At 39.7% G+C, this 123,381-nt stretch overlaps 5 protein-coding genes across 5 annotated transcripts; 1 reads left to right on the forward strand and 4 right to left on the reverse strand.

Annotated features, from left to right (window-relative positions):
* Positions 1–48,403: 48,403 nt before the first annotated feature.
* Positions 48,404–53,835, reverse strand: ube2v2 (ubiquitin-conjugating enzyme E2 variant 2). The gene is made up of 4 exons (XM_034137935.1): positions 53,717–53,835; positions 50,361–50,509; positions 49,418–49,543; positions 48,404–49,254 (listed from the first exon to the last, which is right to left on the reverse strand). The coding sequence occupies exons 1-4, from the start codon at positions 53,730–53,732 to the stop codon at positions 49,108–49,110; spliced, it is 438 nt and encodes a 145-aa protein (XP_033993826.1). The 5' UTR covers positions 53,733–53,835; the 3' UTR covers positions 48,404–49,107.
* A 1,337-nt stretch (positions 53,836–55,172) lies between these two features.
* On the reverse strand, positions 55,173–64,814 carry mcm4 (minichromosome maintenance complex component 4). The gene is made up of 17 exons (XM_034138118.1): positions 64,719–64,814; positions 63,681–63,758; positions 63,377–63,535; positions 61,903–62,066; positions 61,640–61,741; positions 61,449–61,544; positions 61,225–61,320; positions 60,405–60,543; positions 59,994–60,214; positions 59,724–59,844; positions 59,084–59,343; positions 58,003–58,368; positions 57,772–57,899; positions 56,929–57,136; positions 56,615–56,843; positions 56,067–56,200; positions 55,173–55,710 (listed from the first exon to the last, which is right to left on the reverse strand). Exons 2-17 carry the CDS (start codon positions 63,742–63,744, stop codon positions 55,615–55,617), a joined length of 2,583 nt encoding a protein of 860 aa, XP_033994009.1. The 5' UTR covers positions 63,745–63,758; positions 64,719–64,814; the 3' UTR covers positions 55,173–55,614.
* Positions 64,815–67,402: 2,588 nt separating this feature from the next.
* Positions 67,403–68,827, forward strand: cebpd (CCAAT enhancer binding protein delta). The gene has a single exon (XM_034137777.1). It carries the CDS (start codon positions 67,623–67,625, stop codon positions 68,496–68,498), a length of 876 nt encoding a protein of 291 aa, XP_033993668.1. The 5' UTR covers positions 67,403–67,622; the 3' UTR covers positions 68,499–68,827.
* spidr (scaffold protein involved in DNA repair) lies at positions 68,706–110,334 on the reverse strand. Its single transcript, XM_034137776.1, has 20 exons — positions 110,176–110,334; positions 109,699–109,860; positions 109,513–109,576; positions 108,723–108,905; positions 106,836–106,978; positions 100,571–100,800; positions 99,349–99,446; positions 97,834–98,053; positions 91,170–91,374; positions 89,394–89,638; positions 80,511–80,669; positions 76,505–76,592; positions 74,295–74,435; positions 74,144–74,206; positions 73,444–73,642; positions 72,254–72,436; positions 71,095–71,188; positions 70,903–71,014; positions 69,992–70,048; positions 68,706–69,423 (listed from the first exon to the last, which is right to left on the reverse strand). The coding sequence occupies exons 1-20, from the start codon at positions 110,188–110,190 to the stop codon at positions 69,304–69,306; spliced, it is 2,781 nt and encodes a 926-aa protein (XP_033993667.1). The 5' UTR covers positions 110,191–110,334; the 3' UTR covers positions 68,706–69,303.
* Positions 110,335–111,167: 833 nt separating this feature from the next.
* Positions 111,168–119,179, reverse strand: mapre2 (microtubule-associated protein, RP/EB family, member 2). Its single transcript, XM_034137934.1, is given in 9 exon segments — positions 111,168–112,583; positions 114,235–114,393; positions 115,322–115,470; positions 115,685–115,760; positions 115,762–115,902; positions 116,001–116,146; positions 116,956–117,083; positions 118,866–118,995; positions 119,076–119,179. Coding segments are annotated over 8 exon segments (1,020 nt in total). The 5' UTR covers positions 118,988–118,995; positions 119,076–119,179; the 3' UTR covers positions 111,168–112,484.
* Positions 119,180–123,381: the final 4,202 nt, after the last annotated feature.

Below are 123,381 nucleotides of genomic sequence, written 5' to 3' on the forward strand. Positions count from 1 at the left end.
CCTCACTCAGCCATGACGTGGTATGAAATCAGCCCACAATATCCACCCAGACACATTCTGCAAAGAGCCAGTGGCAGCCAGGTCATCTTAAGAGATGGTTTGCACCTTTTTTCCCCACTCTGTCTAGTGGTTATCTGATCATCAGTCAAGGGAAATGGTGAGTATGGTGCACAAACAAAAGGTGCTTGAATAAACTAGCTCCCGGCCACATTATTCAGACTCTGGGTATTGTACTCTGCTGACAAGCCTCAACAGGACGTAAACCTCCAAGGAAGCGTCTCCCACGATGGGTAGGGCTCCTTTGCCCGACTCAGCGGAATAAAATAAAAAGTGATGTAGATAATGTGTATCTCTACTGCTGCATGATGCATAGCCAAGTGACAAATCACAGCTCTTGTAATACATACAATGTTACTATAACAACAACTAGAAAACACCATACAATGTTTTGCAGCAGCCCTGCGGGAAATATCACCTCACATTTTCAGACCATGTTAGTTGTTCCTTTGATGATTTAGTGGTACATTTAGAGGCCATATTTCATGTCATATTGCACTGCATTTAAAAGTATTTATAACTTGTTTCTACCTAATTGCAAGTGGCCTGGAAAAAAACACAAACATAATGCAATCTACCAACAATGCATATTAAAACTCACGAGTGAATGGCTGAGATGAATCCACACTATTGACACGGCATGAAGAGAAATCAAAACAATTCAAGCGTCACAAGAGAAGGAATCAATATAAGACTGTTGTATTGGATTATATAAACATATAGAGGCATTTGTATATTTATCAATAAACATTGTATTGTGTATTTTCTTGAGGTTGTAATTCAACTTTTTAAGCCATCAGGTCAACTTTATTTTTGCTCTGACAAGCTGCTTAACAACTAAAGATTACGTTTCCATTAAATTATCTTTGGATATTCATGGTCTCCAAATTATGAGTTTTTGTGTTTTCAGTGACCCCTGACCTTTCCTGTAGCACGTAAATCAGGCCATATTATTGGTTTGTACACCAACATATTAAAATGTAATGAGCGAATGCCAACTGACAATCTTTGGAGCATATTTGAATCTCCCAAACGTAAAGCCATACATCTTGGACCCAATGTGAGCACCTTGTGTCAAAATTGTAATCGAGATCACTGTTAGCTAGATACCCATAATACTTGCTGCAATATTTATAGTGATAAAGGATTAAAGAAGTGACCCCCTGACCTGTCATCGAGCTCATATTTGCATATGTACATATCCCGCACAACTTAATAGAAAGTAAACATAAAATGTGCTGAACACTTTCAGTTTTGGTTTCCAGATAGCTACTCAATCAGTACTTTATGACTCCTGGAATCAGTTTGATGAGCCAAGAAGACACAGCAGTCTGAACCAGGGCCAAAGTCACAAAAAGTTTATCACATGATAAATTATTCTGACATCGTTTATAGTTGTTTTTATGGAGTATTTTATTGAATTGCTTGATTGAGATTTTATTAACTACTTTTACTGAAACCGATTTATAAATGATACTTTTGTGCAACGTTGGAAAAAGTAACTTTAGTCATAGTGTGATGCTTTCGGTGCCCTTTCTCACAAAATAATGAATCCAATGTGGTGAAACATTTAGGATGTGCACCAAAAAATCCCATCTGCGTTACAAAAATGGCTGAAGTCAGAAGTCATTGGATAGAAGAAAAAAACATTTTAGTATTTTAATCCCCTAATTGGATTTTTCTGTAATCACTGGAACAGAATATATACAGAAATGTTTGCAACAGAATCCAACAAATCTTTCCACAGTGAGGTGAAAACTCCTCTGCAACTGCCAGATCTTATTTATGTTGAACAGAACTTGAATTGCTTTTTCCTGTTTTTCAAGAGGAAGAGGAAATATTTCAGCACTCTAGGATTTCAAACATAACCCACCAGGCAGCTGAGAACTTGTACTGAGTGCAATTCTGCAATTATGAGTCTTATAAACACTGCATAAATATTACAATCCCCCTCCGAGAAACAGATTGTTTGTCTTTCCAAGCTAGTAGTTACAGTCTTCCCTGCCATAAATATCCTTTGTCAATGGTGCATTCCTCTGCCTTCACCACAGCCTTTGAGTATTTTCTGAGATTGTCTGGTCTGCACCAATGCTTTCTTTCCAGTGGACTGATCACAGGAGACCTGATCCAGCTGTGTCATGAGCCGCAGAGAAAACCACTGCTGATAAGAGAGCGAGAAGGCAACGAGTGATGTGGGATAAGGCGTGACTTTAAAGGCAACCAGCAGCATTTGGATTGTATTATGCTAATGCCGCTCAAATTAACACTAATGTGGGCCTTTGGTGACTGAAGTAACACTAAAAAAAACCTCTGGCTTGAGATGATAGCATCAATATGAGACATGCCACTGAGCACAGGAATGGATATGAATCGAGGGCCTGTGGGGGCAGACACGTCATCGTCCCACAACAGCAGCGTTAGTTGCCACAGACAGCTGGAATGTTCCACTGGGATGACAGAGGGTGTGTCCGATCACACAACAACATCCCCCCACCTCTCTCAACGCCGGCCTTCCCCATCAACATGCCTCCTGGTTGAACCCCCCTCCAGCTCTAAGCCCCTTGCTCTGCGCTAACCAGTCAGTCAAATGGCGAGGCGCTGCCTGGCAGTGAAGACGCAGCAGGTGCTGTGCTGTCAAAAGACACTTCACACCTCTCTTTCTCCCTCATTCCACTACCACATTTATCAGACCCCCAGCGAGCCCCGGCCACCGTCTCTATGGAGGGAATGAGGGGGCTCTCCAGGGTGTGCTTTGTTATCAGCACGCTCAAGCTTTGAAGTGAGCAGGGCCAGAATCTGGACTGTGTTTACTTCAAGGCATCTCCCTTGTTGTGTGTGTCAGTCCGGGGTAATTACGGCTCAGCGAGTGGCCCTGACCGCGATGACACGGTGGGGAAGGTGTGGAGAAGCAGGCATTCCCCCGAGTACATCGGCGTCTCGGGCGGCTCTTACTCACTCGGATGTGGGTGAAACAAGGGAGCTCCTAAGGGGGCTCTGCTTGCATGGGCATGATTTGTTAGAGAGGGCGACGACCATGGCCAATAATGTCCTATAATTGTATTGTTATCAAGAAGTGCAGGCCTGTTGTGCTTTTTTCTCAGCGGGGTATCACATCAAAGGCTTGTTAAGCAAGGCAATACATTTGGAAGTAGAATTTTAGTTGCCTTATCCAAAGGGGCGGTATGTCTAAGTTGTTTCCCACATTAATGTATGACTATGCATTTTTTTGTTATTCTGGTTCAAGAGTTTAGGTAAAGTTTGCAAATGCTGTTTCTTTAAGATGTGAGTTCAATATTTTGAGGACATGACCTTATTTCTGTAAAAGTTCTGACTCTTTTTGTAGTGTATGAAGTTACAGCTGGTTAGCTTAGCTTTGCATTAAGATTCGAAACAGAAGGAAATATCTAGCTTCACTCTGTCCAAAGGCAATATCATTTAGGTTTAGTTAGCAAGAATAGTCAAACTATTATTGCTAAGGGGAGGCAAGCAATATTCAATAATACATGCTCTTGTTATTGTCAAAACAGCAGTGTACAGCAGCATAACAATATATTTGGGATTGAAAATAACCTTCAGTGCCTACATTTATGGTAAATGGACATTTTAGTTAATAGGTTTTTTTTTTTTTAAATCAACAGAGGTCTATGGTACAAATGAATAATAACAAATGAAAAAAAAAGAGCTTTGGCCATGCAGGTAGTACTTAGTGCTTAGTTTTACAGACAGTCAAATGATATAGAATATGAATGACATATCCTTGAATCCTTAATATAGTTTCATAACATGTCTATCATATTCAGACATAGCCCTGTATCACTGAGTGCCAGCTGTCTATCAGAAATGTTCCTCAATCTGAAAATTAATAGAAAATGTGTTGCTGGTTCTGCTTTGCCAATTACATTCCAGCAGCTGAACTTTTAATAGAGGACAAAAAAACAGGCCAAATCTATCAGCGTCATAGCAAAAACACTGCGCAGACTTTGCACTGGCTCACTGGTGAGAGTTTGATAATGAGATTTCCCTCCGCTACAGCCTGCTTAGTAGCCAAAACATGATTTCAGCAGCTCTTAGAATACCAATTAGCTGCAGAGGCCTTCAGACTAAATATAAAAAAATGAAATCACTACATGTATATTCATCAGGTCTAAATGTCAAAAAAGATGACGGAGGTTTTTGCCATAGATCATGCGCTACAATCTTGTTTCTCCGGGCTCCAAACATGTTGATGATGACAGCATTAGCATAAGGTCAAAGGTCAGATTCCACATAATGTTGCTGAGTCCTTGTATAGAGCTGGTCTCGCAGATATCGGTGCATGGATAAATAAAATGACGCTGAAGAACAGTGCGTTGCAAAAGGCCAGATATTCTCCCTGCAGGCCTGTTGCATTTGTCAGAGAGGATGTGTAAGCTCTCTGTCTGAGTAACACCACGGAAAATAAGTCTTGCATCATCTGTAATATCCTGTAAGGTGTATATTTTATAAGTGTGCATCATTTTTATGTATTACAGCCTGGCATCTTGTGAAATCATGGGCTTTTTGTGCTGACTGAAGAGGCACATCCAAAACAAAAAAGATTTGTATCTTGTCACTCTCTCTTTTAACTTGCTGCAATTTATTGGATGCTGATTTAATAGAGGTTCTCACTTGTGAAACAATAATAGCTTGTTTGCCTTGAGCAGAAATGGAGCTTGTTTAAAAATGTAATCAATTCTCTTTAATGAATAAAAGCTTTCTTTTTTCTTATAAACAAGAGCATGAATTCCCACACAGACCAAGGTGACGAGCCACATATGGCAGAGTGACAGGGAAAGCTTTTTCAAAGTAAGTATACACACAGATTAGGGAGGATCTACAAAGTCTATTGCAATCTGATAAGACTGCTGGTGTTTTCATTGGTGGGTGTCTCTGCTTTTATCTTCTACAACTGCTGAGCTCCTCTTATCATGTGCAGCACAGTTTGGAATTCCAGCCTCTGATAATAGTTTGTAATCTTTGGTTACCAGAGCTAAGAGTTTAACTAATGTGGATTGTCAGGTATTTCAAAAACTGGCTCAAAACCGTACCTGTAAATCACTCACATTACCACCAAGATGCTGGATTTTGCTTTAGATCTTTGTTTTTTAGCTAACTTCTCAGCTAAAAGAGCAATTTTTTTTATATTTATGATCAACAGTGGAATGTGGATATGACAGAGGAGCAATGAGGCTACAGAGAGTGCATGTTGTGCTTTATCAACTGCATTTATTTTGAGGTAAAAAAAAACAGGGTTTAAGAAAATATACTTTCTTGCCAAGAGTTACATATGAAGATTTATTGCAAGTGTGAAGCACAGCCAGCAGCCGGTTAGCTTAGCATAGCTTAGCTTGGCTCTGTTTGGTGGTAACGAAATCTGCCTACAGGCATCTCTAAAGCACACTACTTAAAGTGGCAATCCCTAACATTTCACTCCTGGTTGAATTGGCAACACCCTGTTGGTTTAACGTGAGACATGTTAATTAGCCTCGGGTGCTTGTATTTGCTTGTTGGTGGATTTTGTTACCTGTGGTCAGGCTATCTTTATATTCTCCCCGTTTCCAGTCTTTATGCTAAACTAAGCTAACTGGCTGCTGGTGACATACCAAAATATTCCTGTTTTTCCAAAATATACACTATTCCAACCAAGTGGTTTATATGACTAATGAATATGAATCTTCAAAGTGATTAATAAGGCAGGAGGGAAGTCACAATGACTTGTGATCTAAATACCTGAAAAAACGCTAATATTCCAGTTTATATGGCAAATAATCTCAAAAGCAGTTGTAGCATATTTCCTTCTGCTAACCTGTTGACATCCAAGTATTTCATTGCTTTCATTAGGTTTGAAAGTAGGTGTTTCTCTTTCTGACAGGTAGTTTGTATGACCGTCTGTGTTTTGTTGTTTTTGTTTGATGAGACAACCAATTGACACAGTTTTAAAAAAGTCTCCTATGCTGTTTGGACTGATTTTGATGAAGCACTACTGTCAAAACACATTCTGAAAAGTTGTTGGATTCATCTCAATCCCCGACATGAAGCCTGGAGGAATACAACTTGAGGGTGAGGTAAAGCTCCTCTGCCTTGATGCCAAGAGAAAGCAGAAGCAATGGCTGACCTTGTCCTTCTTTGCTGTTGGTCTGTGGGTTTGGGCCAGGGACAGGAACTCCCTGTACAGACACTGTGTCTGCGATTGCTGAAACTACTCCACAGTAGAACGCTTTGTTCACTGCCACCAAGGAAAACCTAGACAACAAAAACACACACATTCTGGAAAAACGAACACTTGAGAAGGGTCGTTTTCTCCACAAAACGTCTTGCTTGGGTTTCAGCTGTAAGTAATATTCCCTTCAGAGGGGGGGAAATCATGCAGCTTTGCACAAACGCCTCAAGATAATACATTCAAGACCTGTTGTTATCTAACCATTAATCTAGATTTAAAAGCAGTGAAGGCTTATGATGTCTTCTGTTGGGGAAAAGGGAGCCCATAACCACATTGTGACCCAAGACTTAAGTTGTTTAACTGTGGGTGGGGGGGCTGTGAAGAGGAGAACCTCATAACTCTCTGAAAATTAAACAGTTTAGAGGTCATGTGGCCATTTGTATCACTTAGAAAAATCTTAACATCAGCCAGCCAAAGAAAAAAACAATTTAGGAATGTTAATTTAGTTCTCAGCTAGATAATTAGATATAGCAGCTTATATTTACACACATACATTTACATCTATATATATTCCAATGCATCTAAGCCTCAACCACACTTGTAAAAATATTTAAATATTTATTGCATCCACAAGCAAATAAAAGATTAATTCAACAGTTGGTCCATGCAGCCGAAGAGCTACTTGGCATTTGGCATTTTTCATTCACTTCCAATCCAGCTGACCAAATATCACAGGCAAATAGTGTCACTTCAATCACTGTGCCCCCAAAACTGATAGGTTATCCAATTATGTGCGTTGATGCATTTCCTGTGATGCTGGAACATTGCTCATGACCTTTTCCCTGATAGAAATGAATTTTGTTCTCCCTCAGGCTAAACAAAATCTCATAGCACTCCACCCTTTTGAGTGAGTCATACCGGGATAGTCAAACAAGCCGACTCCGGGATGAATCTACAGACATTACTCCCGGAGAGGATCTGTTTAGAAGTCAGCTACCATGCTCACCGATGTGTCACATGGCCTGTCTGTCTCTGTGTTGGCTCGTCTCTGGGGTTTTAGGGATGTGTGGACAAGGGGTTGAAAGTCTTTCGGCGCTCTTTGCTCTTCGCCTCAGAGCAGGTTATTCCTCCCTGCAGCAAGCTGCCACGCGCCTATTGCACCTGATTGTCTCATCGGCACATTCCAGGTGAGAGGGCCCGACAAGCCGGGACAGAGCAGCCAGACAGTGATACACTTGTTCAGCAGCCGCAGGTGTAGCTGCCCTCTTTCTCTGCGCTCTCCCAGAGGTATTGGACTTCGTGGAGGAGCAAGAGTAATCTGAAGGCGAGGCAGAAAAAAATCAATGACAAATGACTTGGTCTTTTTTCATGAAGTTCAGAAAGAAAAGAACAGATTTTTTTTTCACGTGTGCCTATCTTATTGACCTATATTCCCTTCAATCACTCAAAGTAGACTCGGGAGTGAAAAATACGATAAAGTAATAGACTGAGTGGTGACAACACCTGACGCAAGTCATTATGAAAATATTTTTTTTCCAATATCTGCATTGATTCAGCTTCAGTCCCTCAACTAGGGCAATCATTGTGAATGTAAATTGGCTGCAGTGTTCAAAAGTAGACTATAAAAGGACAGGTCCTTTTTGCAGGTCTCCCTTGAAAAAGAGATCAATGATCTCAATGGGATACAACCTGGATAAATAAAGGTTTGAAATGAATGAAATGAAATGAACAGACATAGGGGGTGGACAAAATAACAGGAACAGCTTGTAATTTCATGAAATCTATTTCAATTCCACAAAACGTCTTCTCTGATCTATATTCCTCTTATATATTTTTGTCGATCAAAGCTGAGGTAAGCAACTCTGGTGAAACCACCAAAGCTAGGCTATAGGTATACAATCGAAAAAATCATAGGCTCTCCTTCAGGCTTACCTCCAAAGCCAAAAGTGCCCCAAAACACATGAAAGCGTACACTGCTTTACTGCTGGAGTGGTTGGAGAGATGAGCCTGGCCTTGTCATAACTAACTGTATGCAGCTCATGTCTGATTAACATTTAACTAGCAATGTCAAAATACCAGAGATTTAGCAGTCGATACAAATACCAGTGAAGTTCCACAAATCTTTAAACCAAATCGATAACACTGAAAATAACAAATGCAAAACAATTAATCCTGCGTACTTTAACATACACTCCTTTATAACAGTTTGAATACTGTTCTTTGTTAGGAACAGGTCATGAATCACTCAAATATCCATTTTATATTGCTGTGAAAATAAAAAAATTAAACTGTAAACGGGAAAAAGTTGTCCAAGACTACAAATGAAGACATCATGGTAACATCTTTTAACTTTTGCGCAATATACATTTTTAAGGATGAATAGAGTTTGACGTTTTTTTAATACAAGACATAGCACTCCCAATACCATCTGCTAAAAACAACATGTTACCTAGCTGTGCCACTCCTGATTTCAACGCGGATTTGTTGTTCACATACAACTATAAAAAATAACAAAATGGTATGTCTCCTCGACACTTCGATGAGTTTAATTTAAAAGTTATTTTAAAAAGTCAAGTGTGTGTGTGTAAGTGTACGGTGTGCATCAAGTGTTTTATACTAAATCTTAAAAATAAATTGCCTTCCATAGCTGTAATCTGCATATTGTATCCTATTACTTCATAAACAATGAACTCATGGTCTGGTCTATAAAATGTCAGGAATGAATCGCTGTTATTTTGTGCACCACCTGTACATATTAAGTGCCTTAGAGAAACTATAAGCGGCTGCTCATTATGGATTTAATTCCAACCGCCGCAGCAGAATAATGCTCATTTGCTCGAATATGAACTGTATCTCCCAGACATTAATAAATCCCCTTCATCCACTCAGAGAGACACACTAATACATTCACCTTCTAAATGTATTCCTCCGTGGGTCTGTCGGACTGCCACTGAGGGGTGATCAGCCATTCAGGAGAGGGAGGAAACAGGAACCGCATTTTGATGATGTAATTGGCAGCAGATGCGGAGGAAGATGGAGATAAAGGAGAAGGAATTCTAAATAATATGTTTGGGCATGCATCGGAGGGTTATCATGAGCACAGAGGGATCATGTTATGACTTTTGTCTCACCGATTCACTGTTGCTCAAGTGCTTTCGTTTTACAGTGGACTGAGTTATGGAAATCTGACATTTCAATGCAACAGCGATGGTGATATTGTGGAAGAATACTGTGGTATCTGTGAAAGAAGCCTTTAATAAAACATAGCTACCCCCCATCTAATCAGAGCTCACACAGGGCCAGTACAGAAGACAAATTGGATATGCTAATATACGAGGCACATTGTGAGCTGCCTGCTTGTAAACAGTATTATCAGCCCAGCTCTTTTTGTGTGCCATAATATCAGCTAGGAGAGGATTTCAAATTCTCCATCAAAGCCTACAAATGCTGGAAACAATCCAACATTTTTTCCATGATAAAGTTATTCACTCATGTAAAAGTCATGTCAAAAAAGCAAGCAAATAAGGTCAAGTAGACCCTTTTTTCCCTGCCTTCCTTGTGGCTTGACAACAAGGCGGTGAGAACAACAAGGCAAGGCTGGTTAAGAGGATGCGGGGGGGGAGACGCAGGCTGGGACCTGCTTCAGCATTAAGTTATGCCTTTGTAAGGCAGAAGCACTTGCCTGTGGCAGGTGCAGGTAGCAGACGTGACGCTGTTTCTATTGAGGAGTACCCAACCTGCCGAGTTGTCAGGACAAGTTGGAGGACTCAGTCACCACCCTGCTCTGAAAGGCTCACCAGATCCGCATACTATGACTTGCACTTCTAAAGATGTGATGGAGGAACTGGAAAATCCCAGGGCTCCAACATAAAATTATAGGATTGTTGTGATGCTTGTCATGGAGGCTAATGTGGAAGATAATACATCATAACAGCAATTACAATCCCAGGGATTGTCTCTTTTATGTTCCACCCTATAAACGACACTAAAAGCATTTACAGACTTTAAAACAAGTCATATATCATTTCCAGAGTGCTCAGCAGTTATATTTAAAATTCAAAAGGTTAGTTTTTATGGGCGTGAACTAATCCTAAAGCTCAGATTTAAAAAGGGTATCAAATAACTTTTAGCATTTATGAAGCTTTACATCAGAGGATTCTCATTTCCCAATGAAGACTTCCTCGGAAATGTGGCTTTATTTGTTAATAAAAGCAATCCTTTTTGTTTATTAAGCCCTCACTGAAGTCTGCCTTTGGCCCCAGTGTGTAAGGATGAACCCCCCTGTGTTTACACCACAGAGGCACCTGTAGCTGCCTATGCCGCCCAGCAAATCACCAACAAATGTAAGCCTGCAAGTCTGGCCATGTCATGGGATTCCTGTCATCACAGTGCAACAGTATGGGTCTGAGAAAGGAGAAAAGAGAATGAAAAGGTTCAGTGTGAAAATTGAACAATATTCTTTTGAAGGAGACACTGCCATACTGGCTCATAAAAAGGCAATCATTTTTCAGGTTCAAAGATGTTCCATGCTAATTTCAGACACACTGCGAAGAGAGACATGGAAAGAGAGCTATGGTGGTTTTTAACTAATTCATCAAACCAGAGCTTGTTTCAGCCTGCGTTGGAAAAAAAACCTTGAGTGAAATGATATGAAAGATTTGAAGCCCTCATGCTGGTTTGGAAAATCAAAGATCACGTCAGTGCCCACCAACATGGAGTGACAGGAATTTAAATATACGTATTTAAGCCCTCTTTAAGCCTCCTAGCCTGGAGCCTTTTATCAGCAGGTAGTTTTGAGTGTGGATTTACACTACATGCTGCTTTTACAATTTATTACCAGCTACAGGAGCAAATGTGAAAATATGGATGAGAAAACACACAAAGTTTGGCCGCAATTAAGGTTGCAGACACCATAAGGAGTGGAGGTTTTTTTAACAATGAGGGCAGAGGAAGCGAAATGTTCTGCCTTCCCTCCTCTGTTTGCTTTGCCTGAATGAATAGTAGATCCACCAGCATGGCAGTGTCAGAATAGATTAGCACCACGGTCCATCTCCCTGGCTTCACAAAATAAAATCCTCTTAAAAGCAGGGTATGTCACTCAATCTCCTGAGACATGTACTTGCACGGTGGATTCAGGAGCTCTCACTACTGGGAAATAAACCTGCACAAATGGAGAAAGTCTAAACTGAAAATGAGCTGCCAAAAATAGGATTTGCCAAGGTATATAAAATGTCCCACCCTAATTTTCCCACAGACAGAAATGCACATGCTATTAAAGTTTTAATGCAGACTAAGAATAATACATTATAGAACTTTAGACAGGCACTATCTTAAACATATAAATGTCCACTTAGTCTTGAATGAAGACGGACTGAAATGTTAGCCTTGAAGAGGACAGGTTCAAGTAGCTCTCATCTTATAAAGTGTCCTCAGATTGCCTTTAGCTATCTGTTATTTTATAATCATAGCCCACGGCTGAGAGTAAAAGATGGCTTTGTAAACCCTATTCAGAGTTTTCACTCCGTGTTACAAAGAAAACAACAGGAAGTTCCTCCGTGAAGAGCCCAAAGGCAAGAGGTCAAGAGTTCATCGCTCACAAAATCTCTCCACTACTCTCCTTACAAAACACAAGTATTTATTTATGCAAACGGAGAAACATATTGGGTAATGACTTTACAAAAAAGATAGAGAGGGGACACAGCTGGTTAAGACAATTTAACCTACTAATGTAATATTTGGAAAGATATCTGTAAGTATATCTGAATATGTGAACAAATAATTGAACAAATATTAGTATAATTAAGTTATATCATTGAGATTCATGGTAAACTTACTGTATTGTTTCTTGTATGTTGTCCTTGTTTTAATAAATGTTTTCTAGATATGTGAATTTGTAAAAAGTCCATATGTGATGCAACATACAGGCTTTAAGCTGTTGTATGTGGCACTGGTCCATGCATACTTGTTTCTCTAAAAAATAATCAACATAGATAGTAAGAAATGTGAGAGGAATGCAGGTATTTATTTATCTGTCTGATTCTCTAGTGTACACACTGCACTCATATATATGGTAAATACATGGAGATAAACAGAATATATTATTCATGCAAAAACACAGAAACAATTTCACTGGCGCACATATTTAAAATGTCTTATAGAGTAACATGATGCCACTGTTATTCTGCAGCTCAAGTGTCTGCAATAACATTGGGTATTGACTGAGAGGCCTACTGGCTACATGCTAATAGCTAAGGTATGCTACTAACGTTAGCTAACAGTGCAGTGTTTTTTGTTGATGCTGTAACTTTATATTCCAAATGTGTACTGCACTTACCGTGAGTAGACCAACTGACTTGACATTTAAAGGCCCTTAATTTAAACATAATGCAAAATTACCTGCTGCAGCTGACTTTCTGTTGTTGTCTACTTTTCCACAGAGAACAGTCCGGCCTGCTCTTCTTCTGCTGTTTCCTGTCGCATTACAAAACCGAGGGGTTTTGACCCAGTAGGCCTATTTAAAGGTGTATAAAAGCAACTATATCCTCTCATCCAAAAATAATCAAACAAGTCCACCATTCAAAATATACTACCCCACTCCCACTAAAACATATTTCTAAATCCTTTTGCCTAGAATGAAGGAACTGCAGTCATTCAAGACATTTCAAGAAACAAATATCACAAAATGATTCTTCACAATAAAAGACAAAAAGGTATAATAGATTAATGAAAGATTTAGCAAAAGATTTAGACAGACATATATAAACTGAAAACACAGGACGTGTAAAGAAAAAATACTTTAAAAACTAGAACGTTAAAAATGTACTCAAACTAAATTCAAAGTAAGGAAGACAGTGGGCCTTAAGCTGTTTTTAAGGTGTTAACTATAGGAACGTTTATTTATTTATTATTTACAGCGCTATTCAGGCATACATAAGGCTTCTAAACGTGCTTAACGGGGGCATAGAAGTAAATTAATGATAAGGTGTTAAGAAAACATTAAAATTGCATTTACAAAACAAAGAACGAGAACAAGGAAAATAAATAATGAAAAATCAGGTCAAACAAGTACATTGAAAAGACAAAAGAAAATCCAAGCAAATAACTAGTTACAGTTTAAAAAAAGATTATGTAGGTTAACTTATTCATAAGAAAGCCGCAGTTAAGGATAATGATTTAAGCCCTGATTTAAATCAGCTCAGTTTTAGCAGACCTCGAGTTTTAAGGAAGTAACTATGACTATGAAAGTTGTCCAGGATGTACAAAATACTATAGTTCACATTTTTATTTTATAGTTGTAATGTGCATTTTATATAGTGTATTTGTATTATACATGTGTCTTTCTTTACTACCGCAGTACTTTAAATGTGCAATTTGTTTTAAATTACTTTTAATATAATTATATGTACCAAGAAACCAAGACAATTTGACAAAGTTAAACCTCCAAAAAACAGATTTTTCTGATTCAAATGTATTAAAGTGTGCAAAAAAGTCTGCACTTTATTTTTGGTTCCTATAAATGGTTACTTATATTGCTCGAAAAGGAAGATCTCAACATCACAGTCTCCTTGTGTCTGAAGACAGTTATCACCTTGTACATGTTTTAACCTTCTTCAAGACTGTGAATATTTGTGACGTCATCCAATCTGCTGCTATTTTCTCTCGCCTGATGATGATAACACATAGAGAACAGAGACAATACAGATTCCCCCCTGAGATATCCGGAGGACGGTGACCTGTAAAGGTGGATTACCTGTCCGGGAAGGAGACACCATGTTGGCCAGTCAGCTTAATGCCTTCAGCAACTTCAAAGTCTGTCAGAACAATCACGTCAGTGCAAACGCATGCTCACACATTTCCCACAGAAGTGCTTTTAAATTCTCCCAATGTACATTTCTATTTCCACCCTTTTTTTGTCTAAAGGATAGAGGGGTTTTGTTTTGATCAGGGGTGTGAAGATTTGACCGGAGCTGGAGATGGGTCGATGATATTTCTTCCCTTCACTTCTAAGAAATATCAGCTGTCATTTGAGTTGAGGATGTTAAAGTCTACATTTTCAGCAGAGTAGCTTGTCTCTCACCCAAAATTGATTGGGATCAGTACCGCAACAAGAATCCTCTCCCCTTTCCTTTCATCTCGTAGTCTCATTGATCATTGGGGCTCCTCGGATACAGAGAACAGGTGTGATCATCATCCTAATGCATCATATGTGTGGGTGTGTGTGTGTGTGTGCATGTATGTACATGAGTGTTATTGTGTGTGCTAACACTCTGGTGTGGTCTGAAAGTGCATTTGACAAATGTTGACACATCATCAGTACTCATCCATAATGCAATACCTTGCAGTGTTTGTGTACACATATTTACGCATGTGTGCATGTGCGTGCATGTGCGTGCATGTATGTATATGTATGTGTGTGTTTGTATCAACTCTGGCATAATGATAGACTGACAGTGGGAGCGACAGCACCACCCCAAGCGAGTAGAAAAGCCCTGCATTCCTGGGCTGCGAGCTGTGAATCTGAGCGCAGATTACAAGTTAAAACACGCAGCCAGGAGCCACCACTGTTTTAGTAAATACTTTCAGAGCTAGTGTTTAGAGATCATAGCTTTAGGACAAGGGTGGGATTGATTTCACCAACAAGGATTGTGTGTTGTGGTTGTCCTCTTTCATTGAGAGGTGAAATTGGAAAATCGGCTTCACCTGCTGAGGAAAGCATCGGTATGTCTTCAAGGTTAATTGACGCTTTATATTTATGGAGATGCTTATTCATGTTCTTGCTGAGAGTTATATGAGAGGATCCATACCATTCTCGTATCGTCACTTAACATAAGGCTGTAGCCAATTGGCTTAGCCACAAAATTGGCTTAGCCACAAATGATTATCTCAATTTTTACAATAGGCTCTTTCATTTTATCCTTTTATGGAGAAGGGGGACAACTCACATATGAACATGTTAATCTGTATCTTGTTTGTTACATTTGGCTACATTCAGACATGAGAGTGATAAGAATATTCTAATGTAACTAGAAATTAAATGTAACATCATGTTTGCTGATGTTTAATGTGTTTCACTCATATTTATGACATAAACGGGTATTCACAAATGCAAAAAAATTAAAACTCCAATACAGAAGTGTCTCTCATTGGATTCTTGAGTGCTTTAATAAGAAATTATGGATTTATCCGGTGGTTCACTCTGGCTGCATAGATCTGCATAGATCACCACCTGCCACTCAAAACTGAAACACCTGCTTCCTCCGCAGCGTCCACTGCCAGCTGGCTCACTGCAGAAAACCTTAAAATAGGCATAAAGAAAATACTAACTCAGCTCAGAACCATATCTCTCCCACATCTGAGCTTAAACATGTAATCCCATTACAGTTGAACATTTCATGAACAGTGAATGGAGAACAGCCTGCTCCTGTATACCCCTCTTTTCTAATATGTATCCTCAACTCTTTTAACCATGCTTTATTTCCACTCTCATTCCAGCTGTCCAGGGGTTGCTTGAGCTATGAGAGGAACTTTCCTGAGCTCCGATCCAACATAATCAAATAGAAAATGTTCCCAATAATAATACCCACTCCCTGCATATACTCGTGAGCCTTTCCTCTCTTGTCTTTCGTTAATTGAAACATTAATCAAACAGACTTGCTAGTTTGACCATGTGGCGCTCAATATTCCCAGGCAATAAAGAGGAGAACTGCTGATTACAGGCGGACATAACAGTGTGATTTAGATGATCAGGCTTGGTGGGAACATACTGGAAGGAGGATCCACTCCACCTACAGGATTCCTCAGAAAATAACAGAGTGTATCTCCACTGGGCTGTATTAGCTCTTCCCAGCATGCTCTGCTGAATCCTTTTCAACCTCACTTGATAACAAGCGTATTTGGCTGCTCTTTTCCTCCTCATTCTATCCCGCTGCTTTTCTCGTTGTAATTCACGGCCGTTTTGCAACACTTTTTGACTCGCTCTACTGCACACAATCCTGTCTGATGGCCTTGCTTCATTTGTCCACTGTTTGTCCACTGAGAGTGTGACTCTCATTTGTTCTTGTTCCAGACAGCAGCTTTAGTTTGATTAATTGCTTCATCTGTGGTGGAAGAATAATTGAGATCTTAAGTAAAAGCAATACCTCAATGTAAATACACTCCGTCTCAAAGTTCAGCATCCATAATTTGGTTTAAGTACACAAACAAAATATATGTATTTATAGCTAAATGCTTACTAATTGTAAAATGTTGCCCATACATTAATGTCTCAGTAATACTGAAATGATAAGAGTAGTATTCAACAATCGGGTTACTCTTGTTACTTCAAGTATATTTAGCTAATAATAGATTACTAAATTAACATTTTCCTGCAGGACATTAGCTTGTTATGGAGTATTTTTATGGTACAGTATCTGTATACTTTTTTGCACTGGTTTGTTGGTGATGCACAAACATAAGCAGCATTTTAATGTTGGAGCAGGTACATTAAACTAATTTCTTTATAAATATATAGTGTTGGGTAATCGAGGAAATTACATCAATAAAGTAGCATTACATTTTAAAACTCAAATAACAAGTTTTTTTATGAACAACTTGAATAAACATATGAAGTGACTTTACGTGTTTCATTTGAAGTATAAATAAAACCAGGGTTCAAAATGATGCTCTGTATGCTTTGTCACAACTAAATATTCTCTGTTAAACTTTTATTTAATGGATGAGTTGTAGGATAAAATCCTTTTCAGCCTGAAGAGTGAAAATCCTTGATGCTGAGCACAAAGCTGCTGCAGCTTGTCCAATTGGACTTAAACTCAGTGGATGACTTTCAGCAATCGTTTACAGAACGTTGTCAATTATTCCTAACCCGATGATGACGCATGACGTCTAAAATTGCGTGATTTAAAATGGACTGTTCTGCTGAAACAATAGGCAACAAGCTTGAAAACCCACATTTTAATATAACAATGCCAGCAATAAACATCTTTGTTCAGAGCATATACAGAATTGCTATAATGAGACTCTCCTAGCTCACTAAATGGTGATTAAATAAATGAATCGAACTGATTACAGTTAGTTTATTCTGAGCCTATTTCCAGAACTAAATGAGAAACAGTTTGCGGCTAATAAAAAGCCTGATGCTTATATGCACAAAGAGACAGTTAACATTTTATAATCTAGACTTTTGGGGCATAGGTGATCATGATATTTCCTGTAGCTAACTAGATAGCTTCCCATTATGAGACAGACCTGCAGGGTGTGTAGTAGCGTAAGGTTGTTGCACCTGATGAAATAAGGGCCTGTTGCCACCAGCTGGAGCAGAGCTGCAGTACATCACCTGCAGCGAGCACCTGGACTACAAACAGACAGGTGCTTCATTCACTCTAATGAGCATGTGTTGTTCATGCACACACACAAAATAAAATATGTGTATTGTTGGTCAGAGCGGCATGTTGATGAGGAAAAATCTGAAATGAATGTGGGGAATGTTTCTGAATTCTGCAGGGGTTCTGCAGACAAAAACATGCTTTTTTAATTAAGAGCAATCACCCCTCAGCCACGGCTGTGATGTGTTTAGTGACTCTGTGTGATACTGATGAGCATGGCAGCTTACTGATGACGTTTAACATGAAACCCGAAAGATCTTTCCCCCACGTTACTGCATGTGGTGTAAGAATGCACGTGTGCCACGCACAATGATTCACATGGTTGTCAGTGATGGTGATTATCTGAAGAGGAGTTGGATTAGTCAGAATCAGTGCTGAGGAAGTATCATATCCTTTATTTTGGTAGCAAAATCACAATGTAATAATGACTTCTCTTTTTTCAAACCCATGCATCAGTGTTTCTATTTGTCGCCCGAGCACCAATAAGCTGTGTAAAGGCGACTCTGATATTCAAGTCTGTCGGAGCCTGAGTCCACAGGCAAACAGGAAACATGCATGAATTCGTACATCTTTTTTAAATCAATATAAATGAATGGGAGACAGACAGATATTTTCAGAACAGAAGTGTAATGTGACTTTACAGTCCACTTTCACAGGTGTTTGCACTTATGTTGCTTAAATAGACCTCCATTTGGAGAAAGGCCCATCTCAAACGATCCAAACAGAATATGCTGTTAACATGAGCTGTATCAAAATCTGAATAATAGTAGAATATGTTTGCAGGTAATCATCACCTTAGACTATGCAGCTCAAATGTTTTTTATTATAACTTAATTTCACTTGTGTTGTAGTACTTCCAAAGACCTTTACACAGATTTATTTAATTTCAGGTCCCCTTCAGGAGGTAACGTACCCTGTTTTTATCCTTTCAACCACATTATTCTCAGAGCGGCTCGACACAACTCACACCTGACTGGAGGTCTAATCAGCCAGATGGATTGAAAACACCTGTGTTGCTGTGCAGAGCATCACATATATAATCAGTAATTAGCAACCATAGCTGTTAAATACAAATAGTGAAGTAGAAAGTTCAATAGTTCCATCTGAAATGAAGTGAAGTAAGTTGCATAACGTGGAAATACTTAGGTAAAGTACCTCATAATTGTACTTAAGGGGATATACTCCTGGTGAATAGCTTGTAAGATTCTAACTAATAGTTACCAACATGAAACTTTTTTTGTACATGAAGGCATTTATATTAATAGTTTTCTGAGTTGTATTGTTTGAATATGTCAATGAGGCACTATCTTATTTAAATAGATTTTAGAAGGGAAATCTGAACATATGTCTGAAGATATAAATAAATGTACTAGGCATTTTCTAATGCTGACTTTTGTTGACTTTAGGATCAAATCTAGAGACGCAAATAGACTAAGTTAGTCAAGTAAACACCTAATTGTTTATTTTGGATGTTTTCTCTCCATTGTGTTAAAAAAAAGACATGTTATGGAAGCAAAACAGCCCGACATTTCAAGATTGATCAATGCAGTTTACTGTCTCTCCACAAGTGAAGTACTTGAGTAATTGTCTCAGTTACATCCACCATTATGCAAGATGACTGTGCTGTCAGCCGAAGCAAATCTCCAAAGATCAATGGTCAGTGAAACAATGGCACTGGGAGTGAATGTAACAAGTGGCTCTGAATCAAATTCCAGTTTGAACAGGAAGCTGTACAACGCCAGGAAGGACACTGCCCTCGCTCTTCCTCTGCTACGTCAAAAATACACCAGCTCCAGGCACCAGACGCTGCCCCATCAGGATCCTGTTTTCACCCTTTTTTTTTTTTTCTGTTCCATATTCATAGTTTTCAAAAAGAGAATGGTCAATGTGACATGACACAAGCTCTTTGCTGCGCATGTGACCAAACGTGGCTACTTCTCTCAAAGAGAGCTTTAATTTCCCAAAGCAGGAGCACCGTGTCTAATTTTAGAGGAAACATATGACCGAGTGGGAATAACTAATAGCTGATCACAGTGCAGACTCTGTAGATATTAAGGAGATTGAAAAGTTTGTTGTAGGAGGAAGTGATTATTGCAGCACTGCGATGACTCACTGAGCTATAACTGACTGCTGAATCTATGTCACAATATACAGTTAGAATGATTCATAAGTCACTTGACATTATTAAAAACTGCTTTTCAAATCTCAAGATTTTCACTCTGAGATATGTTGTGTATTTACGGACTTTAATGCTATAGCTGCTCTGTTTGACCAGTGTTGAATTCTTACCTTTGTTTCACCAACGACTTCTTGTCTCATAACCTTTTTGAGTTACACCAACGTTCGGGCTTAATAGGGACCGCTTCAGCGTCAAAACGTGCAGCTAATGGCAAAGAATAATCATGCTCCATCCTTTTGAGCATGGGAAAAACGAAAGGGAGGAATGTGCGGGGAAATCACTGTCTGACATTTTGGGTTTTGCAAGTATGCAAAATAGTATGATAAAACATATAACAAGCCTATGTTAAAGATTAAACCAGTGTTTCACAATCTTTATTACATTTGACCCCTTAAAAATAATCAGTGCCAACTTTCAGATGTTTATGAGATATAAGCAGTTATATCAAAGAGACATTTACCCTTTTAAACTACTGGTGTAATTCAAAGAAGGCCCAAAAACAGTATAATTATCCCAAATTCCACCCAAAAATGCATATAAATGTGTCCAGTAGAATCTCACGACCACTGCTTTTTATTATGTGTCCCTTTGTAGGGGCCAGATCCCCAGGTTGAGAACCACTGGACAAACCACCTCACTGTACTGTATGTGAAGCACAGGCTCCACATCAACCAGTTAAAACAGTAAAACAGCAGCTTATACATTGATCCATCATGAAAAGTAATAATGAAATAATTACAGGGGGAATTTTACTGCAGCAGAAGCAGGTTGATACTTTAAGTAGATTTGACTTCTGTACTTTTACTAAATGTATTGGTACTTTCACGTCAGTAAAGCCTCTGAATACTTGTCCCACCCTCGGGGAGCACAGGAGCAGCACAGCCAACAACATAAGTAATGAAACAGAAATGGGAAAGTACCATGTAATGTAGTATCTGCATTCAATCTCCATCTCCCTCCTTGTTAAACTATAGCTGCTGAGCTGCACTGCTGCTCACACAGAGGCTGGACTTCCAGCTGGAAATGTTCTATTGGGCTTTGGGCCCATTTCCTATCATCTTTGCTAATTAAAAGCAGCCCCTCCTGCTTTATTCACATGCTCTGTGCAACAGAGAATACCATAAATCCTGGTAAAATACCAAATGTGTGAGAGCGAGAGAGAGAAGCAGGGAGGCTGAGAGGGATAAGATGAGAGAGAGAAAGAGGGAGCAATAATTCGCCATCATTATTATTGTAAGACGAGATTTGTTTTTGTTAGATTTTATTTTGTAATTTTCTCATCTTTATTGGGATAATTACCATAATTGGATTAATGGTAACTATCTGATAGGAACTAATGGTTAAGATTGGCGGAGTGATTTGTTAAACAGAAAGTAGGTTTGATTCAGTATATGACGTTTATGGTTAACGCTAGGATTAACCAGCAGTTCATTATCATCTTGATTCATTATGCTCCGAACAATAAACGAGAGAGAGGAAATCATTTAGACCTAATATCACACATAATGTGATTCTTCATTCATAGGACTTCTGGACAAACACCGTCTACTAGATGTGAATTTTGTACGTTTTTATAACTTGATGTATGGCTTTGATATTTACCAGTGATGAATGTGTGCTGGATATTTATAATAAGATCCCTGCACAATGAAGCTTTTTGAGGCTTTTCTGTTGGTCTGAATACCATGTGAGAAATGATTCAGACCTTTCTAACAGGAACAAATATGTGCTGCTAATTAATCTTTTGGGTTATTTTATTAATACTCAATCTGGATCACTGCACAGCCGTCAATGTAAAACATCAAAATGAGGATTTTCTTTTTTCCTAAATTAATTTGGACTTTTTGTTTGCTTTGATATGCATACATTGCATTGCAAATGAATGCTAATTAATTTAATCAATTTAATCAAATGTTTGTACACTGTTTGTCAATTATGAGTTGCAATATTCCACGTCAGAAAAATCTCTGTGATGATTTAGTGAAGGTCTGGAGGGATTCAAGCCATGCAGACAACCAATCAATAACGCCATGATCTGAAGTAACCTCCATGTCACCCCCTGCTTATTTCCACGGGAAACCCCTTTTCTAAACTATCATCAAACTGAGGTGCCTTTGAATTTAAGGGTCTGAAGTATGTTGGTATTACACAGGCACGGTCAGGGCATGTTTATAATGAATGTAAGATTTATGAGAGGAAGGTAGGCAGCAAACAAATAGTTAATCGTGTTCTTAAAAAACACATCATCCAACAGTTTCTCCTTTTTTTGTTTTTCTTAAAAGCACGTCTAAATTTAGTTTTCATGAGCATGAGTCAACATGTGGACAGAGGTTATGGAAGCCAGTTTCCTTAAATAAAAGAGAGGTGCAAGTCACATCCCATGAACAGTGCAAAAAGATCAATAAATTGTGTTTGTTTGTGTGCGTGGGTGGTTGAGTTGGTCCACTCGTCTGTGAGATAAAAAAAAGAGGCCATAAATACAAAAATAGAGACACTAGATGAAAAGGCTACACAACCATGAAAGTGTAAGTGTTTTGTGTGATAATTGCACGAGGGTTTTTGTGCAGTACTGAGTTCGCATTTTCCCTAACAAGGATCTGGCGTCCCCACAGCCGTCAGTGGGATCCACGCTGGGCCCTTTCGCAGTAATCAGCCAGACTGTCTTGCTCTAATTGTTTCCAGATTTGTGTGGGAGGTCAGAGCCCCGGAGTGCTGATCCTTGCCAAGTTTATAAACAGAGCAGTGTTTCCAGATGGCCACTGGCTCCAGACTGGCTAGCAGGTTGATTGGGACCAGAATAATAACAGGTGGAGAACAGACAATGAATTCCTTGACACTTTTCACCTCGCACACACTCACAGACGCAGCGACACTCTCGCAAAACACACAGTAACACACTTTCAATATGGTGAACAGGAGAGACTCCTGACGCCGTCTCTGTGGTTTGAGCTCAGCAACAACCAGATCTGAGAGTAATACAAGCAGGATGTAGAACACATTCTGAGAGCTGAACAGAGCCTGTTTTAAGATTGTACACATGAGGATATAAGGTTAAAATCTGAAATATCTGGGTTGTGAATTTGGAAATCAAACCAATATTAAAATCTTGTTGTGACATAGTAGACAAGACAATAAAACACTTATTAACAGAATCTTAGAGAAAAGAGTACTTCTCTTTTGAGTATCTTCACATTTTACAGTGACTTTTCCTTGACTTGCTGAGGTCCAGTTTCGTGAAACCTTTCCTTCTTCTGGGGAACAACGTCATCTGTGAATTGCATAAAACGAGATTACAAAATGTAAGGTTCCTACAGGAAGCCAACTGCTTTCTTGTGTTGTTTTTTGGATCACACGTCAGATTGTGAAATAATTTTGCCCGGCAAGGCATCAAATTATTTATTTTCTCACATTCTGTAATTCTGTATTTGATACTCTAAAGCCTTAAAGCCAAAATAATGAATTCCCAGGAAATATAAAGAAAATAAATGTCATATACAATCTATATCAAATTGAAATCTCTTTTGTTCTTTTCAACATTAAAGTTGTCACTTTTGGAAATGTTTCTGTTGCTAACTTTATCAAAGCCAAATGTTCAATATATTCCCAAGAACGACTATCTGTTCACTGCAAGACACAGTGTCACACACACACACACACACACACACACACACACACACACACACACACACACACACACACACACACACACACACACACACACACACACACACACACACACACACACACACACACACACACACACACACACACACACACACACACACAGTCGCACTTTCAAAGTGGAGATTTCAGCAACTCCGGTGTAGACATTCCCACCACAATCACATCATTAGCTCCACCATGTCTCTTAATGCCTCTCTCAAGTTTTTGTTTACAGAATCCAGTCCTTCCAAGGTCTTTGTAATAGCTCGGAGATCTGGGCTCTGGAGAAGGGAGGGGGGGGATTTTGAGGATGTGTGTGTGGAGGGGGGAGCCTGCCTTTCATCGGTTTTGCTCTGCTACACTTGTTTGGGCCAAGGTTGGCCCCTGTTTTTCAGTAAGCGTACTCCACTCCAGATGTGCGGCGGCTCCAGAGTGGCTGCCATGTACAGTAAATCGGCATCTGAGGGCTCGTCAATCTGTGGGGTAGAGCGCTGCGGTGTCGTCAGCCCCAGCCACTGGTATAAACGGAAATTTGTACTGCTGAGCTCCCATGAGGCCTTGGGGGGAGGTGGAGGTGGGTGGTGTTGCGGGGGAGACAAAAAAAGGGGGGCAGGGGAGGATATTTGTAAGTGAGAAGTCAAAGCAAAGACTGATGAGGAGCAAGGGACAGAGACTGTTAACAAGTATAAAAGGTGCAGCAAATGTCTGAATATTCCCATCCAACGGGATAATGAGCCTCAGCGGCGGGACGTTAAATGAGCAGAAGAGAATGACGTCTGCTCTGCATGAGAATAAATGATGACTTTCGCAGGGAAATGTATCTGCTTCTAAAAATGGAGACAAGAGTGTGGAAGCAGGTCACAGCCAGGGTATTTCAACATGCTCTAAATCATATCATCAAGCTCCAAGTAGATAGAGTGATACAAGTTCATAAAACAAGACCTGAAATAAAATATTATAAGAGCTGCTAGCGCCTACATTAAGTTAATGCAGGTGAACAGGAGTGAAGGAAGTGAATTTTAATGTAGATTAAGTATTAATGCAACATCACTTAGTTATGTAAATACATAAGACCTGAGTCATAATAAAGACAAAAGCTTGTTTTGGAGAGGACACAGAGCAGACTCTGGAGTGCCATCAGGGTAGACAGTGTTTCCCCCGCACATTCCTCCCTTTACTTTTTCCCATGCTCAGAGCTCCGGCCCTGACTCAGCGCCATTATCACTGGGAACAAGTCATAGAAAGCTGCCGATGACTTACAGAGTGAAGCCCCCATGGCCAGACCAATGTTTTAGCTTCGTCCTCCATGCGGTTTCCTCCCGCCTGATGTTATTAAAGGTCAGCCATGTTTCTGTCACACTGCGCAGCCTTATGCATGAGAAATGTACAGATAACGCAGAATATGAAGAAGATGACCGATGTAACTGTCACCTGGTTAAAAGATTTATTACATTAATCTCTGTGTTTACGTTCATTTAAATTACTCGGTTATGATCCGTGGAATTTTGGGTTGTTTTTGTGAGATACACTGTGAGAGCTGAAATCTTTGGTCATCAATCAGAAATCATGGTCTCTAATCAAACTAAATTTAGATTGATCATAATATGACTGCTTAAAACTAGTCTGAATACAACATGAAATGGCAGATTTGACTTTTGCAAGAAGTTCAGTTATGCTCAAAAAGCCTTCTCTAAAACCAAATAATAAATCAAATATTAAAGACAAGTACAATCAACTGTGCCCTGTCGACCTCTATCGTACCTCTCGGATGGGAAAAAGGACCATTCAATGTGGTGTAGTCTATTTGGGAAACCACATTATAGGTTAAAAGAAAGTGACCCATTTGGTTTGTCCACCCAGTTAAACAAATGGATTATTGACATGGTTTTATTAGGCAGGTCCTTTTTTGCACAATGCAAGAACTGTTTGTAAAAAAGCCCTTCTCCATTAAGCAGATTTGTTAAACGTCATGTTTATTGGAAACCCGATGGCCATGATTGTGGTCAAGAATCATGTAATTTCCCCAGCTAAATGTATCCTGAAAAAGGACGTTTTCTTTGCCATGTAAACATGTTTCATGAGTCACCATTTCACATATGCATGAATCCATTTGAACACAAACTAAAACCAACAACATACTGGCGTAGTACATTGCAGTGTTTTCTGTGTTGTTATGCTTCTGTAGGCATGCCCATATCATGACCTTTTCCTCTTCGAAAGACCCGCAGCCCGACCCCTGTCCCCTGGTTTCCTTTGGGATCCCCCACACTCAACCTTGCCCCCCTCCCCGCCCAGTAACGAGGCAAGGCGTCAGAGGCCTGATTATTTGCACTGACCCGGGTCTGTCTCCTCGGGGCGGCTGCCTCGGCACAGTCGCACTAGATCCCATTGACACGGTGAGAGGGAGAAGAAGGGGGGAAGAAAACAGACCCTGGCTCCAGTCAGTCGGCCCTCCTCGGCAGGTTGATGAATGTCCAGGACTTCACGATCTTTGCCACCCAAGCCAGTGGAGTCAGGCTACAATGAGTTACAGTCTCCTGGTTAGAAAACCTTCCTGCCCGCCACCACCACCACCGCCCCCCCCTAGCCAGCCCACGAGCCCCACAGTCCCCCCAGAACCCGAGCTGGCCGGCCTCCTTCACTCCACAAACACTGGAGGTCTATCCTTGACTGCTCCGCACCGGGCTCCTGGCACCACCTCCCTCGCCCTTTCAACTCTCGGCCCTGACTGCGTCTATTCTACCCGGCAACACACACTCAAAAGTCCAACCACAAGCAGGCAACGGTCATCTCGGCATTCCATTTGATTTCACCACTACCCTCTTATGTCAGCATGGATGCATTCATGAACCTGACACCTGACTGTTTGAAAACATATGACGAAGTTCACTTAATAGTTCCCCAAGTAATGCAAACTATACATAAGATATTTTGCCTTTCAGAAGGTGACAAAGGCTGGCCCTAGCCAAACAACACTAAATAATAAATGTGTTAAATATTTTATCGTTGTTCTTTACTCCTTGCATCACGTCTCCACCAACTATTTGCCTTGTAAATTCAAAACAGAGGTGAAAACTTGTGCTCAGGATGGCCATAAAACTGAAATGCAATGGCAGGAGGAAAACAACAGCATTGTTAAGATGGGCGCCCCGCTGCTGCAGCTAATTGTGCTCCAGTCATGGTCGCAGCAAGCTGGAGGCATGTATCATCTGACGTTTGTTCAAGTGATTCTCTCATAATTTGTGCTTGAATAATGGATAATAGGCTGATGATAGTGGTTGTGCAGAAAGATGAATGTAATCACAGGCTCATACAGTGCAGCTACTGTAGTGTTTTATGAAACTTACTGTCTCGTGTGAATACAGTCGTTTAATATGATTGTCTCGGTGGACTGAAAGGTTACTGATAAACTGAAATCAACGGAAAGACAGAAAGAAAGAACAGTAGGAGGCATGATGAAACTACTGCCAGCTGAAGCCAAATATGCCGTGCCATTAGAATTGCAATTATTCGTTATTACGGCAAAGCACACTCATTATGTTACCCTACAATTGAGACTGGCAACACTCGTGGTAATTTGATGACGCACAAGTCGCGGTGCGTTTGGCTGGAGAGAGCAAGTCTGAGTGCTTCACGCCATTTTTCCATCTTCAGCCAGAAATCCTGATTGACCCCTTTAATCTTTGAAAATGTTCTTTCTTTTCTGACTGCTGAGGCCTCCTGGACATTTATTAAATAAGAAAAACACTTGAGTAATGATGTGTCAACAGAATGTTTCTATGAGCACGAGATTCATTTAAACATTCTTAGAAAAAGAATCATCTAGTATTTAAGGGAGCACTAAGTCTGACCAGAGGTGGAAAGGAAAACATAAAATAAAAAACTTTTTGAACATTAAATGTAGAGGCACAAAATACAAATATGAACCTGAAAAATGAGCATGATATGCCCTCTTTAAAAATGTCCTTGATTGATGTCTGCCTAATGACATTGAACAAATCAAACATATCATTTCCAGTGATACACTCGCAGCGGTGGAATAACCTTTTAGATTATTTTCTTGAATGAAATCGGTCTTAAAACAAGTACAATTCCTGCATTCAAATGTTGTGAAAGTACAGTATCAGTATATGATATGACGGTATGTATGTATTGGTTTTATGTTTCATGGCTTCTCATAGAATGTTATTTATTATTATAGATGTTTTAATATAGGATTATTGATTTATTAACATGTTAGCAGCATGTAAATGATATAGCTGATTGAGGTTTATGTTATGCACTGAGAGTTGAATACACAAATCAACACATTTGTATGTAAACTCAAATAAAAAGGTACAATAATAAATGTCTATTGTAGCAGAGGTTTTCAAGTTTAACTAAAGTACAATACTGCAGAGTATTATATTGCAGTGTTAGTGGTTGAACTGCTTCAGCACATTACATACCAGAGAAGAGTCAAAGACTTGTTATCAGCTGACACTGTCGCTGTCAAAGGATTCTTTGAACGGCTTTTCAAAGGAAACACTGTCCGCGCACGGGCCATCCGTCTGTTCCCTTTAAACCACATCTAACTTCCGTTCAACCCCCCCACTGCTGCAGGAGACATTCCTCACAAGATGGTTGAATGGCGGGCCTGTTGCAGGTCAGCCTAGGCGGCAGCAGCAGGCGATTTACAGGATCCCTGCTGTGTGGAGCTGTGACCTGGCCTCAGAGCAGTGCTCCCAGGTGACAAATAAAACACTAGCCCTCACAGGAGCACGACTTCAGGCTCCACAATGCTAATGCAATACAATGCGTCTAATTGTAGCCTATTTCAGAGAGGCTAGCAAGATCCTCTGCCAGCCATTCAGAGGATTACTACTAATTGGGAAATAAACGTGTTGTAAAAGAGTCTGGGATGAGGTAGTTAATGTGGAACCCTCTTAATGGACACTTAGAGCTTATTAGCTTCAGTCTCACAAAGCATTGTTTGATCCGAAAGGCTCCTTTATTTTCACTTTATAGTGTTGCATTAGATTTGGTGTTTTTTTTTTTAAATACACTGATTGTATTGTTAGGCGCCATCAAAAGTCAGCATCATGACATTGTGCAATTTTGCTGCTGGATATCAGCTCAATTATCTCTGTAATTTCATGCATTCAAAAGCATATTTTAGTAACGGTCTGTAGATATGGACCACTCAAAACCAAATCCAGAGATCAGACGGCCTCAGTGCTTATCAGCGATCGCTTCATGGGACAATTTGCAAAAACATTAAAGATTAAAAGACCATTTACTTATAGCTTGGATATCAAACATACTTGGATTTATAGTGTTTACAATACTATAAACCTAAATATATATGCAAATATTTCTCGCTAAACCAATCTAAAAATGGCAATTATCTGATTTGGCTGTTTTTTGTTTTCAGTACGTAATTTACCTTTTTGAAGTAAGTTAGTTTAATGAAAAATTGCCCTTATCTACTTGTGCTGTAATCTTAGTATAGTTAATTATTTCAGCTGTTAATTGTATCTGTATCAATCCTGTTTAAGCCTGTTGTGGTAGCATAACAGTTTAAGCAATAAAGGCTTATTTTATAGCAATAGGTTTATTATCTAGTCTAATCTGTATAGTTGAGTTTGGTGTAAAAAAAGCTTGTGGTTTAAGATGCTCTTTACAACAAATGACAGAGAAGTGTTGACTCTCCAGCTGACAATGCCATTGCCGTCCATGTGACGGGTGTCAAACTCAAGGCCCGGGGGCCAAATCCGGCCCGCGACTTCATTTTATGTGGCCCGCAAGAGCTTGCAAAGAATATAATACATTTATTATACGGTTACATGCTACTTTACAGTATATCTATATATGTTCATTTTAATTAATTTCTTATTTTACAGTTATTTCTTATTTTTATTTTTTCTCTTTGATTTATCCTTAATTGTATTAATCTGTGTGAATCTGTGCTGTCCTGTTTTTCAATCTTACCCTGTTGCTGTTAAACTACTGAATTTCCCCACGGGGATTAATAAAGGTCCATCTTATCTTATCTTATTTTACAGAAGCATGTTGCCCATAAACGATATGTCCCACAATGCATCTCATTTTGTGACATGCGCACTGAAGAGACATGCAATTATTTGCCCTAGACTTCTGCTTTCAGACGTAGTTAATTATGAAGTTATTACCCTATCCAATACAAATCCAATGCAGAGGCAATAATGTAATATAACACATTATTTCATATATATTATGTATTTATATATGTATATTTATATAGTTACAACCGGCCCTTTGAGTGCAACCATAATGCTAATGTGGCCCATGATGAAATTGAGTTTGACACCCCTGCACTAAGGGATAACTCAGGAGAAAGTCTCAGTCTGTTACACTGTGAAATATCTCAAGGCATAGATTTGTCCATCCATCCATCCATCTTCTAACCGACCCTGAATAAGTGGCAGAAAATGGATTGATGACTGGATGACAGACTTTCAGTGAAACTATTGTATATAGCAATGAGTGAAACATATTCACCATAATATTATCACTGCTTACAGTCCAGCACCATGCAATAAATCATTTCGAGTTCAAATATTTATAGCTCCAGGTTCATGCATTTTCAAAATAAATAGTTCCTGTCTGACCCCAAAGGAATCTTGACCTAGAAATAGCTGTCCCATATGTTAGAAGAAATGTATTACCACCATTTTAGAGGCAATATGTCTTGTTGAAATAACACCTATCTGTTGTGCCCTCAATTTTAAGTTTGTGACATCAAATCGAGTATATTTTGGGCAATCAATAAGACAGATGGTCTAGGAAGCGAGACTCACTCAGAAGAACCGCTGCATCACACTGTCTGGCACAGCTTTGGTTTCCATCTCAATTAAGCGACCGAAAATGATCCTGAAGGCAAATTGAAATCAAGTGTTGACTATCCAGGGACGAGGCTAAATCTGTGCGGGGTAAGAAGAATGCCAGAACTGGCCCTCAACCAAATATGTTGTTGTTCCAGTAGCTGATAAGATGGATTCCCATTTGCTCCCATAATTCATCAGCAGAAACTTATGCCATGTTGTTGCAATCGCAAATTCATTCTGTGTTTTAAAAAGGATTTTTGGCTGCCAAGATGACAAATGTGCTGTGTTACAAATCAGTTGTTGCATCAGTGGCTCAAATCATACTGGCGTCTGAATATACTGATTAGATTATGGTCATTATCCGTGTCATAGGAAACTCTGAATACAAGAAGCTTCTTTATGGAGCAACATTAGCTTTATTCCCTTATCTTATTTTAAGGTTAGCTTGTATGTTTCGGCATGTTTTATACACTAGACGCTGATCTCTTGTCTCCGGCTCCATTTTGCAATGCAGGAGATAGTTCATGTATAACTTAGTGACCTTTTACATTCTTAATAAGCTGCCTCTCAGATTTATTTAAAAGGTCACACTGGCAGTTTTGCATAATTTTGCAAACTCACTACAAGTGACAATACTTAACATTCTGCTGACCATTTAACAAAGCAAATACATGTTTGAGTGTGTTATGCTACTGTTTATTAATATCTACTTTGTGAGATCTAGAGACATTTGTTCTTGTTAGAATATTGTTCTTGTTGCATGATAATACAAATGAAAGCATTGTCTGATTTGTGTGTGTTTATGGGCTGCTTGGAAGCTCTGAGTCAACTGCTAAACAACAACTTTGTGATGAATGCTTCAAAATGAATATGTTCCTTTTCACAACATCCCTTATCTGCCTTTGAATTGTTTAAAGAATTTTGTATAAATCTTATTTTGATTTGAGAAGTCTGCACTTCACAACAATAACATAAACCTCACAAATAACTGTCATTCTCTGTCATATGTTACCTATGTTCGATTTCATTTTGAGCTGAAATGAGTGGAAACCAATAAAACTGAAGACTGTTTGGGTAGCCTGGTCTACTAAAAATGAAGTCCCCATACAACAAAAAAGCATCGTCAATTACGTTAAAAGAGAAACATATTTTTATCTGGATTACGGTTGTTGTTGACGTATCACAAATAAGCATCTGATTAAAGTTGCATAACTCTGCGTGGAAAGGAAGTGTGAGGTCAAACGAAAACAAGACTATCACCAAACAGACTGCCGACAGTGTCCCGTGTGAAACTACAAGTCAATGGTGACTTTTTTTTCTAATCGCAATATTGAGCACATGCTAAAAACTGCAACCATAACCCAGGGGAATCACGATTCACCAAAAGCACAATTAAGAGTGCAGTTATTTTGTAAGGAAACATTATTTAATCTAATAAAAGATAAGGTTTGCCTGGAAGGTCAGCAGTAGTGTAAAGTATACATAATAGCAAATTGCCTTGAACATGCACAAACATGACTATTTAAAGGTCAAATAATCTTTGAACAAAGTCCTCCGCATGTAGGAACACTGGTTATCATGTGATTGAAGTCCTGTATTTAGGTCATGTGATGACAGCTGAGCCATGGCCAGTACAAAAGGGAAAAACACTATCAGCTGATGAAGACTGAGATGCAGTTGAAAGACAGTAAATGGACCTTGAGATAAGATTTACAAACATTCCCCCTTTAACACTTTCTAGTAAGTAACTTTGTTATGTGTAACTTACCATTTGGAACTGCAGACAGGATGGATCATAAAAAAAACATATATTATGACATTGACTTTGACAGTGTCATGTATTTATTATTAACATGTCCAACTGTAAACCTGATGGCCTTATTAAAATGAGAACCCCACAGAAATGTATTAATTTACTACCAGCATGTTTAACAAATAGAAAAGAAAGTCATCAGTCAGAGGGATATTGCATACAAGTTGTTACTTTTAACGGCTTGTGAGTGACGTATAAAGCATTAAAACTTAATTTATTATCCATCAATAAAGCCACAACTTAGAAAGTCAACATAAAGGTGCCTCATTGGAAAGTGGTGCCAAGTTGTTTTTGTCAAACTATTTTTTAAGGCTAACAGTGAACCTTTACACTTTTATCCTTTAAAGATCTTTTTTATTGTAAAATTGACCTCCATTTGCCTCAAATCCCAGGATTTAAATGTAAGAGGACATTTTGATGCTCTTTTTCCACAACTCATAATCACCCACACACCACGCCCGCAATGGGAGACCCCACCAGTTCATCCCCCACTGAGAAGTCCCACAGAGTGTTTTACGAGTACAGAGTCAGCCCTGCCTTGTGTTAAACACGGAAAGTGACTTGTCATGTTTATAAATGCTCTCTGCTCTGTCCAAGATTATCTCTGTCTGCGTCCCATAATTGCTAGATGACATTTGCAAGGAAACTTAAACCATTATATTGACTCTCGGACCATTAAAACCATATTTTATTCATCCATTCTTGATCCCACTTAATGTTGTTGTGTAGTCATGCTTTGATTTTTAGGCTGGATAACGAAATGGATTCAAGGAAATATGGAAAAAAAAAACTACTTGAGGTTATCTAAAGGATTTTTAAAAAACTTTTCTTTGATAATCTACTGGAGGACTCTAGTTGTAAAACAGTCCAGAGCGGGCTGTCTCTTGGATCAAATGGGCAGGTTCTCAGCAGGCTATCAGCACTGTTAACTCTGGCTGTAAACCAAACCTCCCCGGGGGTCAGAGGTCAACATGTTTGAGCTTCAGAGAGACGCCATAGGCTGAGCATGGCCAGGATTTAATATGAAGTCTGACACAAAGTTACTGCTAGTGAATTAGTGACCTTAACATTCACCCTCATATACTGTAGGAAGACAATACAGAGGAAGTCCAGATGTAGATCATCTAGGATTAAGACACAGGTTATTATGGCAATTTTTTTCCATTTAATTGTATATTTTTGATTGTATTTTGGAGTGTCTTTGAGTACTTAGATATCCATATACAAATAAATGGTTCTATTATTTTCTTGCCTGCATAGGTTCTTCATTACTATTTTATTGTCTATAGGTATGTCTGTTTATAGATTTCTGTCAGTCGCTCCACCAATTTGGTTAAGGACTGAAACATCTAAAAAAATATTGGATGATTTAAAGTAAAAATGTATAAAGACATTCACGATCCCCAGAGGACAAATCCTGCTGCAATAGATTTCAGGGTGATATATGGTTTTTGGAAACATGGAAGAATTTTTTTTAATCTCAAGGGTAATCCTTAATAAAAACATTCTAATTTGACTTCAAACAAATAAAGCATGTTTATTTGTTTGAAGTCAAATTGTTGTTTCTAAATAATAATTACTAAAAGAATAAGCTGATTATATACAACAAACATCAACTTCATTCTCTAGGAAACATAATGAATTAACCTGTTTTTCTAGACTTGTATTTATAATAGGAAATAAATGGTTAACTATGTAGTAAACCTGATGATTAATTCATTCTGATGAGTATAAGTTGTGACCATGCATGAATGTACATTACTTCACTATCACTAATGTGGAAATGTGTCTCATCTGTCCAAAGAGACTGGAGACGATGTCATTTTATCTGTGAAGCTGCACGGCGAGCTTTGCTGCTTTCAGGCACGCTGAAAAACAATTTATTTGGATGAATGAAAGTCAATGATAAATCAAACGGGGAATCCAATTTTGAAAAGATATCAATTGGATTTAGATGATATTATATATAAACTTTTGACAGAATAGTTTCTGGTTACAACAAGAAGGTTTCATTGTAGTTGGCTACACAGTGACACTAAACAGACACAGCCGTGTAAATACTAAAGAAGCAGACATAAACAATATGCCTGAGTTGTTTTATGAATACAGAGAAAGCGATTTGGGCAGTGAAAATAGATAATAAGCACATTTTCATAGATGTAAAGGCTCCATTCATTTAAATAGGAGCTCAACGAGACAGAGATAAGTTTGTTGAAAGCCACAGTCTTAATTTAAAGCACAAAAACGTATTTTCTCCATCTGAGATACTTACTCTATACGGCAGATAGCGAAATTGCCTTAACACTGCGGTCAAAAGACCTCACTTTTCTGTGCATAGCCTAATTGAAGGATACTTCAAAAGATTTTTTTTCTTTAGAGGAAATTTCAAAAAGCAGATAAGAGACTTAGAGCACCCTTGCCTGCTTCCCCTTCTTGCCCTTCATTTGGCATGCATTTTGGCAGCCACCTCAATGCACTGCACTCCAGGGTGGTACAGTTGATAAAGGGAGAGAGGCAGGCAGAGAGCGAGAAGGACGAACTAGTGTTGGGGGTCAGTGCAGAAGTGGTCCGTTATCAGGAGCTGAAAGCAGCAGCCTCTACCTGAGAAGAGCACCTGCTGGCTCAGTGTGTTCTCACGGAGGACAAACCCCCCGCAATGGTACATCTGGATACACTTAGAACATGGAGGCCAATTACCGGAGTATTAAAGTGTTCTTGTCTGCTATCACAGAGATTTGTCCGCACAGCACTCTGCAGTGGCACAAAGCCTAATGTTCACACATTTGGAGGTCAAACAAACTAAGCAGACGACATGGATCTATACATGTGCAATGACACTATGGAGATATAAAATGGATACAAATTATCACTATAGTTCAACAACCAATTATACGTTATTCCCTTTCTTGTCAATAGTTGGATGAAAAGATTAGCTGGAGCCAGGAGCTGGTAGAGATGGGTTGAATTATAAATGGAAACCATGAATGTATAAAGAGATCTGTATACAGGGTTTGAGGGGGGCCTCCTTTCATTTATAAGAAAGTGGCTCGGTGCCACATGAAGCCAAAAAAGTTGGACTTCCTTAGGCGATAAAATAACCTAGATATTACCCATCACTGGTGCTATAGAGCATCACGTGAGGGCCAGGAATCTTCATTTCAAATGTTTGGCCACTATATGAAATTGGCTTTAAAGCATTGGGGCTTTTAACATTTAGTTGGTCCTGTTCAAAGTAAAAAATCCATCTATCAGCACCACTATAGCTCACTAATAAATGCATTATATCATGTTATATAGTGTATATACAAACACCAACGTAAAGAAACAATTGAATCTGTGCCCGACTGTTTCTTGGCCAAAAGCAGTAACTCTGCTAGTTGTGTGCGGAATTGATGTTTCAAACAAAACAGTTCAACATTTTAGGAGATATGTTTATTCACTTTCTTTCTGAGAGCTAGATGACAATACTAAGCTAGGCTAACAGCTACCGCCAGATACCCGCTAGCTAAGTTAAGCAGAACAACTGGAAAAAGGTAAACATCTAGCAATGCTCATGTCCATGAGACAATCTTTAAAAAGTTCAATGATTCACAAGTAATGTCCTGTTCAAATTGTTTTTAAATGTCTGTCTTTGCACAAATTAAAGAAATTAAGTATAAAATACCATAACAAATTCAAAACTTTAGAGGCTGCTTTACTTTTCTTCTAGCGGACAAAGCCCACGCTAGCTACTTGCAAATGTCTTTATGCTAAGCTTAATTTACTGGACACTGGCTACATATTTATTAAAAAATGAGAGTGGTATCAAATTATTATCTAACTCTCTACAAGAAAGGGAATAAGCATATTTACTGACATTTAAAATTATGTATTAGTCTCATTTCATCTCAGTGTCAACTTTCTTCATGTCTTAGTATCAAATAATGTTCCTGCAGTGAAGGATTGCCCTCTTGTCCCTCCTGTACGACTGAGCCCAAGATGAGAGCTATTGTAGGGGAGCGTTAATACAAACCAGATGTTAAACTTGTGTCCTCAAAATGAATGGGCCTATTGGGAAACCAAGGCGAGTCTCTGGGGACATTCCACTGGAGGCTAAGCTGATTGGTTCATATTGAAACAACATGGCCAAGATAAACTGGGATTTCAAGAAAGGGGGTCTCTGGACGCTGGAGTCTAAAATAAATCGTTAGGGCTAAAGGAGGAGCTTAGCTCATCCTCTAAGGAAAACAGAGAGTTTTGCAAGTGACTGACATACATGATGACTGTGGCGCCAGGCAACCTCGGTCTACAGCCCAGTTGTGGGCTGCATGGGAAGTGGAGAGCATCAGGGGCCATGCTTCTTTTGTGCTGATGTCACAAAGCTGCAGGGTATTACTTTTTCCAAATTGTTGTATTTATTTTCCCCTCACGACTTGACTGTTTTTGGCAGGGGGAAACTAGAGCTGAAATGGTCTTGTAAAGGCATATTTAAATACAGTTCATTTGTTTAATCTCCCATACCGGCATCAAAGATATCATGTTTGAATTGAGCTCTGCTAATACAGCTACATCTTGATCTATTTACTTTTGAAATAACCCCAGTATTACTTGGTCCATGGAGCTGAAAATGTATTGCAAAAAATATCAACTCAATTCAATTTTGTTCATTAGCTTTTTTCCCCAACTGATTTCAATGTAATGCAGTTTTATCTCAAAGCCCTTGCTTTCATATGTTTAAGATTTAAGGATTTATTTAGTCACATACACACAATAAAGTGGTGCAGTGACGCGTCCTAAAACCCGGAAGTAAGTTAGCATTTTACCACTTCCGGTTCCCTCGACAAAAAAGCAATGCAGTTTCTCCATAGGATTTTGGAAAATAGCTCGAAATAAGGTCTGTGGTTGACACACATTTAAAGGTCCCATGTCATGCTTTTCTGGTTATTACCCCTTGTGTGTTATGTAGCTTTGTCTGCATGTAAACGGTCTGCAAAGTCACAAACCCTCAAAGTACACCCTGTAGCGAGTAAAACTCTAACACAGAAAAGACCTGTCTATGCTGCCCCAGAACGCCTCGTTGGAGATTTTTCTTTTTCCATTTTTTTCTTCCGGGAACCAAGTGACGTAACGACAACCCAATGGATCAATTGGTCCAAATGGAACAATCCGTGGAGCTCCTCACACACACACACTCTCTCAGCGGCGAAACTGTGACGCGCTGGGGGGGGGGTGCTAGTGGAGCCTCGCAGCGGCGAAACTGTGGCGCGCTTACACTGTAGGTGCGCCGCGTTTGGGGGTGCGGGGCGGGTGCTAGTGGAGCCTCGCAGATGGGGGTGCTGCAGCCCCCTCAGCACCCCCACTTACCGCGTCCATGGTGCTCAGGCTGAGTTCAGGCTGAGTTTCGCGATGTCTCGCTGTCACGCAGACCCCACGCAGCAACCAGGAAAGGACACCAGTAATACAGCTCACACTGTCCGCTCCTCACGGCAGCGAGTCGCGCAACGTCCCGCCAACACGGCACCCCACGCAGCATTCTCATCTGTTTGTCATTACTGGTGTCATTTTCTGGTTGCTAATGCCATTGTAACACATAATCACTGATGTTCTGCTGTAACGGTGGTGAACTCATCAGAACAGAGTGGGCGAGCTGACGAATCAGAGCACAGTGGGCTAATAGGGAGGGGGGGGCAGGAGCTCCAACAAGCCGTTTAGGACAGAGAGTGAATACACATACTATACAGAGATGCTGTATGAGAAACCAATGTCATTTTGGAACATTGAACAATGTAAATCTATTCTAGTAGACCTCAACAATGGAATTATGATCAGTAGAAATGGCCATGACATGGGACCTTTAAGAGACGGATCACGTTTTGTTCTACGACATTAAATACATCAGCAGTGACCCCACTGGTGATTTTTGAAGAGTTTACGTGTCTGAAAAATGATGGTTGTTAACAAGTGGCTGAATAGGACTACATAAGTTGTCGAGGCCGTTGTACGTTATTACACCGAACACGTAAACACTCCCGCTAAGTTTGTTTTTCCCTGTGTTCTGCTTGAAAGCAAGTACCTGCCTCCTGCAAACTGTTAAAACAAACGCTTCAACTTGTACCATTTTGAATCTGTATTTTTGAATATGGATCTTAAGTTGGCGTGACGTTGAAGCAGCGACCCTGCTGTAGCTTGTTTATAGCATAACGTTAGCATTTTGCTTCTGCCGATTGGATTTACGATTAGAAAATGATATAAGTAGGGTAGACATGTGGAGATTATCCGACTGAACAAAACGTGATCCGTCTCTTAAATTTGTGTCAACCACAGACCTTATTTAGAGCTATTTTCCCAAATCCTATGGGGAAATTGCATTGCTTTATTGTCGAGGGAACCCATGCGCAGCTTACTTCCGGGTTTTGGGACGCGTCACTGCACCACTCTATGGTACACAGTGCACTGAAATAGTTAATTACCATCTCAGTAGACCGAGCACAGGAAAAGTCAAATTAAATGCGAGAAAAAAAGGGAAACGAATAAAATAATAAAGTGGGAAAATAAGCAAAATGTATTAACTCATTAAAAAAAGTGGAGATGGGATATCAGATTTGGAGGAATAAAGGATATATTAATATCGAAGAGTAATGCAGTCTTTTACATCTTGAGGCCTCCGTCTCAAGAGGAAAATTGATTGAAAATGGCCTTTTTCACCTTCACATTCACACAGGAAATAACTAGCAGACATTGCATCGCTTATAAGGAAAAGTTAGACATTTTGGGACATACACTTATTCACTTTCTTGCCAAAAGTCACCTTGGAACGGAGCTCCATTAGTGGTTTCCAGTCCTTCTGCTAAAATAAGCAGCTTCTGGCCTTCGCTTCATATTAACAAACAATAGTGCTATCAATCTTCTCATCAGAAAAATGCGAAAAATTGGCCAAAAAGTCTGAGTATTCCTTGAAGCCAAAAGCATTCGTGACCAGCAATGGTAGAGCTAAGGAGGGTACTCCTTATCTTGTATAACAACCAAACAGCAACCAAATTAACCTCCAACAACAGTGAGAGGATATTTGATTCTACTTTATTTAATAATAAAAGTCAATAGGGATGTTGACTCTGATAAAAGCTCAGGAGTGTCATCAGTGAAGAGATAATCTAAACTCAGAGAGCCGCTCTGTGGCCACATGGTTTTGTAAAGTGGATGTTCACTTGTTTGGACCTCATGTGTGTAGCCAGAAAACCTGGGATAATACAAAAGAAACTCCCAAGGTCACAATAGTAGCATTTTAATTACCCTTGGCCAGTCATAGAGGTAATTGCTGGTGCCATGCCGGTGCTGTGAGTTGTCAGGATTTACAAAGAAAGATCTAAAAAGAGAAGCACGCTTCCAAACAATAGCTGGAAAGCAGGAGTGCGGCGGTGCTTTCCTCTGTCAGAGGGCTGGTCGGCCTGTTTTGTAAGCACTTCCATCCTGTGAAAGCCCCTGGTAGACCTCCACCTGCTAGCTCACTACAAGTCTGCAGCAACTTCTCCAGAGAGAAGCGAGCCAGCCTCTCCCCCTCATTTCACTGGCGCCAGTGCTCAATGGGCCCTGCACTTTGATTATTTGTGTTAACAGTTAATTTAGCACCACAGACACATGTGCCAAAGCTGGCTTCACTTCCTCATGCATCACCAACAAATGTGACTTTTATGAGTTCCTTTTCACAGGGCCACCCCCCTCTCAGGCTAAGTTCTCACTCTGCAAACCCTCTGTGGACTTAGTCTCCCCCCAGACACACACACACACACACACACACACACACACACACACACACACACACACACACACACACACACACACACACACACACACACACACACACACACACACACACACACACACACACACACACACACACACACACACACACACACACACACACACACACACACCCCCCCCCCCCCCCCCCCCCCCCCCTGCAGACACCATCTCCTCACCTCTTACCTCTCCTCCCCCAGCTCATTTTCCAACCTCCCACCACTCGCTTATTTCGTTCAGTCTTAATCTCTTCCACATCTTGCCTGGAGAGTTATTTCTGGCTCATCTGTTCCCAATGTTTGCATTATCAGGAATACATTTCATGTCAATGTATTCCATGGTTAAATACCACAAGACAGTCGCTCTTTGGGAGATTTGAACTGCAGTCCAAAAGAATGCTTATCCCCCAAAAAGAGTGTCTTTTTTTTTGCGATGTTTTCTGATGCCTTTTTTCCATTTGGATCAGACCTTACAAAAATAATTATTGAGAGGGAATTAAAGAAATAACTGTTTTATACAGTGAGCTCACTTAAAAATACATTACAGACCACAAAGAATGAATACCTTATTGCAACCGACGATACATGGCATTTATATCCAGACTTCTGGCAGAAGATGACCACCCTAAGTGTTCCAGATATTAAGTCAAACCTGAGAGCATGACCTGCACTATTTCAGTATAAGGTGACACAAATATATAATCTGCCTTCATGAAAACCTCTACCCTCAATACCAAGTGGAGCCACAGTCTAGTGGGTAGTGGGAAAGGGAGCTCAGAGGACTTTGTCAATGCCTAGTTAGCTTCGACATTGATACTTACAGACTGGGAAAGAACAGTGCTGAGGGAGCACAAACCAGCCGCACGCCGATGAGCTCATGCCAGGACTATGCAAAGAGAAGGCCACAGGAGCCATGGAAATATTTGGACATCTATTTTGCTCCCCCGCTTGTCTGTAGCGCAATCCAGTGCATCATCTTTTGTGGTTGAGAGACACGTTTTCATGTGGCCAGAGGCAGAACCTTAAAAGGTCGGTTCTTGCTTTTTCTTTTTTTTTATTGTGTGACTGCATTTCAGCCACTCAGCAGGAGCAAATTGCAACCGCATCCCCACACCGCAGATTCTTCTTCATTAATTCTCCATCCGTGCCATGTGGTCTATCACTGCCTGAGCATCGATTCATGCGCAGTGGTCCATAATAGCAGGGTGACTGTATAACGGCCTGTTTTCAGTCGGAAAGAAATGACCACTGCTGGTATGATAGAGCAGTGTTATATGTTGTGAAACTGCCAGTGGAAACATGAGAACAAATCTTATGTAATTGGCTTTGCTTTAACATGAGCAGACAGGGTCTCTCCAGTGAGGCAGCTTACTGAGCTCACAGAGGTGTCATTAAATCTTTCATCTGGATTATATTTCAACTCTTAAGAGGTTCAAGTCTTGGGTTTAAACCAACAGCAGGTGAATTATAACGCCCCCATTTAGCATTCAGCAGTATATAAAAGGTTAATAAATGGTCAATGTAATGTAATTTTAAACAGAAGGACGTTGTTAGCTTGTGGTTGAATCCATCAGTTGCTCAGCCCACCACTTAGGTCCTGACTAATGGCACCCAAAGGTGATCCCTTGACATTACATCTTGTGTCTCAATGAGGTTGACATTTATGGTTTTAAGAAAAATCTACAACCAGAGGATGGATTCTTCCTACATACATGCGTTACATTTATTTGTTTCATACCTTCCCTAGAACTTCTATTTAATATTTGATAAATTAGCCAATTTATAAAAGGTTTATATACTGCTTAATCATGCTGAATAGGGTGGTTCAAATAAAGTGCTACTTTAATATATACTAAAGTGTTCCAATGGAGATATCACCTCTTAAAATGAAAAGAAAAACTGTGATGAAAGCAATCTTTTTTTCTCATTCCCTTCACACACACACACACACACACACACACACACACACACATAAGGTGAGAGGATGACAGAGTCTATCCTCGGGGGAAGAGGGGGGAGAAGTCAAGGGGGAGTGCTCTCAGAGACACTAGGCTGACCGGGCTTCTGCTCTCAGCTCCGGGATTCCCTCCTCTTCCTTCCCAGTATTGTCCCACATCCTGCAGGGCCCGGCTCTCCTCTCCTCTGCGGCCATCGCTGCCACAATAGCATCAGCGGGCAGCGGGCACTGAGGGGTGACCAGAGGGACACCAGCAGTCAGCCTGACAGGATGTGACACACTTCTCTCTACAATTAATCAGTACAAAAGAAGCGGATGACACGACATGACAGCTTAGTGTGGCACTTCAGGCCTTAATGGCTGGCTGAGTGGCATCTTCACACCCGGGCCATCACACTCAGAAACAAAAATGGCCAACGATGGCAACACAGAAAAGACATGTTGCAATGTTTTATTCAACATGAGCTTGCACTCTTTCAAAAATGATGCAATAAGATGAAAAAATTGTGAAAAACTCATGCTAAGTGGTAAGGGTCTAAAAAGTACATGTTACATGTTATTTAGATAGATAAACTAACTGATGATATCAAAGTGAGACACAGTTACGATTCCATTTACTGGGCTGTGTTCAATATCAGACGATATCAGATAACCATTTAACATAATGAGTTACATTTATATCACCAAAAATCAACAACTAAAATATGATTTGACAATGTTATCTGGGCGTCTCCAAGAGCACATTTTGCCATGATGAAACACACTGTGACTCACAGATGAAAACAATACCAACAATGTTTCAGCAGGTAAAAATAGACCTCCTGTTGTTCACTATGCATCGCAGCATTTCTCATGTTCAAGCACTGTTTAAATGTTTAGCAAGGAGCCTGGATGACACACACGTGCCATGGGAAATTAAAAAACAAGGTGCATCTAGAGGAGTTATAGAAGAGTTATGTATTGATGTTTTCGCTTTGCATAAATAATATTGAATCGTTTATCAAGGAATTGATACAATCTTTACAAGTAGTGTACAATTATTAAAGTATTGTAGGATTCTTCAGTCCGTTGAAGTATTTCTATTTCATCTAACTTCACAACACATCAGCAGCAAATGCTGTTCTTCCTACTCCAAAATATGTATTTAATAGTTACTTTACAGATTAAGATTTCACATGCAAGAGCTGCCTATCAGTATATAATGTAGAAAACATTCACCATTATCAGCTACAAATAATACAGCATATTCCTGTATTGCTGTATAACACTGAAAGAGGCCTTCCTGCTACCAAATAAGTCATTTAAACTTTTTATATAGGTACATTTTACTGCTTACACTTCTGTACATCCTCCCCCAAAGTGTGTATATATAGTAGCTAGCTTCTACTAGCTGTATATAAGGAAAATTACCTCAATGTATTTGATATTAACAGCAAAGTTGCAAAAATATGATGGACCAACAAGGAAAAACAGCACTGCCATAACTAATTTCAAAGCAAAGGTTGTTATGCATCATTGTATTTGTCAGGAGAGAGTCTGAATAACCAAAGAGATAAAACATTCAACAAACTAGTATTGATATCCCCTTTCCCAAGTGACTTCTCTGGCCTCAGTCAACGAGCAGAAAAGCAGAATTTCTGCCTGCTCTGGCGTTTGCTGACTGTGAACAGCAGCTTTCTCGATATTAATAATAATATTACCGATGGCACCACTGAAAGAGAGGGATTAACGCTCATACTGCAGAATGAGAAGTCACCGCTTGGCTGGTATACATGTGGGATTTGACTTGACTTTTCTTTAAACACAGCAAATGGGAAGCCAAAAATCTTTTTCATTTAAGAGCAATTAAGTGGATCCCAGAATCACTGGCTCCAGCACGCCGCCGAGGCTTTTTTTTCTCTTCTGGTTTTATTACCCATTTCCTCTCCCTTGCGCCAGCAGAAGGAATGCTCACTTTTTCTCTCACAAAGCCACATTTCCAACGCCAGAATCACACAGGGACCACCATGATTAAGTGCAAGCCAGTGCTTCCCTAAACATGTGAGACATTATAGACCCCCCTCCTCCTCCTCAAAACACTGGAGAAGTGTTGTGTTCCAACATTTATGTGAAGTAATTAAAAACATCCACCAGTAATTTAATAGTTCTCACCAAGTAGAGACATGAAGTCTACACAGTTTTTTCACTCTGTATAAATAACCTGGAATGCAATGAGTACACAGACGATTTGCTTTTTTTCTTTTTCATCCTGCTTTTGCAACATTTTGTAAGAAGCCCTGTTCTGTGTCACTTTGACCCGAGACGAGGTTGTTCCGTTACAAAGTGACACGCTGACTTTTAAATGCATGTTCCAGATAGTGTGATCCATACATCAAACGCTGACAGCAGATTCAAATCAAAGCTTTCCTATAACTCCAGGCTGTCATGCTGCAGATCTTACAGTCTAACATCAGTGTGCATAGAAATGACCTCAAGCAATCGCCGCTGCAGCGTATCCGAATGCGGATGGCTTGGTGAAGTGCATGTCAATAGCCCCAAGAGGCGGCAGAGCAACAGCCATGTGGTTCCAATCTGTCGCTTTTCTCACAGCGAGAGAGGAGGCCATTCATTCATCTCACTGTAAATACAGCACTTAAACACTCAACAGACGCACTGTTTTCCAAGCCTCCAAAAAACGGTCCATGTGGGTGATTAGCTTAGGCAAACAGTGTTATTGTTACTGTTTCCTTTTAATAATACATTCATAAATTACTAAGAAGTACCTCGTTCTCTGCCTGAATTGTATATATTGTTTAAATGCTCTGTCACAACCCAAGCTTGTTTTAATTGTCCTACACAGTCAGATTTGCTTCAACAATTTCCTCTGTTAGTTTTCGAGAATGTTAAGTAATCTAAACAACGTAATTTAATTGATAGAACATTAAAGACTGTTGGCAAATGTTCTTGTTTGGAGTTGATTTGACTTTTTTAACCTGTTAATGATTCAAAGATTAAAGAAAACACACCTAAAACTGAATATATAACTAGGTTTTATTTGAATGGGGTAATCAATGTGATAAACGCACAGAGAAGAAACTTTAAAAGTTCCTGACGCCGTTTTGGTTTTTATGCCCAATAATTGTACTGTTTTGATTCAGCAAGTCACTCTTTTCAGCAAAACATAAACCCACTTTACACTACCTTCTCAGCGCCAAACTGTATACAGACTAGTTAGCAACTAGCTGGTGAACATAAAGGGGCATTTAACTGCTAAAGATCCATAAGGTTACCCCAGGAGTACACCAAATGATTACTAATGCTTGTACATGTCTATTGGATGCGTGAAAACACAATGTTTCCTGACAAATTTCCATGTTAAACTTTATAAACTCATATGAATGTTGTGTTTACAGCTTGTTGCAAACAATCTATTAAAGCAGGTTAAAAGAAAAACTACAGAGCCCTCAGAACGTATCGAACCAATAGCATGGTTTTCAAACAGCCTAGCTGGCTGCCATTGAAGGATAGAGCCGTAAAATTACAACTACGTGCAGAACATAATATTCATAACAGAGCCCCTGAGTATCTCAAAGACCAATACAGAAGTGGAGCTAGTGTTTTTCACTTGTGCTTGCCAATGTTTAATGCCAAGTGTTCGTTTAGGCCTCTGTGGTGCCAGGAATTAAAAAAACACCTCAATGTAAAAAAAAGGTCAAATTCTGGCTTATGGGAAACCTAATTATGTATTTTCTTAGTTTTTCCTGCCATCATCATATTAAGTACCACAATGGAAACTTGTAATTTAATGTGCAATCCTTCAAAAGAAATTGTGTGTAATTCACTGTCCTTCCTTTGATGTCAAACACACATTTATTAATATTGGATCTTCTTTTTCATCTACAGCCAGACTATAAGGGCTCTCCTCTCTTTAAAACTCCAAATATAAGTTATGACAAGGACCTAAAGAATGGTAACAAATGTGGTTTCTCAGGAAGACAGACACATTCTCCTTTCAGTGGCCGTAAAGAAGACAAAGCTTTTTACAGTATCAACAGACGCAAGACTTGACCTTTTGGCCCTTTGGTGCAAAAGGTGAGCGCTCTGGGAGCAGAGGCCTGGTTCCAGGAGTCTGCCGGCAGACGAGACGTATGTCCTCCTCACCACATTCCTTCCCATCTTAGATCACTGAACAGCTCTCTCCGGCTTTCTGCCCCCAGTCCCTTCCCACCCGAAGCAATGTAACTCTTCATTTTCGCCCGGATGGTACCTTATAAAGAAACCAAAAGAAACCGAATGGCACAAGTGTAATAAACTGAGTGCTTCCAGTGCAGATTCAGCTGGTGCTTTAGTGCAGGTGCATGAGTTTGAAATTCAGATTAGTCTGAGGTTAAATAGTCAAGGAAGGATTTCCTACTTCCATTCAAATGAGACTATCCAAAAAAGAGTTCAGAGAAGTCTGCTCTGGAAATACATGTGTAGAATAAAGGAATAAGCCTCTGTAGCCTGCGGCGGTGTCTTTTATATTTTGGGATGACTGTGCTGCCGAGTGAACCGGCTGCAACACAAGCCACTTCCGATTTCATATTCATAACTTCCGAGAAAAGAATACAAATAAATAAATATAACAAGAAAGCAAGGGAGTATATAGCTGATGGAAGCTAAGCCCATATACTAACCGTCACATCCAGAAAGTCAAATCTCATCTGGCTCAGACTGGGGAAGAGCAAGGTCATCTTCCGCAGCAAACACTGACTCATCTCACACCCACATGCACACAATTTGAAATGAGAAATCTTGCATGCAGATATCTAATTGCTTTATTGTAAGAACACTGCCTTAGTAATCTAGCAGTGTGCACAGCCTCAAAAGAAGGACATATAGGGACACCAGCTTTAGTCTTTGGGACAGTAGCCTACGAACAGCCAGACTGTAGCTCCCTACAGCTATCTGCAGAACATGTCACTTTTCTAAGGAATAATGACAGCAAGCACAAACTGAGCCTGGAAGCATCACAGTGGCTGCGTTTTCATGACAAGTCATGTCCTCTAAACAGAAGCCCTTTCAGAGTCTGCCGATGACATACTTGAGTGTAGAGCGCCCTCTAGGGGACAGAGCGCTGACACGAAAGGACATGAAAAGCAGTCAAGCATACCAGTGCAACACATCAAAGCTCACCCTATGCAAATGTGGCTTTGAAACATATTTTTTAAATGTTGACTTTTGATATGCAAATGCTGCACAAATTCACAATGCAAGCATGTTTTCTGTTTATGTGTTGCTTTTCAAATGCAAATGTATAATTTATATGCATATAAAGTAAAAATACACAGTCAAGATGCCTTTGTGGTTCTATTCATCTTTATGCAAGTCAGCTGTCTTGAGCATGAATACACAGCAAGTGATCCCGGTAATAATCCTGTTTTTTTAGTATGCTTCTTTGACAAGTGTTTCTGTTCGGAGTCGACGTGGCCGACAGACGCTTGCTGAACCCAACCAGGAGACAAGACGAGCTGCCTGGAGTCAGAATCTGCTGCAGAGAGGGAGATTTATGGCCAAGGAGGTCACACGAGGTCGAATGTGCGAGCTACCACACTTCATCATTTTTAGATGTCACACAGACACACTGTCTTAAAGCCTTCAATGCTTTGAGGATAGAGTTGTACTTGCTTACAGAGAAGGCCCAGTGGCTTTCAAAATTTAACATCCATTATAAAAGCTTTTCAAAATATCGGGATTATGTCACAAACTCTGGGTAGAAAAAAAACAATGTCAATGGAATGATTTGACTGATGGTGCATCAATGTTTGGTGGCTGCAACATCACATACTAATCTTTCCAAAATAAGTTGAGTCTGGTGCCAGAGGATAATAGGAATATAAATTGCCAGAAATCCACCAAAGTACGAGATTAACCCCCCCGTCAGACTACACTCTTCCAGTTAAGAGAATGTGGGCCTGCTTCATTTACCTGGTAAATGAACTTAAGTTTAAAGATGCTTTAGCAACTAAATGTTTAGCAATACACAATTATTCTAAACAGAGAAAAACAAACTGTGTACTTAAGATATCTGCTGTCACTTCCCTTTAAAGGCCCATGTAGTTAATTAAACTTTGTTGATCAAACTGCTAGAAAACAACAACAAAGGGTCACATTCTTCTTTGGGAACAGTACCCTTGCTTCTTACTGCCTCACTGGATATCTACCACCAAATACTGAGCAGTGTTCCCAGCCGATAACAGAAAATATATCATAACCAGGTTTGAACGGGCCATCAATCATTAAGGAACAGGCTTGTTAATCTAATAAATTTGCCACTAAATGAGACCTGCAGAGTATAATGAAGGACATTTTGATTATATTATTCTAATGAGCAGCAGCCACATATCAAATGACTGCCGTGTGGTGTCACCCAGCAGTTTCATTAACCTGGTTTCCATTACACAGCCCAACAGGGACAGCGAGCGCTTACTCACACCGTAATGCTTGACTCGTGCTTCAGCTTGTCAGCTGAGGCCCTCTTGTGGGAAAACTGGCAAATGTTGGTGCAGCTGAGAAGTCAAAAAAAAAACACGGGGCTGTTGTTTTTCAACAGTGATTTTAATTTCAGAAAATCATAAGTTCATACACCTGCCATTTTCACAAGAAGTTAAATGCAAGGGTTTCAGAACAGAACAGGCTTCAACGTCTGTTACAAGTCAAAGAGCGGCCGAACAGAAACATATTGGTATTGTGTCAAATACAGATATATATATTTATTAAAAAAAAATGTTTGTGTGACACTACTTTAGACTACAGCCACAGTTCAATATCTATCTGCATGATATTTTAATGAACCTGCTTAACTTGACTAACAAACTGAAAAATGTGGCTTCTCTTCGCCTGGTATTAGTTACAGAACATGCCATCACACACACCCTCCTGTTTACTTCAGTGATCATTTGAACTTCAAACTATTGGGACTCTGGAACAGCCTTTGCGTGGCGTCATGCTTCACTCTTCAAGCCTACTCAAGCTGGATCAGGTCGAACATAAAAGTAATTGTCAAAGTATTTATTTAGTTGATTAAAGGCAGATAACTGTGGACTTGTTGTCTTTTCACTATATATTCAGTGTTTAACTGCAGGGACATTTTCTTTTTCTAATGAGCTATGCAATACGAAAGTCCAATCTTGCTCTTGCAGACGATATTGTTGATGTGTGAAGGGAGCCTCTTGATGATTTTACACGATATTTCTAAGAGAGTAAGGTTTAAGACAGAGGGTCGAAACAATCCATTACGATTAAGAGCTGAAGGTTTGTCCTTCTGGTGGTTGTGGAAGCTTCATATTTTCTTTGGACATCATTAGACGCCTTAACTCTTGAAGAACGATTTTAATGCTATAAGAATTCTGCCATTTCGCTAAAACTGGTATGCTACGTGAATCCACCTGTGAGATGAGACAAAACCAAAGCAGCAGATCAGTCATTGTGACACAGAGGTTGACAGTGAGTTATTACATCTGAGCGTCGCAGAACTGCAACGCCAAACAATTTCTGAGTTCAACAAATAATAAGACAGAGCAACACTCTTTTATATGTGATGACACTTACCAAGCCGTTGGAATTATTTATCCCATTCATGCTTAATTTTGTTACAAATCTAACATTGGGGGACAACTCTGGGTATCTCTGTCCACATTCCATTTTCAGACTGTATATCCTGTTCTCATAATTGGTCTGAAAACAAGAAAGAGAAAAAACAGATGCAAGTCAGTTACAGTATCTATAAAGGTCTGCACAGTATAGGACTAAAGCTTTCTGCATTACATATTGCAATATAAAAGATACAATCATTTCTACCAGAGGACCCAAAAAGCTCTATTTAGAAATAATTCATGAATCTATGTATTAGGGTAATTCTGTTTGCATAGAAACTCATTTAAAACACCTGAAAAATGCAATACAATTAGTTTCAGTGCACCAAACTTAAGAGCAGATGAGCACTGTGACTACTCTTTTGAAATGATTAAGGAGGAGGAAATCAAGAAGTTTAATTAAAAGTTTGACTCACCGTGACCCTTTCATATTCAGGTAATACTCTTCTATCAATCCAGGATAAAGTCAACGATCTAACATGTCGTGATATTAATCATTCATGGTGCTTACCCTAAAATATGGTGACTCATCTGTGAATGAAGACAAGGAGCGTCTAGAAGGGATCCAGGAGATCCAAAATATTACGGATAAAGCGACGGAACAGCTCGTCTTTAAAGTGAGAATAGATGGTTCACTCTAAAGTACAAACCAACTTAAATAAGCCTGGGCTGCTGCGCTTGCAATACACTGTCTGAAACCTGCCGTGCACGCTTCCTGTTTCTGCTGCACAAAACGTTGCAGAATGACGCCTTGGCATTGCATGTTCTGCAATGCGACTATTTTGCATGTGCGTATCGCAATGTCGATGCTAAAACGATACATCGCTCAGCCCTAGTCTTTATTATAGTTGACAGTCTCTGCATTGGAATAACAGTTATGCTGAGTTCGCTCTGCTTACTCTTGATGGTCCAATGATCATGCCTGTCCACCGTGTGAGGGACATATCTTCGTCATCCTCGAGGCCCCAGCTGACTGTGCCATCGCCTTCGCCCTTCTGCCCCTCTTCAAGCTCTTCCAACAAGCGAAAATTGCGTGGAACTTTAACTCCTAGAAGAACAAGAACAGCATTTGTATGACACAGATTTAACAGTATTATATGTTTTTTTCTGTTGACAATCAAAATAAAAAGACAACTAACAATGAGTTGATTTTCTCTGTGTAGCCAAACCCTGTAATACTGTTGCGTATTCCTCGGTGCCATAGAGCTCCAGGGTCAAATTAAAAACACATCAGCGAGCCTCAGTGAACTTTTGCTTGGACCAAAACGAGCCCTTTGCAAATGGCTCGTTGGAAAACTGTGACAGGCACATGTTCTATAGAGCAAAAGGGTATTTAAGAATCAATAAAGTAAATGGAGCTGAAACAATGTTCTCCGTGTCCACTATGTATTTTTTTTTTGTTAAATCTTTTTGCGAGTTAAGACTGTTGGTCAGACAAAAACATTTAAAGACAACGTTTGAAAAATTGGAGAGAGTTTTGACTTTCCTCTAAAAATAGAACTGCAACGTCATTATCCAAGTGTTTTGTCACTGTTGGTGCATTCACTTTGCATCTATCCATGAACATCAGACACATTCATATTTTTAAGAATAGAATACGTTTGAGATGTGAAAGACAAGACTGGTTAGAAGAAATGACTCAACATTTAAAATGTTCTGATGAATATTTAATTAAAAAATGTTTTAAATGCAGTCTTGACAGTTGTTTTGAAACAATGGAGCATATTAGGCCTATACTGCTAATTTGTAATGAATGATTCAAAAACATGTAGTTACTCATTAACACCGTGCAAAACGAATTAGCAAAAGAGACAGGATACATTCTTTAGAAAATGATGTTGGCATGAAATAAACGGCCTGAGAGGCACTCACAGCTTTGTAAATGAGACACTACTTTCAGCTCATGTCTAGTGGAGTAGTCGAGGTTGAGGGGACAGCACTTAAGAAAAACTGCTGCTATTCATAATCATGAGGACAAATTCACAAAAGGGGAAGTGAAAATAGCTTTTTGAAAAAGCCCTCATGACTGAGGCAGAGGACACAGTGAAAAAATATTCAAATGTTCCCTTTCGTCATCAAACTGTCATTTCACCTCCTCCAATCTCAGACAACATTCATCAAAGTGAGCCGTCACAAGCCACGTTTTAAATCAATATTTCACATCTGGTGTGCAGCAGCCACATTGAAGGATTGACTCTTAAGTGGCTCTCACATTTTCTTGAAAGGCATTTTCTCACACCAAGTCCATTCAAGATTTCATGTCTTTATCAATGTACAAACACTGGTGAAGACACCAGTGTTAGCAGCTCATGTTAGCTCACCAGTTGAACTGGTACCAGCGAATACGTCAGCTGTTAACAAGAAACTGCAGTACAAGAAAAGCTGATTATTTTATCATTAAAAAAAGGAGGTTTAAAACAATTACAAATGTCCTAAAGCCCAAAGAGCCAATGCCAAATCGCTTAGTATACAAATCCTAACCTTGTATTGGTTTTGTGTAACATGAAACAAAAGCAGTACATTTGGATAGCTGGCACCTTCAGATGTTCGGCATTTGTTCATATTTGCCATTTCATAATTTCTTGATTGTATTATCATATATTAAGTTTCAACTTAAAAAAAATACAATAATATGTTTTGTAGTTAGGTTTAATATTACACTTACTGTGAGTTTGTTGCAGTATAAACTATTTCAAACCAAATTAGCTGCACATTGAGGAAATAACTACCATATAGAATCGAGTTAAGGATCTAGTTTGTCTTAAAGTGGGCTTTAAGGCAGAGTTGGCCTCTTGGGTATATTTAGAGCTGTATAGTTTTATTTTCCTTCACCATTGTTGTTGTCAAAGCCATCCAAGCACTCTTGGTATTATTTATAGGAATAAAATGGTGTTGGTGCCTGGTACACAAATCTGAAACATGCCAAATGAAGTGTATGGGGACAAAAGAACGCCAGTAATATTACAGAATAGGCACACTTTTGGTCAATACTATGTCAAGAATATTAGCCTGACTGACTATAATCAAAGGATATAGGTAAAATAAATGATTCAATTTATTTAAAATCAAATATCCTCCCTCTGTCATTGTTTCGTTGGCGTCTCTCTGCCACTCCCTTATTTAAACTCATGTCAATGGGCTACTAGTGATTTAGACCTTGCTGGGTTAAAAATGAATCAGCCAACTACGTAGTTTCGATTATGAAGTTACTTCCCGTTTATCCAGTTTGCAATTATATCTTTGCGCCGTGTGACTAATACGATTTCTTTAAAAACTGCGTAGGACCTACAAAAACATCGTAAATAATCGTATCAATATAATTGAGTTTTTCTGTAACTCACAAAATAGTTTATTTTGCAAGTTTTACAACCACGCTTTTTTGCGGAGCACTCCAGCATGGGCCCTGACTACTTGCTGAAACAAAGCGTGCTAACAACAGCGTAGCATCTGGTTTATACACTCCCACACCTAACAAAGGCAAGCGTCTGCCTAACGTTAAATACACTGATATATTTCCTGCATCTATTCCTAGAGGTACAGAGAATAAACTGTTAAAATGTGACGTTAGCAAGCGAAGTGCTGATCAGTGATCAAAGAGAGACTGGTTTCTTTATTAACATGTCAATGACGCTGTTGCAATGTGAGGTGTGTCACTGAGAAGCCATCCAAAAACCCCGCACCATATTTGAGACTTGAATTAATGCAACTCAATTGCTATAACTCCACACAACGGACATGTGTCTGGACAGCCAATACAACAAGTGTATTCGGATCATAAACGTAGTTATCCGGACACAACGAGACCGTCGCTCGTTGCCTCGCGGCCATGGAATATTCTAGTAGTTGCTAAGTTAGCTAAATATAGCTAGCACTGTCTGCAGTTGTTTACAATCCTGATATTTAGGCAGTCTACAGCACAATTAAACTTCAACAACACATAATACAATATATGAGGTCTTCTTTGCGAAACATTGGAGCCAATACGTGCATTAATGACGCTTATTTGCTACACCTTAAGCTATTTTAGCCAATTCACGGGGCAAGCTATTTGCTAACGCCATGGGATATATGGCCCCCGTGATATTCACTGCTTCGCGAAGAGCAGGTATTGACGAAAACGTTACAATTCTGCGCAACTTAAGTAAACATTTCTGTTATGAGCTAGTTGCCACGTTTGGTTCCGAAATGACCCTGCGTCCGCATTTTCTACCACACTTTAAGTCGCTGTATATGGTTAGTTTGAAGGCACACAAACCTGAGGAGGCCGCCATCTTCTTCAGCCGAGTCCAGAAGCAAACAGAACTATGACATCACCACAGCCTTTAAATCTGGCAGACAGCAGGCGGGTGTGTTCACAGCAAACCGGTTCACACACATCTCACTTTCACAAGCAACCTGGACTAACTTTAAGACTTTTTGACCATTGTTTTCAGGTCAAATGTGTCAGGTTTCTAGATACAAATATTTCACACATCCTGAGAACCAGAGATTTTAGGAACAAGGCTTTAAAACAAGTCATATTTTAGCTTTTCTTTTAGGATTTCAGTGATTTTTTTTATGCTGGGAATGCAATATTTAGAACTGGGGATCATAAGACCGTTTTATTTATGTTCCAGTAGGCCTATGTGCCAAATACTAATCCTAACCCTGAGCCAGCACATCTCTAGAACTCGTAAACGATACAATTGGTATAACTTAAGTTACTTATACTAAGACCCTTTGTTATGCCAAATGATGTACCATAAACATATTGGGAACATAGCCCACAGAACATTGCATCCTAGAGCACACATGTAGAGTAGGGAACATGGATCCTTATTCATATTCCCATGCTTGCCATATCTCGTTGCAACCCAGTCTCACGGCATTTCGTGTTATAGTCACGACATTTAATCTATTGATTCGTGTTCACCATCACGATGTTCCCCTTTTTCCATACAGTTGTATGACTGTATCAATCTCAAGAACATAGGCCGTGGATGAGCACCTCATTTATAACTCGGACTGTTACAGCTGTAGATTTGAAAAGATGTATTAAGGCTTTTAAAGTAAACCATATCTTCTCCCACTGTTCAGTGTCTTGCTTGAAAAAAAAACAAACACTGGTTCACTAGTAGCCTACAAACTTATGTTGCTGCAACGGGAAGATATGTGTTCTCAGCCAAGGGTCATAAGTTCCTCAACTCAATATCCTCTCAAAATGACACATTAGGGAGACCTTTCAAAAGGAAGTCGAAGCAATGGTTTTTCCCCAAGGTCAAATGTTCAGTGCGTTTTTCCCTGGGTCAATATGTTGAAACCACCCAGCTACAGATGAATTCTTCCTGATGTTATTCTCCTAAACTTACACCCTCATATTTACGAGCAAGAACGTTACCATTAATAACTTCAAACTAATTTTAACCATAAAAACGTCATTTCAAAACATGTTCCCATGTTCTTTTGCTATTAAACTTCGTTGCAAGCCCTTAACAATCTTTTACAATGTTTATATCAAGAACCTAAGACCCTGGGAACATAAAATGAGCCCGTTGCAACCATCAAACATCGACATTTTTGTGGAGAACCCAGTTCACATATTAAATAAATATATCGATTGAGTTATGAGGTAATGCGTTACAAGAGAAAAGATATCTAACATATCATAAGTGCAGATTCTTTTGATAACGACTTTTAAGATACTCAGGGAAACATAATGGGAACAACTTCAATCTTTTTTTAGTAAGCATTATTTTATTTTCCTTCTATTAACAAGTAGTCAATGCAAGCTACAAAGACAATTCATCTTAGGAAATAAGTGACAGACTTAATACTCGTCATAACAATGTACAAGTTGAAACAAGAGCTTTTTTTACCATGAAACAAAAACAGAAAGAACATAACTTGAAAACAGGTAAAGTAATGAAATACAAGCAATTATAAGTATTAGCTCCATTCATTTATTTTTCTCTTTTTTTTAACAAGACACTAAAGTCTGAATGAGTCATGTGGTTATTCTGGATCATATCTCTAAGTTGCCGGATATTTAAACATCTAATACGCCCAGAAAACATATGGTGGTTCAATTATACAAAATACTTTTTACAGCACATGAAGAAGTTGACACAGGATAGCATTTAAAATGAAGGACTGTACATAATTGCAGGGTGTGCCTTAGGCGAGGAGACGAACAGTCTTTCCAGTCACCGTCAAGTAATCCTCGTCAGCCAGGGCTCGGAGCGCCTCGTCAAACAGCTCCTTAGTGATCGCCTGAAGCAAAGTCACAAAGAGGGAAGTCATTACAGGAAGTGGAGGTGTTGACAATGTATAATGAATGATTACCTTGTTTATCCCAAATAGTGTCATAGCTTTTCAGAACCTTTAATGTAATTTTATTCCCAACAGTGTTAACTTCCTTGCCAATATCTAATGATGCATTACTGTTATCTTACATCAATGTCATGGACTAGAAAATACATTTCTTAAATTGTTCAACTAAATTAGAAATAAGCACACTTTTCTCACAGCACTGAAATCGTAGCATCTCAGGAGTTCAGAAAGGAAATGTAGTTACATTTAATGGAATTATGTTCAAGTAAATGAAAGGCAAAATCAAAAATATTTACAGTTTCAGATTGTCCTCTGAGAGCATCAAGCAGCTGATGGTACTTCATGGAAGGCGTCTTTCCTCTGGCCTGGATCAGTTTCTTCAGGGCTGAGGCAATCTCCTCCCTGCGTTTGCGGGCAGTGGCGCTCATACCTGGAAGCAAAAATTAATACATTAATAAAAAGGAATCCCAAGGAGACATTTTCAAATTGAAAAATTGGTCAACCAACTGTCCTGTACCCTAAGATATTCCGTTTTCTACCATATCAGTTAAGGTAAATCAGCACATTTTTGCGCTTGAAAAGCTGGACCCAGTGATTTTTTGTAATTGTTGCTGTAATTAATAATAAAAAAAACATATCAATCTAATGTACTTCTTCAATATGTTTCTCACCCAGTCAGCTGCTATTGTTGGCATCATAAACACTACCAATACTCGCTTCAGTTTATGATAATGGCATGAAAATGGGTCCCTTTTTTTCAATACCTCTCCACCAGTCATGTCACACATTGACTACACGAACTGTTCCAATAATTCAAATATTTGTAATGCCCTGTGTTGAATACCTGTTGTGAGAATGGAGATGTCAACAAATCCTGTTCTGGGGTCAGTGGCCGACTGTTTGAGGGCCTCTCTGTGCAGCCGCTTGGCCTCCTCCACGTCGATGGTCTCCACCTTCTCACAGAAGCGCACCTTGGCGTGGGCCTCTGACAGGCGGATCAGGGCTTCCAGCTGTCTGGGATAGGCGGACACCATGCCCCGTCCACTGCCTATCTTCCTCATGTCTACATAGGCCTGATGAACAACATTACACAACTGTTAAAGACTGCTAACAATTACCATCATGATCATTCATTATGGAAATTCTGAGAAAACACACCTCAATTAGAGCCTGGCCGGCTTCCTCACTCAGCCTTGGGTGGATGTATGTTCGTGCATATGCAATGTAGTCCCTCAGCACAGCCATGTCGAGGAACTCTTCCTCAATCTGCTCCTCGCTCTGGTAGTACAGCGACACCAGGTGGTGGGCCAGCCTGCGGTCGTAAGCCTCATCCTGGGGATCCAGCATCAGGAAGATGAGGTCGAATCTGATTGAGAACAAAAATAAATAATAGGACAATTAATAAACTAAACCTTAGAAATCAAAAGTATGACAACATCCGTATGGAGTTAGGAAAATGCTTAATTTGAACAGTCATGCTTTCAAGGTTAAGGATATGATTAAATTCATATGAACTATTGATAACTAATGCTGTTGATATATTGTGATTTTAAGGGTGTCTATTATCATCTGGCCGGGGACAACAGCTGGAAATTAGCAATGTTGGCTAAAGCTGCCCCATTTGTGACAGTTGATTAATGGGGACTGTCCACAACACTATAAATAAATATATAAATAAATAAATAAATATACTAAACTAAAAGATTTGCTCATTTTGTAAAATGCATGACTCCATGATCAGCTGTTACACACACTAAGGGGCATTATACATCAATTGCTGTGGGTAATAAGGAATTCTGTATTACTTTAATAAAGAATTGACTGTATAAACTTTATTTCTCACAATTGCTTTTTAACAATTTTGATTCAAGGCTTCCAGAGTCTGGATATGTCTTGGTTTAAGTACCTTGAATGTGGTTATAAAGTGCGTACGTTTTACTTAAAAATCTGTACAAAACCTTCCGGTGTGTCAGTGTGACTGTGCCGAGTAATGGAGCTCACCTGGACAGCAGAGTGTGAGGCAGTTGGATGTTCTCAATCGTGGTTTTTTTGGGGTTCCACTGAGATTCAATGGGGTTAGCAGCAGCCAACACAGAGGTGCGGGCATTCAGCTGGCAAATAATTCCAGCCTGCAGACAGACAAGACAAAAAGGTTAAGAAACGGCCTTTTGTAACATCACAAACAGAGTATTCCGTCTTATCTACGAATCCCTGTAAATGTGTCTCACACACCTTGGCAATGGAGAGGGTCTGCTGCTCCATGACCTCATGCAGCACAGAGCGCGTGCTGTCACTCATCTTGTCGAACTCGTCGATGCAGCAGATGCCGTTGTCGCTCAGCACCAGAGCTCCGGTCTGCAGGACCAGCTGCCGGGTCTCGGGGTCCTTCATCACGTAGGCGGTGAGACCCACAGCGCTGGAGCCCTTTCCCGACGTGTACTGGCCGCGGGGAACCAGGTTAAAGACATACTGCAGCAGCTGGGACTTACTGGTGCCCGGGTCTCCGCAGAGCAGGATGTTCAAATCTGCACGGAAGTTTCCCCGGCCGGTCTCACTGAAATCCTTACGAGTGCCGCCAAACAGCTGCAGCAGAATGCCCTGAAGAACAGAAATATCCATACTGTGATTAGAATAGATATAACCTGGAATTTTGGTTATCATGACATCATTGTTTTTATTGTTTGAGGCTGTCAATCAAAATCTCTTAATCAAATCAATAACAGGAGACGCCTATCAGAGATTTTTGTATTTGCTTGGGAAAGCCCCCAAATGAAGTTATTTAAACTAAAAAACATTACATTATCTAGGCACATAAGTTAAGCATTGAATAGGAGTATATGAAAGGGGGCAATAGAAATGGAAAGGTTGTTTAATTTTTCATTCTTACTTGCCGGTGAGGGGCAGACTTTTAGCGGCAAGTAAGCAGTGAGCTCCGGGAACACGGAGAAAACGAAAAACATCGTTAATTTGCACATAAATTGCAACATTACAATAACGCCTGAAAATCTGTTTTTATTGTGGACGTAACAGTCTTGATTTATTTGTTGTACTATCTACATGCATAACCCATGTCAAACTAATTGTAAGTAACATGTGCCCAGTTAAATAAGTGTCCCAGTGAGCAATTATTAAGAATATCATAGTGTCAGTATCACAAAAGTCCTGAAACTAGCTTACCTACATTACTGCAGTCAACATTATTACCCAGTCTCGGATTTCAGTTTTTTTCCTATAGTGCACGCAACTCTTTTCTACTAGGTGCTTGTGCAGAAAACACTCATGTTTTGGCTTGCTTCCATTCACACTTACACACCTTTTTGATATCCTCATGCTCGTAGATGCTGGGTGCGAGGGCTGAGGAGAGGCGTTCGTAGACGTCTGGTTTGGCTGCCAGCTCCTTCAGCGTCTGCACTCGGTCTTCGGTGAAGAGCTTCTGCTCAGAGTTCTCGTCCACACCGTGCAGGCGCTTCTCGTCTGTCTTGCGGAAGTGGATGGCATCGATGTGAGTCTTGTACACCGACTTGACATTGCTCTGACGTGGGTTCGCACGCATGGGGACCGCTCTGTAGACACCTGCAGGGACATTCAGGGGACTGTTAGGATGGCTATGATTGACAGGAATACATATTAAAAAAAAAAATACACATATTTTTTTTTATATTAGAATGCCACAATTCTAATTTAATTAAGCGTAAAGTCCTTTTTCAAGATCTTTTTGAAAATATTGTCTATTTCCTGCTTTTCATTTGATAGGTTTTGAGTAATTTGGGGTTTTGGGCAGTGGGTTGGACATAAAAAAAGTTACCTGAAAAGACAATACTTCAGCTCTGGAACATTTTAAAGCACAATTTGGACTTCTTTGTGCTATTTTAACGTCACACGATAAAAGAAAACGACAAAGAATCGATAATAAAAACAGTAATTGGCTGACAAAGAGATTCAGGAAATCTCACCAGTGATGTTAATACGGTCTCCGGGCTGCACTTTATCCACCAGGTCATTGTGAGCGTAGACAATGGTTGTGTGTGGCGTCTGGCCAGCCGGCATGTCATCGGGAGACTCTTGAATTTTGACCTGTTGTAAAAAGCGAAAGATCAATACATGAACAGATGTCATGACCTCCACAGCAACACGTCCCTAATTAACACCCAGCAAATTCTGAGATTAGGTGTTTCGCCGGGTGAAAGCAATCTGTCCCTTTATCAACCCCGCCGAACTCTCACCATCTGTTTGTCTGAAAATAGGGAGCGATTGTGAACGAGCGCCAGGCTGTGGGTGGTGTTGCAGTGGCGGCACACAGCCGGCTCAGCGATACGCCCGCGATCCACCTCCACGCGGGTGCTGAAGGCGCACACCTGGCACTGGAAGAACGCTTCCTGCATCTCGGGGATGAGCTGCGAGGTGCGGATCACCATGCCGCTGATGGTTATCAGCTGATCGATATCTGTGGAGGCAACACATAAGGCACACAGACGCTTTAGCCCGGAGCTGATACCTCACGTTTTATCAAAGCAGGGAACAATATTCACAGAAATCTCCCACTCTAAATATGGGATGAAATGTCATGGCATGGAAGCCCTAATAAAAAGTGTGATGTCACTTCACGTGGGCTGAATGAATGAATCCACACACACCTTCTGGGTTCAGGTTCCTCATGTTTCGGGTTTTCAGGGCGTTGTAGGGGCGGACTTGGATCTGAAACTCCAGGATGGAGTCTGGAAAACGCTCAAAGAAAAGCTCGTTCACAGCCATGTCGAAGGTTGGGATGACTTCCTGCACAGGGAACACATGATACATTTAGGAGACAGAGAGCAATAAAGTGAAATATAAACTTTAACAGCAGGAGAAAGAAGCTCAACACGGACACTCACTTTTTCAGAAATGCAATTAATCTGTAGTTGTTGTTGAGTTTTATATATTTTAAGTGGGTGTTTTATTGTTGTTTTTATGAATTTTAGCATGTAAAGCTCTCTACTAATAAAATATATGATTATCCTGTAGAAAGTGTGAAAACATTAATACCAAGTTTCAGTTCTCACTGTTTTCAGCACTTGTACATTGGTTTAAAAGTATTTCTCTTGTTTTTTTGTTTTTTAAAGGACGTCATGGCACTGGCATTTTTGTATCACATGCATGGTGTTTAAACCAATACTGTTCTGTATTTTGAGAAGGGTAGGCATAATATAAAAATGTTATAAAAAAACATTATATGAGTATGATCTCTTTCTAACATATTATTATGTGGCTGTTCACGCACTTGGGTACATTTCTGCGCCGTTTTTTTTTTAATCAATTATTTTAACTTTAAGACCAAAACGGAGATAGATGAATCACTATTTATGAATTTAGCAAAAAGTAAATGCAAACATGGTGCAGGTACGTATTCGTATAGAAATTGCACAAATTGACTGTATAATGCACATGAGGTCATTATAAAAATAAAAAAGACATTACCTGTGGGTAGCAGATGAGCTGCCTGTAGAGTTCTGCATCAAAGGACTGCACATGCAGACAGCTCACATTCAGCACCGGATCGCCAACAACACTGATCTGCGACACAGAAATAAAAACATTAATATTTGAGATAGACCTTAACTGACTCTATAGGAAACATCATCAATTGCAATTCGATTCAAACCAACGTAACGGATCGACATGATATAAAAAAAGTACACTACCTCTTCCAGCTTCTGCATGTATAAAGGCTCGTTCAGGTCCAGACCAGCGTTCTCATCTTCAGTGGAGGTTGGGTCAATGAATCTCTGCAGGAACCTCTGAAAGCAAAATGACGCAGAGCATGCAAACAATTAACTCCTTTGTACATAGAATTAGTCATATTTTCTAGCACCTGAAATGCAAGATTAAGTACCTGAAACTTCTCCTTGCAGGTCCCGACATTCACGTCAGTCCCCCAGATCACCAGCCTCTGGCCTGCGTTAGGCTCACTGGCTACAGCCCCATCAGCAGTTGGCTGTAAAAAAATAAACATGAAAAAAAAGTTAATTAACTAATGTGGTTTTAAGTTCATCACCCGTAACGGTTTCAAGATATCGTTCTTATCATGTCTGATACAATTACAATAAATGAAACACAATGTCATTATAATATTGTTCTGCTGATTTCTACTCTTACCAGCTCAGACTGGAGATCGACTTGTGGGCCCTTCCTCACTGACCCCAGGTCAGGACGCTGTCTGGCCGGTGTACCTCGCACCCCACTGCGCGGGGTCCCTTCAACCCTGGAGCTGGGGGTCCCGTACATCAGAGGGGAGCTCATGTCCACTTCATTGGGCAGGACTGTTAAAGAAGACACTGGAGTTAACTCAAGTGTGTAACAACAAACAATATTACTAAGTCCCTGCATTTCCACTGGATAGGGCTAAAGCAGTCCATAGAACAAATGTTAAATAGGAATACTTTACCCATAAAATGACTTTGTATTACAACTACCGTAATTTTCGGACTATAAGCCGCGACTTTTTTCCCATTTGTCGACCCTGCGGCTTATATAACGGTGCGGCTAATCTATGGATTTTTACAGCTCCGACGACTTGCTCTGAAAACACGGAGGAGCAAAACAACAAACGAGTGAAACAAAGAGTATATTAAAGCCCGGGAAATATACCCGTTTTGACGCTGTTTCAGGAGCGCCTCTAACATTGTTTTGAAGGCCTGTTGCTAGCGGGGGATCCTCGGGCTAGCCCTGTAGACACCGGGCCGAGAGAGCGCAAGGGACCGGGACAGGAGCTCCGCGGGATAACGACCAGGTTTGACTGACCCTGCCAGTCCTATCTTATAACACAAAGAAGACGTAACCTCTCCTAAGTTTGAACGTTGAAAAGTTTGTGTGTCTGAAACGCTATGTGATACAGTACAGTTTACACAGCACAGTACATGTTCTGTAGCTACTATTGCACTAAATGGTAACACTTGAATACGTTATGCAAATATGCAACTTGTTTGTTGAAATGTTAATAAATGGGAGCTTCCTCAAACAGCCATCTCTTTCCCGACAATCCCCTCTGTGCACGAACCCTTAGATATGGTAATTAAACATTAAAACACCTGCGGCTTATAGTCCAGTGCGGCTTATATATGTACACATCATTCAATTTAGCTGCTGCGGCTTATATTCAGGTGCGCTTTATAGTGCGAAAATTACGGTACTCAACCTTGAATTCTCAAAGAAATAATTTCTAGCATGACACCAATGTCAACAAAGAAAAAAAAAACATAAACAACTGTTTACAAACTCTCACACAACACGTGCAGTATAAGTCTCATCAGGTTTTATGCTCATTACTTACCAAACTAAAGCATTTTCACTTAATCCTCACTATTATAAACACTTCCGTACGAACAGTCATATTGCACAAGGTGTGCGAAAGTTTTTCAAACAGATATTTGATATAGTTGTTATATAGATATCTGTTGTTAAAGGTTGACTCCCTTTGAGTTTAAATTCCAAGACTTTTCTCAGTTTTTTTTTTTTAATTCAACTTTCTTTTGGAAGAATTCTAAACATCACAGGGTGAAATATTGATATACAAATGAACTTTTTGTGGGTGAACTATTCGTTTAAATGTGGGCCTTTGTGTGATTGGTACCTGAGGGTCTTGGGCTGGAGAACAGAGACGTGTCCTGAGGGGCTGCTGGACTCAGCAGGTCGGTGGCGGGGGAGGTGGGCATCGGCATCAGGTCTGCGTTGGAGGAGTCCTGGCCCCTGCGCCGCTGAGAGGGGGGAGAGATGGGGCCCTCACTGCTGGCTGCAGGTACACAAAGACACACAAACAAGTTAATAACAGTACACACAGACACCTACAACCATGTGGACAAGTCTGTGGCATCAGTTGAAAACACAAGAAACTGTTGAGAGAAAGGTTTCCTTTGATTAAAGAGACATGGACTTACGTGTGGAGGGGTTGCCGTCCCTTTCTCGTTTGCGGCCACCAGGAGTCGATGTTGGGGAAGACATTGTTGCTGTTTTATCTGAGGATTACATTTAAGGTAAATTAAGTTTATCCTGAATAATGGCTGCCATAGTAATGAAGCTAAAACAAGAACTCTAGTAGGATTGTGATGTATTTCGAACACCTGCCAACTGACTTATGGAAGTCTGGTTGGTGTGTTCGATCAGGCTTGTTTTCTGTTAGAGGCAAGATGGGAGAATAGCTTTACTTATACTTTAAAGTTTATTTTGTTTGGTGCTGCCACTAGAACACTGTATTTCAATAATTTAAAATTGTATCTGCTCTCCATGCAGTTTTGTTGAGATTAGTCTGCTCAGTCTTGCAGAACCTTTAGATAAAAAAAGCGTTATTGTCCCTTTTGTTTTGCACCACCTGGAAACAAACACTTGTTAAATATAGTCATCAAAGTGAGACAAGGTCCAGATGAGTTCATTGTTAATGAGTGTGGAGGAGTCTTTAACAGTCTTTAACATTGTTTGTCACCACTATGATTCAATGTTTATTAATACATTTGAAATATAATTGACAGCTACAGTTTAATCTAAATGAAAGTATAATGAAAACAGTTATCTAGTATCACATCAAAAAAGGTAAAACACTGACTTCTTTAAGATGTTCATGCATCAACTCCAAATTATTCAGAAAAGTAGCTTAAGCTTACTTACATGTTCAATATACTTGAGCAAATATAACAGTTTCTTTTGTATTTGTGTCCTTATTAATACATCATTTAATTTAGCTTTTGCTACTTGAATTTAAGGTTTTGGGTCAGACAATAACTTTTCCACCATTTCACATGTGGCTCAGAGGAAACAATGAGCTGAAAAGTAATGCAGTTTTTAACATGATTTAACACTTCAAAGTGAGCTTGAAAGCTGATGCACATCCTCACAAACGTGTGTGATAACAGAAAATATGATTCGTTAAACACGATCAATAGATTAATAAGAAATAACAAGTAAATGGTGTTAAATCCTACCTCTTCTTGTGTGTACGTCCGATTGCTGCAGAACTGGCGCGAAACTGCGAGTGACGTAATTTTCGCGGGGAACTTTGGACCAATAGCAAGCCAGGATCTTCGCTTCTTTCCGGCCGATTCCTCCACTGCAAAGGGGTGTTCATTTTGAGATTAAAGGATCGCGGCTTTCATTTAAATACAATAAAGTGTCTCAATATATTAAATCAAAGTTTTAAATGTATTTAAGATAGAAGTATTAATCTATATTATATTAAAATGACGATATGCTTTTCCTGCACGTGGCCTTATTCTCATGGATACCCTTTGAGCTAATATGGTTTGGTCCAACAATAAAAAAAAACGTTTTGGCCTTTTATTTTATTGATACGGTTTACAAGAAAAAAACCACGTCACCTGAGAACAGGAAGTTTTTCTTCATTAATCAGATCAGGAAGTTAATACATATCTGTAAATATGAATAAAAAAGCAATAATACACTGTTTGAAGAGTTTAAGACTTGCATCATGAAAAGGAAAAATTAATTAAAACTTATATATTTGGGATTGCCTAACTCATTATACAACGTTTTTATACAAAATATAAGGACTTTGTACTAGGAAAACCTTTTTAAAAAGACTGCTGTTTTCGTTTTATTCACAATTCATTATTTTAGACGAAATGTTGAACAACTCAAAGAAGGGACATATGGTGCTGGAAATAGTCCTTTTCAAAACCATTTTAAATCAGTTGAGGTAAAAAGAGAAATATTTACTAAAAGTAAGAATATTTTAAAGAGTAAGTGGATAAATAATGCATTTGTTTTGAAAAATGAGCCGTCTGAGGAACATTTAAATATATAGAATAATTACAGTCATTCATCATAATAATGCATTGTATTGGCTTTATTTGGTGATACAAATCAAATAAGTATTACTCTTTCAAATCAGACTTAATACTGCAAGTACGCTCGATGACCACCATGTGGCGTAGTTTCATTTAAAAAAGGGCTTTGACAGAGGAAAAGTACAGCCACTTCCTGACGGGGAAATCATAAGGAGTGTTTCCGAGAAGCGTTAGAACATGTGTCCCTTAAAGTGGTATCGAAATGCTCTGTAAACATGACTCAATAAAACCGAAAAAAACACTTGAATACTTGAATTAACTGATGTCAAAGTATCTCAGTTTTATTACACATGATTAATACCTGTAAAATGCATCTGTCTGAAATAAATGATTATTGTAAAATCAAATTCCTTATTATATTCACAAGTTAAGCAGTCTTTGGCAAAGATTGGATTGGTTCCCTTAAAAAATGCACATTATAAATAAAACACAAACTAAAGTGATATGAAGTTGTAGTAGACAGTATTTAGAAAATAATAAGGTTAATGTAAACAGGTGGTAAATGTCCATGCATAATGGGAATTATAAATACCACACAAAGGTGTAAAAAGGTTGTTAAAGAGTCGATAAAGTATATAATAACATGTAATGATGTAAATAACTTTTGATGAAAGGGTAAATAGAGGCTTTCGTAATGTTAAGGCCAATAAATATAGCTTATAAAGACACCTCATTGTCATACATTAGTCCAGTAAACAGACTTTTCTATGGCAACTCTAATCATATAAACACTTACTACATTTGTATTTTAAAAAACGACAATATCTGTTCCTGTTTTCCTGATCTATCTGATTTGAAACCCTGTATAGTTAGTAAGATGGGACCAGATAGTTTGTTGCCTGTATGTAACAACATGTTGATGTTCAAGTGCACTTATTGGTTAAGAATGTGATCCATGTTGACGTGTGTGTCCGGTTTCCCTCCGTACATTTGCTCTCTCTCTGTATGTAAATCGACTGCTGCAAACCACATTAGTCAAATTCCCTGCACGTTTTAACTAGGGCTGCAAGTAATTAAAATGAAGTGGATTACAAAAAACTGAAAATAAATCTCAGAGCCCAAAGGGACATTTTGAAGTTGCTGGGTTTGTTTTGCAAAAAACATACCTGAAATGTATTTGAACATCTGTTAATTATCACTTGTATCTGATGCCCTATTGTGTCTTAGTCATTTAACCTCTTTTTAGTTATTTTGAGTCTTTTTGTAGTGGTTTTATGTGTCTTTTTGGTCATTGCATATCTTCCTGGTTGGTACGCTTCTCTACAAAATAAATGTTGTAGGTCAAGGCCAAAGGGGGCCCCTGAAACTTGGGTCCTGTGCTCAGTAGGCCCATTTATAAATCCACCCACATACAGAGCACTTATATGTTAATGCATAAGTAATAATGATCCAGTAATATAAAAAATAAACCTGAACATATTCTGCACAATGAGTACTTTTACTATTGAAACTAAAAAGTACATTTAGCTAATAATACTTATCACTGTGTCATTTGCATTTTGAATCCAGACACTTTGCAGTGCTACTTTAACGTTAGTACACACTTCTTGTTTGTGAGACATTTATAGAGCTGGTTACAAATTAAACTAAGTCACAAACACCCAGAGTCTTCAGTATGTAAACAACTCTGAACCATTCATACAATCGTAGTAAAAAAAAAGGGGGTGGCACGAGCGGAACGCCCCTCTCTCGTCAAATGGGAGGTTAAAGCACACCACGTGACCCCCGTTTTGACTTGACTGGCTCGTGAGAGGGCGGCACGTGTGACGTCAGAGGGACAACAATACAAAACACTGCGCGAAAGTACAGATGCCCCAGAGAAGTGTCAAGAGTTTTCAATGACAGGAGCCTGACAGCCAACAACAAGGGGCAACACAACCAAAGAACATTTTATATTAATAACAAAGCAAAGAAAAAGGGCGTGTGCACAGAAAGTGAAGCTGCAGTGCTGTCTCGACTTTTTGTGCCTTTTTTTTAAAGTTTATATCGTTCCCAAAACACGTGGGCAATCTACCAGTGTTCATGTGTGACATATACAGCCTGGACTCACACTGCGTGTCTCCACGATGCAACATGAGTTGGGCAATGGAGCCTGCTAACTTCTACGAGAGCAACAAGCTGTGCGCCCCGCAGCAGGGGGTCTGCAAGCCGGGCAGCAGGAGCGAGTGTCCGGCCGAGGACGGCACCATGGTGGAGCTGAGCACCGCCGCGCCCGCCATGTACGATGACGAGAGCGCCATCGACTTCAGCCAGTATATCGAGTCTATGACAACCGCGCCAAACCTGGAGCTGTGCAACGACGAGCTCTTCCTGGACCTGTTCAACACTGTGAAGCAGGAGAAGGCGGATTTCTACAACATGCAGAGCCCCGCGATGCCCGGGGACATGCAGCAGCTGTCAACCCAGTACGCAGAGAGGAAGGCGGACAGCGGGATGGAGAGGGTGGCGTTCAGCGCGCCCATCAAGCAGGAGTCCGACTGGAGTGACAGCGAGATGTCTTCCTCCCCCCTACCGTCCCAGATCGAGAGCTGCGCACAGACCTCCGTCAGCCTCCTCTCCACCGGGCAGCCTACTCCCCCCACTACCCCGGAGCCTGCCTCTAACGTCAGCTCGGCCAAATCCTCCCCGAGGAAGATGGGCAGAGAGAAGGGGAAGAGGGTGGACAGGAACAGCATGGAGTACCGACAGAGGCGAGAGAGGAATAACGTGGCTGTGAGGAAAAGCAGGGATAAAGCGAAGAGGCGCAACGTTGATATGCAGCAGAAGTTGCTTGAACTGGGCTCTGATAACGACAAGCTTCATAAAACTATCGAGGGGCTAACCAGAGAGCTCTCCGGGCTCAGAGATTTCTTCAAGCAGATGCCCAACCCCTCCTTTGCGAGTGCACAGAGACGGTGACATATCAATGATCCTATGAACTGAGCATATAGGAGACATACCTCAACAGACATTTCGTTTTTACCATCTGTACCAGATGTATTTTAAGCTTACCATAATGGCACTGGAAAATATATGATGTTGCTGCCATATTTTTGTGGGATTTTCCTCTGTATTAAATTATTTTACCACTGCATTTACATGATGTTATACCTGATATGGTACATGTTTTATAATTCCAAACTTTGTATAAGAGCCAGAGCATGATCTTTTATATAGTTTGTATGAAACCTTGAACACATTTTTGTTTATGGAATCTATAATAAAATTGCTGAAAAGGTGCAGAAATATCCTGGTCTGTGAATTGTCTTTGCATGTTATATATATTTATTGACGTAGGAGCAGCTGGAGTGTAGAAGAAGTGAGAATGTGCAACAGGAAATAGAAAGTCAACTCAGCAAAAATACATTCTTTTATTGACGCAGTTTCAGAAATCTTAAATACAGAAGTAGAAAAAAAGTTTTGCTTGACAACTTCAAAAAAGTCTTTACAGCCAATATAGTTGATGAAGCACGTGGGCTTCTCTGACAGACTGCATGCCACTGGTCCACCCTTGGGCTGTCAACTCCTGGTCCACAGTCTCACATATCATTAACACAAACAAGACCTTGTCTATGCAGCCGGTTCACTTCAGCTCAGCCCCGAGCTGTCAGGGAGGCCTTCAGAGAGAGAGGGGGGGGGGGCGGGGACCGAGGCCTAGTGAGCAGATCCTTGGAGCCTGCTGAGGCATGAGGATTGATAACATGAGCTACTTGCCCTGACAGCTTCAGAGGCAGATCTCTTCCAGGCCGATCCAGAGGGCAGGCTTCCTGGTGACGACTCGAACGTAAACGGTGAGGGGGCCCACCTCTTTACCCAGAACATTCTCCACATCGTAACCTGGGAACTGAAAAAAACGTTATTTAAAAGTAATTAAGAGCATTTTAAGCTCATAATTTATTTTAAACAACTCCCTTTAAAACATCCTCTACTAGCTGCACATGAAAACAATATATCTTTCTGCTGAAGTTGCAAGATTATTTTGAGTGCACTTAAGGTCCTGACCTGTGCACTTTCCCTTGGTCAGCAGTATTTCTGTTGATTTAAGTATTTATTTTGCACTCACCAGTTGCCCTGTTAAAATGCATTAATGCCAACAATGATAATAAAACAACTGCCTTAATGTCATAAAATAAATACACTATAATAATCCTAGAGTAAAAACGGCATGCTAACTTGAAAATAAATAAATAAATACACGAAATAAAAGAGGTGGGTGGAAGATTAGATCACAATTTTGGCAGCAAATTCCTTTAACTCTATCAGTGACACGTATGACTCAGGGCTTTCTCTTGTTCAGTGCAGGCCTTATCACCCTGACATGAGCAGATGACAGTGCTTTCAGGACACATAAGATCAATGCACTGAGCAGTTAATCCCAGAGTTATGTAACAGTGTGTTATAGGATACAGTACCTCATTACCCTCCAGTGCACCAGTGTTGAGGATGGACATTATCGTCTTCTCCTGCAGCTGTCGGGAGAGATGAAAAGATTTGCACGTCTTTTTAATTATCGCCTTAATGTTGTTAATGAACAACAAATGCAGCGCTCACACAGTGTGCTCGCCGGTGAGTAACAGACTGATAGGCGCTGGATTATCAGTAGGTTGATAAAGAGAGCGCTGATAGTTTTATCAGTTTGGCTCGCTCAGTTTTCTGATTACAAAGTCTCAGCAGGTTTTACATAATAAAATCATGCAGATGCACATACGGAGAAGGATTTTATTTGTTCAGCTTATTAATGTGCAGGTTTGTACTAGAGAGGAATCACTGTCTTTCTCAAGGACACTTCAACAAGACTGGTGTTTGTTTATCTAAACTTTTGAACCAAGCCTGCTCCCATCCTAACTTGTTCTGCTGCATTTGTTTTGCATTTTTAGTGATGCCTCCCTTTTTTCAGTTTAAAGAAATAGTTCAACATTATGGGAATTCTACTAAAACTACATATTTTTCTTGATAAGAGTGAGATGAGAAGATCAATACCCCTTTATGTCGGTAGTAGTTTTGATATTGCCTTAACAATTAAGTATCTTTGGGTTATAGACTGACAAAACAAGACATTAAAGGCATCACCTTGGACTTTGAGACATTGGGATGGATATTTTATAGACCAAACAGACTAGAAAAAGCCAGCAGATTAATGAATAACATAAATAATCGTTAGTTGCAGCCCTATTCTTATCAAACTCGATAAGAAAGCGAATAAATATCGAAAATATTGATATATTCTTTTTAAAACGCAGGCAAATTTATACTTGAGTCCTATGGCACATAGATTTTTTTTTTAAAACTCATTCTTAAAACACAATAACACTGTTTTTCTCACCTTAACTTTCAAAGTGCAATTAATTATCGAAGAACTCAGGAACACTTCCAGTCGAATCTTCGTGTCTGGCTTGTCCACCAATGACTGACAAGAAACACAGCGGAAGTTTTGTCTGTCGAAAGAAAACAAAATAATGTGAATGCCATGATGTTTCTTTGCATTAAGACATTTTTATCAAAGCTGAGAACTCACGGTTTTTCAGCTAACATCTCTAAACTGTCACTCCCACAGTGGTTGCAGGCAGGCCATGAATACGCTGTGTTTTCATCCACACCAACTATCACGCCTGCAAGCAGAAATTAAAGAGTTCAAATCAAATACTAAGACACAACAACCAGCAATGCAGTGTACTTTTAGTTCTTTAGTTTACTTTTATGAGCCTATTTTTTATATTATTTTATTTACATTTGATTCTAAAAGTTTGAAATATTGACGCCACAAACATAAATGATCTACACATAGGTTTCGGAGTGTGTGAATGTTTGTGACCGGGTGTAAGAGATAAACACATCCCTTCCAGTTTTATCTGAGATTGCAGAGATAGACGCAGCAGAGAGCTCCCTGCCATAAGATACCAAATGTAACTCTGATAAATGGCTCCGGTACATTCCGGTCTTCAGCTTTTTCCACCGGTTATTTCCAGAAGATAGTATTCATGCACGAGTGCAAAAGATAATATGCTTGTTTTATTTTCTTCCAGGCACCTGACTAAACATGTACAGCCAGAGGGGCCAGAACTAAGCGGCTTCACAGTGTGAACTATAACCTCCACTGTGACACAAAGTCCACAGATGCAGATAATTGTCTAGTTTAGACAGCTTTTTTTGCAACATTTACATAATTGGCAAATAATCAAAGAAAGCAAAGCAATATTAGACAAAGACTTTCCATTTATACTCGGTTAATAACAAAAAAGTGATTTTATATTGTAATTAATTTGCACATATGCTGTCTGTATGCAACACAGATTTAGAGGAGAATGCAACTCATCCTCATGACGTTGTTGCTCCCCTAATCTGACATTTAGAGCCATATGGGGGAGCAGGCATGTTTATTTCACTGACACAATGACAGATGAGATGAATTCAACCAAATTGCATGTGTTTTCACTTCATAAAATCCCAAACAATGACAGCCTGAGGACACTGAATAACAAAAAGCAGAAAGCGATGCCTTGAAGCCACATCAAGGCCTCTTGCTGAGTTGTAAACTTATGAAAAACAAGTGGTTTTCTTCCCCTGAGAGAACAACACATCAGGCTGGTTCTGCAGGAATCACTTCAGATGAGGCGAGTTAATGCAATGATATGTAAATAAAAACCACAGACTCAGTGGGGGGGGGGGAGGCTGACCTGAAAGAGAGCAGAGGGAGTTGGGTGTGACCTCGGCACCGAGAGGATCCAGTCTCACAGGTTTGGGCAGGGTCTTTTGCTGGGGCTCAGGCAGCGACACCGACTCCGACCTGGATTCAGAATGACCCTCAGGGTCCGCAGAGCAAATCTCCAGAACGGACTGCTCCGCACACAGGAGGACACCTGGATGTGGAAATTAGAAATCAAAATATAACGACAGGGGAAACAAAATACATAAAACCAGATTATTGATTGTATTTATCTCATAATCAGCTGACTAGTTTAGGTGCAGTTGTGATGTAAACTCCATTTGGAGCAAGAAAAAGTTTTATAAACCCTATTTTTCACATATTACATGTTACTTGTTAGACGCTTTTATCCAAAGCGACTTACATACTCAATACTGTGGACAATCCCCACAGGAGCAATTTGGGGTGAAGTCTTGCCCAGGGACACAACGACATACTGACTGCAGTGGGGTTTGAACCTGTGATCCCCTGATCCCAACACCAAGGCTCTATCCACTGCACCACACGCCTCCACATATGACATATATCAAAAGTCTTACAAATCTAATACATAATATAACATGTAAAATAACCAATACTGTGTCACAGATTACATTTTCTTGCACAACCACTACTATACTTTTTATAAATTAAGTATATATAGTACATACATCTAATCATACACCTTAACATAAGTGGAATACATTAAATGTAAAATGTGTTCCTTGTAAGGAGTATTTTTACATTGTTGTACTAGTATCCCTACCTCTACTTCAATTACCTAGTAACTATCGCTGCCAGATACATTAAGTTTACAAGTACAATATCATTCTCTGGAATTATAAGTATATGTTATAGTTTATTGTTGTATGAATTCATTTACATAGCAACTATTGTTTTTATCACTGTTTTTTAAGATACAAATGTATTGCTATTTATTTAAAAGGCCTGTTCTATGTCTATTGCAGTACAGCCCTGGATTTCCCTGTGAGTTATGACAATAAAAGAGCAGATAATGGAAATACGCAAGTTAAGTACAAATATCTCCTTTTTGTTCTTGATGAACTTAACGCAGTCATTTACTTTCCACCACTGTCAGGGTGACGTTTGCACTCAGTCCTATGAGATCAAACACCTCATGACAGAGTGGCTGACTGGCATGTGAGGGCACAGAAGCTGTACCATGTTCTCTGATGGCATCTCTGAATGACATGCGACAAGCAGCGGGGGAGTTCAGTGCGTCGAGGACAGAGGAAGTGAGCGCACAGGAAGTGCTCACACACAGGGCCACCGTTCGCCTGCACGGCCTCTCGGGCTGCTCCTCCTGAAGACTTGGGTCTGAGAGCACCAACCAAACCTCACGCTGGCCTACATCACTGCTCTGAATCAGAAACACAAAGAACAGACTCAGAAGTACTTAGAAACAGCATGACCTAGAAAGAAAACAGCTCAAAAGGAAACACTAAACAAGCACAAATTGGATGCAAAACGTCAATTCTTGCAAAAAAACACCAAGAAACAGCTTTGAATAGATTATGTAGTCAACACACAATGCTGGGTTCTTGTACACCAGCATTATAAAGTGTGTCGGTGTTTTAGTGGTGTGCGCATGAGGCAAGGTCCAACACTTTGTTCTGAGCTGCTATCTCATCTCGGTCAAAGTTTAAAGGTCTCACCAATCAATGGTAGAGGACGCATGGGCTTCACACAGACTTTCATACACACAGCGATATGAACGCTGCTCTCTACGTCAGAGCTCTTATCAGGTTGTTGGTTCAAATGATCTCTAAAAGATGACTGAGGAGCTCCAGAAGACACAGTGTTCACCGTGCTCTTCTGAAGTTAAATCAGTGATCTTACAGAAATAAGAGAGAAAAAGTACCTGCGTTATTCTCTTGTACAGAACCGTGGCATCAAAGCTGCAGCGACAGGTTTTAATCTCACTCTGAAAAAAGAAAAGAACATGTCTGAGGATTACCTGCTGAAGAAAAGTAATCACAATGTGCAGAACATGTGCGAGAGAAAGCGTTCACCTGCAGTATGTCTCGTAAGGTGTGTTTTTTGGGAGGCAGGTAAAGTGGGGACACAGTTTGCTCCTCGGTGCGTTCAACTGAGCTCTCCTGACCCGACAGCAGGTAGCAGAAGCTCGGAGCTGCACCTGCAGGCCTGCTTTCCTATAAAAAACACGAGCAAGAAGCATCTTCAGATTGATGAAAATATATGAATTCCTACATTTGAATCAAATCTTAATGAGCAATGCCTCCTCAGATCTGAAGTTGTTAGTGTGTTTTGTATTTGTTTTCATATGCTGAATTTGTAGTCGGCACTGAGTTGTTGTCAGTTGGCCAATGTTTTATTTCCTTGCAGCTGTGCAATGCAACTTATTAAAATAGATTTTGTGTGTCTCATGTGTTATATCTACACTTTTTACTTGATTGCAGCAATGGTACATTTCTGTTGTATTGCGGATTGGTAATAAATAAGGGCGGAAATATGGGGCGCCCTGTAAAGTTATCTTCACGACAACGTAAATCGACATACAATCATCATCTACTATCATTCAATTATTTAAGTAATTTTTGTGGAATAAAATGCCAAAAGGTCTCTAGTTCCAGTTTCTTAATTGTGTTGATTTGCTGCTTCTCCTTGTCTTGTATAAAAGTTAACTGAATATCAGACAAAACTAGAGAATGCAATTCCTGAAGAAATTGCTAGTGGGAATGCTTTATGCTGAAAAGCTGACGCTAAACTGCTATGCCGAAATGTAATGTGAAAGAAGAAAGTGAATAATTTAGATTGAAATGATACATGAACACTGGGGGCTTGAATGTGTGATGAGAGAAGAAAAGAAAGTAAAAGGCTTGGAAAAGCAGCAGAATATTTGAACTGCAAACTTTTGAACTAACTTGATGGCGAATGATCTGTTGCCATGGCAACGGCATTTGATGACATCCCATAATACGCTTAGATGCGTTGATGGCTGCATCGTTACCAAACCTGTGAAGTTTTGGGCCGTTTGGAGCATTTTCACTGAAGTTATGAGAAAACCGTGTTTCATGGCGAGCCTTGTGTTACCATGGCAACTGCATTTGAAGAAATCTCAAAACTCTCACGTAGATGTCGTCATGGCTGGACTGTTAGCACACGTGAAGTTTGAGCACTTTTTGAACATTTTCATAGGAGTTATAGCGACATCGTCTTTTATGGCGAGGGATGCGTTTCCATGGAAACGACATATGGTGAGATCTCAGATTTGGAGAAGGGCTGTTGAGGCATGGACCGGTGATATACAAGTCAAGATTGGGGGACGATTGGACCGTGTCTTCATGGCTGGACTGTTAGCACACATGTGAAGTTTGAGCACTTTTTGAACATTTTCATAGGAGTTATACATTACATTAGGAGGTTACATTACTCTCTCTCTTCTCTTGATCGCCCTCTTGATCTTCGGCATAAGATGATGACACCCCATAATTGACAGAGCTGTTGAGGGCAGGACCATTAACCTTTATCTGAAGTCTGCTGCTCTGAACATGTCAGTTGGAGTGATGACATCATCGTGTTCCATTACACAGGTGTTTATAGTTGAGCTAACGAGCTCTGCAGAGCTCATAGGTTTCCATTGTTCGGAATGAGAGATAAACCTCTTACATGTGAACGTTTTGTGGAAGAACGATAACAGATATCTGTGAAATTTCAAAACGTGAAGCATGTCAAGGAAGTTGAGTCAAATTTCAAGATTTCCTACACTCTAGCTGTGACATCACGCACTCTGCCTTAACGAGCTGCGCAATGTTAAAGTTAAAATGTTCAAAATGTGATGTATTATGGGATGTATCTCTGGAATTATGAAAGTTATGAATGATAAAAGTAATAGCCTGCGATTCCCGACCGAGCTGAACGTTTTGATGTTTGAACGGAGTTTCTGCGATGTGGGAGGAGAAGAGGGCCAAAATAAGTCAGTGGAATAATAAACTTTTTGTCCGTAGCATAACATGCTGTATCAGCATTCCCACTAAACAATACATTTGACATCATAGCCTTGGGCTTCAGGAGTTGTGACAGATATTTTATAGACCAAACAAGAACTCAATTAGGAGAACGTCAGCAGATGAATTGATTAATAAAAAAGAATCATTATTTGCAGCCCGGACTGCTGTTATTAAATTAAGAATATATTTTCAAACCAAGCCCTTGCTGGGTGAGGATCATATACTGTATGGTGCGGATGGTAGGAACTCACGCTGGACACACTCGGTGTGTTTCCATGATCTTTGAGAGGCATCTCTGGAGGCCACAGGCTGTCTATCAAGCTGAAAAGCCTGCTGCTCCTGAGAGTGAGACACAAAAACAAGTAAGGAGGGGTGACACTGAAAGAAAGGAAAGGGGGGGGGGGGGGGCTATTGAATAGGGGACTTAACTGGAAAGACAGAGCCAGTTTCACTTCCACTGAAACACGAATCTTGTTAAGACAGAGCTGGTTTTAACGAATGTGCAGCAGGGAGCATGCTTGGGCTGGCAGAGCGTATAGACACAGAACGTCTTAAAAAGCAGGTTTTGAGACATGAATGCTGGGAAAGAATGCTCACACCCTATGTAAATCACAATATCACTATGGGCCACAAAGAACTCAAGGTATTAAAAAACAATTAGACATGACTCCATGTAAAAAGCTCAGATTACTGATGTGTGTCTATCTTTCAGCACATTCTTAATTGCAATAATGACAGACTGACATTTCATCATCCTGGATTTGCCTTTATGATGTTTCATTTACGTCAATCTGAATCTGGAAGGATTAAATAATTAGAGGTAAGAAGCCACTAACAGGAAAGATCCGTCTCCTGATTCATTGTATTTTCAGGTTGGCTGGTAAATGGTACTTATTCATCCATGTATGTGTGTGTGTGTGTGTGTGTGTGTGTGTGTGTGTGTGTGTGTGTGTGTGTGTGTGTGTGTGTGTGTGTGTGTGTCTGTCTGTGTGTGTGTGTGTGTGTGTGTGCTGTCATATCAGTCAGCGGTAACAGCCTGTTGTTAGTCAGCCTGTAATCACAGACTCTCTTTGTGTGGAACTGGTTCTGCAGCCCCATCGAGTCCAGTGAGGTCTGTGGAGGAGGATGAGTAACAACAAACTACCAGGACTCTTTCAGCTCACTTTAAAACTGAGCTTGTTTAGCAAATGCAATGGCACTTTGTTCAATGCTTTAAGATACAAGCTGTAGTTTCTACAAAAGTAATACTACAAACTTTCACCGTAAATTGTTATATAGAGATCATTTGTACAGTACTCAGATGTTTTTCAGGGTTTCTATGACTGAAAGCAAGTTGGATTCAAGATTTTTCAAAACTTTTAAATGCCACTTGGATTAAAATGTAGCACCAATATCGTACACACATCAATGACTAGAAGTGAGGGTTGCGTTCGTGCTCGAATTGGATATGGTTTTGAGGAGTGACGAGGCAACCGTTTTTTGTTACTCACTCTGCATGGCATTGTGCCGAGTTTGAAACATCTACTCTAGAAAATAAATCATATCCGTTTCACATTTCCTGGTACTAGTTTTACCAATTATTTGGAGATTCTAAAATGTCAGAAAAAAAGCCAATTCATTAAAAACTACTTTCCAACTTATGAGTTTAAATAGCTTGGAAGACTGATTTAAGACATTTGAAAAGAAAGAAAGGCCCTATTTCTTCATTCATGATTTCATTTGACTTTTTAAAGTGATCTTCAAGAACTATGCTTTTGTTTTTTTAAGCAAGCATACATGCAAAATTAAGCAGCTTTCTGTGAAAATAGCTGTTTACTGTAAGGAAAATATGAACAGTTCACACCTCTCACACAAGTCACATGCCATTGTGGCCTCTGATTGATTGTTTAGAAACTACACACACACACACACACCTCAATGACTAACATTGTTACAGAAAGGGTTAGACATTACACTCTTTCAAAGGTGTTGCCAATTGATACCACACTTGTGGCGAATATGAAACTTGAGCCAGGATCAGAAGCTAAGCTCACAACAAAAGGTGTGTGTGGGGGGGTCTTTAGCTGGTCTAAAATTAACCTTTTATCTGCATCAAATCTGCGGTCAGGCTCACTAATTAAATTCAATTTGTTCAAGCCAGACAGATACAAAAAAACAAAAACCCAGAATTACGTGTATTGGGCGGTTGGGTGCATGACTAACTCTTGGCCTTTTCCCCTTGACACAGAGCTAGTCTAGCTGTTCCAGTCTATGCTAAGATACGCTTACATGTTCCTGGCTGTGCCTTTTTGTCTACCATTCAGTGGTATCCATTATATTATCTAGCTCACATGATATGGTTAGAGGGTCTATATTTACTGGTTCTTAGAAACTGAAAAAAAAAAATGAATGCCTGATTTATCCTGACCAGGTCAAAGCTCTTTTCCACCTGAGCTGGTAATAGCGCCCATGTGTGAGCGGTGGAGATAGCCCATCCATCACAGTCTGACCACAGTAAACCTCCGGAGACATTATGGGTCGCGGCGACATCGAAAATACCAAGGATGTAAACATACCCCCAGCCGGTCTCTAAATGTTCCCAGGTCAGTGTTTCTAATCTGGGACCCTGACTATGGAATCTCACACGGGACGGAGAGCGTGCACCTCGATATCACTTTACATGTAAACACAGTTGCTCGGCCCACAGGAGAGTATTATCAGGTTCATATGAACTGCAAACCTCAAATTATTATCGTTTTTCAGAAGGGCATTCAAGCATGAAAATGGGGATTTGGCTGTGGTTTAAAATACTGGATATTATTCACACATTTCAAACTAAATACATTCACTCATATTCCTTAAAAACGTATAATCTGCAGTACACACAGACGTACTTTAATTGATATTTTCTGAGGATTGATAAGGAGGACCATCTCTTTAAAGCAACCTACTTCCATATTAATGTTTGTGTTACTGCTCAGCTTCGAAACTTTGTTGAATCATCTGTGTTTTATCTTTTTATATATATACACATGTATTTTCAAGTATGACTAAGGAAAGCTAATAGGGGATATCTATAGTCACATGTCATGTTTTCCCCCTAAAAATCACACCATCTTTTTATACACCTGTCAGAGTTCCCGTTAGCCGGTAATTACTGGACTATGACCGGTAAAACATGCTGAAGACCGGCAAATCTAAATCTCTCCGGTCAAAATGTCCGGTCAAAATTATTTTCCCTTAGCGCAATACCGCATCAGTTGAGCCACTTATGTGACAGATAAGAAGAGTATGTGACAGACACAAATAGTCAATTCTAATGTCTAACACTTAATGTGAAGAAAGAGATGTCCTGTATGGGTTGATTGCGCGTTGATCTGTTGGTAATGCCTCGGGGTTCCGGTGGGCATGTAAACAAATGCATAATGCTGCGCTATACTTTGTGGCCTCACCCGGTTGCATAGAGACGCTTATTGTTTAGGTGTCTTTTAATAAGCAGGTAGTCATATCATTAGCTAGAACTAGCTAGATCTGATCGATATGGACATAAACGCGAGTGAAGTCTAATCTGACGGGAGAGAGAGATCGGCTGCTGCTGACGAGTCGACACGCAGCTCTGCATGATCCCCTGCGAGCAGAGCAAAACACACTTCAGGTTAGAACATCACACGTAGCTATTTTAATTACCTCTCAAACTACCTAAACTAGTTATAGATATGTTTAGTTTTACTGTCGGGTCACTCATTACTGGATCCGCGAGCTGCATGATACTGACGGGCTGTCAGGACAAGGAGAGAGCGCTCCGTTTATTATTCCCGTGTTATTGTAAGTTACTGTACACGTTTGAATAATGTAGTTAATCTACTATAATTAGTTTGTTTAATATCGAATCATATCAATTTGTTTTAAAGCTCAATAAATAACAAAGAAGACCTTTGACCGGCACATTTCTACTTTTGTCCGGAAGATTTCAACTTTAACGGACATGTTGAAACAAACAAATATTCTAACGGGAACTCTGACACCTGTATATGTGTAAATAAATAAAAATAAGCCAAATGTCTGATTCTTTAGCTTGAGGCTCAGTGCCTCAAAAGCACACAGCCCTGGGGTTGTTTTTCCAGATGGCTTTAGAGAGAGAAGATAACCTCACATATAGCAGAAATCCATATCTTAGATTGGTATTGGTCACATGTTGAAGTTTACTCGTGGCCCTGGGCTGAAGTGATGGTCCAAAGCTACCTGGGATAGAGGGATGTGCAGGTGTGTTTAAGTCACCTTTCTCTAGTGACGCGCCGCACCACCTTAATGCCCCTCAGCACGCAGCTCCTCCCCTGCCACATGAGGCAGTATCGGCGGAGGTCATCCTCGCAGGACAGGAGGTGGAGCTGGACCACGCTGAACATCCCATAGCCATCCTGGACAAGCACACAGAGCCTGGGAAACAAACAAAAACACACAGACAGACTGGTTTGATGCAATCATGTTTATATTAGTAGTTCTTAATCATGTTAAAAATGTTGTGTGGTGTAAACAAATCACAGTGCAGTGTCTTTCACCAATTGTGTGCATGGTTACTTGATAGCGGGCTTATTCTTTGCTACTTTTCGATGCATGTTACCACAACCACAAGCTAAATTGCAGCAGAATTGAATACAAACAAAACTGGAACCGACTTTTAAAAACATTACTTTACTGGTGGTCTGAAATGCTTATTGTTGAGGATTGTTATTTTATTGAGAAATCCTTGATTTTCCAAAAAGAGCAGTGAGGATTAAATGATTTTCATGAGTCTTATGTTGTCAAAATTCCAAACGGCTGTGATTATATAAATTATAAAAAGAGGAAACAGGTGCACAATGTGTCACAAATTCACAAATAATTGATTTCATCGCTATCTGCCCAGTGTCAAGGTCAGATTGGTAGGATAGGAAAAGATATTTAGTTGATCTTATATTATACATCCATAAAGTTTAACAGGTAAGTGCAATCTGCCCCTTTTAGTGTTTAATTGCATTTCTCCAAGTGGTAAAGTATGAATGTTGACAATGCGCCAAACACAAAGTGGGCAGAACAAAAGCAGAGAAAAAGAAAAGATAACATTTGAGACGGACAGCAGAGGCATTCCTCAAAACCTCAGGCAAGCAATTGAAATGCCTGTCAGTATAAATGCACTTCAGTTACCACAAACTCTCTGAAGAGGCTAATAGTTTCAGTGCAACTGCAAGCAGCTATAAGTAGTGATCTTTGTGAATTGGACTGTTCATTTGCATAGAAAATGCATGGGAATGGGCCAACTCTGTGCCAAATGAATGCATATTACCTCATTTAAATATGTGCAAGTAGCTCAGGAATACAAGACTCTTTGCAGGTTCCTAGTCTTATTTGTTTAGGTTGAAGGGCCCCAAAAGTCACATAATCCTTTCGAGGCTTGGCCCCTTAAACTTGAATGATAATGACCTTCAAATTCTTTGTCAGTCCTTGAAGTGCCTTTAAACTTTTAAGCCAACATGAACAGGAAGTCCTCATGGCTCTGGGATAATTTAAAGTTGAAACATCCAACATATGGTAGCAAGTGAGCAAACTCAGCTGGAAGCAACTAGTTAGTGCACCTTAAGTTGAGAATTTCAGTCATTTCCGTTTGCTTGGTGTGCTGCTTTGTTTCATGCTGAACGTGTGATGAGAATGAGAGAATGAATCAGTCAACCACCTCACAATATCCAAATCGTTTTTGGAATCAGATCCTTTTTAAAACAAATAAAATTAGCCAATTATAGGACTACTGCTCCCAGTGACACACCAACGTTACACAGTTAATGCTCAGCCCCGTCACTGAGACAAGTGTTAATGCTGGAGGCCGGTTTGACAGGCTGCTGCTGACAGAAAAGACCTTTGGCCCGAAAAGTAGAGAGGCAGTGTCCCTCCTGCACTCTGCTGCTCCCACTGAGAGAGGAACTGCTAAAGGCTCCAGTATCTCAGCCAGTCAAGCCCAGACAAAGCCCTGTACCAACCCTCAGAGTAAACAGAGAGTTAAAATCCCCTGGTTAGACAAGGAAGGGCCAGCGGAGAAGTGGAGAAGGAGGACAAATAAAAACAGGGAGGAGGACTGTCATACATGATGAAAGTGGGAAAGTCTAAGCTCCAACAGCCATAATTCATTCTATTAGTCAAGAAAACTCTCCTGGTGAATCTTTTCCTCAATCTGACAACATTTACCCCTCCCTCATCGACCTTGGCTGCCACACGGTGCTGCAACTGAGGCTAAACTTCAAGGCTCATCGCAGACATTGGGAAAGTTTTGAGACTGTTTTCAACCACCTGATTAGGCCTATAAATGTCTCCTGTTGGTAAACATGGGGTCTGTCTGTGTTTGTTTTTGAGGGACCTGGAAATAGATATCTCAATAACATTCCGGACATGACTTCTGGTGGTGTATGGCGCTGTTTTCCCCAAGATTATTCTCAGTTGTTTGCTTTCTTCAAAATCTAAAATCAGTTCTATGCTAGATATTGTTAAAACAACAAACAATGTTACACATACAAATAAAGAGAGAAATATTGTTTTTTGGAGGTGTTATGCCTGTGGAGCTTGTAAACACAAGGTCATAAGTTTAAGGTAGAGTACAGAAAAGACCCCAGCCCATTTGGCACGGTGTTGTTTATCACTTTAGTCACTTATTGACTGTTAGATGCCTTGTCAAGAAAGACAAAAAAATGCCTCAGGAAAAAAAGAATAACCGCTGCTATTCTAGAAAAAAACACTTTGTCGTTCTGTCAAAACACCAAAAATAATATTTACTACTGGTGAAAACTGGGGTGAGCTATAGTCCTACCATGAACCCTGTCATCGTGTTTTTAACTAATAACCAATGTTTTTTTTTGGTTTTTCTTTTGATTTACTGGTAAGTCCACAAAACGGCAGCGCTTTTGAAATACTTTCACCAACCAACAGTTAAAAAGTTTGGAGTGATTTAAAACAGAGAGAAACTGCCAGTCTTCACATTCTAGTAGCTGAACCCCAAAAATGGAGGCATGTTTACTCTAAAAATAATTGTCATTGAACAGTTTGTTGACTTATTGTTTATTTTTGGATACTAGAGTAGGCAGAGTTATAATGCAAATGTAGACACTGCATATGGGAAACAGCTACACTTTTAATGCATGAAATAAGTTACAAAATAAGTGTGCCAATGCTTTGACTTCTTTCTATAACAAATTCCATGATGAAAACTAAAACAATGACACACTTATTGTCTTTCAACACTGTTTTCTACTGTAGACGTTTGTCTTTAAAAGTGCGTCACAAATATTTAGAGTGATTGGGAGTCTTCACAGCAGCGGGGCGGGGTGTGTGGGATCGATACACAGTGAGCATGTTCAGCATAAAGTAGACACATGTGACCCAGATCCAAACTGTGGCTCAATGATGAGTCTGTTATCATTTCGGGATAACAAAGCAGGAATTGTAAGGATGATTAGTGTACAGAGGAATAAGATACGTCAGGCTTTGGATACAGAGGAAATTCAGGTTAGCAGCATAAGGTGATTGTTGGTGTGCTTTTCTTTAAAGGATTTGTAGACAATAACAAAAAACAAGAATCTATCCTCTCACTACAGACATTGTATATAGATAAAAAATAAAAAAAAACGAATAAAATATTGTTAAACCTGTATTCAGTACGTAATCCTTACGTGTGAAACCAGGAGTTTATGACATTTACTCTGCTGTTTTATAAAAATATATTTGACTAAATCAATAAATCAGTCAATACTCTGTTGACAATATAAATACAGCTGCTGGAGTCACATTTGGTGGGAATGTTTTTACACTTTCCCTTTAAGTTCAGCTTGTCTGAACGTGCAAAAGTGTGATATGAAATCTGACACTTGACACATAGAGAAGAAAAGGGTGATGAGACGCTTGGTGGTACCAGCTTGACATAAACAACCACCTCCCTATTCTGTCCCCCCTAATAGCTGTTCACAGCCCGACTTCCTCCAACAGCGATCCTTCACTCCCCCCCTCCAAAAAACCCCCTTCCATTTGCCGGCCGTTTTCAGGAACTTGTTTTTGTGCACAATCTCAGAATTCTGAGCAACTCAGGTTTTCTTCCAGGAACTACGATCCACTGAGCCCGTGCAAACACACACACACACACACAGTCACAAAGTCACACACACACGTAGTGCACGTGCACATTACTTGGCAACGCACACTATGAGTGACCCACACATTATGGATACAGAAGAGGGGCCTCATTGGTGGGGGGCGGACAGGCGGGATTCCTTTCTATGTGTTGTCCACCAATCAGTGCAGGCAGGGTGATAAACATGGTTGTAACAGGATCCTCGCAGCACATTGTGTTCCTTCTCAACAGAAAAAAATAACCTCAACTAGCCTCTCCTCACTTCCTGCAAACAGTTAATCCTCTTGTTTGTTCTATTCTGAATTTACGGGAACTTAACATCTTCTTCAGGCATAAATATCGTACTGGCCTCCCTCCCATGTGTGTTGGTTAACATGGAGGCTAAACAACAAAAGGATCAAATGAGCATGCAGACCAGGGGAGTGAGTCATAGAGGCTGGGGACACAAACTGAGAGGTACAAACTGTCCTTGTCTTTACACAGAATGGGGCAAATTAAACCACACAGCAGAGCAGGCATGCATCCTGGAAAAGTGCTTAAAGCAGCCAATAACAAGAAGTTGTTATTCAACCCAAAACCTATAATAAAAGGGGCATAAACGCAAACAAATCATAATGCAAGTAAAAAGGTATAATCAAAACAAAACCTTTTTTCATAATATTTATATCTGCGACAGACAGGGTCGCCTACGCATTTTGAAGTCAGTCCTCGTGATCACTTCCTAACCGCATGCAGAGCCTGTTGAATCTGGTTTGGTAAGAGAGACGGGAGGGAAGTGTGGGAGTGTTTCCGGTCAGAGGGCGGCGTTTGTTTACCAGCTGCAGAAGCCGCATGGCAGGAGCGAGTGTCACAATGCAACCGACCCTCAGTTAGTCAGTTATCCTGTCAGCTGACTGGGCCTCTCCTTCAACCACACAGAGCCCCTCTGGCCTCTCCAAGAGGAACCAAAGCATTTCTTTACTTACTCAGCAAAGAACTAAGACAACAAGCCTGGGGAGGGTCAGGCCACTAAAGGTCATGCTCGCTGGACCTGTGTCAAGTACAACATTCAATTATTCATTAACTATAACAAGACCACTAGAGTAAAACTCAGTAACTTCAATAAAGGAAGGGTTCAGGAGTTACCATTGTTTAAGAGGGTGATCAGAACTAATGAGACTAGATGGAAGTCTGTATAAAGTCTAAAAAGCTGTATTTATCAGTGTTCTTCAAACAACAATGGAAAAAAAAGAAGAAGATAATTTCAAGAGTGCAGACCTTTGGCAACATTGTCTCCAATAGTGAAATATAATTTGTGCAACCGCCCTGTGATTTAGATCTGCTCCAAAATGTAATTAGTTCTTTCTTGGCTTGTTACCCGACACCAGATGATTTGTTACACAGAGCCATCTGAGACGTCATCACTGAAAACTGTTTGTAAACAGTACGACCGCTTTTATCAAAATGATTTGCAGTTGATTGGATTAACCATCGGTCTATTCAACTCTTGCTGAAGCCAGTCAGAAGAAGTTCTTAAACATACTCAAAGTCTGACAGACAGGATTGATTTAAGTTTGATCTCGCTGCCGCTTAAGGTAACAATGCTACAACCTTGAACCAAGTTTCATTAAATTGAGACTTCAGTTTTTCTGTAATCCTGCTGACAGACAAACAAACCAAAAAACTGAAACCAATAACCTCCTTTATGAGGTAACAACTACATGTGATGTAGAATAAGTCAGACGGAGTGATAAACCCCAATGAGGATCAACACTCAACTAATTCTAGTGTCTTTCATCTCATGGTTTTGGTTTTACAGCCCACAATACCTCAACACTCTCATACGCATTGTTTCAAGTCACAAGCAGCTGCCTTTTTTAAGCAAAAAGGTCTGATATACCCAGCAAGACCACTAGCAACGTTTCCAGTAGGATATTCATGTGTTGAATTAGCCTTTCACTCTCTGGAGGGATGTGTGGGTCAGCATTTGTAGATCAACCAATAGGAACGCTCTCTCTCTGGAATGACCTGTGATTGGCCAAAGACTCCAGTGACAGTTTTCCAAAGGATGAAAACTGACCCAGAGGAGTTGCAGAAGTAATTTTTCATACTACTTAAATTAAAAAACACTAAAAGGCTTTTATTAATATACCTTGCATTAAATAATTATTTGACTGAAAAAATAGGACGTGAATTAATGTTCTGAAAAGGGACTAATGTTTCAAGCTGTAAGATATTTGTTTACAATGAATAAAACAATGTGCTGTATAGACTTCACCTTCAGAAGTAGTAACAAAAACTCAATGTCACCCCAACATAAGTGTTCAATTCCTGAATACTGAGGCCCCGGCTCCACGAGGACAAATACGGCAAAAACGCATCGGAGTAACGCAAATGCAACCGCAAAAAACCTTCCGTCCCCACGCAATATACACCGGATTGTGTCAAGCTCCACGAGACGGCTCCGTTTACATCCAAACGCTGGAAAAGATGCAGTACATATGCCGAACCTGTACGTGGCGCTGTAACTTCCTCCACAAAAGCAGCAACTTCCTCCACAAAAGCAGCGAAGAAGAATGGTTGTCATGGCTGCACTTCTGTGTATTCTCCGCGGTGGGGGCCGACAGAACCGGGCAGAGTTTTTCGCCGGTCAGCGTGTGTTAAAGTTTAAATCTTCCGGACAAAATTATAAAAGTGCCGGTCAAAGGTCTTCATTGTTATTTATTGAGCTTTAAAACAAATGAATAACGACGATATAATGATATATAATCATCAAATACACGGAGCCTGTCTCTTTTTCCTCTCTTCTGACAGTCAGTGTCTGTCTCATGCAGCAGCTGATCCTGTAATGAGTGACCCGACAGTAAAAATGAACATATTTATAACTAGTTTAGGTAGTTTGAGAGGTAATTAAAATAGCTAAGGGTGATGATCTGACTTGAAGTGTGTGTTTTGCTCCCGCTGCATCACAGCGGCAGGAGCTGCGTGTCTCCGTCCTGTCAGATTAGACTTCACTCGCGTTTATGTCCATATCGAGATAAAGATAAATAATCTGAATTCAAGGAGGAGCTCCTGTAGATGTTGCACAAAGAACTGTAGCATGGTCAGTAGCGACTGGAGCACGATAGCAACCCTGCGGGGGAGAGGCAGGGAGAGGCGGGGCTATGAAAACGAATGACCGTATAGAGTGGCGAAGTCCCTCCCACTTACTTCCGGGGTATGGGACCTTATTTCGGAAAAATTATGCATTGAAGTCAATGGGGAGAGAAAACTTATCTTTCGATCCCGTTTGAATTGTGCCATGAATTACACATATGATGTTTGTCAATCTTAAAAAATCATTTCCATGTCAAAAAAGTCACAGTTTGTCGTAAAACTGTTGAAATATAAGACTATGAAAAATACGCAACTAGACAGACTACAAATCCCAGAGTCGCGTAAGTGATGTCACAATTGAGACACTACGATATACGTATAATACCGTATATATACGATCAGCGCCATATAGATATAATCTATCTATATGGCGCTGGCTAAGATAAGATAACTTTAACAAGATGCCTGTGTGCTTAGTACCAGGTTGTTATTATACCAGCAATGGGTCTTGCTCGTTCTTTCGCTTCCCGTCTGATGAAAGAGGAGTGTGTGGATCAAGTTAGCTACCTAGCTAGTAGCTAGCACGTTAGTTAGCATTACAGCCTTGTCATTTTTATTAGCCTTAACATGAAGTAACATTAAGTAACCCAAAATGTTAAACAGTAAGAGTAGTAGTCATATTTCGTGAACCCTTTGAATAGTACTGTCACCGGTGTGATCATTCTATAATACACCATTTAAGCCCGGGGGAGAAATGCTAACGCTAACGTTAGCATCGGCGATCTTCTCTACTTCATGCTATCTGCACAAATGGTTGACATTAAACATTAAAACGACCAGGCAGTTCAGAGAGAATCAAAGGAAGGCAGGCAGGCAGCTTTGCATGACATTCTTCAGGACGTGTTTCATTGTGGTGATAGTGAGGGTCGTTGTGTTGACAAGACAGTAGTGACGGCCATCTTGGTGACGTCACGTGTGTTGTTGACCAGAGATGTAGTTCATTTAGCGTTTCACACAAACAAATGTGTTACTTCACAGTTTTACGACACTTTTTTTTTTTTTTGACTTGCAAAATTATCTTTTAAATTGACAAACATCATATGTGTAATTCGTGGCACAATTCAAACGGGATCGAAAGATAATCTTTCTCTCTCCATTGACTTCAATGCATAACTTTTCCGAAATAAGGTCCCATGGAGGTCCACCGGAAGGGGAGGGACTTCGCCACTCTATAGGCGACTCCACGGCCCCGTTGGACCCCCCAGAGCGCTCCGTTCCCAGATCTATCCACCTTTGGACCCGTTGTTGTTTGCGGGGTCTGTTTCTACGTTTCCCTTACGACGTCGTCGAGCTTAGAGGGCTATACGCATGAGAAATATGCGGATTCAACCCGTTTTCGTCCTCGTGGAGCCGGGGCCTTAGGCTAACAGGCATGACAGTTTTACACCCTCATAAAATATACTTGTGGTTTTCTTCAGAACCTCAAGTTAATAAACACTGTTTCAAACCTATCCCACCCACTGGAGTATTAGTTGGCACCAACTCATCTCTGTCTTGCCGATGCACGATTCTGAAACATCATGCTGAATTTCCCGAGAATTGGCCAGAATCACTCACAGCAAGGCTGGATTCAATTAGTAATGTGTGTGTCCTGTTTGTGTCAAACAATGCCATATGGCTGCAGACAATGTGAGCACTGTGGGGCCCGCTGTGCTGTGAACAATAGCTGAACCACTGAATCACACTGTGCCACCAAGGAGAAGCATGCAATGCCTGGGACCAAGGAAACCAGCATGACTTTTTTTTCACATTGAGCGTCATTTATATTTGTGGGAGATACACAGAAGCTAAAATGTGACTCATCTTTTCCCCGGGCTCATTTGGCATCAAATGAGAAAAAAAGGCCTCACTCTGCCAATTATTAGCTACTCCGACGGTACCTGTGTTTGCTTTTTACTGCCTTGGGCGACGCAGAGGAAGACCTGGTGGGAAGTCTGGGCTTGAGGATGGACACAGGCGAGCAGTCGGGCAGAGAGATGGAGTAAACCCTCTGCACCACCACCTCCACGTCCTGCCCCACAGAGCCAGCCTGGCCCAGACCCTCGATCGCTTCCAGGAGAGAGAGGCAGTGTTTGGATAAAACTCCTGGAGCTCCGACACTATACAGAGCATCCGAGGCAGCAGCCTGAAGGAGGGCAGAGAGGAGAGAGAGACTTAGTGTTATGATGGATTAGAAATAAAGCGGCAACGTTTATTTAAATGCTCAACTAGTTGATTGGCACCTCTTTTCACCCTCTGTCTGAAACCAGAGCCCAGTCTGCTTTGATTGGTTAGCTGGCCGGCTCTGTTGTCATTGGTCAACTGCTTAGAGAAGTCCCACCCCTTTGCCCATTACATACAACATGTTGGAGCGCTAGCCAATAGAAGTGTGACTGTTACATAGTGATGTCACGGAAGAAAACAAAGGACTACAATTGAGGCGTTTCAGTTTGGGTGGGGGGGGGAACTCTTTGGGATTTTAGGCTTTGCAGACCTTTCACATGCACAATAACCTTCTTATTAAGTTAAATAAGTTTCCTTGGGTTTTGGGGAATGTGTTGGATAAAATTGATTACAAGATGTCAAATTGGATTTGTAAATAAGTGATGAGCATTATTGATGCCCAAACAATTCATGTTCTTGTATGAATCATTAGTTGCAGGCTGATTCTCTGGGTTTGTGTATCCAGCAGAAAGTAATTTCACCGACAGTTTATAAAATGATAAAGTACTTCCATATAGTTTTAAGTTCTTTACACAAATCATGTTACTGTAGAGAGCAATGTTTACTTTTAACATGTCCTTTTTGTTACACAGCTTAAGAAATCAGCTTTAAAAAAGAAGGCGTGACCAAATGTGCCTTGTTTTCAGTTACTTCAAGTTACTGCCAAGTTACATCAACCCTCAATCGCTGCCAACACTCATTTCTATTTGTTTAAAGCAAATTGAGAGACAGATTTGAGTAATTAAACATACACGTCACCAACATGTCAACTTATGATGTCTCTGCTGGACAGACTGAATGCACCTGTTACTGACTAATGTGGGATAAGTGCTCCACAGAGGCTATTAATTACCAGCTGAGACGGCGTGTGGCTTTTCACCTTGTGTGTGTGTGTGTGTGTGTGTGTGTGTGTGTGTGTATGGGTCATCATGGCCTAATGTGGTTTTGAAACACCCACGGTAGCGGGAACTACTACAGAAGCAGTTATCAGTGCTTTGTCAGGTGTTTACTCTTCTGTCTGTGACAGAGTTTGTCCTCAGAGTTATAACAGTGAGAGACGCATCAGTCACAAAACTCGACAGGTGAGTAGTTGAGGCCAAGTTCAGGGAGAGGTGAGTTCCGTTTTAGCATTGCGATTCCTTTTATCCAATTGCATTATTTATTGCAAAATGTAAGTCAAAACAATGAACCATGTGCCACCTGTGAATTCATATGAATTCATGAAGAATATTCACGTTACATTTATGAAGAATATTGACACCATTTTCCTGATGAGAGATCATTTGAATGTGTTTTGCACATATAAAACTCAACCTGTGTTCAGTTAGAGGCATTGCAAGGGTTTTATGAAGGTATGCATATTGTCTTATAACCTAACTTCCAAAATACAGTAAATGTTGAATTAGGAATCCAATTGTAAGCCATGCAATTATAATTATGTGAAGCCTACGCACTTGTTTGGTGTTGATCTCCTCTGCAGTCCTGCATTCCTCCAGTAGTCTGAATGTCTTACACAGAGAGTACGGGTTGCACCTCTCTGCTGAGAGCAGGCTTTGGGGAAGGGATATGTTGGCTGGTTTGGCAGCAGAGGACACTTTCTGGCTGAAGTGTGTGTTCAGAATAATATCACAGCTGGAGCCCTCTATAGAAAGACTCTGCCTGCAAGGGAGATAAAGATCATTAGTTTTAGATCTGGGGTAAAGAATGGTGATAGTTGAATTATGCACCTTAACATTACGTTTTTTTATTGATATTTGGGACTTAACTTCACAGAAATTGAATAAATAAAGGTGTTGGACAATGATAAACAGTTTGTATTGTGATTCTTTTGATAAGAAAGATTCAGATTGTACAGTACACTAAATGTAGATGATTGCATAAATGTGGTGGGGCTGAGAGCTCGAGAGGATTTGAATGTCAAACTCAGATAAAGTACCATCCACCTCCGCTCTTGACTCGGTACCACCCAGCACAGAGTACAAGTTCAAAAAGGGGCCAGTGAAAATACACAACGGATGCATTTGTCTTCTTTAACTGAGCTAAAAGATACATTTTCCATGCAAGTGGGTCTCTTAGAAAGGCAACACCTTGCAACGCTGCACAGCTTGATTAAAGCACTTTCAAATGTGACATCATGTGTGGAAAAATACTCCAACACCCGTCACACAATCAACCAGGCTAAGAGTTTACTGGTGAAAAACAAAATCCAGAAGGCTGCGTACGTGTGACCTGAAACGCTCTCGTGTTTAATTGTACTTCTTAACCGTTCCCAGCTTAAGATTTCACTCATCTGTGTGTGCCAAAAAGGAGATGCTGTAAGATAAAAGTCTAAGAACTGAGAAAAACATTTACGGTCAATGGTTTTAACCCATCAAGGTGAACGACACGCAGCTACTACTGTGAGTGGTTTCGAGCCTGAGAACAAACAAGTTGAATAACGGCCAGATAATTGTACGGCATGTTGTTTGTTGTAAGTTTTACGTTTCAACTTGATTCTCTCCACATGGGAAATGGATAGTGTGATGACGGCTTATCACTGACTCAGCCAAGATCATGGCTTGACTGTAACTGACAAACGTGTCACAGCTCGTCTAGTTGAACCAGAAGTTAAACATACAGATTAAGCGGGAAAAACTATTACTATATAACATACACTGTCAGCTGAGAGTTTGAGTTAGAGCTAAAAGGTAATGTTGTCTAATGCGACCTGGTGAAGGTTATAATGTTATGTTTGTACTTAAATGTTGTTTTTTTGCATTAGAGTGAGAGGAGTTTCTAATATTTAGTTTAACATCATTATTATATATGGGTTAGTGTAAATACATACAGTGTACTTTTACAAATCAAAACATTATCCATGTCATTTATCTACAGAAATGATTATATATTCTAGATTTACAGCTCATAGTAGAATTAAATTAACAAATAAATAAAGATTTCAAATTATATTATAATCTTTACAAAGGTTATATTTTTGTAGGCTTATATCCTTGAACTGCACATACGTGTTCATGGCAGGTTTTATCCCCATGCATAAAATCTGCCCATCCAGTTACTGCTGTACCAATTCTCTTCTTTTCACACATTCAACGCTTCTATATGCAGGTTTTTGAATGAAGCTTTTGAGTGTCTGCTGTTTTATTGGTGTCATTAACTCAAAACAAATATGTTTTAATTTATTTTTGGTTTAATAAATTTAATGTAACAAGTGCGTAACTCCCTCTGTGCAAGGAGCAGGAGTCAAACTGTTTTTTAACATAGTGAAAAAGATTTTTGAGCGATTAAACACCAACACATATTATTTTTTAAGCAGAATATTTTGTTAGATTAAAAACATGTAGTGAACTTTAGAAATGATTACATTGTTTTACAATACATTTTTGCATTCCGACTTTCCAACTCTGTGGAGTGACTGGACATTTTGGAATCATGTGAGCCGGAAACAATCCAAAAATAATTCCACCACTGGAATTGAACTCTACATTAGTACAATAATAACACTATTAGTGTAGCCTAGCCTTTCTCAAGAACTTTAAACAAATACCGGCTTAAAACAGAATGAATAGACAAGCAAACAATAGAAGAAACTGTGCAGAATTCCTGATAGAAAATGTGGATGTCACTGTTATGAATGAAGCTTTAGCTATGTGGTCCAACAGCCCAGCATCCGGAACATACTGTGAGTTTACCATGATGGTGCAGAAACGTGAAGGACTTCCTCGTTAGTCACTACAAAATTATTCTCTTGTATTCTGATAATCAATAACTCGAGTAATTTCTCAAGTGAACAAACCTAACAATTTGTTATACTTTGAAAAGTGCTAAAAATCGTTTCTATAGATTATATTATACATTTTGTTTCAGTTAGTCTAAGCATGCAAAATTATTTTCAAATTGTTGGGACAAAATAATAACTTGAAAATGTAATAAAGAACATAAATTGTCAATGTGTACAGTGCTAGCTTCAGTGTGTTAATTTGATTATCCTTAAATTCTTTATTTTGTATAAGTTTATTCTACAACAACAGATAAAGCCAGAAATCTAGGTGTAGCCATGGACTCTGACCTGAGTTTCAACAGTCACATTAAAACAGTGACTAAATCAGCCTACTATCACCTAAAGAACATATCTAGGATTAAAAGACTAATGTCACAGCAGGATTTGGAAAAACTTGTCCATGCTTTTATCTTCAGTAGACTCGACTACTGTAATGGTGTCTTTACAGGTCTCACTAAAACATCTATTAGAACGCTGCAGCTAATTCAGAACGCCGCTGCTCGAGTCCTCACTAACACTAAGAAAGTGGATCACATCACTCCAGCTCTGAAGTCTTTACACTGGCATCCTGTGTGTCAAAGAATTGATTTCAAAACATTGCTGCTGGTTTATAAAGCTTTGAATGGTTTAGGCCCAAAATACATGTCTGACTTCCTGCTAAATTATGAACCATCCAGAACTCTCAGGTCTTCAGGGACTTCAGGGAGTCGGAACTAAACATGGAGAAGCAGCGTTCAGTTATTATGCTCCAAATATCTGGAACAAACTCCCAGAAACCTGCAGGTCCGCTGCAACTCTTACTACTTTTAAATCCAGGCTGAAGACTTTTCTTTTTGCCGCTGCTTTTAATTGATATATTCATAACTTAAACTGCACTGTAACTTTTATTATCTTTGCTTTTAAATGAGTGTTTTTAAATGTCATTTTATATCATTGCTTTTAAATGAGTGTTTCTAGATATCATTTTATAATATGTTTCTTAAATGCTCTTAATGTCTTTAATTTTTGTAAAGCACTTTGAATTGCCTTGTGTTGAAAGGTGCTATATAAATAAACTTGCCTTGCCTTGCCTATGTTATTTGTACTGTTAAGTCTGTTAATACTTCATTGTTCATTTCTCTCTTGTGCATCGGTTCGCTCTTTGTATGACCGGCTGTTTTTGTATCTTAAGTTGTCTGTATTTTTTATTGTATCTATTTGATTTATTTCAATGGACATGACCCCAGAAGTACTAGAAGCAGGAATATGTGTTTCTGATGGGGATCCTTGTATAAACAATAACCTAGCAGGCTGTAAATCTATTATAATTTCAACCACCTAGAAAAATAAATGTCTATAACTCTCTATCATCTCTGTAATGATTAATAGAACATCTTTATCATTATTCAACTATATGTTAACCTTTCTTTAACCATCCTATCTTGAAGATTTACCCTCTCATAACTCTTTTCTTATTGCATTTTGTACTACTTCGTGACTCTGAACAAGTACTTCTGAAATACTTTTGCTCCAACGTTTATCAGTGCATCATCTGAGCAGTCATCGGCCATACAGTACTGTTAGTACAGCGGAACATCCTGTTCATGGGAGCAGGTACAACTCCCCCGCAGGAAGTGTGACCCCATTGTGAACAGGTGAGCTGTCATCATCACACAGGTAGCCGGGGCAAGGAGTGGCTGCTGGCGTCACAGCTCGTAAGTGAATAATCCGTGCAGGTATTTCCGCTCAGGCCTCGGCCCACTCACAACAAGGCGTGGGAGGGGGGGGGCGGAGCCAACCTACTCACTGCAGGAATGGTGGAGGAGGAGGTTAACCCTTGGTGAGCGTCACACAGGAAGCTGATAAGAGGAATTTTACCAGACACTGTGATGCTCTGAATTCCGGGTTTTTCCACTTCAGCCTGACGAAGCTGGATAAATGATTAAATATATTCAGAGAACATTAAGGCGTCATCAGCTTTTTATTAGTTGTTACTGTATATTGTAATGATTCAGAGACTTTTTTTATTGAGTGATAGCATTGATTGATTTAATGTAGGGACACAATTATCTTACCATTGGTGGAAAGTACCTTCATTCATTTACCGAAGTACTGTTCAATGTTAAATCATTGATTTTTTTTACTCCATAACCTTCCATTGACAGCTTTACTGGCTTTGCAGGTTTGGTATATTAATAGAAAATATAAATCAACAAATACATTTTGCTGTAACACTAAAGGTTAAGCTATCCAGTAGTTTATCAAGTAATTATAAATAGTGTTACCTTTATCAGAGGCAATATTTACACATAAATGTATCACTGATTGAAATCCAGCAATACAAAATATATGACTTTGAAATGGGCCATTCTGCTAAATAAGTACTTGTACTTTTGGTACCTTAAGTATGTTTTGATACTATAACTTATGTACTTTTATTTGAAAACAATGACATAATTTGAATACTTCTTCCATCACTAGCTGTAACGGCTGAATGTAAATGTACTCAAACTAAGGGGCTTTAAGGACGCTTGTTCCGATGAGAAATGATTCTTTGAAAGAGTAAATGGGAGTGTTGGTGGGGGCTTTACTCTCTCTATGTTTTCAGGAAAGGAACTCAACAGGGAAGGAGAAGTGCTCAAATGCAGAGATTCTTTCAAAACCACCATGTGTTTTCCATCTCAGTTCTTTGGCTCCTTTCACTCTTTGCTCCCAAATGCTCCAGAAAATGATCCCACTGTGTTTTTCCCCCGGCTTGCTGGAAATGACCTAACTACTGCCAGGAAGAGGAATGTGAAGCATTCCCTGGAGCTGTTTGTGACGTCAGAGCATCGAGGAGGCCCCTGCGCTTCCGCCAGCCTGGATATTCCAGAGTACACTCAACCTAAACTCCCAACAGCTGGAGTCAACTGCTGCCTCGCTCCAACTCCAAAACAATCCTGAGAAATACACACACCACACACAGGCACATACACACACCCCTCCTCCTCCTCGCCTCTCCGCCCATGCACTCACATCTGGGACTTTGCTGTTTACTATAATGAGCTGAGAACAGGACATTTTTATACTCAAAACCCCAAAGAATTGTGATTTCTACAGATGTCTGTTACACCTTTTTTTCAGTGTTCAATGTATGGATATTCAAGTGTTATATTCCGACAGTCAGTATTGCCTCCTCAGCATGATTTTATAAGATCATGTTACTCTTTGGCCTGCGAATAATGAGTCAGTCAAAGGTTGTGTAACTTTGTATTTTCCTGTAGTTTCTGACTGCCTGATTATGACGTTAAACATCAAAAACAGCGCAAGAAAAGGTTTCACTTACCAGTATTATATTCATTTTTCACAGAAATGTATCCACGTCATAGAGTCGTAATGTTAGACATATCTATTCTTATTACAGATAAACCACTAAGAAATGCGTCAATTGACATAACGTTTAAATGGCAGATATTCCCGTAACTGATTAATCGCTTAGTCATTGGTTCCAGCATCTCAATTGTTAAACTCAAAATATTGTTAACTCAATACATTTTGGGATTTAAATACTGGCAAAACATAAAAATAGCTATTTTACAATGTTATCTTAGGTTTTAGGATATTGGCATTTTCTCCTAATTTGACATTTTCTAGCCCTAACCATAAATCAAGAATAAGATCTAGAGATGATTTTATTATGATAATAATTGTCAATGCAGTCCTATTTCTTATAACGGCTTGCGATTCTTCCTAAATTGCAAAAAGAACACTTTAAGTTGGCGAATTATTATTTTAACTTTATCTCAACGTCGAAAGTCTTCTGCATCTGGTGCTTAAGAAAGCTGTCACTTTCAGACTCTACTCGATATAAGTATCAAAATCAAACTGCAGCAAAATGTGGTTTTCATTTAAAGACCCCTTCAAGACACATTTCAAGACATGTGAAAAGAATCTGCTTTGAATAGCAAGTTGCTTCCGATAACTTTAATAGTTTAACTTTTGCAAAATTACGTATACTCTTTTACCATCATGGAAAATCTATAATCTATGCATGAATGCAAATAAAGTTCATTTGAAAGGGTTTAGAGATAATGAGAACAACATGTCTCCTACTTCTCTGAACGTCTATTCCCAGTGTTGGTCCACTGGAGGTTTCTTATTGGACACAGTATTGGCTCCAAAATGATGTTATTAAATCCTGCTTGTGTGTACATGTGTTCAACTCAGATTTAAGGTGAGCACAGCGAAACAGGCTCTGCACATACTGATAGAATTCTGCACAGTGAGGCTCAAACATCCCAGTGAAGTAACATTAAGAAAAAAACATGTTAGTGTGTAGGGGGGGGGGGCTTAAAAGGGTGACATGTATTACATCCTCTCACCATGGCGGGTATATGTGGACGATGTCTCTGGGAACAAGCATCAGCTGGGCTGCAGTTTCTCTGTTGAACAACACCAGCAAACCAGCTCTTCCTTCAGGGGGGGCGTCGCTGTGCTGGTGGCCCTCTGCGGGGGGGTGCTGGTGCTCGCAGTGCACCAGTTGCATGCTGCACTCCTCCTGAACCTCCAGCACCTCCAGCACCAGCACGCCAGGCCTGTCCACTGGAGAGCAGAGCAACAACAACACAGATGTTGAGTGTGTGTTTGTGTGTAAAGAGTGCACTCATACTCTCCCGGACTCTTGCTCTCTGAGGGACTTATTATGCGTTATAAGAGTAATTCACGTTTAGCATCAGAACATTTTGCACTGTGTAACTTTGAAAGCTGTTACTGACTCAGAGTTGAATATGAAACGCACCGAATCCCAATGGGTGGGTGTGCAAATGTTTGGAATTTTACCACAACGCTGACTTTGCTTTTGGCTCAAGCAGAGATAAGAAGGAGGAGCAAATACAATAAAAAGACAATGCCCTGAAGCTGTAAAACAAACTACGCATGCAAATTTTGTGGGAAGACTTGATTGCATTGATTTGTGAAAATTGCAGCACAAGAGCTCTCAGTCAATGCAGCTCTGTGTACGCCAACAATCCCCAAAAATGGCCAGGGGGGGAATTTTAATGGAGCAAATCATATCAACAGGGAGATTAAGAACAATAAAGTTGAAACAAGCATTTGCCTAAACACGAAACTGAACAGTTTATTTGGTGCGTGTAGGTCCCAGATGATTAACTCATGGGAAGAACCACGGGCAGCAGGCCAAATCTGAAATTGTCCTCAAGTCATCCTCTTGGCCTGTAATGAACTGATGAATGATAGGCGGGGCATATACATCAGGAAATAATTCACAGTCTGTGTTTGAGTGCACTTACATTTCACACCAAAATGACAGCATCAAATATAAACAGGTGTCTTGTAACAGCATGATCTAGCAGGTAACAACGCTATTATAGCTAAGAATGAACCAGGGAGTGGGACAAATACAATGAACTCTCCTGAAACGCTTTAATTATGCACTCTGCAGGGTATCTGACTTAAAAAAATGAGATCAAGTCAATAAACCTCCCACTCCGTTCAACTCTTTACACATTACCCTAATCAAAACATCGAATGACCGCAAACTCAGATCAGGTGGGTGCTTTTTTTCTTTTTCCACAATCAACTGCCAACCTTTAAGCCACTGCTGGTGTCAATTCTGAGGGAGATGCATAACAACGACAAAACACAAGTGGTTTGGTATACCACGAAAAGGAAAAAAAGAACTAGGCAAGCAGCTTCCTGTCACCTACATATCGAATTCAGAGTTCACAGCCACAGTGATCGACCTACAGCCAGCACATCCTCAGCGTGGCCTTTCTCCATACAGAAGGAAATCACGGGCTTCATCCCACTCACAAATCAAAGTTCATTGTTAAAATTGTGATTCAGGACGGAAAAGACGGTGTGTTTGTGTGGATCACCTGTTGCTGTGGCCTCAGAGATGGACTGGTGCCTCCAGAAGCTAACAGCTGACCTCTGTCTGCACTGGAGTCGGTTCAGCCTCTCAGCGAGGCCTCCGCTACGCACCAAACACACACAGAGGTACAGTAGATGACGTTACTTGATCAAATCACGCAGCACATGGGAAATTGTTTATTTCAAAGAACAAGATTTTCTGATCTCAGACTACAGATAGCCATCTGTCACATTAGGTGGGCTTGGAAATGGCAATGACATTTAGCACCCACATCATGACACCAGGTGTCCCTTTCATCGTCAGCTCTGCCGTGGAAACGTTGTCGTCTGGCAGCAAGTATTATGCCTTCTTCTCGGTTTGCTCTTATTTTAAGGCAACAAACTGTGACACTTTGTAATAATGTGTGGTATGGGCGCATGCTAACGCCATAGTTTATCATTTCCATTAAGTATGATATCTATAATGAAAGGTCCTTAACCCCAGAATGCCTATTTGTGTATCAACTACTCACCGTGTTTCCATGAGTTTGTAAAGAAAACCTTGTTTTTCTCACGTCTTTGTGTTGAAAGACGATTCCGAAACGTATGCTCACTATGCCCATAACAAGCATTTTTGCTCAAACCTTTGTATTTAAAACACTTACACAAATGTTATTCACACAGAGGAGCTGCATGCTTGTGCAAGCATGAGATTGTTTATTACAAAGGGTTTTAAATTGTCGGTTTACTGAAATGTGTTTGGGAAGTACTGAGCATAATGATGAATGAATATAATGTGACTTGGATTCAACTGCATGTGTCAGGGTTTGTTAACGGATGTTTTGATATAGTTTTGCTGTTGTTGAACAAGGCCCAGTTACTTCAATTTGTTTGGAAATGATTCAGTCCTCACCATGGATGCATGAGAGACAAATACCATTTCGCTTACATATTCATGGTTACATGGGTTGTTTATTTTCTTTATTAATGTGTGTTTTTGCAATCAGTTACAAGGCTTGAAGGCTGCTGTTTCTGTTTTTAGCGCTAGAACAATCCCTGTCCTCATGTTACCCGATGTTCAACACACTGCAGTACGCAAACTATAAATTGGAGGGGAAAGAGAACAATGGAATAGGATCAGGTTTCGGGTATTAGCAGATACTTCTGGTCAAGATTTCAGAACGAGACAAAAAGCTGAACTTGAACGTCCCTAATGTGATGTTGAGAAAACAAGAACATTATTCAAACCTTTTGAATTTCCTTTTCTTTTTGGCAGAGTCTTCAGGTGTCTTGGACTGCATGTTGGACGGCAGTTTCTGAGGCGTCTGCAGCATTGCCTGAGCTGACCTGACCCAGTCCCTGATGGACTTCCTGCTGCCGTCGCCGCTCTGCACAGGAGAGTCCGGTCTGATGGGAGTCACCGCGGCTTCAACATCCTCGCCGTCAGACACGTAGCCCGAGATCTCAAGCTCTGCCGTCTAGAGATTAGACATTTATTAATAATTAACTTGAATAAATCAAAAAAGGTATTTGACCTAGTTTTGGAATATGTCACGTTTGAAGGAATAGAAGTGTTAATTTGCAGATCAAATTACACTATGTTTGCCCGTTGGGTGAGGGATCTAATGACACACAATTGGAAGAGCTGAGATACCGTAGCCAGGGTTGTGTTTAAAAATACTACAAGTGGCATCCTTTCCTGGATTCTTTTAACAAGTAATAAAGCCAGTCTGACTGCATGACGCCAACCCTTTTATTTAAATTAATTAGTATTATTTATTTGTACAATCGTTGGTCTATGTATATGTGCATATTATATGTTATATAATGATATATTATTAATTGTAGTATAAATGTATTGCTATTGATTTAGGTATGCTACTTTAATTGTTTGTATCTACAACTGCATTTTCATTTGCTCTGTTCTCTATAATTGCAAAATCAATAAAACTGTTAAAAAAAAACAATAAAATAACGCTATGTGTGAGGGGAACATGAGATAGATTTAAAATGGCCTCAGCCTTCAGTAAATGAATAATGAGTCATTAAAGATGAATTAAAATAAATAAAGTGTATCACACAGTGGGTAGATAAGGTACACTGACAGGCTGATGAATCACAAGATATAATACCAAAACATTGGTTTCTGCTGTCTCACTGCTCGCTACACCTGGAGGAAACCGTTCTCATGGAAAAATCCACAAGAAACCTGAGTTCCTGTCATGTGCAGACAAGACCAGCATACCAGGCTCTGTCAGCCAGTGCGCTCTCTTGTTTGAATCAACTTGACCCTGCTAGGCGCCGTGCCAGCAGACGTCACACTCTAACCAGCGAGAGAGAAAGGAACACTATGTTCCTGGCTATGGATCAAAAATGTTTTTCACCCGGCACTGAAAGCATTGTAAGTACACAGCTCTGCTCAGGCTCATCCACTCGCATGTTGTCCTGAACAAACAGTAGTAAAAGATGTTTATAGTGCCGCTCTGTTGACACGCCCCTGATGCAGCGAGGACCCTGATGTGGTGGAGGTTGTTGACCCTTTAAGTGCCTGATGTGGACACGCTCCATCTGGGCAGCTGCCATCCTCTTTGGCCTCGAGATGCAAAGTCGCCCTCACAGCTCCGCCTATCCACTCTCTGTGTTATATACAGAAATCTGGCAGACATACGTGGAGTGAGTCAGCCGATCTTTTATCTGGAGTAATAAACTTTGATTTGGACTGAGATATTCTGCACTGAATCCTGTTAGATCCGGATTGATTTAAAAATTGGCTGTGTGTAAAGCACGGTTTCCGGGCAGCAAAGACATTTAAACTGCGATGTTCTTTGTAATTTTATCAGAATCTTCCAAGTTTTTTTTACTGAATTGTTATAATGAATGCTATTAGCCAAACTAACATGCTTTTTCTCATTACTGAATATGCATTTGAGTAATGAGCAATCAAATTGTCGAATAAGGATGCCACAAATTGTTAAAATTATTTTTAGAATTACTATTATTTTTATGTACTATAAAAAGTAAAAAATTAAAATAAAATGTGGATCAGCGTTTCCCAAAGTAAAAAATGACGTTCTTAAATGTCTGATTTTGTACACAACTCAAAGATATTCAGAAATAATTCACATTTAAGAAGCTCACATCAGAGAATCTCTAAAGAAATTCAACCGATAATGAAAATAGCAGGATTCAAAATAATTTTTGGACAACTAACTTTGCAACTATACTATGAAAAATGCATACATTTTAGTCAAACCATATTTGAAAAAATGTTGACATTTAATCTTTCTAGGAAGCCTCTGGCCACAAGCATGTTAGGTGATTTTTTTGACCCCAGAGAGCTGATATCAGCAAATTAAAATGTGACAAGAGGAAGTAGCTGGGTCTGTGGGCTGGATGTTTATCCGTCGACAGACTTCCTCTCAAAACACACCAAACTGCACAAACTCAGAACTTCAAATCACAAGACACTGGTTCCTAAAATGCATTTTGTGTTAAATCAACCGGCACATTATAGAGTGCTGCAGGGATAATATATTTTTGGAGCCCAACTGAGAAGAAGGTAATTTCCTTGACAAAAAGCCAATGGGATTTTACTGCTGGATTTTGGATCGTTGCAGTAATAACAAATGTATGATGGTAAATTGTGTTCTTCCAGTATGATAATCATCACAAAGGAACACTAATGTAATGTCTGAAGCATTATTGACTCACTAGAATTAAAACGCAAACATAAGGCTATGAACTGAACTTGCATTATATCAACATCACTACCACTGAGAAGAGGAGTGTTGTGTTCGATGACGTTGAATATCCCGACAACCACCTGATTCTCATTTAGCCACTTGTAAGAAACCACATGTTTAAAGACACTTAAAAGCTTTACAATTCATTTTAGTGGGGTATTTACTGATGTATTTTCTGTCCTACAACAAAACGTGTCTTAACCACAGACATTTTTTAGGCCTCTATCCAAAAACCCATTCAAATGCTAACTCATTTCAGGGTTTTTGGACTCATTCCTGCAGCACTCCGTTGTACAGTGATGAGCTGATTCAATTGATGGCCTCAAACACCAAGAATATTTGAATAAACCGCTATCTACTCAACCGCATCACCTCAGTCATTTGGCCACACGCAGCAGATCAACTACATGTATTTCCAGTTGTTGTAAATGTGTGCGACACAACAAAGCACTCTGTGTTGTTTTTTTTTTAAACGCGAGCGCAACACCTTGACCACTCCTTGTACATTCTGTCAATGTCAGCCCTGCCTTTAACACACACCGCTCCTGAAAGACTTCTGAGAAGGAGCCGTCGATCCAAGTCTGCACAGTATTCAGGAAGAAGGGCCCACAAAGGATTGCCTACTATGATAACACCAATGAAACAGCATGGTGTGTGTTCAGCGAACCACAGTGTATGCATCATATTTGAAGGTTTTCTATTCAGAGAGCTGTGAAAAATGTCCATCGCAGTTTCTCAGAGCTCAAGCTGACGTGATTGAATGACTGGTTTTGTCTTTTGCTCCTGTGGGGATTGTCCACAGTATTGAGTATGTAATTCGCTTTGGATAAAAGCGTCTAACAAGTGACATGTAATGTAATGTCTTGAAAACAGTCTGAACTTGAAAAAAATATTCAATTCAATGAAATGCAACACAATAAAGCAGATTTAAGAAGCTGGAACCATCAAATGTATAGGCGCGTTCACACCGCAGTACTTTTCCCACTTTAGTTCCGATATAGTTCCGAAATTTTGCGTTCACACCAAAAGAATCCGGAACAAAAATTAGTTCATGAGAACCTTTTTACCCCCTTTTCCGAGAAAAAGGTTCCTATTTCTGATTGGCTGGTTGGATTGCAAACCACGCCCCGTAAAACTCCCAAAAAGTTTTGTGAAGCCGCCATTTTATTATCCACGCATTAGCATTAGCCCAGCGCATAAACGCAGAGAGACTAATTTATGACAACACAAAAGAAAACATTGGAGCGGTAGAGATGAGGTGTCGGCGTTCTGGCGGGCATTGGGATATTTTTTTTTTAAATCCTCTGGAGCAGAGAGAGGAGCTGTGGATTATTGTTATTGATTAATGCATCAGTGTTTCTTAGGGTCAAAAACACTAAACTCACAACTTAAAATGAAAGCGTTTAGTTTATTTAATAAAAGAGAACATGTTCAATGTGAAAAGTGACAGTAGATATAGATTAGTTGCAATTTGGTTCTATATATATATATTAAAAAAATTTAAATTATTAAAAAAATTAAAATTGTAATATATTTTTTTTAAACACCTTGAATTTCAGGGGGGGCGCGGGGCTCCGTTGGCGGGGCGCAGCGCCCCTCCAAGACAATGGTAGGGGAAACACTGCAGTATACGCCGTGAAGTTGTTTGCGGCCTGCCAGTAATCCCAAAGCAGAAGAAGAAGAAGTGACGTCAGCGGCTTCATTTGCCTAATCCTCCCCCAGGGACTTATTCCGGTGTGAACGCGATATGTACTTAGTTCATGAGAACTAAAGAGTTCTCATGAACTAAGGCCTCCTTCACACGGGAACGTTTGCGTTTATGCACAGTATGCGTATTCCAAAAAGTCTTCCGTTCACATGCATTCGTTTCATTTAACGTGTCTGTTCAAACGAGACCGCTGGAAACGCTGTAGTACATATGCCGGGACTGTAAGTGGCGCTGTAACTTCCGCCAAAATACACCAAAAGCAGCGAAGAAGAGCAGCCCGGAGCAGCCCCGCAGCAATGTTGCCATGGCTACCCTTCTGTTTATGCCCCGCGGTGTATTTAGCAACATGTAGTTCATGTAATTCTCCATGTCCACTTGTTGCTGATGGTTGTGGTAGAGGAGCTGTAGATTTTGCACTAATATCTGTAGCATGCTCAGTAGCAGTAGCACTAGCAGTAGCTACTGACAGGAGGAAGTGTGTGTGGTGATTGCTGGTATTCAGCGGGATATAGTCATTTCCTCAGCATATGGATAAATGCAACGGGGAAGTTAACTGAAAGAAACCGAATCTGTGGATATTGCATCGACCGACCAAGAAGCACGTCTCTGTGGAGAGGACCCGCTCAGAAAGAGAGATATTCTCTACAAACACCGGGTGAGATCGCTCCTCTGGGACACGCCGGTCCTCTGCCTACAAACATTTCTCTTTTTGCCGCCGACGGGGGCAGGAGCAATGAACAATAATGGCCTGGATTAGGCAGTAAAGACAAGTTTGGTGTATCGCAGAGCGGACTGTTTAATTTTGTTTGTGTTGTTTGGCTGGAAAATTGTCAATATAATGGATCAATGCATGAAATCTGACTCTGTTTATTTTGTTTAAGGAGTATATTGGGCGTTAACAATTCTGGTTTGCCTTTTATAATATTATTTCATTCAAGAACCCCTTGTGCGTTTAATTAACACAGCTATTTTTGATAGTTGCTACAGCAGTGAGCAGGAGAGGTGGGGCTATCGCTATTTTTTCAGGAAATATTCGTATAGAGGTGATTACACGGACTCGGTTGACCCCCCAGAGCGTTTCGTTTGCAAATCTATCCACCTTGGGACCCGTTATCGTTTGTGGGGTCAGTTTCTATCGGCCTCGTGTAAATAATAGGGCTATACGCACGCGAAACTATGCAGATACAAGCAGTTTTCTCCTCGTGTAAACGGCGCCTCAGTTCTGATGAACCTTTGTGGGAAAGGTACTGCGGTGTGAAAGCGCCTTATGGCATTTCTGCTTGGAAAATGACTTGATAGCTTATAAAAACAATGCATTTTCTGTATGTTGATTATAAAAAATATGTTAAAAAAAAAAAAGATTATAATTTTCTACAGTGTTTGGATCTTCATAAATAACCCTATAAAAATGGTTGAATTTATTCCACATTTGAGTTTCAGAGTACGAAAAGCAACTACTGTCTTTATTAAAGTCGGAAAAAATAATCTCTCAATTGTTTTAATATCTGACTTGTATCTGTGAACAAGTGTCAGCTTATCTCTCCACCCTCAGTCAAACCTTTATTGGCCTCTCAGCTAGTGAACTTTGACACTTTGAAATATAACCTGCACCTAGAGAGAGAGAGAGCACAATGCTGGTTCAAGCCTGCCAGGTCCTTTTACACCTAGTGGTGTAATGGTTATAATTTAACTCTAAACAATCAAACAAATATAGGTCAAAACTGGAATTGATGACTAAAAATAAAAATGAATAACTTGAGATGTTCTTTTAGGTTATATTCAAACATGTGCTTCCATGCTATGTTAGCCACAACTAATGGTAAAGCTCATTAGGTTTAGAAAACACAGAATATCATGTGGTGTCGCATTGGACTATAGGAAAACTAACATTTAAGGATAACTGCATGCATTGGTAGTAAACTGAGCACCTTCATTTAGAAACATACACTGGACTAAAAAATAAATGTGGAGGTTAAGTGGTTGTGTGGCGCCATCTAGTGTTTATGAATGTGTTAAATGTGGTATCTGAGGCAATGCATCAGTATGAATTTAGTTCACTCACATTTGAAGGGTTAAGAAGTAAATCCTCAGGTTTTTCCTCAAAGGACTCTGATTCACAGTCTGAGATTTGTTGCCCGCTGTCCTTCTCAACTTCTTCCTCAGATTCTTCCAGATCAGTGTCTGTGTCGATAACAGGAAGGTCATCTAAAGAAAGAAAAGAATACTATAAATGAAAACAACAGGTTTGACAAACCGATCCTGACTCAATGTTTACTTATTAGACAAGGCTGGGGTTTTCGACAAAATCTCACTGCCTATCAGTGCATAGAAGTTGTTATCAAGTGAACAAAGTTTGTTCAAAGGACAAAAGCTGAGTCAACTACATGATAACTGAGCAAACTCTGGAAAATGCCAGTAACTGGACGATGAGTTGGAGGAATAGTTAGACAATTTGGAATAAGTTATTCTTTTTAATGTTGATAATATCTTTACCATTCTGCAGTAAAGAGTAGTATAAGCTGAACTCACAGATAGATACAAACAAATATAAGTAATATTTCTCAGTAAAAAATGTTGCTCATATTTAGTCAACCTTATTCTGTTTGCTTTTATTCAAGTTTTTAAGTTTTAGAGCACTATAACTCTTGGCATTTAATTGTAAGTATAGTGTTTAGTAAAGTGTTTTTTTTGTAATACATTGCAGCACAGGACACAAAACTACTGCATTTAAAAAGAAAACAGTCAGGAGTATCTAGTCCCCTCTTTTTGGGGTTATAAAGACGGGCCTATAGCATTGCCTATTCGTTCATGGCCACCCAATGCATGTTGATGTAGTTTCAGTTAGGGTTGAATGACATTTGTCTAATTATCGTCTCATCTTAGTCATGGAAAAAAGGTTGCTGACGGACAGTATTAGTCACAGTTTTTGTTAACAAAACTAGCACTGCCTATGGTTTACCTGCCATGACTCAGAAAGTCACAACAGACCTGAGGCCTGTACTACGAAGCCGGATTTTCCTAACCTGGATATGTTTGAGTTAGCCGGTTGGCCCAATCCAAAACATACGCGCTCTCGCTAAACTGTACTACGACGCTGGTTATCAAGTGGATCGCTCAAGCCAGCCGTGTCCTATCTAGTTAGGTGCGCGTTCACATGAAAGGGGTGGTATTTGGAGCATTCGACCAATCTCAAACATGGACAAGCGTACTGACAGCGCAGCGTCATACTTCCTGAATGAAAAGTGAACTTTAATATTAGTCAAATATGAAGAAGTTAAACTTTAAACATCCATGACTTAAACACTTTATCCAGGATAAAAGCCACATAGCTGCACCTGCAAGGTGAATACAGCTGGTAAAAGAAAAAGCATTTGAATGCGTACATTAACAGTTTTATGATATCACTGCCCCGTCCAAGACACGAGTGGATCTGACTTTAATTACATTTGACTCGAGTGTTGGGTCACATCGACGTCTGCACTCACAGTGCCGCGGACTGTACTTAATGTTACTCTGATCCGGTTACATATGTTGTGGCAGATATTTAAGTAAGCTTTCTTAACGCTAATGTTATAATAGTCAGATTGCTCTGAAGATGGGAGGGGATATTCTATTAATTTTCACGTTCACACAGTCAGTTGATTTTGGCCGGCCGCCTTTCCTGCAACGGCAGTTTTTCTGTATTTCCTCTATCCTGTAATATGACTTGATAGCTTTAAACTCCGCACACGGAGCTCTGATTGGTCAGCAGGCGGTGCTTTCACTGAGTTGATCTCTTAGCCTGCAACCTAACCTCCTCCCGAGGAGGTTAGCCGCTCAGCATAAGTTACCATGGAGATCTAGCCCGCTAAAAAGAGAACCAGCGTCATAGGACCGGAAAGCCCGAGTTCTCCCTGAAGTCAGCCGGCTAAGCGAAAATCCGGCTTCGTAGTACAGGCCTCTGATGTACCTTTATCAGTGCTGAGCATGCGCAGCGCTCTTGTGTAAGATTGGATTGGAGCTGTGGGTCTCGCCGGTCTCTGAGGACGCTGTTGTTGTTGATCCTGCGTCTCGTCATCAGACTGGTCTCCGTCACTGGAGCTCCATGCAATGTGCACAGGGTCCTCATTACAGGGGTCAGCCCTGGTCTGCACTGGGCAAACACAAGAGAGAGAAAAGATAAGGCGATGTCTGTTTAATGTCAACAAATAAAGCCAAAGAGACATATCTACAGAGCTTAATGGCTACATTCCCCACACCAAATAAAGCAATACAACAATTGATATTCCTTTGTGGAATAGATAGAAGGAATCAAAAGGTATTGTTTGAGATTAAACTTTATCACTTTCTCAAAAGGCTGTCTTTTTTTTTTTAACAAAACAAAAGAAGGAAAACATCTCAGACATTAAATTGTGTCAAGAGGTGGAAGATTAAAGATAGAAGTGAATGTCCCCAGACTGCCTTATCTCGGTTTTCTTCCTATTGTTAGATCTGATGATAAACATGACAACATACACTATTTGGCCAGATTGATAAATTGTGGTGAGTTGTGAGTTGACAAAACTCTGCTCTAAAATAAATTGATTGTTCAGTCCAAACTTACATTGAATATAATGTGATTTTATGATTACTGTGACGGTAAATTACAATAATTTGTATCATGAATGACTATGCCGATGTTTAAAGTGATGATAAAATATCAAGATATTGCAAAGCCCCTAAAGTATTAGAAAATGCACTCAAACTTAACAACAAATTACCTAAAGCAGAGGACTGAGCCATCTTTCTTATATCAGACAGTTTTCTTCCTGATGACTTGAGGTTCTGCAACAAAGATAAAAGTAATAACACCATCAACAATGTTAAATAAACAGGAGAATAATAGATAAGAATTGGTGATGTGAGTATTATGTGTTTCAGTCATGTCATGGTGCATCTTTTTCCACCTTCATGACCGGAGAGTCCAGAAAACTGTCTCCACACTTCTCCCAGCTCTTGGCAGAAGACGCAGATGAATGGGATCGTGGCTCTTTGTCCAATTTTTGCAAACCTTTTTCGACATCACCAGGAAAGAAGACACGCTTTATATCCTTGTAGTGCCTTTTACGCTACACACATTGAACAAAGAGAAAAGACGGGGACGGTCAGAAAACGTTCTCATCATTAAATGCAACAACTGGGTCGAAAGCTCTGACTTAGCTTTTATTGACATACATCAAGTTTTCACATTAAATTATAACATTGGTTTGTCGTTGTGATAATGAAGAATATATAAACCACTTGATTCATGAGTGACAGGTAAACTGCACTCAGCTGGGGGCGGGCAGAGGCACATAGTTGTCAAAGCTACTGTAACTAGCATGTAGCTTCAAGTTAGCATGATCAGGCTAGCAATTTAGCTACCTAGTTAGCAGGTTTCTTACCTTTCTGGAAGACATGACGACAAAATAAAGTAACTTTAAGCAACAGCTGCAGTTTATGCATGTGTCAAAACAACGTAGTCTAATAGTATCTATTTCATTAACCCATCTTTGTGCAATAGCGCTTTACCGGTGTTTGCTAACTCACTGGTTTGCAAATTTACTAACAGCACTGTGTTGCTCAATCCAGAGAGGGGTGTGTTTGATTATTCAACAGCATGGTCCGGACGCAGCGTGTGTGCGTGCGTGTGAGAGAGAGATAGTGAGAGTTAGTTTTAAAATGGTATTATATTGAATTGTTATTGTATGTAGTTATCATTTATTTCAGTCCATATCTATATTTTACGATAGCTTTTCATTTTCATTTATTAAATTGTGTATAATTGTATTGTCTTATGTGCATCTGTCTTAAAATGTTGAATTGTTTTTATCTTTTCAGTTGTTTCAGTTGTTTTGTCTTATTTTCTGCTTGTACACTTTGTACTTTCACTCCATTACATTTAGAGAGGGACTTTTATTTATTTTCTTTCACTAAATTACTAAATGTATCTGACAGCTTTAATTTCACTACTACTTACTGTTAAACAATGTAATATTTAAAATGTATTTAACATCACTTGAGTTGTGCTGTGTTTGTACTTTACTTTGAATACTTTAAGTCCAGAAACATTGCCTACGAAATATTAAAAGTAACAGAAAATGACTATGCTCAAGTAATATCTAAACATTTGCATATAAAGTATGTAAAATTAGCTATACTTACACCAGTTACATATATCTCTCATCATAATGAGTACCTTTACCTGTTATATTTTGTTTTTCCTGATTATGCTTTTGCACTTTTACTTAGTAAAAAGCAAGTTAAAACAGTATGTTCACACTGTGGTACTGGTAAATAGATACAGACGTCATCAAACTAATAAAACTACAATTTATCTGCTAAAACTATGACCAAGGCTAGTTGCTGTTTCTGGAGCTACATGACAACACTCCCATAGACTTAAAACGTGATTTTATTACAGCAAATCCATCCGAATCTCAACATCTTTCAAATAGCAGGTTAAACATACAAAAAGCTCACTTACTGTAACATACCTTGTTTTTTATTAAATATGTAAAAAGCAGGTCAAGTTATTCACAAATAAAATGCAAACATGCAACACGTTTTTTGGGGAATGCATCATGAGTGGGACATGAAAAAAAAACATTTACCATTCATTAATTTTTGACAGTACATGTTTACATTCCTTTTCCTTTACACAATAATATATAACTAAAGCATTATGGTGCACTGCCCAGTTCAATATTAGTTAATGAAATATTAAGAAAGGGTATACAATGTACTTACTGGAATATAGCATGGCAAATTGCTCAGTGAACAGACTCTCCCTAAGACCTGTGGTTAAAAAAAAAAAAATCTGAAATCTGAACAGACCACAAGGTCCAGCCGAGGTTCGAAACTTAAAAAATGCATCATAATAAGACTAATCCACAATAACGTTTTCTTCCTTCTCTACGTTTATGGCATACCAAGTTAACTATCACCAAACCAACGTGTATGGCGTGAATAAAACAATTTTGAGCACACTGATTATCTGAAATGTGGCAATATGTGAGGATAATTGACAGTCATAAGATGGCGTTACTACATTTTATTCACAATTCTTAAATTGTATTGTCCTCCTTCACGAGGATGCAATGCAGAATCTCACACTATTCCTAAGGCTTAATACAAATAATAATAATAAATATGGTGAGGGTCTATGGACAGATTGTCCAATATAGAGTCAAATGTCAGTGCAACATATGGAAGGAGGTTAAATAAGAGCTACTATGAGCCCTTTTAGGGCTTTGCTTATTGCATTCATGTGGTTAATATTGTTGATATGCAAAATAAAAAAACGAAATGTAAAGACAGAAGCTGGGAAGTTAACACTTGCACTGACAGGTAACAGTTACCTGTCTAAGATTCAGCATTTTATCACGAGCACTGTAGGATTTGAATTGCTTTTCCACACACAGAGTCCTCAGGAAACTTCTGTGATGGTCTGAGCTCGTTCTGCTGGTGGAGGTCGTCACCAACAACCTGCCACAGCAGTTCACCAAAAGTCACAAAAAACATCGAACAGTGAGCAGAAGGATACAAAAAAATAAAAAAAACTGTGATGGTGCTTCTATTCAGGAAGTTGCTTCATGTGCTCAAGTCTTGGAGAGAACAAAAAAGATAAACCATGAGGAGAAAATGGAAATCCTTTAACAGTTCTCACATATTAAAAAAGGAGGGATGTAACTGATGGGAGGAGCGATGGCGGTCAGTATTCATCCTGCTCCTCCTTCTGATCATCTGGCGCCTCCTCGTGGGCTCGCTGGTCCACTTCCTGTCCGTCAGCCTCGGCCAGCTCTGCTCCCTCCTAAAAAAAGAAAAAAAGCGGGGGGGAACAGAGAAAGCTTAATACCGGTGTTACTGAATTACAGAGGTGGGAGTAAGTCATACATGTGCAAGTCATGAGTAAGTCTCAAGTCTTAACCTACAAGTCTCAAGCAAGTCCCAAGTCACTGTGGTGAGAGACAAGCAAGTCAAGTCATTGCTCAGGTCAAGCAAGTCACAAGTCAAGTCATACGAAATTCTGATGAATAATCCCAGTTTCCGCATTTAAATCAGTTAAAATATTGTGGTTATGAAGAGTTTAGTTTTATTTTCAACATAAACAGCAATGGAGAGTGGGGCTCTGAAATTATAACCCTAGTTCTAAAGGGCTCTAAAGTGAAAACAGGGGTCTACAACACAAACATTTAACATCAAAATGTTAAGCCTCCTGCCATGGCTCCCCTTCAGCAGGGTCACAGCATTTCTCCATGGTCTGTCTAAGGTGCTCCCATATGACACTGCCTCATTGTTTTCCTAACTGTGTCTGTGCACAAAGAAATATTGCATCAAAGCCAATACAACGGAATAGTGTATGTAACAGGGCGCGTGATGTGTGTGTGTGTGTGTGTGTGTGTGTGTGTGTGTGTGTGTGTGCAGACAGTGCGACATTAAGCATAAACACATTTCTTTCATTTGGGAACACCCACATACAGTATACATATGGAGTTTGCCAGATGTGTGTAAATTACTGTTCATGGTAATTTGAAAACAAATGCCGTTGTCGGACACACACAAACACACCGAACACACACACACATAGCAGAGCACAAACAGACACACATCATGCGCCTTGGTGACCGGACATCTCCTTCATAAAACGAGTAATAGGGGGAATAACCGGGCAGTTCGATGTGTGTAGAGGTGTGTGTGTGTAGTGGTGTGTGTGGTTAAAACGAAGCAGCCTGCGGTCGCTCTTTAGCTGTTCTAATGAAAGTAAACACAGTGAAGGCGTTGCGTAAAAGGCACAGCTCTTTGCGCGCTGGTGCTGCACTTCTCAGAGGCGGAGTTACACGTCCCGCTGCCTCCTGGTGCTGTAGCGATTTCATGAAGTGAATGAGAGTCCGAGTTAGAAATATATCTAAAATAATGTATGCACTGCCACTTCCCAACATAAACATTACAGTCTGCAATGAAACGGTTGTCTCCTGTGTGCTCCACTTCCTACTTGGCGCTCCGGTAACTTTCTCGTGCGAAAGAGATACAGTATCTTTTTTTTTCTTTCATTGCCCTTTAGGGGCTCCGTACAATACAAAAACAAATGCAAATGTTTCATTTTAAAAAGTAAAGTCCTTTCGAGTCATCTGTCTCAAGTCAAGTCTCAAGTCATGAATACCAAGTCAAAGTCAAGTCAAGTCTTTTATCAATGTTAGTCAAGCAAGTCTCAAGTCCAAAATGATGCGACTCGATCATGTGACTCGAGTCCCCCACCTCTGCTGAATTATGCTCATGATGTCTAACATGTGATTTCTAACAAAGACTTCTTATCTCTTTTAACCACACACTAACATTCACATGATTTAACCACCAGGAAAAATGGCCCTGGTATTCTTTCTCCGCTGCAAAATCTTATAAAAGTCAGTGAAAATGAAGGCTTCCTGAATCCTGTTCAGATCTATCAAAGGTCTCCGACTGACCTGCTCGTCAGTAGAGTAGAGGACCTCCATTAGTCGATCCACAAACGGGGCGTTTTCTTCTCCCTGGTCCTGGCACAGCAGCTCCACCTCTCGCAGCTTGCTGAAGTAGTAATCCCTCTCCTTCTCCACTCCTTCCAGTGCCGATTTTAATGTGTTCATCTACAACAAAAACATTTCACATTATTTTTTAGCATCAATATAAAAACACACATAATGTTGATGAGAGGCAGAAGGCAACAGGTAAGCTGATACTAAATCAACTAGATCTGCATTTCATTCTGATAAACGTTTGCATATTGAAAACTTAGATAAAAACACTTTAGTTTATAATTACCTATCATTAAAATGCATTATTTATTTTTTCAATGCTAATTCAGGTGATAATTCTCTGTAAGTTAATCAATACAAGTGAACCCTTTGTACATTGTACAACCTTACATGTTACATTATTTTTGTAAAAAAACAAAAACATGATACAAGTTGTCTCAAATGGCAAGTCACATGTAACCAGAGTAGTCAATTTAATCAACTGCACCACTATCTTATTATTGTTTTTAAAAATGTGTCCTAGTGAGATAATAGTAAAGCAACTCCCTCATGAAGCACATAATCCATTAAACAAGGTATAAAACAAATAGGTAACATCCATATATTTTTTTAAATCATAAAAAAGTTAACAAATGGTTTAAATAAAATCCAACAGTAAAGAACAGTGTAGATAAGACCAAAGCGCCTGTATAGAAATGAGCAGCAACATTTAATGACACAGTAGATAGTCCGCCTTATTGCACATTTATTTAACCTGCCAAGTGGCCAGCAGAGGACAACTTAAAGATAAGGGCTGGATGTTCTACACTTAATGCCTCTTCGTATTTTGTGAGAAGGAAGTTTATTAAAAAAGATAATTAGGGTGAGAAGGGTCCTTTAGTGTCTTCTTTTTTTAGTCTTTTAAATGTTCTCCTCTCCTGATCACATCCAATCATTTGAAAAACAAAAAGAGTTTGGGGATCTGAGTGTTGGTTTCCAGTCTCACAATGGTTGTGAAATTGATGTCTAACTATCAGAATTAAGCTTTACATAAACATACCTGCTCGGTAAGATGTGTGACCTGTGCTTCCAGTTCTTTCTCTCCTTTGGCAGGAGTCGATGTTGCCACAGCAGGGATCTTTTTGGCTGACGAGGGTCGGGATGTTGGTGTGGAGGACTTGGGGGTTGTTGAACTCGACCTTGACGCTCCTACAGCAGACAAAAGTTATTTTTTTTAATCAGAAAGAGAAAACCAGCAACACAAAAGTAACTAAGTCAATTACACATTGTGTCTTGTCTGACCTTGGAAGAACATAATAATCAAAATACTACAGGTCAGGTATATAAATATGAAAACATGCCCCTTTGTCTGCAAACATTTAACATATAGTTGCAAAGATGAAGATGTGCATTTGAAGCTTACCTGCAGTAGGGGAGCTGGCTGCATGGAGGGACTTCTTTGGCAGGTTGAAGATCTGCTCACCGGGGTCAGGGGGGGGGGAGGGCATCCTGACCCTGTCTGGCTGCAACTGGGTCGTATTCTTTGCCGTCGTAATTGGCATCGAAGAACTTCTTAAACCACTGGACGAAATCAAGGTTGTCCTGAAATCTGCCTTTGACCAATTTCTCCACAGGAATAATCTGAATCAAAGGGGGAAGGAAAATATGAACTGATGTAATTTACTGAAAACACAAAGTGTGGAGAAAAGGTTGAAAGGGGAACGTTTAGGAGGACTCACCTTATCCACATTCATCCGTTTGAAGGATGCCTGCAACAGTTTGAAGTTGTGAATGTACTCGTGCTCCAATTTAGCTTGGAACTTGACCTTCTTAAGACTGATGCAGCCAGGGAAGAGCAGATCCATGAACTGGCAGTAGGCAGCTCCTAGAGATGGAAGAAAATGTTGGTTGATTACATAATCCCTGGCTTGAAAATTAGAAGACTAGAGTCCAGATATAGGCCAGGATTCATCGCGCCTGCCTTTGCACGACAAAAATCCACTCGGATAAAAGGGGAAAAAAACGGGAGCCTTTTCTATCAATGACCCCATTTCCTTAAAAATAAAAATATGAATTAAAGTTGGGTTGATTTCCGACTCTGCGTGTCAGGTCTTGTGTACAACCTTAAACCAGTTTGATTTTATGCTACCCAACAAAAAAAATAGCTTACATCAGCAACCGGTACCATGGCGTCACAACGATTGGCTTAATATCAAACTAGTTCAGACATTTCTACACTGGCCCAACCCTACTATTAGTGTAGAATCTTGGTAACATGGCTAACAGTAGCAGAAGCCTAGTTAAAGCTTTATCTGCTTTAAAAAGAGGTCACCAGCTTACCCATGAGATAAAACACACACAACCCCAACAAGAGAGCACATAAGAGGTAATCTACATCAATCAAGTAGCTTAAACCTAAAGAAAAGGGGTGCTTCTGTTGTGTTTCTGTAGGCAGAGACTGATTGAAATTGGATTACTTGGTAACAGCATGAGAACACAGCAGGCTACAAGTTTATTTATAGACTCTACCAGAATGCTTCCACAGGTTGCTTTAAGTGCCAGCTTACACGGATTCATTTGAACCATGTGCTCTACAGGAAAAGATGCAAAACATGCAAGCGATCTCAAAACAGCTTCTTTGACACGTGCAGCAGAGGGAAGAGGATAGAGAGAAGTGTGTGATTGTGTAATTACCTGAGGAGAGCTGCTCCACTTTCGTATAGTTTAGGCAGAACATGTCGTTAATCCAGGCAGTGATGTCATGCCTGCTCATAGTCTCCTGGGTTATTGAGGTAGAATATACGTTGACCGCCATCCCCCAACTGCAAAAGAGAAACAACAACACTTAGCATCAAATATGCCTTTCACTCATGACTTAAATGAGTTATTACCAACATTTTTGCTGATGATTTTCTGCAGATCGTTTAATCAATTGTATATTCACAGACTTTAATGATACAATAATTAACTACACAACCAATCATGCACTGCATTATGGTAGAAATTTGTCAGTAGGTCCCTTTTATTGCTTACTTTGGATCTCTTAATTTTCAGTCAATTAAAATAGCATTCTGCATATTTTGTGAACATTTTTAGCATCACCTTTGCCATCTAGGTTTTAAGAGTCCTTGTAAGCCCTCTTTGAATTTGAGCCTTTAATCTGATTTTACCTTCATGCTAAAGAGAAGCCGTACCAAAGTTGGATTAGTCGGGATGTTATTTGACTTGCTTGCTTCCAGGGAACCTGTCCCACTTAAACAAGGGATATTGAGGCCTTAACACCAAATGCATACCATGTGCCAAAAAGTGCATCCGGGGTTTCCTTAAACCACAGATTAAGCAGTTACACTTACACAGCATGCCCACAACACAATTAATTGATGCATACAATTTCATTGTGTTAACACTTAGTGACAGAAACATTGATCAGCCAGGCCAAATTGAATAAAGACCACCAGAACATCTCGACCCGTTTTTGCCAGCAATTGTGTTGACCGTGCCAAGAAAATCTATAAATGTATTAGTTTACCAAAAGCTTGTTTGAAGGTTGCATTTCAACATGTGTTTTGCATTACAAAAATGCAGGGTATGATTGTGAAGGTCAGTCCTTTAAAGCCCATTTAGCAAATGACTTGAACATGCACACTCCATATATAATAAGTACGTAGTAATCAGTAATACTCATCACATAGATTAATTTAAGTGTGCATTCCTCTGGAAATCTTTAAACAGAAATGGACCATTTCTCATCTTAATTCATTGACAGAGACCAGCTGCATTAAAAACGCCCCTCTCCATTGGTTTATGGCAGCGACTGATATGGCGTTAAATCATGCTAAATCATCCTCATCCCTATCCAACATCCCATCCGAGACCAGGCTACGCAGTGAAATAATAATAGTAACCCCTCAGCATTAAAGTTAGGTTATCGCAGCACTGCAGGAGCAGATCCTCGGCTGACTGCTTTTCTCTGGGAAGGAGGGAAGGAAGGAAGGAAAGTGGGCCAGCCGATGTCATGTCAACAAAGCGGATGTATGTGCTGCCTGCTAGCATGCTTTGTTAGCCCGGCAGGGATAGCCAGCCGACACCGGGGCTGGGCTGATGCCTTAATTCAAACACGGGAGGGGGGGGATCGGGCTCGTGCAGCAGGGCGTAGGGGGGTCCTACACATGAAAACACCCCCGTTTACACACCAATCGTGATATTAGGGATGATTATTTAGCCGTGTCATTTCACGATTGGAAGATACTAGCAGCAGCAGGGGCGGATCTGTGTATTCTTGTCATGTAATAAGCGATCCACTCCTGCAAAAATGTACCAGTGCCATTGCGCACCATAATATTTCACACCATTACACGGCTTCCAAATATATTTATAGGTGCTACAGACCAGCATAAGAAGCTAACCTAATTTACGCCACATACAGAAAGCTAACATGACAGGAGACTGAGAGACAACAGGGGGAAAATAGCGGATGGGTGCAAAGCAAAAATCCAAACACACGACGAGGAGGCCGGAATGCAGGTTTCTATCTGCAGCAGTGTGTTTATGATCTTCCTTAAATCAAACATGAGATTAAAATGCGGATCATGACACTGATTTACCTGTAGGCGCGCTCTCCTCGCACTGTATTTTTCCTGTAAGGAATGATGTTGGTTCCGTTGTCCGGGACGATGTCGTTGTTATTCTCTCCATTTGGGGAAAGGGCTTGGGTGGGACCGGGCATTTGGGTCTCTAAAAATGTTGAACAGATACTCTGTTCTCTCTCTGGCCAAGAAACAAAAAACGATGCAAATGCTAAGAAATTGTCGCACCTTCGGGTCTCGTTGCTCTCTGTCTGCTTATTCTTCGCAAATCTCTGCCCTGATGACGTCGCTGCACTCTGTACCACGTGACTGATGGGGTTGGCTGCCTGTTCCTTATGGTGGGGTATTTCAGTAAACCAAATGATATTGATCGTTTGAGTGCTTCCAACAAAAAAGAAAAAGCATTATCCCTGGTCAGATCAATGCCTGCCGATTAGGAGATGCAGATCAACTCAGTGACAGCTCATAAAGGCTCACAGACAATAGCCAATGGTTCTGATCAAAAGGAAAATGCAGCCCACCCAGTTTCACCTTCAAATCTTTTGGTGATTATGGGATTACAACAACAGACATATAAAAGAAAACACAAGCAGATCCTAATAGATAGATAGAAGTGGTGCTGATGAAATGATTGCAACACATGGAAGTATAGCCCAATGTTCTGATTACTAACCATATGGAACTTTTTTAAACAGCTATTTAACGCTTTAGGATTTTAACAATGAGTTAATAATTTAATTAGTAGAAATCTAATGGCCAATTATTTTTGATAATCGACTAATTGTTCAAAAGTAATTTTCATTCAAAAATAGCACACAATGCTTTTTTTAAGCCCTCAAATCTGAACATGTCCTGCTTTTCTCTGTTAAATCTTATTTAACTGAATGACTGGCTTTGGACTGACCAAACGAGACAGCAATTATTCCCATTTGATTAGCTGGAACCATTACTAAATAATTGTGGGTGATAAATGGCTTATATAATTAAATTATTATTAAAGTTGTGGTCAAACTATTTTCTGTCAACCAACAAATGAATGAATCGACTATAAATTATGTAATCATCATGTAAATGTGGTTCTAAATATCCAGTTGGAAAGTAACAAGATGCTTTGTCATTTATACAAAGATCTAAATTCAACACACATGCGGTTGTGTTGCAGACTGTGGTAGCTCAGATATTTCCTGTTTGTGTTGTTTTTATATTGTAAATCACTGCTTTTGTTTTGTTTTGTATTTACCGCAGAGCAGCCTCTTTAAATGGCTGAGAGGTTTCCATGGCTCTTCTTTTTACTTTGACTTTCAGAAAGAAATCTTTAAAACAATTGAAGAGATATACTAACAACGATTGATGTACAACTCATTTTCAAAATTCTCCATTTTGCTGCAGATGTCATTTATGTCTTCATGATTAAATACCGTAGCAGAATCATTTGATACAGATTAAATGTATTTGACTTATATTGAAAACTTAAAAATTATACATTGGCTAAAGCTATTAGATCCTTGGACATTTCAAATGTACTCCAATTCTGTTATTTGTTGTACACCATGTTATTGTTTGAATTAAAAAATATATACTGCAAATGTTATAATAAAAAGAATAACATGTATTCTATTTCTAAGTTATAAAAAACGTAGAGAAAAATACACTGTTTGTTTCGAGTCTTGTGCTTTATTTAAACGCAATCCTCCACTACAACTTATTTTGCTAATTTGAAAATAAAATATATATTTTGTCAAATAGTGAGACTGCCAACAATTCCCATAAATCATTACACATCTGATTTTAAACATCTCTATAAATAAAGGCCCACTCAGTCAAAGTCTAAACATGGTTAGTAATCAGTGGTAAGGAACCATTGAACATACATGATGGAAAAGTGATGTGACAACTCAGGCAGCTCCCTGACAGCTCTCAGCAACATAGCTATGATGTTTCTCTACAGGAATCCTATGCATGAAGCATGTCCAGACAATCATATGTCCTCCAACTGTAGCTTCGCCCCTGGCAGCAAGGGCCTCTGGGAAAGGTGCAGCATTTCTGATTCTCTTAAGTTTTACTGCCTTGAGTTTTTCCCCCCTGATAGTCCTTTAAGTAAAATGTAAAAACAAAGACAGTCAAGAAAATGCAGTTACAGACTTTGAGATCAATACAATGATAGCACCACTATCAGTACTGACTGAGTGACTGAGTCAACATTCTTGGTAATACTTGACACTTTTATGTGTGTCAGTTTCTCCTGTGTTGTTTGGGTCAGGATGAGCCCCACAACAGACTCCTAGAGTCAGCCAAGTCACTTGTGTAATGGTTGTGACGAAAACAATATGCAGTTCACAAATAAAACAACTTTATTTAAAAATAACTTGGTGAACAAACTGATTTAAAACGGAGGTATAATTATGTATAAAACAGTTGGAAGTCTGTCTTTTTAGTAAGTAAACCAATAGGGCAAGGGTTGCGAATGATTATGTAACAAAAGGTAGGCATACGCCGAGGCAGCACTTTGTGTGAACATTTTATTTTGCATCTTTTGTTTCAAATACTCAAAAGGAAAGGAAACATCTTTAATCAATGATACATGATATGTACACATCGACCTCTAAATGCAGTGCCAGCTGTTACTTTTTAAGTCAAAATGTCAACTACAAATCAAAACTGTCCATCCCTGCTTTTAAAGTTGGGTGAGGGATGCCTTTTACTCTCAACATTTGGTCACCATCTGTGCGCTCACTAAAGACTGTTCCTCTGGTGCCACCCTCAGGCCAAAGTTGACTTCACTTTTTCTCTAAAACTTACTAGCTTTTACAGAAAGCATACAGCGCACTCTTGATCTCTGTTAAATCTGTCAAAAATTCAGATAAATGTCCAACGAAGTCTGATTAATTTTGTCCAAAAACATTGGCCACCATTAAATGGATCTATAAGAACCAGTAAATGTGATTTGAACTATTATGGTTGTCCTTTCTCCGTACTGTATGTGTAACCACAGCTTCATGAAGTCGCATTCTGCTAATCATTAAAAACATTTTCCAAATTCCAAGGGGTGTTTTATTATGAAATGATGGCAATCATTTTCATAATCACTATGATTTATTCAGCTTAAACTAATCACACTGGAGCTTTAAAGTCACATGTCAGCAAAGAGGATGCATGTGCCATGGATTGACTGCAACAGTTCAGCCTTATATAATATATGTGTGCCTTCAAGCTATATATTTAAATATCTGAAAGTTTTGAAAAAGAAATCAAGGCAAGTGTGTGAATGATGGATATATCTCTTGTGTAGTTATATTTCATGTACGAATAAACAGGATCCTTTGACTCTACTGGGTCAAAAAAGTGGTCTTTGGTCTTTTGATAAATTCCTGCTGAGCCAAACAAAAGGCAAGTGCTAATCTCATTAACTGAACAAACTGTGGCGTGGACACAATACATGTCTCCACTAAGAACCAAAGCATGCTGTGCTGTTCTTCTACTACATTAATGCTACAGGCCTTTTCAGACTGTTAAGTGACAAATGATCCATATTGTTCTCTTTACAATTAGATGAGAGAATACACAGAGGTCTGCTTTGTCTCTGGCAGCAAGCAGCAAACAAGTGACAATGTCCAACTTGAGTGGCAGCAGGAAGTCCGAAGGCTCTGTGCTTGTTCAGATGAGCAGGATTTGCATTCCAAATTCACTGATAAGATGGATAGCAAAGCTAGTGTGAGGCTGTCACTGAAATGAACTTTTCAGTCTGATGGGCCCTTAAGTGCATCAGAGGTAAAGCATGCATGCCTTGTTTAAAATAAATGGTCAGACTTTGTAGCCTAAGATTTAAAGTATTTAAATAGTAGACCCTATGGACGACACATGCCCTCACAGACAAAGGCCGGGTTTGGACTAGCTTACACTTGTGTAGGGGTTTTACTCTTAACAACAAGCTAGCATTTATATTAAAAAAAAGGAAAAACCAAAGACTGTATGTCTCCGGGCAGTTAGACTAAAACAGCAGTTTCCTTGTTTTAGGTACTGGTCAGAATAGGAAATACAATCACAGTCCAGTATTGAGTCAAGAATATGAATAATTATTATTAGATGGCATAACTCTACCTGGTTTCAAATACAATGTTTATGGAGTTTACCAGGCTGAAAAATAATCTATCAGGAATGTTAGGAACATATTTAACTGGTCAATGCAGTACACGGCCTGATGACGTTGCACTATGTTGCAGCAGAAAGCGAGTCAGGTTCCACCTTTTTGCCCAAATACCCCACGTCTGAAATGAATTATGGTGTGTATGCCTGTCTGAACATGACCTTAAATGTGTCGGGATTTTCTTTACACCTGCAAATAGTATAACTTCATATTTTCTATATGAAGTTATACTAACAGCTATAGAAAATATGAAGTTATACTATTTGCAGGTGTAAAGAAAATGAGAGAATAAAAGGCCCGCCAAATGGTTTGTAAATTCCAATGCTGTAATTTTTGTAAACAGTTTCCTTAACATGTATATGGGGTGATGCATTCTTTGGAATAGAGTAG

Source organism: Trematomus bernacchii, unplaced genomic scaffold (genome assembly GCF_902827165.1).
Source record: "Trematomus bernacchii unplaced genomic scaffold, fTreBer1.1, whole genome shotgun sequence".
Taxonomy (NCBI): domain Eukaryota; kingdom Metazoa; phylum Chordata; class Actinopteri; order Perciformes; family Nototheniidae; genus Trematomus; species Trematomus bernacchii.

Coding starts and splice junctions, on each gene's coding strand:
- ube2v2 (XM_034137935.1), bottom strand. Junction 49,544..50,360: donor TGATCATTGGACCATCAAGA/GTAAGCAGAGCG, acceptor TCTTGTTTTCAG/ACCAATTATGAGAACAGGAT. Junction 49,255..49,417: donor TAAATAATTCCAACGGCTTG/GTAAGTGTCATC, acceptor CTCATCTCACAG/GTGGATTCACGTAGCATACC.
- cebpd (XM_034137777.1), top strand. CDS start 67,623: ATGTGTGACATATACAGCCTGGACTCACACTGCGTGTCTCCACGATGC.
- spidr (XM_034137776.1), bottom strand. Junction 73,643..74,143: donor TGTACAAGAGAATAACGCAG/GTACTTTTTCTC, acceptor TTTCTGATTCAG/AGCAGTGATGTAGGCCAGCG. Junction 69,424..69,991: donor GTGCACTGGAGGGTAATGAG/GTACTGTATCCT, acceptor CGTTTTTTTCAG/TTCCCAGGTTACGATGTGGA.
- mcm4 (XM_034138118.1), bottom strand. CDS start 63,744: ATGTCTTCCCCAACATCGACTCCTGGTGGCCGCAAACGAGAAAGGGAC. Junction 57,900..58,002: donor AGACCCTCTCCATTGCCAAG/GTGTGTGAGACA, acceptor GTCTGTCTGCAG/GCTGGAATTATTTGCCAGCT. Junction 55,711..56,066: donor TCAGAGGACAATCTGAAACT/GTAAATATTTTT, acceptor ACTTTGCTTCAG/GCGATCACTAAGGAGCTGTT.